The sequence below is a fragment of the Lampetra planeri genome, chromosome 32, assembly GCF_965212315.1.
Source record: "Lampetra planeri chromosome 32, kcLamPlan1.2.h2, whole genome shotgun sequence".
Taxonomy (NCBI): Eukaryota; Metazoa; Chordata; class Hyperoartia; order Petromyzontiformes; family Petromyzontidae; genus Lampetra; species Lampetra planeri.
This window is the reverse complement of record NC_136138.1, coordinates 6,194,003-6,315,898: the sequence shown is the minus strand read 5'-3', so window position 1 is coordinate 6,315,898 and position 121,896 is coordinate 6,194,003. Positions and strand designations below refer to the sequence as shown.

General features: G+C 51.9%; 1 protein-coding gene across 1 annotated transcript; it reads left to right on the top strand.

Moving 5' to 3' along the window:
• The first annotated feature begins 1,201 nt into the window (after nucleotides 1-1,201).
• LOC144729502 (plexin-A2-like) lies at nucleotides 1,202-102,456 on the top strand. The gene is made up of 24 exons (XM_078609838.1): nucleotides 1,202-1,234; nucleotides 4,890-5,099; nucleotides 6,618-6,711; nucleotides 7,178-7,437; nucleotides 16,985-17,136; nucleotides 22,758-22,878; nucleotides 24,645-24,781; nucleotides 25,605-25,769; nucleotides 26,064-26,157; nucleotides 46,058-46,309; nucleotides 51,322-51,471; nucleotides 54,589-54,823; nucleotides 61,226-61,368; nucleotides 61,719-61,987; nucleotides 80,312-80,378; nucleotides 82,027-82,173; nucleotides 83,177-83,336; nucleotides 85,786-85,889; nucleotides 87,628-87,724; nucleotides 91,442-91,632; nucleotides 94,705-94,874; nucleotides 96,159-96,371; nucleotides 98,933-99,083; nucleotides 101,710-102,456. Exons 1-24 carry the CDS (start codon nucleotides 1,202-1,204, stop codon nucleotides 101,803-101,805), a joined length of 3,711 nt encoding a protein of 1,236 aa, XP_078465964.1. The 3' UTR covers nucleotides 101,806-102,456.
• Nucleotides 102,457-121,896: the final 19,440 nt, after the last annotated feature.

Below are 121,896 nucleotides of genomic sequence, written 5' to 3'. Positions count from 1 at the left end.
ACACGATTTATTCGAGGATACATCAAATCAGGCAGCTAAGGACAACACGACGATGACAATGGGCAGCAGCATTACCTCAAACCTCGATAACTGCTGGGCTCAAGCACCACATATTCACGAAAGCAAAACAAAAAATGAATCACAATCATCAATAATGCTACGTGGCCTTGGGACAAAATACCTACGTGTAATTGGTGACGTTTCAGGCCATGGCCCTTCTTCGTAGCTCATGAACAGCAATGCCACAGAGACGGAGTGGATCATTAATAACGAGGTGGAGACTGCACTTGTTTACACCGTGAGGCCTGATCGAGAATTACATTCGAAAACATTTTATGATCACCAGTTATTAGTTTTCAATTACTCTGTGCACGAATAGTTACACTGATAGTAGCAATTGAGTAAGAGACAAATCGTTCAATAATCACAAGAGTATTACTAAATAAACTCGTTTATGTTCAAAGTAAAATGAGAAAATGTTTCTCCTGCCACATTAAATTTGAGGGGGGGAGGATGGGAGATTTGTTCTCGTGAGAACTTGGCACGACCTACAGAACGAACTACTGTACTTTATCTTCTTGGTTCTTTCGGTAAAGTCACGTAGAAGGGAAGTAATAAAATAATAAAAACATAATAAAATGAAATAATTCTCACGACGTTTCGGCTACAACGCAAGCAGCCGTCTTGCGTTGTAGCCGAAACGTCGTGAGAATTATTTCATTTTATTATGTTTTATTTTTATTATTTTATTACTTCCCTTCTACGTGACTTTACCGAAAGAACCAAGAAGATGAATACCTGCAGTCACGAAAGCTTTACTGTACTTTAGTTAGCAGGTAAAGCCCACTGGGTTGACTCTTTTGTTTTCACAGGCGACATGTGTACACGTGACTATAGCTCATCATGGAAATGGCTGATATAACGATCATAACACGTGCAAATGTATAGTAGCAGACACATAATCTAACCGCACGTTGTTTCTTAATGTGTGGGCGAGGGAGGGGGTGGTGGGAGAGCGGGAGGAGAAAAATCCACGAGACCACCACGGGAAGTGAGAGAACACGCGGACTCCAATTATACAACAACAGGCATCGTCAGGGTCCCGGATGGAACCGACGACCTCCTGCGTACCAGACGAAGGATGTGTTAAAATGGCGCACCGAGCAATGCATTCATAAATAGCTAAAGGCGCATCCCTGCAATGTCTTCCGCCGCTGACGGTGGACGGGTCTACGTAAGAGAGACTCTCTAGAGCGTTTTTGGTCCTACTTGTCCACGTTGGCCTCACCTCTTGCAAGCTGTGCGGGTGACTCACACTTTTCCCAGCCACGCCTGACCTGCCCATCGGTGCAACAACTGTGGTGAACCCACGTGTATACTGATGGGTGGACAGAGGTGCGGGGGACTTCCAACAACGACACGAACAAAAACACTTGCACCGGCGATTCAAGTACTGCGGCGTGAGACGGAATCTCTGGGATTGCAAGTCCAGTCCGGCATCACGATCATGGACACATAGATCGTGGCTGCTATGTGTGTGTGTTGAACTTCTTTCGCGATCGTGGCTGCTATGTGTGTGTGTTGAACTTCTTTTGCGCTGTACGTAGCCAAGCGTGCTAATCGGTGGTGCGGGATTGATAATGATGAGTATCTTCACGATTGCAGCCGTTGTTGTCGGTCGGCCGCGATTTATCCACCGCTGGACGAAAGGTTTCGTCAAATCCGTCGTCGCAATCCCAGTGCGCTGGCCATGATGCCACGGCTGCATCAACTCAAACAGAATCAACCGTGCACATTTAGCCAATTCGTACGCAGTGGGGTGGAGAGGGTGGTGGGCGGGGGGGGGGGCAGAGGAAGCGACGAGGTGGGGGGGTGCACGGGTGGTGGTCGGCAAAAAAAAAAACCGCAACAAAAAATAAAAAACGTGAGCAATTAGTAGCAAAACAAGAAAAGTCACTTTAGCGGAGTAATTATGCAATTAAGCGCGCGTTTGCTGGGCGGATTTTTATTTGCGGTGGCATCTCTATTTGTTAAATTAATCTTTCCTGCTGCGCGGGTCTGTAAACTGTAAAAGGAGGCTTAATTGCCACTGAAATTAGTGTGCGGCGCGGCAGATTTTTCAGACTTCCTTCGCCGGTAGGGCTGAGATTTACATACGGCCGTTTACCCTCCGGTGGCTGACGCTGCTGCCAAAGCGCACTGTTTAATGTAAACAAATGAAACCCTGTAAAACATTTTTTTAAATAACTGCCAATATTATTGCCACCCCCTCCACCAACATCGCCGCCGCCGCCATGAAAATCCCCTAGTCCCGCAATGTCTCAATCAATACATCAGAAAGACCAGCAGCTGTGTGGGGTTGGGAGGGAGGAGGGTGGGAGGTGAAACAAAAACGGAAAATCGTCGCGATTTTTTTTTTGGGGGGGGGGGGATAGACAGCGTGTGCAAGCAATCGCAATATTTCGCCGTTCGGCAAAAAAAGTTAACTGGCCGAAAAGAAGAATTTAAAATCAATCGTACGGGTGACAAGGACCCTTAATCACCACACACATTGAGCCAGCTATCGCCGCGCCGCGACGTCGTGCTTTTAAATTGCCGTTGAGGCTCGCGGCTCCCAGGGGTTTCGTGGCTCCGAGGGAGACTCACGGCTCCAAGGGGGCTCTCTGTTCCGAGGGGGCTCGCGATGCGGAGGGGCCTTGTGGCTCCAAGAGGGCTTGCGGCTCCGAGGGGGAGCGCGGTCGGCTCGTGTGGGTGTGGGGGGGGGGGTCCACTCGCGAGTGAAGCCCACGGGAAAAATCCCGTCATCTCTCGTGCTCGCTTTTTCGCTCGAGCTTTTGTTCGAGAGGGAGAGAGGGAGGTGGGGCGAGGGAGAGAGTGTGGGAGAGAGAGAGAGAAAGCCAGAAAACATCGCCGTCTCCTGCTGCTCACTTCGTCTTCTTCTCGGAGTGAAATGCAAAGGTTCCGCTTGGCGGCGGTGCCTCTGCATACAAATTAATGATGAATAATAAATAAGCGAACGTCACCCAAAAGATAAATGTTGTCTGCGACCGCCGTGCGGAGGCTTTTAATTGCCAGGAGCAAAGAGAGAGAGGTTCAGATTTTCCTAATTTTATTATATTACAGACCGCGTGTTTACGTCTGCCTGCGACTTGGCTCGGTTATTGTCACTCGAAGCACACGCGCTGCGAACACGCGAACTCCGCACGCCTCCGCCACCCACCGACCACGCGGGCACAGACTCACACCCACCCCCTCCCTGCACGTACTCGCAATCATCGCCGCTCCACGCCTCACCATGGTCACCTCACCACCCACGTGGCCATACTCTCACCACCCCAGACCAAACCTCGCCACCAGTAGCGTAACGAGTTTGGGGCCAGGGGGTGTCTTGACACCCCCCTCCCCCCCCCTTGACAACCACCATGACGAGATATGTTTTCGGCTGCGGCGGTGTTAAAGAACAACAGCCTAAATTTCGATTTAAAGCTTTCGTGACTGCAGGGATTCATCTTCTTGGTTCTTTCGGTAAAGTCAGAGGCTGTCTTTCCGACAGACCCGTTCTTGACCCGAGGACGGCTGCTTGCGTTGTGGCCGAAACGTCGTGAGAATTTTACTTTATTATGTTTTATTTTTATTATTTTATTATTTCCCTTCTACGTGACTTTACCGAAAGAACCAAGAAGAACAACAGCCTATTTAAAACACGGTTGTTATTTTTTTTTAATGCTCGGTGGCTTAATGAGCACAAGATGAGCTGCGATATATAACAGCCCAGGTGCTACCGTGCGAGACAAATCAAATATTGGGGCCACAGCTGACCGATTGCCGCACCCCCGCTGAGCTGATAACGTCGTTACTATATCACTAAATATGTAGTTACTATATCACTGGTAATGTAGTTTCTACGCCACTGGTAATGTAGTTTCTACGCCACTGCTCACCTCTCCTCTCCATTCCTCACTCATTCCTCATTTTACCTGCTCACGTCTTGCGATGTACGATCCCTCACCACTCCTCAAGGCAATTCGCTCCACCTCACCGTGTCACATGGCAACTCTGCCTACCCAACAAGCTCCTCACCACCACTTACTAATCGCTTAAAGGCCTCACCACCATTCGTCACTGCACCTCACCGTGACCTCACCTCACTTCCTCACTGCAGCTCATTCCGACTCAACAACCCCTTTCGTCACCCGTAACTCACCATTCCTCACGACACCTCATCCCCCTCACCCACCACCCTACCACTCACCATCTCTCACTGCCCCTCAACACCCCTGCCCTCAGACCCTCACCGCTCCTCGCCCTCCTGACCGCGTCTCGCTGCACCTCACCCAACAACCCCCACGATTCACAATCCCTCACCTGGTCACCTCGCTGCCCCTCACAACTCCTCACCCCCCATCTCACCACTCCAACCCTCTCCCCTCCTCATCCAATATGACCATTGCTCTCCACGTCTCCTCGTCACCCACTACCATCTCAGCTCACCCCCCCTTACCACCTCTCATCATCCTGCATCTCACCACCCTGCACCTGACCTCTCAACTCCACGCTCCACTCTCTTCTCCTCACCCCACGATTAACAATCCCTCACCTGACCACCTCACTCTCCCTCACAATCCCTCACCTGACCTCCTCACTCTCCCTCACAATCCCTCACCTGACCACCTCACTCTCCCTCACAATCCCTCACCTGACCAGCTAACTCTCCCTCACAATCCCTCACCTGACCACCTCACTCTCCCTCACAATCCCTCACCCCCCCATGCACCTCAACACACCATCCCCACCCCACCTCACTACACCTCACTCCCTCTCCCCGCCCCTCACCAACTCCCAACACTCCTCCTCACCCCTCGCTTCCTCCCCCTCCCCCCCCTCCACAGCTGTGCCCCCAGCTGGTGGCAGCGCCGGGCGGCTCGGAGCTGCTGCTGCCCGCGGGCAGGGAGCGCCGAGTCGCCATCGGGGCCCGCAACCTCCCGCAGCCTCAGTCGGGGCAGCGCGCCTACTCGTGCGCCCTGCGCGTGCAGGGAGTCACGCTCAGGGTGCCCGCGCTGCGCTTCAACAGCTCCAGCGTGCAGTGCCAGGACGCCACGGTGAGCCGAGGCGCCCCACGCCTCACTCGACCGAGGCTCACTCACCCGAGGCTCACTCAGCCGAGAGACGCTTCACATGCATCCCGAGCCTCACTCACCCGTCACTCACCCTTATCGCTCACTCTTAGCCCTCATTGCATCTCACCATCAGACCTCGCCATCACCACTCACAGGACCTCACCATCACCACTCACCAGATCTCACCATCACCACTCACCAGACCTCACCATCACCACTCACCAGACCTCACCACTCACCAGACATCACCACTCACCAGACCTCACCAACACCACTCACCAGACCTCACCATCACCACTCACCAGACCTCACCATCACCACTCACCAGACCTCACCATCACCACTCACCAGACCTCACCACTCACCAGACCTCACCATCACCACTCACCAGACCTCACCATCACCACTCACCAGACCTCACCACTCACCAGACCTCACCATCACCACTCACCAGACCTCACCATCACCACTCACCAGACCTCACCATCACCATTCACCAGACCTCACCATCACCACTCACCAGACGTCACCATCACCACTCACCAGATCTCACCACTCACTATACCTCACCATCACCACTCACCAGACCTCACCATCACCACTCACAGTCCGTTTCCACCTCTCCGCCCCTCACCATCCTTGACTCCACCTCACCATCCTTCACCCCACCTCACCGTCTCTTGCCATTCCTCTCAAATGTGCTACCTATTAGCCTCTGTCGTGCCCATTAAATACTTTGGAAGACAAACGCAACGTTGGGAACTAACTGTAACAGAATCCGTGCGCGAGCATGGTTTTTCCTTCCATTGCTTTGCTTTTATTTCCACACCGATCGCTGGCGCTGGTGTGGCCAGGCGGGGCGGCATCGCGGCCAGCGGATTCGCGTTGCAGAGGTTCACGGTTCGAATCCAGCGGGCCGCCCTGATTAATACTGCGGTGTGGAATATTAACTGGCCTGATACCACGCCCTATCTGCTCCACTCACAGTGGACGTTAAAGATCCCTTGTTGGCCATAGTGCGCTCATGTCCAGCATCCACATTTGCCAAATTCGAAAACTACACCACAAATTGTCCCTACCGGAGAAACTAATGCCGCCTGGTCACTCTTGCAAACGAGACTCATCCTGGTCTCTTGAGTTCTCAGCCGGTGGCGAGATGCTAACTACCTCGCCTGGTATACATGAGGTAGTGAGTTCAATCCCGACCCTGACGTCTGCTGTATATTTTGAGTTTGCATGGTCTCCCCATGGCCGCGTGGACTTTTCTCCGGGTCCTCCGGTTTTTCTCTCCACATTTAGAAACACGCGTTTAGAGTTTTTGGCTGCGATACATTTCCACGTGCTAAGCCACTTTGGTGAACTATCATTTGTTGCCAGGTCGCTTCTGAAAAAGAGCTATATAGCTCAGTGGGCCTTACCTGGTAAAATAAAAACTAAAATACTTCAAACGTGAAGCTTGACACCGCGATCGCCTCCCCTCCGCTGCCACCCCCCGCGCAGTACAACTACGACGGCGACTTCAGCAACCTGACGGTGGAGTTCTCCATCACGTGGAACGGAGGCTTCACCATCGACAACCCGGCCAACATCACGAGTAAGCGGGGAGCGAGCGAGCGTGCGTGCGTGCCGTAGCGTGGTTTTGTCCTGTGATGGGAGTCGAACTCGGCTCGGGGCAGGGTCTGCGGTGCCTGCAGACCCCCCCAAAGTTCAAGTTTATTTGTTTAATGGGGCGGCACGGTGGAGCCAACGCTCAGGAAAGGCCACGATTTGACGTGGGATGCGCGACCACTGTTGAGGCTGACGAAGGTCTTGGACTGTGCTCGGCATGGTGATGCCCTCGATGATGATGATGGTGATATTGGTGATGATGATGGTGACAATGATGGTAATGATAGTGACAATGATGATGATGATTATGTAGATGATAATAATGATGACGATGATGATGATGACAATGATGATGATGACTATGTAGATGACGATAGTGATGACGATGATGATGATGGCGACGATGATGGTGACGATGATGACGGCGATGGTGTGACGATCGACACTCGCAGTCTCGCTCTACAAGTGCTGGGCATCGCGCGACACGTGCGGTCGTTGCCTGAGCGCCGACAAGCGGTTCGAGTGTGGCTGGTGCGGCGGTGGCCGCGCTGCTGGAGCTGCCGCTGGCGGTGCGGCTTCTGGGAACAGCGGTGGCGGGCGGTGCACCCTGAAGCAGGACTGCCCAAACGACCGCTGGCTTCAGCGGGGAGAGGAGGAGGATGAGGAGGAGGGAGCAGCTCCGACTCGCTGTCCCAACCCGCGCATCTCCCAGGTGCGCTCAGTCGGCGATGTCGCCCGCTCTGATTATTTCCTCGTTGTGCTCTTTTTATTTGTATGATTTTTCATATTTTTTTCGTATTTTTTTCACTCGTAATAACAAACAATGCATGTACAGCCAGTTGCATTCAATCCTCTTGCTGGTCGACCGTGGGTTGACATTTTGACCACGATTCAGCTCGCCGGTCAGCGCCGGTTGCCGAATACGTGGGCCCACTACCGGCTTATCTCTCGCTCCTCGCCACTGATATTAGCCGTGATCAAGAGATGAAGGCGGGGCGCCAGGTTGGTGGCACAGCGCGCCGCTCGCCACGCCCACAGCAGCGCGTGTATTCGCTCATACAAATACAAAGATGCCCGTATAGGTTGAATAGACTTTTGAGGCAAGTGCTGTAAGCGGTACACAGGCGGGTGGGTGGCCAACACCACGCCCGACCGCCTTTGTCTCCCCAGTGGCGATGTTTTACACACCACACTAGGTACTCATTTTAGGCTGACTCGACCTAGGGTGGAGGCCCAAGACCGGTTCAGATAATCGTCACAGGTGTTGGCCGTGAGCAGGAATCAAACTCGTAGCGTAGCGCGCTAAACCGCCATGCTACCGCTCTCCACACACACGCGGGTTGGGGCAATGCACACACACACACAGTGATTCGATAAATCTCGTAGGGCCAGATGAAGACACATTCAGGGCTTCTCAGATCATTGCCCAACTCAGGTCGCAGGACTCATGCGCAACAGACCGCCGCAGACTGCCGCTCGGCCGCTCTTGCCACCCTCAGTGAAACTTCACGGCCGTTGTGTTTTTTTTCTTTCGTTTTCCGTCGCCCGTTCGTGAAATCCTCTGCCGCAGCTTTAATCTAACACATCTCTGTCTAGTCTGTAAATATACGCCAATAGGCGAGCGGGCAAGGGGGCGAGCAAGCAATCAGGCGCGCGCGTATTAGTGAGCGGCGGATTCCTGCCGCTGGGATTAGTGTAAGTTGTTGCGGTGAGCCCCACGGTTTCCGTCTAAAGTCAGCTTACCGACTATGAGCCGCGCCGATAAGTAGCTTGCGAAACGCACTCCATTGCCTTCCTTTCTGAGCCGCAATACCCCACGTTGAGACCCCAGAAAAGCCGGGCCCCCTACTGGTGGATTTCCCAGCCCAGCTCCACGTGGGGCTCTTGGGTACGGGGTCGACGGGGGGCGGGGGCTGGAATGGGGGGTGAGGGAGGGGGGCGACTCAGACCCTCTCGTGAATTCTAAGTTAAAAAACATTGGTGGAATGTTTTATCTAGTTGAACATTCTACCGTTACTCGTTCTGTCTCGAGTTGAACATTTGATGAAAGTTTGTTTGACGTTGACTGTCATGCCCCTCTCCCCAGAGTGTTTGTATACTCCCCTTTTCAACAACAAATATAAGCACAACTTTGTTATTTGTCTTCACATGTAAATAATTAATATTGTGTTCGTCTATCGACCCATTGGCTCTCTCAAAATTATATTTCGCATCTCATATTCGGGTGGTTGGCTACATACGGTACAAAAGAAGTTCAACATACATGCATACATCATCCAGCAGAATGTTTTTAACCACACAAACTCTGGACAAGTTTTGACCATTCTGGGTCTCATCAGCAAAGTCAGGCTTGTTAAAGCAAATATGAGCAGGTATCGCTGGTAAGGGCACTCCATTTAGAATATGGAACCCCGTTTAACTCGAGAAGCAGCGCCATACACAAACCCATTATGCGTTGCCGTGGGGCATCATGGGTTAAGGAACAATATATATTTCATTTCAATATTCTTATATTATATTCTCTTTACCCTTGAAACACGCTCACACAACCATATGTGGTGGTGGCTACATGCACCTTTGATCAAGCGCTTGCCAAGCGAAGATTGGTGGCTCACGCAGAGATTTTGAGAATTGCGAAATTCCCAAACCGGCTGCGGAGCGAGGAGGTGGCCCCGGAAAGAGGCAGCAAGTACAGCAAGTAGGTTGGTGATATCTCGCCTGTGCAGTGGCCCTTTGAGTGCTATCTGCTGGCCGTGCCTGGTGGGTTATCACCGGGTTCTGCGGTTGGTTCCCACTCACTTGTTTCAAATTGTAACCGGCTAAAAATCCCAATGTAGCAGGACCCTGCTTGGGGAGGAAGCGAATAAATAAACATGAAATACCAGACTCGGTGAGTCCTTTTTTACTGCGTCAGCAATATATCTATATATCATTGTGTAATTTTTTTTTGTATATACAAATAATGTTTTTAAAGTAAATTAATTGAAGTCTCACTTAAGGCGGCATTTTCAATTCGCTCACGCGGGGCGTTTGCCTGATGCTCTGGTTCCCTCACATTTGCCCAAGTACGGCGGTCTCTGTCTTATTGTGTCACATTTTAATAAGAAGCCGAGCGCAAATGCCACACTCGCTTAATAGCCTCATACATCACCGCGGGGTGTAATTGAATCAAGTGATGTCCTAAATTCCTTTCTATTTTTTATCAATTAAATATTTATTATTGAATCCCATTTGGTGGTGCGGGGGGGGGGGGCGATAAGGGAGACGCGGGGGGGGGGGGGGGGTCGCAGTGGGGGTGTTTTAACCCCCCCCCCCCCCCGTTAAGCTTGGCGTGTAGTTTCTGCGTAGGATTAGTTATTTCTGGAAGTGTGTGCTGGAGGGGAGGAGTTGGGAGGGGGGAGTGGTGGTTTGTCGAGTGGTAAATGGCACCGCAATAATTACCACCAACGCTTTCCTAACGCTTCGGGGTGGGGGGGGTGGGGGGCAAAGAAAAAAGCGATACAAAAGCCACGACGATCATTCTGAACCGATCCGATAACGACTGAAGAACAATTATCACCGGCAGTTAATTCTTGTCTTCTGACCCTTCCCCCCGCCCGCCACCCCCGGCCACTTACCTCTCGTTATTGTCCGCCTCTCTCGTTAGAGGCCTCCTCCGCTTGCCCGTTGGCAATTATTTACAGCGAGGGCCCCTCTGTTCCGTTAAACGCCTTCGATGGGGCTTTTGCAGGGGGACTCGTTTAGCCCTGCGGTTAGTGCCTCGCCTCTAACCCGCCTCGGACGACGGGGTGCTGGCGATAGGAACTAAAGCTAGAAACTCTTTCTTATTTGACCAGGTAAGGCCCAGCTCTTTTTTATTTCAGAAGAGACCAGGCTCTCAGAAACGATAGCCCAACGAGAAGTGGCTCATCATCGTGTGGAAATTCAGAGCAGCCAAAACACTCTGAACGCACGTGGAGGGAAAACCTGGGGGGGACACGGAGAAAAATCCACGAGGACCACGGGCAGAGAGAGAGAGAGAGACACGCAAACACCAAATATCGGGATTGAACCCACGTGACCTCCTGTATACCAAGCGAGGGAGTTAACATCTCGTCGGACCGCGCGCAAACGCGCCGACGCTACGGGCTCGCTTAAGCATTGCCAGATGCGTCATTTTCCCCGCGCGAAGTGTTGCTCATTGCGTTATTCACGTCGACTTGCGCCGACTCCCCCGATGCCGCTCCATTTGCGCATAAGCGGCGAAAACGTGCAAAATTACGCGGTTAAATGGGAGGGAAAATGGGCTCTGTCACATCTCGTCGGGGGGGGGGGGGGGGCGGGGGGTTGCGTGGGTGGCGAGGGGAGGGAGAATGTTAGAGGGCTCTTCTCTAGTGGATGCCCAAGGACTTCTAATGCCGCGTCAGTCATGGGCGGCAGAGGCGGGGGGGGGGGTGTTTGACCATACCTCACCACGTTGATTAGTGCGGGTTAGTGACGTGGTGGTGGGGGGGGGCAGGACTGCGTTAAGATTGTCACGTGCCCACTGATGTTAGCCGCATTCTCTTTCATTCATTCGTAAAAGGTAAAGGTGCAGCCCTGCAATCGTTTGTTCACGGCCCTCCCGGTAGAAGAAGAAATTGCTCCACTGGGGGAAATACTAAACAGCCCTGATCTCGAGAGGCTTTGGCCTACTCTTCCACACTGGCGAGAAAAGAGGTCGCACTACCGACGCTTTACACCATCACACGCGACGTGCCGATCATAGAAAAGCTGCGGTGCAGTAATGTTGTGTCCAGTTGCTGGGTGGAGAGAGGCGGCGGTGGAGACGGTGGTGGTGGTGGCGGTGGTGGCGGTGGTGGGTGATGGAGGAGAGGGACTTAAGAAACTCGCACCGTTGTTTCGACTGCCGCACCGGGAGATCGAATCGAGTCAGCGACCTCTGAATTTCCAAGTGTCGTACGCTGATTTATATAAAACCCTCTACAGCACTGTGGCAGCGATCCCCACCACAACGATACTGATCTTCATCGTAAAAAGGCGGCACATTTTTATTTTAAATTGGAAATACGAACGGCGACGTCACGTGTAAATCTTGCCAAGTTTGACAATCGCCCCACGATTTACCAACTTGCAAACGGAAATTAACTTCCGATACCATCGAGGGGCTGATGGGGGGTAGGGGTTAAAGTAGACCTCCTGATTTAACGAGACGCAGCATCTCAGAAATAATTACAGGAGCGATCAACACATTGTTGTTGCTTTGGGAGTCGGTGCCGCTAATATTGTTTATGGCGGCACTTTCTGCCCCACATGATTCGTTTCAGCTAATTTTATTTCCATCCAAGCAATGAAAATCCGGGCCGACTGGTAAACACGCGAGAAAGCGCCCCCCACCCCACCCACCCCCATCTCGTCCAGATCTGGGACACATCTACGGAGATGGAGTGATGAAATCGGTCCTCGCATTTTGGAACCCTGATAAGGGTGACTTTGGGGGAAGCCTTCATCCGGCAGTGCATAGATCGAGGCTGATGATGCTGATGACGACGACGATGACAGGCCCAACATAAATGAACTTTGCTAAATGAGCCGGAGGAAACGCCTGAAGCGCTTACGGCAGAAGGAAGGGCGTCTGCAGCTCTTCGCGACAAATTCGGGATGGCCTTCACACACACCCCTGCCGCGTAGTTACCCGCTTAGGGACTCGCGCAGGGTACCCGCGCGGGCGTTTGGCGTGCACGGGCGAGGCTTGACGACGCGACGCGGAGAGTGGAACCAAAAGTGGAGAGTGGCGCCAAGGGAGAGAAAGACAGAGAGAGAGAATCTCGCCCGCCCGCCCGCCCGCCCGCGCGAGCGAATGAAGACCCGCGCCCTCGACGCAAACGGCGAGCGCGCGCTGCCGTTTGCGTCGAGGGCGCGGGTCTTCATTCGCCCGCCCGCGCGAGCGAATGAAGACCCGCGCCCTCGACGCAAACGGCGAGCGCGCGCTGCCGTACGGGCGGCGTCGAGCGAGCGGCTTAGTCGCCGTAAATAATCATCGGCGTTAGTAAAAAACTCATTGGACATTAACGACTTAATAATTGCCTTTCCCGTAATTGTAAGCGTGCTTTATTAACGAGGAAATGCTCGCGGAGTTAAGTGAGATTAAACTCCCGAGCGCCGAGCCGCGCGTTCATCTTCCGTCGCTTGAACGGCGGTGCCACGACGGAGCGCGTGGTGTGCACGGGGCCCACATGGGTACCGACCGAGGTTTCCACTTGTCCTGGTTTTCCCAGGATCGTCCTCTTTGTCGAGGAGGTTGCCGCTGTCCTGGGGAATCCGTGAGTCTTCTTGGGACATTATCAGAATCCGAATATTTCCTTTATACTGGAGGAATACGATCAGTTTTCAAGCTCTTTTTCACAGATGTTCAGTTATTGCCAGATGTAAAATATTAAGAATAACAGTAATATATTCATTGGCTGTGTCGGGTGGTGGAGGGTTACGACACATTTATACTTACGAGATCTAACCCAAACACCTTAATTATGAATGATATTGGTCGCGAAAGCCTACGTGTTAAACGAACAGTAATATACGCAGTTCGAGACCAAGTATTTAAATGTAGCGGCACCCTTCCACCGCCCGGCTCCCGCCCCTGGCCGACCCCCTTTGTCTTCCCAATGCGATTCCTCAATACTTCTCGGTCCGCCAGCTTCCCTTCTCCACCCACACCCCCCCAAACTACGACCGGACCTACCCCAAGCCCTCCGTAACACCGCCGCCTGCTCTACTGTCACTACACCTACAGCTCCACCTTTAATAGTAACCCCATTCTTCATTTCGAACCATCATCAACCTTTGTACAATTGTATAATTGCCTCTAAAGCGCTATAATGAATCTCGATAAGATAGCTCCGTCCTCCTGTATTCCCATCCTAAGTCCCGGATTTTCTTTGTGCCCTCCGAATTGGCAACCATACCCGTGCAAGAAATTAAATGAGGGCTGCCATATCCATTTGCCCCCCACCACCCCCCCCCCCCCTTTGTAAGCCAGTTCCTGAGCCCTCTCCATCATCGTGGGCGCCCCGGTGCAGTTGCACTGTCTGCACACTTGGCCAGCTATGCCACGGTTTCTGAATAATAATAATAACAATAATTATGGTTGGTCGGTGGTGGGGGTGCAGTTAAATGGTAGAACCAGGGGTAGAGGGAAAAGGCCAAGTTTGAATGTGCTGGATGTGCCAGCCCTTTCAGTGCCCAAAGCAGAAATTATTTTTCGGGTGTGCGTCACGTAACTTACCGACCAAGCTTCCGCGACTGAATTATATCACAGTCGTGTGAGATAATTGAGCTAATACACGAATTGCAATTAAGATTGTTTGAATTGTCATTAAACTTGAGAGTTTTTTTGTCTTTTATTATAAAGATTTTAATTTCAGATGATATTTAGCGAATCAGGAGATCGCATGGGCTACTTGGGGCCCTGTGCTTTTGCTTCGTTTGCTTTTGGCCATTGCCAACCGCCGCCTGAATTTCTTCGTTATTGCCAACGGGATTTTTGGAGCAATTGCTAAGTAAATTTTTACCGTACGGTACGACCACGCGGCGAAGTTGTGATGAACTAGCCGAAGTTGGCCATTGCTCAAAGACGTGTCAGCATGGAATAGACACATTGTTCATTTATCAACGATAGTGTAATTTGGGAGAATTTTTTTTTAATTGGGAAAAAAGGAGGTGGCTGGCTTTGACAAAAACCCACCAAAAAATGCAGACAGCCAGCAAAACACATTTGTCTTAATTTATCATAATTAAATCACTTGCCAGCGTCGTGTTAATTTATTTTGCGCAGCAGCGCTGAGTTTGGCTCCTTCGTTCATGCGCCGCCCTGATGAATCGAACGGAGAGGGAGCGCCTGGCCTCCAGTGATCATTTCGTTTGCGGAATTAGTGACGGAGAACAGCCGTCGGAAGGTGATTACATTGATTTTGTTATTTGGTTTTTAGCCAAACGACTGAAACTGCGAGCGGAGGAAAACATCGTCAGGGCGTGACGATGGCGACCACGCTACTTGCACAGCCACCAAAGACCACAGTCGGAATGAAGTCACAGACTGGAGATGAAGCTTAGTAAAGAATCGATTTTTTTTCACGTAACCGATGGCAGTGCATCGAGGAAGATCACACATGGCAACCGGCTACATGGGCATACACAGAGATTTGCCGAGGTCACTGATCGGCCGATATCAAATTATTTGAAAAGAGAAAAAAAATCGCAACTGAACACCACATACGTCAATAACACCGTGCGGCCTTCAAAAGCAAAACAACTAAAATGTTGACGTTTCAGGCAATGGTCCTTCTTCAAAGCACACAGAGAGGCCAGAGAGAGATGGAGGCGAGAGAAGCGGAGGGACATTGCCTAGCAAATCGACTTTTATAACTATTTATTTTTTAAGGGCACACAGTTGTCATTGACAAACGTGTTGAGTTGTTGGCTGTGTTTGTGCGCCACTGCCAATACGGCAACAGCGGCATCACCACCACCACCAGCAGGTAGTTTGGCAATATTGGATGGAGAGGGGTGGAACTACGCACCCGCTCGCAGCAACATTTAACGACTGAGAGCGTGCGGATATTCGTTGAACCGCGTTGGTCGGCAAAAATGCGAGAATATCGGCGTGAAATCCACACAGGGAATCAGAACCTTTCTTTACACCGGAGGAATACGATGAGCTATAAAGCTCTTTTTTCACAGATGTCCAGAGAGAGAGGTGGGGGGGGCGGGGGGTGAGACACTCGGCTGGTCAACGAGACGGAGTGAAGTGAAGGACGCGGATGAAACGATCTGCACGTTGTCATTGTTGTCCATCGAACGTGGCATGCGCCACGCTATCTCCCTCCTCCAGAGCCAGCTACCTCGCCCTTCTCTCCCCCTCTCCCCACCGCTGGCCCCCACACTGGCACCCCCCCCCCTCGACTGATTCTGCCTCACCCCCAGCTAGAGTTACTTCATGACGGTGCAAAATGTAAACGCGCCGGCGCCGTTCGGAAGTGTGCAGAACATTTTATTCATCCGCCGTGACCTTTACAGCTACATGGATATAATCGCCGATGCAAATATTCCCCCTTCAGTGTGAATACAGCACGTGTATTTTGCTTTTTTTCATACATAAATCGCGGTGCTGCCGCAGTGCGGGTTTTAATGGTTATCGCGCTGAACTTGCAACCCAGATGCCGCCGGTTCCATCTACCAACGGTGTTGAGTTTCTTAAATCTCCCCCCTCCACACTGCCCCTGTCCAAGCCAGCGGTGTGGATGGGCCACAGGCAGTCGACTGGCGGGCAGCTCGCGCGCGGTGGGGTCAAGTGTGGGTAGCGCCCACCTCGAGCCGAGGGGTTTCAGGTCAACGTGGACAAGTCGCTCAAGATAACCTCTAGACGGGCTCTCTACATCTCTCTCTCAGTATAGGGGGGGGGGGGGGGGTCCTTGAGCAGCGGTCCCGCGAGCAGGCAATTGCAGGGCTGCACCTTTAGCGTCCGCAACACTTATTTATTTATTTCCCCACAATGGCCGGGCCGCGCACGCGAGGGCTTATCCCTGGCCCCGCGCCCCAATCCGCAGTCGCAAAATCAATTTTCATTACAGCCACTCTGGCTGCTCGCTCACTCGCTCGCTCACTCACCTTCGTCCACGCTTTCACTGGCTAACACCCACACGCACCCCCCGCCTTGCCCCTCGCTGTGTTTCACCCCCCCCCCCCCACACTGCATCACGGGACACACCTCACTCCTCTCCGACAGCAGCACGGCACATCATCGCGTCTCACCTCCCCTCACCGCTCCTCACCGCCCCCCTAAACCGCCGCTCCTTGCCACACGTCGCACCTCCGATGAGCACGGTTGGCTACGTACGGTGCGAAAGAAGTTCCGCGTGCGTGCATCACCGCACATCGCCGCATCCCCCCCCACTCCTGCCCACCGCTCTGCGCCTGGGCTCGTGCGCGTGCGGGCGGAGTGCAGCGCTGAGCTCGCCGCGCTACGAACCCGGCGACCCGAATGTGATTCCCCACTCACGACCAACGCCTGCGTTGATGATAATTATCTATCCGATACCGTTTACGGGCCTCCCCTAAGTCGGCTCAGCCTCAGATGGGCACCTGGTGCGGCGTGTAAACATCGCCGCCCGGTGTGGTGCTGGCCAACCCACCCACCCCCTCGCACGCCGTGCCGCTCGCGGAACAGCTCTTGCCCCAAGGCGGTTAAGGCCACGCGGGGAATCTTTGCCTTTGTTTTGCAGTTCTACCCAAGCTCGGGCCCCAGGGAGGGCGGCACGCGTCTCACCATCCGCGGAGAGAACCTGGGCCTGGCGTTCGGGGAGGTCAGCGCTGGCGTGACGGTGGCCGGGACGCCGTGCCACGCGCTGCCGGAGGGATACGTCCCGTCCGAGCAGTACGGCACCCCCCACTACAGCCCAACACCCCCACCCCCCCAACCCCCTCCCTCCTTAATCGGAGCCCTACCCCCCCTCCTCGCCCCCCCCTCCTGTTCTCCCCTCCTTAGCCGGAGCCTTCCAACACCCCTCCCCTCCTCGCCCCCCCCCTCCCTTCTCGCCCCCCCCTCCTTAATCGGAGCCCTCCCACACGCCCCCCTCCTCCTCCTTGCCCCCCCCTCCTCGCCCCCCCCCCTCCTCGCCCCCTCCTTAATCGGAGCCCTTCCCTCCTCCTCCTCGCCCCCCCCCCTCCACTGCTAAAAATACCCTCCCCAAATCTCGAGCAATTTAGCCACCTTCTATGCTGGCTCCAATCTCCCCACTATGACAGAGGTAATGCTACCCCCCCTTCCCGCCCACACAATCTTAGCAGTGTGGCCCCCACTGCTGCTGCCCCCCCCCCCCAATCGGAGCAGTATAAACCCTTCCACAGTCGTTGCCGCACTCCCCCCCCTCTACCCCGCCCCTCAAATGTGACCCCCTCCCCACCCCTTCCGCACACCCCCCCCCCCAACACTGCCGCCCGCTTTGATACAATCCCCTTGTACCTCAAACATTTCAGCAGCATGATCCTCGATGCTGAACTTGAACCCCCACCACCCCCACCACCATCCCCACCACCCCCACATCTCCCACAAGGAAGATATCATAGAGTCTCAAAGCAATTAATGAATCAATACAAAAACAATCAAATCACCATCGCAATACAGCGTGCTGGACTAGCAGTCCAGAGGTCACCGGTTCGATTCCACGTCCTGTCGCGACAGTTGGAATGACGGCGCGAGTTTTTTAAATACACTCCTCCACCCCACAACCTCTTCCCCCCTCTCTTCAATCCAGCAGCAGCAGCAGCAGCAGCACGGTTCGTCGACCGGCAGCTCGCGCCACTCCCCGCTACGCGTTCTGTTGTTGTGGATGAGTAGACCAAATTACCCCCTACAGGGGCGCTGTCTCGACACTAGTGAGGATGACATTGCAGGGCTGCACCTTTGTCATCTACCCTTTTTAAATCCTTTATATTTAGTTCACTTGCTTGCTTGCTTGCGCGCTTACGAACATGCAAATCTTTCGGTCGTTTTTTAACCCACTTTCTGTGATCCAATCGAGCTGACATTTTGCACACAGACTCGTTGTGCGTCACAATTTATTTTCGTGAAATTATTTTTCCAAAATGTTACACTTTTTAGGAAAAAATAAATTATATTTAATTACCAATTGCTTAATGGTGGCAGGCAATCATCTGACCCATAGGTGGCAGCCATCTCAAGCCAGAGGACGAGAGGACTCTAGCCGCCACGCATATAAAGGATTTATAGTGAAAAACTTTGTTTTTACGGGTGCATTTTTTACGACTCTCGGCCCACCGATACGTTGCACAATACAGCCACCGGCATCGCCGCTATCGTGCTCACTTTGTCCGCGAACTTCACTCATTGATTCCGTCACCCATACTGTAAATCTTTTGTATTACTGACATGTCATTACTACTAAAGTACATGTAAACGTTACTCAATTGGGATTACGTATGGCTATCGCACCCTACTGGTAAAATGTGGCAGGAGCCTCCTGAAAAAGATTCACGAAACTCGATGAGGCTTTCCTTGGCAGACTAGAGTAATGACTAATGTTGATGGCGAGGTTTATCATATCGACTGATCCGTCTCATCCACACTGAGTTCATCCACCACACTGCAGGTCACAACAGCCACTCTTGCACTCACCTGATGATTCGCCCACTGACTCACCCACCCAACTACTCACTCACTGACTCACCCACTCAACTACTCACTCACTGACTCACCCAATCGTGCACTCGCCTGCTAACTCACCCACTCAATTACTCACTCACTGACTCACCCACTCAGTTACTCACTCACACGCTCACTCACTGACTCACCCACTCAACTACTCAATCACTGACTCACTCACTCAACTACTCACTCACTGACTCACTCATTCACTGACTCACCCACTCGTGCACTCACCTGCTGACTCACCCACTGACTCACCCAATCAACTACTGACTCACTCACTCAACTAGACACTCACTGACTCACCCACTCAACTACTCACTCACTGACTCATCCACTCAACTGCTCACTCGCACGCTCACTCACCTACTCACTCATCCACCCACCCACTCAGTCACGCATGCACCCACTCACTCACCCACTCACCACCCTGGAAGTTACCTCACTTCTCTCTCTGCTTCCTCCCTCGCACTGCTCCACTTTGGAATTCCCTCCTCCCATCGTCTATTTTAAATTACAATAACCTTGCTAAATTAAATTAAATAAACCCCACCGTATTCGCTCATCTATTTCAACTTTGATAGTGCAGATTTTTGCTGGCCACTTGGCAATTTGGACCTGCACTCAGCAACTGTGATATAAATTCATAATACAAATGAATAAATAAACTTCATGAAGTTTGACACGGAAACTATGCTTGCGGTATTACCAGTCACCGGTTGTCCATTAAACTACCGTAATGTGTTGGCTTGTTTTGTTAATTTATGTTTTAGTGTGGTGAATGCCACTTTCTTTTCGCGAATTCGGCAATGTTTTTTAATTGAGTAATTTGTTTCGGACAGAGCGCTGCCGAGTCGTGATAATTCATCACCGTGCTCGGCTGTTTCCCATAAAAAAACAACAACGGTTACTCCTTCATTAATCCTTCGTTCTTTCATTTTTTTTGTCATCGCCGATGTTTATTAATGGGTGCGTTCGCTCTCATTTTCGAACGTCATTTTTCTCTTTTGTTTATTCGACACCTTTAAACAATAACAAATTACGCCCACCCGCCGGTCTTTTCCCTTCATTTGCACCGCGAGTTTCTTCTCTACCGCCCCGTGATGGGAGCACGATAAAGGCGCAGCCCTGCAATTGCTCGCTCACGCCCCCTGCTGATGGAAGGGCTTCCACTATAGCGAGCCCTACCAGCTGTTCGCTTGGTGTACCACTCCACGTTGCTCGAACGCACGGGAAGACGTGGATGTGCCGTGTTCCCGCACTTCACCCCAGGACACACGCGGCCTGCCGATCGACTCAGTACCGAGGCGACGTTCTTCGACAAAACCTACCTCTTTCAAGCCCTTGCGGAAGATCGTGAGAAATTCACATCGCTCGCTCGATCGCTCGCAACCGGCTATGTCTCATCAGTGTCATATTCATTAGCCATGACCTATCCACTTGTGGATGGAGGCCTCGCTCCTGAAGCTGCACTATCATTGGTGGGGATTGTGGAGTGGGGGGAGAGGGGTAGAGAGGGGTAGACACACGACTAGACCTCACGCCGGGTTGGTCGCCATGATCGGCGACGAGTACCCACAACTTACCCCACTGGACGCGACCTGCTGATTAGAGACTAATTTAGAGTATTTGGCCGCTGTCAATTTCCACGTGATAAGCCACTGCATTTGTGGCCAAGGTGGCTTCCGAAAACATTCCTGCGGAGGGAGCTGGTAGGAACGTTGGGTTGCTCGGTCAATAGCCAGGGTCAACGGCGGCGTGGTGTATTCCGCAAATATGCCCGACTGTGAGGGCGGGCACAAGCCGGCGTGAGTAGGTTAAGCGTTGAGTTTTATAAGAGCACCACGGGGTGACCAGCCCCTCCCCACCCAGCAGCAACCCTCCCACCCCACACCCAGCCCCACCCCTCCCACCCAGCCCAGCCCCTCCCCACCCAGCCCATCCCCACCCTCCCCTCCCCACCCAGACCCACCCAGTCCCTCCCCACCCAGCCCCTCCGCACCCAGCCCCACCCCTCCCATTTTTGGATGCACGACGGACGGACGGACACAATAATCCCCTATGGGCTGGTGTAACCAGTGGGTTCCTACCAGTATAAAGAGATATATAGCTCCGTGGGTCTTACCCGGTGGAATAAAAATGAGCTTCGCAGTTTTAGCTGCGGGGCAGCCTTTTTGTACGCAGCTGCTGGGCGGACAGAGGCCATCAATGGTGGTGGTGATGGAGGAAAAGGGGAATTGAAGAGACTTGACCCATTCGTTGCTTCCACTGCCGCACCAGGAGATGACCTCTAACAGGCGAACACCTCTGGGTTGCAGGTCCAATGCTCTGCTCACGGTCACGCCACGTTGGCATCTTCCCCCACCCCTCCCGCTCCCAGGGCCCTATTTCCCTTCTTTAATGCATTTTTTTGTGCAAGAGAAATAACGTTCATTAATTACATTAATTGTACGCCTCACTTGACACTGAGACCATTAATTTGTAGCTGTGTACGTGTCACTTGACACCCAGGATAACCTTGCAAATGAGATGTTTCCGTCTCAAGGGGGGGGGGGGGGCGAGGTTTATTTTTTCTCTCCCAGGTACAATATTTGAGTGAACAATAAATAAATACACAAGCAAACAAACAAATGCGGACAGCACATCGGTGAAGGGAGCGCAGAGAGACGCACGCCGCGCATTGCCCCTAGGGGTAGAGAATGACGGACGCGTGGATTGGCAAACTGAACGCAAATCATCGACATTGCATTGGGCAATGACGAATGATGGTGTGGATGGGTGCGGGGGTGCTCGGCTAGAAGAGACATTGACTGACGGACGAGGCTTAGTGATGGAGCGTCAGCCAAAGGAGTGAACGCGTCCGACTTGCATGCGTACATTTGGCCGCTGCCTGCCAATGCCGTAGCCAGCATCCCCACGTGTGTACGTTTAACAGAAGAAGAAAAAACAGCTGCCGTCATCGTAATAATGGGCAATCATGGTCTGTCCACTGCTGGACGGCTGGATGTTGGTACACGTATCGGGTTACGTTCCGTATGGTCGGAGCGAATTGGTAAAAGTCACGGGGGGGGGGGGGGGGTGGCACAGGGAGGGGGTGGGGGGAGTGGGGGGAGTGGGGGGAGTGGGGAGGGGGTCGCGTCGCTCATGACCGTGCGGATGTCGCCGCTGTGACGGCGAGCTCATCGCAACATCGCCCTCCCTCCCTCCCTCGCTTTCGCCCACGCCACCAGGTCCACAACCACGGCGGAGGGGCGCCCTCGACGGAATATTATAATTAATTTAATACGTTACTCAAATTGAATCCATTGAAGCATTAAAAAAATATATAATAATTAATGATCTCGTCAGCAATGTCACTGGCTGCTTGACATATAATTAGGCCAACCTTTCCCTCCCTCCCTGCCCCCCCTCCCCTCCCCATTATTCCGCATTGTGAGTGGAGCCGTGTACTCGACGTGGGGATTATATCGTGATTCATGGAACTGTGAATCCGCCTGAGCAAATCCGGCGGGCCCGGAGTGATGGCTCTATCGGGCGGCACACAAAGGCGGCGGCGGCGGCGTCCTCGCCACCGGCACGGCCGCTGCTCGCGGTGTGACGTCGCAGCACCGCGCGTCATCCCCAGCCCCCCCTCCCCCTCCTCCACGCTCCAGCCCCCCACCTTAAGCGTTAGCGCGCCGTCGAGTGAGACAGACGAAGAGACAGAAGCACCGCTCGTGTCCCCGCCGCGACATCTCAATAACGGTGCGCGCGGCGCGCGTGGACGCGCGGAACGCTCTGACGTCCCCCCCACTCCCTGTCACCCCCCCCCCCCACCGCCTCTTCCTCAGGATCGTCTGCGAAATCGAGGGGGCGACCCAGGGGACCCCCGAGAGAGGCCCCGTGCGCGTGTGCGTGGGGGACTGCACCCCCGAGTACACGGCGGTGTCGAGGCACGACTACGCCATCTTGGTAATAGTCGTCGCTTGTTGGTGGCGGCGCCCGGCAAACGCGTGACGTTGGGCCAACGTTCGCACGTGGGTGGAACCGCTGGGACCGACGTTGTCCCGATGTTGGTCTCGGAGTTGGCCCCAACGTTCCGTGGTTACGGGGTGTTCACGTGAAGGATGTTTGGGTTAGGCCACGTAATGATCAACCTGTTCCAAATGTCTCTGGCCTCGTTAAGAATCCTCCACCGCCTGGCGTGGCCAAATCAATCGAAAGGGAACGTTTCAGCTTGCCCACCGGTGAGTTGAGGAACGATTCTCACAGCCAAAAGTTAGCAGTTGGATATGGGATGTTTTGATTGAAGCCGCGTCAAACATTATCAGGACAAGTGTGGATAAGAGGTCACTTGGAGAGATCTCAGCGGTTGTTCTGTGATCGCTCCTTGCATGAGAACAGACACAATGACACACGTGGTGGTGCACTACTCACTGTCGCAGCTCCAAATTAATTCTCAATCTGATGATAATGCCACCGACAGGACAATTGAAATCGGAAAAACAGAGCAATGTAACAATGCAACTCGGGTTAATTAAATGTTATTTATTTGGTGATGCTTCCGTATTAGCAGTGGTTCACAAGTACAGTTAACATTCGTCGATAACATGGTTGCATTAAAATAAACAATATAAAATGTGATGTTTTACGAAACGTTTAGACAATGTCCCTATATATACTCCTCTAGATCTTGACTTAAAGCTTTCGTGACTGCAGGAATTCATATTCTTTGGGTCTTTCGGTAAAGTCACGTAGATAGGTTCAAAGAAAATAACAAAAATAACTAAAAACTACGACGTTTCGTTGCGATCGAAATGTTGTAGTTTTTTTGTTATTTTTGTGGTGGCGAGTGTAACGAGACACATGTGCGGTGATTGTTCCACACGATCCCTGGGACTATAGTAATCCAGAAGGCGGCAGCAAACACTCCACGTGCTCTGATTGGTTAGGGCACGGGAAGCAAGAGGATTGGCCGGAACGTTCGAAAGGGAAAACAGCTGGGGAGGATTGGATGAGCGTCACGTGGTACGCTTAGGCCAGTTGAGGGTAAGAGAGGATGGAGATTTGTGGAAATGGAGTGCGACGCGGTGCAGAGCCAGGAAGAGGTTAAAAGAGGAAGCGGGTGGGTGAGTGGGTGAGTAAGTGAGTGTCAGGTGGGACAGTTAGGCCAGGTGAGGGTAAGACAGGATGGAGATTGGTGGAGATGGAGTGCGATGGGGTGCGGAGCCAGGAAGAGGTTAAAAGAGGAAGCGGGTGGGTGAGTGGGTGAGTAAGTGAGTGTCAGGTGGGACAGTTAGGCCAGGTGAGGGTAAGGGTAAAAGAGGGAGTGGAGCGTTTGCGAGAGAGCGAAAACCAAGGTGTGGACCCGTGCGGTGAAATAAAGACCATATTTATACGTTGTGGATAAAGACAATGGCAAGTTTTCTTCTACTCTTAGGTTTTTTCGGTAAAGTCACGTAGGTAAAAAACTTTAATTAAAATTAATAAAAGTAATAATAGAAATATTTTATTATATTATATTATTTTATTTCTATTATTACTTTTATTAATTTTAATTTTATTTTTTACCTACGTGACTTTACCGAAAAAACCTAAGAGTATGAATCCTTGCAGTCACGAAAGCTTCAAATCTAGAATTAAGGTTTCTTCTCTCACGTGTATTACGTATGTGTTTGGTCAAGCGTTAAAACTGCCAGTCGTGCGATGACGCCAATTCCCTCCTGGGTTTCGCGCAGAGCCCGGCCGTGTGGGACCTCCGACCGTCGAGGGGTCCGGTGTCGGGCGGCACGAGGATCACCCTGATTGGCCACGACCTGGACGCCGGCAGCGAGGTCAAAGTTCAACTGGGAGATCGTCCGTGCCGCCTGGAGAGGTCAGATGATGCCGATGATTGGAGGATGGGGATGGTGAATAGTAATGAGTCATAGAGTTGATGATGATGATGATGATTGATGAGTGATGATGACGACACAAGTGGCTTTATCAATGAGCGTGAGAGATGATGATGATGATGTGCGGAGTTTGTGTGCTCTGCATCATGTTGCATCTCGTCCTGTAACTCATATTGTCGCATGCTGTGGCGTGTGGCACAGTTCCTGTATGTATGCACAACTTCTTTCGCACCGTACGTAGCCCCTAGTGTGCTAACCGGAGGCGCATTTAGTGTGGCACGGTGCCTTGTGGCGTGTTGCACGGTGCGTTTGGTATGGTGTGGCACGGTGTGTATGGTGTGGCACGGTGTGTATGGTGTGGCACGGCGCATGGGCTGTGGCGCGGTGCGTGTCGTGATGGCACGGTGTGGCACCGTGCGTCTGGTGTGGTGTGACGCCGTGCGTGTCGTGATGGCACGGTGTGGCACGGTATATATGGTGTGGCACGGCGCATGGGCTGTGGCGCGGTGCGTGTCGTGATGGCACGGTGTGGCACCATGTGTCTGGTGTGGTGTGGCACGGTGCGTGTCGTGATGGCAGGGGCGTATGGTGTGGTGTGGCACGGTGCGTCTGGTGTGGCACGGGCGTATGGTGTGGCAGAGTGCGTGTCGTGATGGCACGGTGCGTATGGTGTGGTGTGGCACGGGCGTATGGTGTGGTGTGGCACGGGCGTATGGTGTGGTGTGGCGCAGTGCGTGTCGTGATGGTGGTGGCACGGTGCGCGCGGCGTGACACTGCGTTTCGCGGCACGGTGGTGTGACGCAGCCGCTCGCGCTCGGAGGTGGTGTGCGTCTCGAGCGCCAGCGGGCGGCTGCACAACGCGACGGTGGCGGTGTGCGTGGACCGCGCCTGCCTCGCCCCCGCTCTGCACTTCCGATACCAGGAGGACCCCCGCATCCTGAGCGTCAGCCCCGAGTGGAGCATCTGCAGGTGGGCTTCCGTCCGCTAGGGGCGCTGTTCGGAAGTAAACAAACCCATCTCACACGTGATTGGTCGCACAGCCGTTACCCTCATTCATTCGCGGAGGCAAACGTCCCCGTTGCGATTGATGCCCCAGGTGCTCAAACGTCGACTGCTTGCGAAGCGGATGGCATGTGGTGGTTTTAAGGTGGCCACACCCGCGGTGCTATTCAAAAACCGTGAACCTTCATGATGATAGCGAAGGTGAATGCATCGTTGGGTATGCGTTATTCACAACCCCTCTGTGGACGGATGTCCTTGCAGTGGGGAGACGCCGCTCACGGTGACGGGGCAGAACCTGGGATTGATCCAGCAGCCCAAGGTCCGGGTCCTGCACAGCGGTCGGGAGACCATCAATGTGAGTGGCATGCGGGACGCACGCACGCGATACCTCATGCTATAACGCACGCGGTTTTAAACGAGCACCTACGATGGTCGGAACAACACATACGAGGGGGGAGGAGTGGTGTGGCCGGGCCCACGCCTGGCCTGGAATGAGCGTTCACTCCGTGCTGCTTGGTCTAAGATGCCAGATCCCCCAGCTTTGGTCGCCAAAGATTACCTCCCTCCCGCTTTGCCGTTCGATGTTTTTTGTTTTGTTTTTATGTCCATCCGTTTTAATCTGGCTATTGCCTTCACGTGTCTCCTGCATTTTGGTGACATCCACGACCCCAGCCTCATCTCCTCCTATCCCACCCCCCTCCAAGCCGCTCCTCGCCGCCCCTGACCCCCGTGAACCCTCGATGTGTGTACGTCTCTGACGATCGCGCGGGTCGCAAGCACGCTTGACCTCGCAGAGTGCAGCACAGCTCACAAAGGCGAAATCGGCGAAAGCAGCACTTACGGGGATAACGAAATCAACGTTGCTCCCGCCGTCGCGCGGAGCCATCGAGAATGTGTGCGTGTGCGCGCGTGTTCGATTCCCGCTCACGGCCAACACCAGTGACGATTGTCTAAACCGGTCCTCTGCCTCCTCTAGGTCGACTCAGCCTCAAACGACTACCTGGTGTGTCGTTAACATTGCCACGAGGGAGACAGAGGCGGCCGAGCCGTGGTCTAACCACACCACCTCCCCCCCCCCTTTGTGTGCCGTACCAACCTTCATAGGTGCTATTCGCTAACAGCACTTGCCCCAACAGTCTGTGTAAAGGCTACGGGGGAGGGGGGCTTGGGGGAATCTTTGTTTTTGTGAACCTGCGGCGCATGAGAGAGAGAGAGGAGAGCGTTTTTCAGCCAGCGCGCGAAGGCACGGGGCTGCACACGCGCTAAGTGTGACATTAAGAGCTCCCCGCATTTCTCTCGGAGGTGCAGGAACAAAGCCCGGGCTACAATCCAGTAAACAGCCAAATTCATGGGTGTAGATTTAAAATAGCCGGTACGAGCCAATCGCCGGCGTTCCGTGCGGACGTGACGCCGACAGTTTTTGCCGTGAAATGCACGCGAAATTGATGCTTTTAAAGCAACGACAACAGCGATGCAATCGCACTTGATGAAGACCTTTGGGGCTGTAGTGTTGTCTGTCGCGCGCGTGGCTTTTTGACAAAATGCGACAAGAACAATGACAACCGCGGCAAAACAGACCTCTTGTTACCCCCCCCCCCCCCACTCTTGTTCTCATTCGCCTGTCATTATCTCGCTTTGTGCAGCGGCGTCGAAAACAAATCCCCAGTTCTTGAAGCCACATTTATGTTTACGTTGGAAGTAGCGGATTCGTATAATTTGCGTGCCGTGCGCGATGTGGGAATGAATCTTCGGGAGTTATTTCGTTTGCCCGCCTTGCTGAACGTGACCTGACGACCCAAGCTATAGCTGATGGTCATGAGTGAGATGTTGGTGGCGAGATGTTGACCTCGCTTTGCATGCGGGTGGCCGTAGGTTCGATCCTGACCCTGACCCCTGCTGTATATTTGGCATTTTGCACGTCTCTCTTGCCGTGGTCGTGTGGCTTTTTCTTCGGGTCCTCCGGTTCTCTCCCCCCCCAACCCACCCCACACATTTAGAATCAATGTTGAGCTATCATTTGTGGCCATGTCGCTTCTGAAAAAGGGCTTTACCTGGTAAAATAAAATGAAAGTTAAAATTGTGAAATTGGTGTCACCGATACCGGCAGAGTCAATTCTATTTGTCGTACTAACTGAATTAACAATGATTATAATAATAGTGATAATAGACATAGCTGATTCGGACTCATAGAGGTCGGAACGGGCATTGCTCAAACCAACTGTAACAGGAAAACTCTTTTAGTCAATTGGCTCAAGATGAATTGAGACATTTTAAATGTATGTTTGTTGTTGCATTCATTATGGCCCACGCGTGGTGAGTGTGCGCAAACAAATCGACAAATACACATACAAAGGCAAACATCCCCCAATGAGTCATATAGATCGTTGAGGCTCAAGGGGTCACTTTGAAGGCAACTCAGAACTAGCACTGTGATGGTCGCTTCCACGGGCAACTCTCCAACGCATCGTTCCAATAATTCTGAAAACACAATCGGAAAAATCGAAACTTTTATTTCATTACATATATAAGTCATGGGGCGTGTATGTACTAGGGATGATTTTCAGAATAAACTATTTCGGATTTTATTTTCAAGCACAATTTCGATCTCTTTCATATCCCAAAATCGTAAACATCACACATTGATTTCAAATATCTCGGTGCGAAACATCCGCGACGTCACCCGGGGTCACGTGACGCTGCTGTTTTCGGATTGCTCGTAAACCGAAAAACAACAAATTTCGCATCGCCCGAAAATGTCATTTTTATCTGGGTTCCGATCTCTGATTTGTACAATGAATCTGAAAATCGCGAGCTCGACCTCGATCAAGCGCCGCGCGCACGTTTACACCTTTGGGCTGCCACGCCGCCGGGCGCGTAGAGAACCGAGGCTCAGCCAACACCTGGCTGCTTGACGGGCGACCGCTCGGCAGGTGTGAACGCCCCCCCCAGCCCTATTATCATCGAAATGAGGATGTGATTGCAAAGCCGTCTCATGTGGACCCGGTAGCCTGCTGCACATACGTGGGACGATCTTTGTGCCGGCGCCCGCGTGCGCCGCGTGTTATTTCCTCTCCCCGCACACCGCCGCCATCCCTCGCATCCTCCGTATGATCTCCACCGTTGCGAGATGTTAACTACCTCGCCTGGTAGAAAGAAGATCGTGGGTTTGATCCCGAACCTGACGCCTGGTGTATATTTGGATTTTGCGTGTCTCTCTCCCCGTGCTCGCGTCGTTTTTTTTCTCCGGGTCCTCCGGGTTTTCCCTCCACATTTAGAATCAACGTGCGTTTCGAGTATTTGGCTGCTATAAATTTACACGTGATAAGCCACTTCTTATCGCAATCGCTGAGGAACCACAAACGAGCGGGAAGGCAGCAGCAGCTATGGCACTACCAACAATTGCCCAAGCTCTGCAATCATCTAAACATCGAGATGTTTCAGCCAATTAATGAGTGGTTATATCTGTGGGATAAAAACCGTAACACATGGAGGAGTACTCCACTCATGCGAGGGGACAACACTCTATCACATACAGGAGGGACGGACGTTGTCAGTCTGCACTGTGCTGTACCGCCGTCTCCTGGCGAGTCAAGGTATGGCAGTAGGTGACCAGAGGCTTAGATCATCAGCTCACCCGGCTTTGATAACCCAGTGTAATCACAGGCAACTTAAAATCCCGGCTTCCAATCCAGCATGTCAGCGGTGTCAACTCATCGCTCCGACCTCCCCCAGCCACCACGAGCCCTCTTGACTGGAACAATCAATCGTCATTGTTGAACAAGGTTGTCGTAGTTGTGCTGCTGTGCAGCTCGCCCATGGTGGTGATTTGTGGTTATTCCCACACGTCGTTCGGCACGATGTGCGTCGTCTCACTCCACGGTGGCGAGATGTTAACTACTTCGCCTGGTATACAGGAGGTTGTGGGTTTGATCCTGGCCCTGACGCCTGCTGCTGTATATTTGGAGCATGTTCTCCCCGTGGTTGCGTGGAGTTTTGCTTCTGGTCCTCCAGTTTTTCCCTCCACATTTAGAATCAACGGCTGCTGCTATAAACTCCCACGTGATAAGCCACTTCGTTGAGCTGTCGTTTGTGGCCATGTCACTTCAGAAAATAATCTATATAGCTCAGCGGGTTATACCTGGTAATATGAAAAAAGTGGGTTTCGTGCTGGGAGCTTCTCAAGCAGATGAAGATGCAGAAGCTTAGGAAGGATCTCCCAGCACCTGGGGCGAGTAACGCGCGGTAACAATCCAAGTCAAGTGTCTGTATGTTTAACCCGGTGAGGAGTCTTAAGAGGCCAGGATAGAGAGAGAGAGAGGAGGGTAAATTTGCAAGAGTGACCTGGGTCACCAGAATGACAACAACAAAAGCAATGAAGCAAAACTATTAATCGGAGCACGAAACAGCTGTGCTGCGCGAGAAATGTAAAATATTTGCACGGAAAAAAAAATCTGCGTCAAATAAAAAAAAGATCTGTAGCTTGGGTGAATTACTTTTAGTCATCGTACCACATTCAACGTGCGGAAACGTTAGACAGATGTATGGTGACCTGTTGTCCTAATGTGCAAACAGACGGTGGGGGGTATATGTCAGATGCCCCGCAGACAAAACCGGCGAAACAAATCGGAGGGCCATTTTCGTCATTATTCACATTTCCCTATCGTCGAGATCGCACCGCTCGCTCGGGCTGCGCGAGCCACCGGCCGCACCATTGACCCCACCGAGTCCCGGCTGCGAACGCAGCCGCGCCCTGAACACAACAACGACGCCGAATATAAATCACGGCGCGCACGAAGAGGAGGCAAAGATCCCCCGTATAGCCTTAATAGACCGTCGGGGCAAAGTGTTGTTGTTAGCGAGCGCGCTGCGCAAGAAGGTGGGTGGCGAGCAGCCCCCGAGTGGCGATGTTTCCACACCGTATCAGGTACTCAATTGAGGCTGAGTTGACCCAGTGGAGACCCGGGACCTTGTTCAGATAATCGTCCTTGGTGTTCGTGGCCGTGAGCGGGAATCTAACTTGGGTCGCCGGGTTCGTAGCACAGCGAGCTAGCAACTACGCTACCACTCCCCACGGCGCACACGCATGCAGAAAGACAAAGATCCCCCCGTATAGCTTCAACAGACTGTTGGGGCAAGTGCTGTTTGCGAGCACCTATATAGGCCGGTATGGCACACGAGGGGGTGGGTGGCCAGCACTACGCCCGGCCACCTTTGTCTCCTGAGTGGCGATATTTACCCACCACATTTGAGGCTGCGTCGACTTAGGGGAGGCCCAGAACCGGTTCAGATAATCGTTATTGATGTCGGCCGTCAGCGGGAATCAAACTCGGGGTCGCCGGCTTCGTATAGCGCAGTGCGCTACCGACGACACTACCGCTCCCCACGTGCACGTACGCGCACGGACACACACGGACAGACTCACTGGGGCACCGGCGCGCCTCTGCAGCAGGTGCCGGGGTTAGGGCCGGTTCACAAACACCCCCCCCCGCCCCCCCCGCCCCCCTGCTGGCGCTCCGAAGATCGCGGGACGTGACTCGCATTCCGACGAGGCCCGCGCATCACGCCCGGCGTTCGTAATCACCCTCGTGGGGGGTGGAGTGGGGGGTGGGGAATTGCGTCAATTCTCGGAGAGCCTCCTGGAAACGGGGTTTTGCTTCAGCGAGGCCCGCTGCAGATTGCTTAACTCTGCCGGTGATGTTGAATTAAGGGTGCCCGCGCGCCGCCGCTTAATTGCAACGCGGGGCTTCGAATACTTTATCTCAATTCCTGCGGTCATTTTATTTTGATGAGCGCGGAGATTACGAATTGACCTTTAGGAATGTGGGAGGGCTGCCCTGGATATTAGGAGCAGTGATTCTCCCGAGGCCACATCTGTTCGAATTCAATTCCAGCGCTGACATGATGGGATTCCTCCCCCCGCCCACGTGTATTAAGGACCTTCTATAGACATTGTGTGGGGTTTTTCTTTCTCTCTGCACATCAGTATCTGCGTTTGGGACGAGCTAAAAGCCGCTGAAACTGAATGCGGGGGAGGGGGTGGGTGGGCGCGCTGCTAAGGCGAGCGAGAGAGATTGAGAGTGAGATTGACAAAGTGTGTGTGGGGGGGGGCACGTGCATATCGAGCCCCACATAGAGAGAGCAGAACGGGGTTGAAAGTGGACGGAATGGAGAGCCACTGAATAAGTTTCATATCTCGGAGCGGTTCATCATTTAGCGGCCGCACGAATCACGATCGCAGCGTGTGTCCTTGCGATGGTGGCGTCTGGTTGACGCTGGGCTCAGCGCTGGGGATTAAATTTCCCGTTGCATATGTATGCCGCTCCGCCAGCGAGAGCTAATCCCCCCAGTATTGGGAACAGGGCATCTTAAGCATGCACCACGCACCCAGTGCACATTAATTCGCCGGGGCTGGCGAGTGAGCGGGCGGGCGGGCGGGGGGTGGCAGGCGAGAGGCCAATTTTTTTTTATTTCTTATTCTCTTTCAGCGGAGGCAAGAACGCGCATCGATGCAATCGATCCGTTGGTTCAAGTGTCAAATCGCAAGCTCAGCAGGGGTTTGAGCCTGGTTTGAACTCGAATGGGGCGGTGCATGACCGTGAGGGCTTTACGCTGGCGTCATATCCGTGGGTGCCCCCGTGAGGTTACGGCGACTCGAAGGTTTCAGCTCTCTCCTTCCCACTCTCATTGGCCTTGCACCCGCCCGTGGAGTTCGCCATCAAAAGCACCGTTGTGAATTCACGGCTTGGCTGATGGCCTTTGCCCGTGCTTAGCATGTCACTGGAGGAGGACCGTTTGGTTTGAACCAAACTTCACCGCTGCGCGTGGACCAGAGGGGGGTCGGTAAACGAGGATCCGCAGGGGACCGGTTCCGCTAGCGCTCGTGAACACGTGTTTAGAGTGTTTTCGGCTGCTGTCAATTTCCACGTGATAAGCTATTTCGTTGAGCTATCATTTGTGGCCAGGTCGCTTCTGATAAAAGAGCTACACAGCTCAGTGAGCCTTACCTTGTAAAAGAAAAATAATTGTTTTAAGAGCTCGTCGCTTACATTAGTTGTGGCTGGGAAATCAAAACCCCAGCGTCAAGGATTAAGAATTTTACGGAACAGAGAGTATGAATTATGTTGAACTTCTTTCGCACCGTACTTAGCCAACCATGCTAATCGGAGGTACGACAGGAGGTTGTCTTGTGGTTGTTGTTGTTTGACTTGCATCCCACTGGGATATTTGCACAGGGTTGGTGTACGGTGATTTTTCTGCAATATTTTGGTGTCTTTTCTTGGATTTTCTGTTTGCACATAGTCACTTTAAGATGTTTTCTTGTTCATGTTTTTGTTTTTTTGTTTGTTGCGGTTGCACCCGATTCAAGAGCCGAATGGCTCACAGGGCTATACCTAATAAATGAACTTTTAACTTTGAACAACAGACTAAACACCACACTCTGCGCTCCATCGACAGAGCAACGGCGAAAACGGCACGGGAATCCGCCTCCTGACTGAAGCCCCTCTCGTCGTGGTTGAGCAGGCCTCGACATTGACTCCGAGCTCCTGAAACGCATCACTGCTGCCATCGGTTGCGCAAACACGCGGTAATCTTAGTACAAAGTGCAGTGTCAAGAGTGGAGGGGGGGGGGTGGGGGACGGAGGAGTGGATGAGTCTGGAGGGGACCACGAGCCGTGGACCTGCCCTCGGGAAAAGACCTTGAGAGAGAGTCGCGATACTAACCCCGCGGTCATTGATTGTGTTCCTGAATGTGATAGGGAGATGAGATTAACACAGTAGAACGCCTTTTACACGACGGTAATCGGTTCCACAGAACCGGTCGTTAAGTGATTTGGTAGTTCAGCGAGTATAGGAAATATAGTACATTAACAAAAGCGTGGTGGTGTTCATTCAGACGCTGTCTTTCCGACAGACCTGTTCTTCACCTGAGGACGGCTGCTTGCGTTGTGGCCGAAACGTCGTGAGAATTATTTTATTATGTTTTATTATTTTATTATTTCCCTTCTACGTGACTGTACCGAAAGAACCAAGAAGAAGATAACAAAAGAGATGTTTTCACTTCAAAATGCAGCAAATACTGAATGAAAACAATGCCCAAACGCTCATGAATGGACGTCGCTGATTGACCATGGCCTCGTCAGACCACTTTGGAGCTCCAGACCACTATAGCGCAACGAAATGGCTTATCAGGTGGAAATCTATAGCAGTCAAACGCATGTCAATTTGAAAAGTGGAGGGATAAACCGGAGGACGTTGAGAAAAACCCACACGACCACGGTGAGAGAGACATTCAAACTCAAAATATACAGGCGCCAGGGTCAGGATCGAACCCACGCTCTCCTGTATACCAGGCGAGGTCGTTAACATCTCCTAGCCACCGTGGCGCCACCATGGTGCTTGAGACGTCACACCCTTGGGTGTAAAAAAAACACGAAGTGCATATTTAATGAACAACCGAACATTATGCAATGTTTTAATGAATAATTTCTGAATTTAATGTACCTTGATAACTTTTTGATTGTGTTGTTTTTTTTTATTTTAATATGTTGGCAGTAAATTAGACAACATCTACATGAGCGCACATCTGTTTACAATAAGATGAAAACTCCACCCCAAAATTGAGCACGTCCCTGTTTCTGTCTCGATGTAATTCCAATCATGCGTTTGGCTGCACTTCAAGCTTTGGGCATGGTGGTCCATCACTTTGCCAATCATCAGATATATTTCATTATTAGTCGTAGTAATACCACCATGCATGTTTGTTTGGCCAGGAAAGCCTCACTGAGTCTCACTAAGTCTCAATCATTTTCCAGGAGTGCGCTGCCAAGATTTTGCAGTCGGGGCCCAATTGAGTTATTTCCAGGTATTTCTAAAGCATCGGGGACGTTTGACCCGTACCAGTCACACATGCTGTGGTGGTTGTTGTTTTTATTTTATTTTGCGATGGGTGGAAATTGAAGGCGAACTCCCGAGGCAACGCAATGCAGAACAGGGGGAAGAACACACGTAATCCATTTGAAGCTTTCGTCACTGCAAGGATTCATTCTCTTAGGTTTTTTCGGTAAAGTCACGTAGGGAAAAAATTAAATAAATAATAAATACTTCAAATAATGATAATAGAAATAAAATAATAAATCACGACGTTTCGGAGGCAATTTACTGTATTAAGTAAATTAATACACTAAATTCTCTTAGGTTTTTTCGGTAAAGTCACGTAGGGAAAAAATTAAATAAATAATAAATACTTCAAATAATGATAATAGAAATAAAATAATAAATCACGACGTTTCGGAGGCAATTTACTGTATTAAGTAAATTAATACAGTAAATTCAGCTGTGACGGTCCTACTGATGACGGAGACTTGTGTTGCCTCCAAAACGTCGTGATTTATAAATTTATTTCTATTATTATTTTTATTATTTATTATTTATTTTATTTTTCACCTACTTTGCTTTACCGAAAAAACCTAAGAGTAACACACACACACTCCACACAGAAAAGGCACCCAAGTCTGGAATTAAACCCAGGACCTTCTGACTAAAAGGCACGAGTGTTATCACTGCGTTGCCACCCTGCCACCAGAGTGCTGGAAGCTGGACTGTGTCGCATTGTGTGAAAAAACGTTCGCGTAACCCGGTGTTTTGCAAAGTGTCTTCGCGCTTTGTGTCTTAAGATGTCTGGAGAGAAACTGCGCAATTATGTACATGCCGAGCTTCTGCATCCTGGGCTGTGTGACGCCAGTTTGAAGCTACGTTTACGAGAAACAAAGACTTAAAATTGACTTGCAGGCTCGCTACGGTAATTACTTCAGACGTATCGCGTGAGGGTAGCTAATGGACGTTTCAAGAATAAAATGTTATTGCTGCGGTGATGCCGCTGTAGTGCTAAGGTGGTGCTGCCTGAAGTCGCTTGGAAAGAATGCATTTTTTCTAATTGATGAAGCGACTGCCGTAGGTCTTTTATCGGTTGTGCCACCACGTGCTGTTTGGCACGATGTCCGACGTTTCACTCCACGTGCCGGGAGCTTCAGTTTCTCAGCGTGGAACGCGCCACCAAGAGCACGTCCGTCGCGGAGATGGAGCGATGGGATCGGCTCTTCCGCAGGCGCTGGGGTGCATCATCTCATCACGGGACCGTGAGAGATTCCGATTCACCTTGAAAACGCGTACGGCGGCTGGAGCGAAAGCTGCGCAAATAGCCACGCCGCACGTTCATCCCTTTCTTCGCTGTCGCTTGAGACACGGCGAGCGCAGGGGTGGTTGGGGGGGGGTGTTAAACAGCGGGGGGTTGGAGAGGGCTGGGGGCCGGCTGTCACACTCCTGCTGGCCCCACGCTGGTTTTAATCTAGATCGGCCGGGCTGCTGTACATCTCGCGGTGGCCGCGTGTCGAGTTCGCTATCTCGGCGACCTTTGTCCAGCCGGTTTGCGCTTCCATGTCCTTTAACGAGAGATGAAAGCGACGATTGTCGGCGGGCCTGCAAGTTAGTGAAGCCACATCTTCCCACCCCCCCCCCACCTCTCTCGCGGTCCATCGCGCGTACAGAATCTTAAGCCATTTAAAGACAATCATCTAAAAGTAGATAAGGTACGCCTTATCTTTGACCAACCCAGCGTGGGTGAAGTATGGTCTTCTTTCTACCCCGTCCCCAACCTCTACCACCCCCTCCCCCTCTTAATCGCAGTGCAGCTTCGAGGGGGAGACCGTTATCCACCAGTGGATAGATCATGCCTAATGAACAAGAGAATGATGGGACATAGCCGGTTGGGAGTGATTGAGCGAGCGATGGGGAATTTCTAATGATCTTCCGCAAGTTCTTGAAAGAGGAAGTCTGAGAAAGAAATGCCGACGACTCTTTGCTGATAACACAAAAAGAAAACGTGAAAATTAAATAAAAATCGTGGCATTTCAGACTCTGCCCTCTAGCCCCCCCCCCCCCACTACCAGGCCCTGACTCCCAACCTCCTGTTTAAACCTCGACCCATGAACGTTTGGATTTGGCCATTGTCATGGGGGATCGATACAAATATGTTGCAAGATTTGAACGTAGCCCTCTGAATGTGCATGTATGTAGGTTTTAAAAGAGTCCACATATCATATTTACATTGTGATCATCATCATCGTCGGGCTATAGTGAATCCGCTGCTGCGTGAAGGCCTCCCCAAGGCACCGCCATCTCCCGCGGTCCGTCGACGCAGCGATGCACCCAGCACCTGCGCACGAGACGACTTCGACGCTTCGGACCCTGCCACCCCTTTGGGCTGACAATCCCGATATTCCGATTGTGAAATTGCGGACTTTAGCCGGATATTCCATAACTTTTACCCGGGTACTTTTTCTAACAACGTGACACCTAAAGCCAATATGAAACGGGGCAAAATCCACTTCTCGTTAAAATATATCCCTTCACATTCATTGGCGCGTGTAGAAACGTGTGATTTTTTTGGAGTGTGTGCCAATTTCACACACGCGCCGTCCTGCAGTCGTTCTTATTTCGTTATCTGCTGGCTGTGATATTCCAAATGTATTCATCCATGTATTTTACATTAGCTCTACACACACACACAGACACCATACCATTGAATTTTCATCCCCTGATTTCCACGCGACCCGGTCATGCATTTTATATTAAACCATAACACTGTCGGGGGGGCAGAGTGGCGGTGTGGCGGTTAGCGCGCCACGCCATGAACGCGACCACCCGAGTTGGAGTCCCGGCCACGGCAAATGCCGTCGTCTGTGGCTCGGAGTGATACCTGAACCGTGAACCGGTCCTGGTCCTCCGCCGCCCGCCTTCACCAAGCCGCATCTACCAGCGTGGTGAAGTATGGCCCAGACGTGGCGTGAGGAGGCCTTCATCCATTGGTGGATTGACCAAGGCCTGTAAATTATGATTTGTCCAGTATTATGTATCCACACGCTCTATGTACGCTGGCAATAACAGGAGGTGACTAATCCCACATTCTGTCAGCTTCAGTGTCAAACCTAACGGGAGGCGGCGGATTACTCGATCCACTGATGTTGCGGATCTCGCAACGAGAACAACACTTTGGATTCATATATCATCTAAATGCAATGACATCTCAAAGCGCATTACAACATTGAAAAACAATATTGTTGGGTGGGAAGGTGGCGGGGGGAGGGGGTGTCAGGGCAGGGATGGATGGAGCAAAGAGGGTCCAACACCAGAAACTACGAGCCCCAGGGGCAGCCAGGGCAGCACCAGTCGGTCCCGGGGCATTCTGGGACCCGTGTAACAGCCTCCACGGTTCTGAGCCATACGTCATTGGTATGCCGCTGTCCTTTGTTAAATGCAGCAGAGAATTCATTGCGCGCCACCGATAGCCACGTCGTTTCACCGTTAACGTCGATCCCAATCCACCTTCAGCAAGTGCTCACGGTGCAAGTGCCCCGATATTCCGCCGTTGGCAATCCACCAATGGATGGAGGCCTCCCCCGCCCGCCCCCACCCCCCGTGTGGGCCGCCTTCGATCATGATCGTGCGCAGGGCTCTGGCGTCATCATGCCGAGCAGAGGTCGCAACCGGGTACCCGCTACCCGTACCCGGCCGGGTACGGGTAGCGGGTACCCGTTTGCGACCCTGGTGCGGCCGGGTACGGGTAGGCCGTGAGTCACTGGTGAGTAACTGTTTGTCACTCATTTTCCAACGTCTTGACTCTTCTCACAATTCAAGTTCCTAGAATCAACCCACCCACGCCTGCAACATGGCTTCATCCCAGAGGTCGCAATCAGGTACCCGATACCCGTACCCTACCCGGCCGGGCACGGGTAGGGTACAGGTACGGCCGGGTACGGGTACCCGTTTGCGACCCTGGTGCGGCCGGGTACGGGTACGGATAAGGAATCAAAACCCGTTTGCGACCTCTGCTGCCGAGGCGTCCGCCCGGGCCCTACGTGCCCGGGCAACCTAAAATCTTCCGCCTCCGCGACCGTCGCCAGGCGCTGATGAGCACCCTCCGTGCGAAAGGCGGAGCTGTGCACCCGTGAAATTGTTTTCATGGCGCAACTGGCCCAGCTGCAGGCGGTTTTGCAGGTGGTGTCTCCACCTCTCTGCCGCGCGGACCGTAATTCCACACAGCTGGATTGCATAGACACCTCCGCTGACGATAACTCGAACGAACGGTGAGTATTGTGCTGGCAAGCGGCGTGCGTTGCAAATTGAGCAGTGCTTTCTGCGCGGGGAGATTTATTGAGTCAATTAAATGACATCTGCAACAATTATGCTCTGTATGTCCTCTAATTAGCCGATTGTTTATTTGTTTACTCGGTTTCTCGCTACCGTGGAGTATTTTCGTCTGAGGCTCATGGTGAATTTGTTCTCAGGCTTGTTTTCTCGCAGCCTTAATTAGCGCACCCACTCGCAAGTCTGATAGTAAGATAGGAATTATAAAATGCACCCATGATCAATCCACTGCTGGATTAATGGCTTATCAAGCTATCATCATCGCTTCCACTCAAGTAGGGGCTTTAATCCTGGGCATGTGTCCCTCCTGCTGCTGCTGCTATTCCTTCGCTAGTCTTGACCAGCGGCCATCACTGCTAATAACAACGTGTCCTGCCCAAGCCTCAAGTAATCTTCTTAACAGTCAACGTGATGTTCTTGGTTATTTCGGTAAAGTCACGTAGAAGGGAAACAATAAAATAAAAAAAATTCTCACGACGTTTCGACTGCAACACAAGCAATCATCATCAGTTGTGAAAAAAAAACACAGCAAGAAATTTTGAAAAAAGTGTCGGTTTTGTCACACCTGATGATGATTGCTTGTGTTGCAGTCGAAACGTCGTGGGAATTGTATTGTTTTATATTTGTATTATTTTATTGTTTCCCTTCTACGTGACTTTACCGTAAGGAACACGAATACGAATCCCTGCAGTCACGAAAGCTTTAAAACAAAAGTCAATATGATGTCTCCGACATGCCGACGTTCTCTGACACACGTTCTCCTCTTGCAGTCTCTCGGTATCATTCCTTGCACGCACCTCTCCAGTTCAACACGAAGGCTTTCGTGACAAATATTACTCACCGTGAAGGTTCGTGGGTTAGATCGCGTGAACACAAATGTGCCGTTAACCCGCCACCACCAGACACAGCCAATTAAGTACGGTTTGTCACGACAACAAAACGTGCCAATTAGTGACTGCTTCAGCACATCGGTTGTGTGTGTCGGAGAACAGACCCGCAACATTAACGTCACGTTCATATTCACACGATGTAGCACCTCGCTCCATGTCTCTGTGCGCACTTGTCAGTGGAGACATTCAAGAAGGGGCCACGTGGCCCCAGGGAACACAGTACTTGACCCTGAACCGCCGGCAACTTTGGGTTTACATGCGAACAGCAGCTGCACGTGATGAAACCGTGCGTTGACGCACGGACAACCCCCATCACATTCATGTATTCATCTTCGCAGCAGCAGCAGCAGATGTTGGCTAGCCATCGAACAAAGACGGCCACTGCATTGCGTGCGTTCAGATGCGCTTCTGCGGCCGTCTGGAACGCACTTCCGATATTAAGAAGCCACCGGAGCTATGCACTTTTAAATCATCATCTAGGTTGAAAACGTATTTCTTTAGAACTGCTTGTTTGTGTTTAGTTTGTTGCCGTTCCCCTGCACCTCCGATTAGCACGGTTGGCTACATATGGTGCGAAAAGAAGTTCAACATACATACATTCCCAGCCCTGAAAGGTAATCATTTCAGTTTTAATGACCACGTGACTCGTTTTAAAAACGGGGGCCCCGCTAGTGCGGACTCAGCAGCCTGCTGCAGCAACTTCAGGACTCGTTCCGTTGCGCCATCCCATCTCCCCGGGTTCCCGTTCTCCAACGCTGGGTGACACGGCGTTCGCAAACAGAGTTCCGAACGGGAGAAGCCACCGGTCGCGCGACGTAACGCCGCGAACAACACATCGGAATTACGATTGGGCGACAAAATAACAAAAATGTGATCATTAAAACGTTTTAATTAACAATCCGCAGATGGACGTTGTTAACGGCGATTAGCTTGCCGCGTTTCTCTCAATGAGTCTCAATGAGTCCCGTCTCGGACCGCATTTTTGAAACCCAGTCAACGAACGCGCAGGGATGTATTTCCAGGGTCACAAAACCGAACCAGCAATATTCTGCGGCCGTTTGTTTGTGTGTGTGCATCTTTGTGTGATGAGTGGTAGCGTGACGGTTAGTGGGCTGTGCTAGGAACCTGGTGACCCGAGTTCGATTCCCGCTCACGGCCAACACGAACGGAGATTGTCTGAACCCGTTCTGGGACTCCGCTAGGTCGACTCAGTCTCAAATGAGGTCCTGGAGCGGTGTGTAAACATCGCCACTAGGGAAACAAAGGTGGCCGGGCATAGTGCTTGCCACGCCCTTCATAGGTGCTCGCTCACAGCACTTGCTCCTGCGGTCTGTCAAGGCTATACGGGGGATCTTTATCTTCGTGTCTTTGTGTGATTGTCGCTTAATTGACTCGTCCCAACACGGCGGTGTAATTAGCTGGGACGCACGAAGGCAACGCAACGCGTGCTTCGAAAGGCGTTTCGCCCATTAGGCATCGCTCGCCAGCGGCTGTCGAAAGAGACGCGCATTCACAATTCAGAATCTTTCTTTAGCCTGGAGAAATCCAATGGGCTATGAAGCTCTGTTTCACAGATGTCCGGTAAGGGGCGGGTCAGAACGTTACAACAACAAACAGTCCACTAAAAAACACGCAAGGAGTGCAAAGTGTAGGAACGGTAAGCAAATCGCTATGAACTGTTTATTTTTAATTTTACCAGGTAAGGCCCACTGAGCCACATAGCCCTTTTTCAGAAGCGACCCGGTCACCACAAAGGATAGCTCAACGCACTGGCTTATCACGTGGACATGTATATTCATTCATCCATTCCTCACGCATTAGTCAGTGAAGGAGCCGTTGAGCCAAACGTGTGACCTCTTGCGACGGCATTCACGTGAGCTTCTCTTGGCTTCATACTCTTAGTTCTTTCGGTAAAGTCACGTAGGTAAAAAATGAAATTAAAATTAATAAAAATAAAACAATAAACTCACGACGTTTCGGAGGCAACACAAGTCTCCGTCATCAGGTGGGACAGTCACAGCCGGATTAGCTGCATCAAGTGAGGCAAGGATTCAAGATGTAAGCCCTTAAATACAAGTTTAGGGGGGAGGAGAGGGGGGGGGGGGAGCTTATCAGAATGTGGTAGCCAATGAATGGAACGTATCGGGAAAGAACTAAGAGTATGAATCCTTGCAGTCACGAAAGCTTCAAATCTAGAACTTCTCTTGGCTGCCATACACCGGTGTCTCGAGTGATTTGTTTGATCCACGTGTCATTGGGGGAGTGGGGTCACGGGGACGCGCGCAATTCCTTTGAGTGTCGCGGTCTCCTTCGAACGTCGACCGCCGACTGAAGTGCGCGGTTTTGCTGGAGTTTGTGCATCAAAGACGGGGGGGGGGGGGGGGCGAGGCGCCCAAAAAAAGTGACACGGCCGTCTCCGTCGAGCTAAGCTCCCGCTCGCTGGGAGGCCGCTCGCAGACGCAACGGTGACATTTGTGACGAAGTCGAACCATCGGACGCCAAGGAGGCGTCTTTGGGCATCGCCGAAGAAATTCACAGCAGCCAAAGAATACTCGAATTCGTCAAGGGGATGACGGGAGTAGCGTGTTAAACCGGGACTGCGCTCTAGATAGTCGGCTTCATCTGAGAAGACTCGGAAAATGAAGCCAAAATGGGAATATTTTTGACGATCTTGGGGGGAAAAAACCGCTGTCACGTGGCATCGACAGGACTTTAAAACACAATGTAATTAACAAAAATACTATAACAAAAATCTAAACTATTACTTAAGTCATTCTACCAAAGAGACATTAAATGTTGAAACTGGTCCAGAATGTGTGTTGTATGTATGTTGAACTTCTTTTCGCATTGCACGTAGCCAAACTTGCTATTCCGAGGTTTTGAGTCAATTGTGCTGAAATTATGCATTCCCAGAAGGCCGTGCGGCTTATTGGATGTGTAAAAATACCTTTTTATATTGTTTTGTTCATTATTTGTTTATGTGTTCATTGTATTGCCTGCTGTGTATGTTGAAAATGGGAGGTCAACGAGTCACCATTGCTTAGCAGTTAAGCTTCAGTCATCTTCCGAATCATCTTAAAATATTATCCTCCAATCTAGAATCCATCCGCTGTAAGGGGTAAAGGTGCAGCTACGGCCTCGCAATGTCTTGCTGCAACGACTGCTGGTGAAAGAGTCTCAGCTATGGGGGGGGGGGGGGGCTCGAGAGAGAGTCCCCCTCGAGGGCATTTGGCCTTCTCTTTCACGCTGGCCACACGTATTGTCACAAGTGGCAGTTGCTCTTGTCCTTACCCCCCCCCCCCCCGCACTTACAAATAGCACGCTTGCCTATGTACGGTGCGAAAGCAGTTCAACGTGCATACCCACAATTTACAAAGATCCCCCGTATAGCCTGAGCAAACTATTGGGACAAGTGCTGTTGGCGAGCATGCATGAAGGCACACGAGGAGGTGGTTGGCGAACACCACGCCCAGCCGCCTTTGTCTCCCTCGTGGCGATGTTTACACACCGCACCAGGTACTCATTTGACGCTCAGTCGACGTAGGGAAAGCTCTTTGGACCGGTTCAAATAATCGTCACCGGTGCTGGTCGTGAGCGCGGGAATCGAACTATGATCGCCAGGTTCGTAGCGCAACGCGCGAACCACTGCGCCACCGCTCCCCACAATTTGCCCCACCATGACGCACGCACGCACGCGCGCGCGACTCACTGCGGTCAAGCCATTGACACGTGCCGCCGGGCAGACCGAGGCGGTGGTGGGGGTTCAAGAAACTCGCGTCGTTGTTTCCACCTCCGCGCCGCGAGATCGCATACGGATGCCACGTCCAGCGCGCTCGCCGTGACAAAATAAAGACCGCCACCTCCCCCCGTTGTTGAGCGCGCCGAAAAAGCGCCGTCCGAGCGTTGGAACACTATTCCCTCTCTTTATCTTGTCAATCTTCTCGATTGATGCCCGTATATATATATTTGAAGGCTCGCGATAGCCGTGTTCCGCTGGAGTTTTCCAGACATATTTATGGTGATAGCGGTGGGGGTCTTGGTGGGTGTGGAGAGGGGGGGCTAGACATATCTGTGAGTGAGACCGGCTTGGAGAGAGATGAACAGAAGATGAAACTGCTCTGGCTGTGATTGATATGCTGCCTTGCCTGCCTGCCTGCCTCACTCGCCACGATAACCCCTTGCTTTCAGAGACGGCACCACTAGCGCCATCGCAGGGATGGTGGCGATGACCTCATTGTTGTTTGTTTGTTGGTGTCTACGTTTGCTTGCCGGCTTGTCATATTTCACGGATGCTCGTGTGATTTTTTTGTGTGCGTGCGCGCAGACAAACTCACCCCCCCTCCCTCCCCAGCTGTCACGTGAGCGGCCGACTCTGTCTCCCCGATCAAGTCTAGACCCAAAATCCATGCCTCTTCTCCTCCGCCGCCGCCACCACGCGACTGCCTTGTCTGCTGTCTGCGCCGCGTCTTCCCGACTTGCGCATTTGCTTTGAATGGGTATCGTCTGAATTTCTGTGTTGTGCGGCGCTGTCCGTCGCGGCTCGTACCGCCTTGCCCGCGTTCCAATTCCATTCGGGGTTATGTTTATGGAGACATTTTGAGCGTCATTATTTACAAACGCCGTACTCCTCCGCCCACTCTCCCACCACGACGAGCGTGTACGCGTTAAGTAAAAAATAAAAACAGGAATCGCGACCCCGCGAACGCGTTTACCGTTTCGCGTGAACTCTTTGCAAAATGAAACAAAACTCGACAAGTCGGCGGTGAAGCCGCAGCGTGGTCCATTTTTTGCTCTCGGGCGTGCGCGACGTGACAATGACTCGAACGCCGGCACGCCTGCGTTTGGAAAACATGAACGCACAACCTCCGATTAGCACGGTTGGCTACGTACGGTGCGAACGAAGGTCAACACACAAATACAACGACTCGGTGAATTACGCTGCTCGTCGGAAACACAAACGACACGTACCTGCGGTGGGAAATATTCCCTTGCAGGTTGGGTGTGCGTGTATGTGTGTGTAGATTATATAAAATGACATCAAGGCGTTCCAAATCGTTGTATCACACGTTTCGTTTAGCGTAATCTGCGAGTTTCAGAGCACCGCGAGCATCGCAGCCTCGACGTTTTCCTCCCTCGCTGCGTTCGCTTCAAAGTGCCGCTCCTGGGTTACCGCGGCGAGCGAGACAAACAACCCCTCACCCCCCTCCCCCGAGCGAAATTCCGCGAGACGCACGCCGCGTGTGGCGTTGGCGACGAACGTGACATTTCGGCGTTGGTACGTTTTGTTGTTGTGTGTTTACTTTCATGCGACTCTTTATTTTGGCAATGCGAGCCGGACTCGCCAGGCTTTTCGATAATTATACAACCGCCCGTTCTGCCGCTGTCCGCGCGGCAGCGGTGTGCGTCTTGAGCGTCGCTCAGCTGGCGAGATAAACAAAGCGGCCTTTCATTTGCGCTTGGCGTCATTAAGTGTTCAATTCTCTATATTTACGCAGAAAACATTTCAAAGTTCAATTATCATTTAGTTTGATCCCTTTACTGGCTTGTTTTCAGCATGCATTTTTGTTTTCATGTCGGTGCGTAATTACTGCCTGCGGCGATGGCATTTGCTTCAAGTAACGTGATCATCAATAGAGAGTATGGAACGACAGCTGAAGAGTGCGCGGAGAGACGCGTGCTTGGGGGAATGACATCGTGAGACAGACGCAGGGCCGTGTGAGTTACAGAACGTGCGCGGGGGTCGTGGCATAATTCAAACTCAAGGAAGGTACGTCGGGCCTTGTGAAGGACGCGTCGAGGAGACTATGAATGACGATGCTTGCTGGTTCAGCCACAGCAACGGAGTGGCCGCCAAGGAATGTAACGCGTCTGGGGATGACGTCCATGTGAGTTTAACCTCGGATGAAGTCCGCACTTTTCAGGAGTGTCCGCCACAAAATGTAACGCAATCCTCGAGCACACCATCCCTCGATGAGATGGAGCGATGAATCCAGCTCGTGTGCAGGCGCTGGGTGGCTTATTACGTCTCGGCGTTCGCGCGAGGTGGAGATTTGAATCGGCGTCGATAAAAAACGACGATGACGACGGAAAAATGAAAACTAAAGAGGCGCGTGTGCGCGTGTCGTCCGTCCGTTCTCGTGTCTCCGCCGCCACCTCTTGCAGACGTGCGTGGTCTACAACGACACGCGCATGGTGTGCAAGGCGCCGAGGATCGCGACGGAGCCGCTGGGGCCCGCCGGCCTCGAGCCGGGTGTCGGCCCGTCGCGAGTCGACGAGTTCGGCTTCGTGCTCGACGCGGTGCGCTCGGCGCTCGTGGTCAACGCCTCCAGCTTCCTGTACTACCCGGACCCGGCCTTCGACGTGCCCCTCGCCGGCGCCGTCCACGTCAAACCCGGCACGCCCATCATCCTCAAGGTGCCCGCTCGATCTCGCCACGCTTGCTCGACTCTCACTGCCTCATGCTGCTCCCATTCCTGCCTCTGCTTCTTCTTCTTTTACTGATGCTCCTACTGATACTCTTGCTGCTGCTCTTCCTACCACTGCTGATACTGCTGATGCTCCTGGTCACATTGCTGCTCATATTGCTGCTGCTGCTACTACTGGTGCCCGCTCGCTCTCCCCGCTGCTTGACTCTCACTGCTCCTGATGCTCCTGCTGTTACTCCTGCTGCTGCTGCTGCTCTTCCTACCACTGCTGATACTGCCGCTCCTATTGTTGCTGCTAATGCTGGTACGTACGTTGAACTGCTTTCGCACCGTACGTAGACAACCACGCTAATCTAGAGGTGCAGGGAAAGGGCAACAAACTAAACACAAAAAGCAGTTCTCAAGATATGGGTTTACAGTCAAGATTTAGAAGTGCTTCTGCTGCTGCAACTGATGCTCCTACTGCTGCTGCTGCTAATCGTGTCAGTGGGCGTGTGTGATCGCCCACTGTCCACGACCGCATTGACCGGGGCTGCGCACAATCTCCTCGATTCATCCAGGAATGCCTCTTCCTTAGCTTACCCCTTCCTCAGAGATTCACTGCGAACATGACGCTCGCTACTCACCCGTCATCAACTCACCTGAGCCTCACCCGTCATCAACTCACCTGAGCCCCACCGATAATCATCTCACCTGAGCCTCACCCGTCATCAACTCACCTGAGCCTCACCGATCATCAACTCACCTGAGCCTCACCGATCATCAACTCACCTGAGCCTCACCGCTCATCAACTCACCTGAGCCTCACCGATCATCAACTCACCTGATCCTCACCGATCATCACCTCACCTGAGCCTCACCCGTCATCAACTCACCTGAGCCTCATACGTCATCAACTCACCTGAGCCTCACCCGTCATCAACTCACCTGAGCCTCACTGATCATCAACTCACCTGACCCTCACCCGTCATCAACTCACCTGAGCCTCACCATCATCAACTCACCTGAGCCTCACCGATCATCAACTCACCTGAGCCTCACCGCTCATCAACTCACCTGAGCCTCACTGATCATCAACTCACCTGAGCCTCACCGCTCATCAACTCACATGAGCCTCACCGCTCATCATCTCACCTGAGCCTCACCGATCATCAACTCACCTGAGCCTCACCGATAATCTACTCATCTGACCCTCACCCGTCATCAACTCACCTGAGCCTCACCGATCATCAACTCACCTGAGCCTCATCCGTCATCAACTCACCTGAGCCTCACCGCTCATCAACTCACCGGAGCCTCACCGATCATCAACTCACCTGAGCCTCACCGATCATCAACTCACCTGAGCCCCACGATAATCATCTCACCTGAGCCTCACCACTCATAAACTCACCTGAGCCTCACCGCTCATCAACTCACCTGAGCCTCACCGCTCATCAACTCACCTGTTGATATGAAATGCCGTAGGGAGAACCCAACCCCCACCCACTCCTCCCTCCCCAGCAGTGTTTGCCTATCCATTGCACAATTTTCAAACGGGGGCTTCGCACCACAAGCTAGGCAATTGTAAATGATCAAACGGACCGATGTATCCCAATTATCGCCGTCTGAGTTGTATTCATTGTAGATTTGAAGCTTTCGTGACTGCAAGGATTCATATTCTTAGGTTTTTTCGGTAAAGTCACGTAGGTAAAAAATTAAAATAAATTTACTATTTTATTTTTATTTTACTTTTATTAATTTTATTTTTTTACCTACGTGACTTTACCGGAAAAACCTAAGAATTTGTATTCATTCGTTCCGTCGTTTTTCAACCTCGGTCGCACGAACTTACGCGGCGAGCTTCCAGATCGTTGTGACCGGTGGATCTTCCCGAGGAGCATCGCTCCGGACAACGATGCGTGAATGCGTAAATGCGTGGAGTGTGGCCGCGTTGTGCATTATAAAGATGCGCGTACAACGTAGGTGGGTGGGTGGGTAGGTGGGGGGGGGGAGTGAAAAGACACCCAAAACACCTTTTTGGCAGAAGCTGGCCAAAACCCTCTAATTGGACGGTGCCGGCGAGCGAGTCCTCGGGGTCGATGTGCTCGGCAAGGTCATCTATATTTCATGTCCCGCGCGGCATTGGCGGGGCGAGCTATAACGATGAGGAAGGGAATCTGTAATGCGGGAGGAGGAGGGGGGGGTAGGACCTCGAGAAGCGGTGAATTGTTCGGCCTTTTAATGTCAATTACCCATGCCCCACGAAACCGAACACTGACAGCCGGGCGGGGCCGTGGCACGGTGGCTACGTCGCTGCACGTGGCTTGCCCTTCTGTAATCCAGCGCTGTGGAAGGCAGCAAGAGAGGGGGGTGGGGGGGGGGGGTTGGTGGATCACCGCACGGATTTTGGGCAAAAATCTCTTCGCCGTGGGCGTCGAGGAGGAGCCGTCGACCTGATTTGTCGGGGCTACGGCGGTACAGCAACACATGTGGACTGCGCCTCTGCCGTACGTGATAGGGCGGTGTTCTGTAATGCTGATATGAACGATAATGTGATCATTATCGTTGTATTAGCGTTACAGGATTCCCTCGTTATGCGCAAGGGATATGTGAAACCTCTTTGTAATGAAATACCGTGAGTAAATACGTAAATAAGATTAAATACATGAACATTATGGAAACGCAAATATATGTAAATAGCTTATAATGGACATAAAGTAAATACAAAGACATATTCAGGTATTAATAGTTTATACATTAACTTACCTTACATTATGATGATGCTACACATCACTTTCTCTCTTGATGCAGTTCCAGATGCAATTCACGGATAGCCAAAATCGCGGATAGCAAGCTGGATTGCTGTACATACATTCTGCAAAAGTTAGCTTTGCTATGTTTTTATTTCGGTAAAACATATAAATATACAATTAAATATACCCGTAAATACACATATATACACGTTAGCATAGAAAAATTACGATATTAAGTAATGCCATTAATTAAACTGCCCAAAATAATATTTAGAGACAACAGTACAAAATTTCAAACACTAGCCACCTGCAAAACGTGGGGTCGTGTTTTCTGTAAACGTGCTTCTACAGAAGTTTGCCCAGCAGCTGTGATTAGTCATACATTTAGAATTATGCCATATCCGTTAGCCACCGGGCGCCGTCGATTTTAACTTGGTGTGAACGGTGATCTGTGTGTGCGCTTGCATTCTACCACACGTGCACACGCGTGCGCGAGCGTCACCCAGCGGGTTTTACTCGACAGCGCTACTGGGAGAAAAAAAAAACCCGGCCCCCATCAAGCCTTGAGTTCCGATTCCCCAGCCACGGCTCACGCCAGTGGCGAGTGACGGCCCGGGCAAAGTTCTGAGTGCCTGGTCGTCTCTGCATTTTAAAGGAGTAGTCCCCCGTGGTTCCGGTGTGTGTGTGTAAGTGACATCGCTGTGGGGTGAGTCAGAGAGCGCCGGTCACACCACATCATCACCTTGTGCACCACAACGGCCTAAATAGGTGCTTGCTAACGGCACACGACTCAACAGTGTATCTAGATCTGAAGTTTTCGTGACTGCAGAGATCCATCCTCTTTGGTTCTTTCAGTAAAGTCACATAGGTATGAAGTAAAATAAATTTGAATGTCAGCAGTTCTCCTGCTGTATCTGACGGTCGCTTGTGTTGCAATCGAAACGTCGTGATTTAATTTATTTTATTGTATACCTACGTGACTTTACCGAAATAACCAAATATTATCAACGGCGCATGTCGACGGTAAGGGGTGTCTCTGTTTATGCACACCGAGAACATGTTGGTTGGTGAGACGTTTCGAATGAATGCATTACTCTTAATTTAAGATAATGATTTATATTTTCCGCTTCGTCACGATCACTTTCTTGATAAGAGACAATAAGCAAATGAGGCAGTCGTACAGATAAGAGCAGGGCAATTCAGACGGACGGGACAATAAATGAGATGGACAGACGGAAGAAAGAGGCAGACGAGATTGAGAGAGACGCAAAGACAGGACAGGCACGGGAGAGAAATAAAATGATGAAGACAATTTTAAGCGAACAAAAAATCATGGGGAAGAGAGACGGGCAGATGAAACAGAATGAACGAGACAGGTGAGAGAGTTTAACACGTAGTAGGCTGTCGTGACCGATATACATAAAGCTTTTGTTGGGTTAGACTGCGTAAATTCAGGGCGCTTAAAATGTGTTTTTAACACTTATATGGGACTGTCGTTTTTAATAGAAAAAAAAATTAACCCGTAAAAACAAAGTTTTTCACTATAAATCCTTTATATGCGTGGCGGCTAGAGTCCTCTCGTCCTCTGGCTTGAGATGGCTGCCACCTATGGGTCAGATGATTGTCTGCCAGCATTAAGCAATTGGTAATTAAATATTTTAAAAAAAATTCCAGTGTAAAATTTAGGAAAAACATTTTCACAAAAATGTATTGTCACGCACAACGAGTCTGTGTGGAAAATGTCAGCTCGATTGGATCACGGGAAGTGGGTTAAAACACGACCGAAATATTTGCACGGTCGTAAGCAAGCAAGCAAGCACGCAAGCACGCAAGCAAGCAAGCAAGCGAACTTAATATAAAGGATTTAAGAACGGATAATACACTGTAACATGATAACGAATGTAACGTTAATGGCTTCAAAAAGTCAAAGAGTCTCCACTTGTTCGCCATCGTTGTCAACGCGTGCCTGGAATGTCTCCAAGTAGTCTCCAGAACACGGAGGAGGCACATTTGTCGTGGTTCTCAGAAGTGCTAATTCTCAGAAGTGTGAAAACATTTCTTTGAAGCACCCTGTATAAATGTGTTTAACAACACAGTGTGAATGTGTTGAACAACACGTTTAAATTTCCGCTATCTCACCAAGAGAAACACACACAATTGAGGGAGCCATGACAAAGACACACACAGGCAGATAGAGAATCAAGAGACAAAAACAAAATCACAACAAAATCACACTCCTGTCTCCCCTGAAAAAAACAAAAAACAGGGCCGCAACCTGACGCCGCCGCCCTCTTCCGGGGGGCTCCGCCTCAACTACACAGCGCTCGTGGGGGGCCGCGTGTGCACCGTGGCGATCTCCGAGACCCAGCTGCTCGTCGAATGCCCTCCCAACCTCACCGGCCGGCACACGCTGACGGTAAGCCCCCCATCCCCACAACCCACGAGTGTCGCGGGAAGAACCAAATCGTCCCGTGAATCTGTCTCTCGCTGTCTGTCGCTTAGCGAGCCGTGGTGCCAACGGTTGGGCAGCGCGCCGAACTTGCGATCCAGAGGTCGCCAAGGTAGTTAACATCGCACTGCGGTAGCGAAACGTTAACCACCTCACCTGGTTCGCAGGAGGTCGTGGGTTTGAGCCCAGCCCTGACGCCTGTTCATTTGAAGTTTTTTCACGTCCTTCTCTCCGTGGTCACGTGGATTTTTCTCCGGGTCCTCTGGTGTTTCCCTCCACTTTTAGAATCGACGTGCCTGTTGGAGTCTTTGGATGCTATACATTTGTACGTGATGCGGCTCTCCGTTGAGCTCACACTTGTGGTCAGGTCGCTTCCACAAAAGGGCTACATAGCTCATTGGGCCCTACCTGGTAAAATAAAAAATAGTTTTGTTAGCTTAGTTTAGATTCCACCACCCGGCGTGGCAGTTGTTGAAACGACGGTGCAAGTTTCTCAAATCCTCTCCACCTCGGTCCATGGGTACCGCCACAGTTAGTCGATAGGTGGGGTAAAGTGGGGATGCTCCCACCTCTTCCAAGACGTACGATCGGCGCGGAAGTCGCAGACCAAAGACCCTCTCGAGTCCCCTGTGGTGTAAGTTTCTTCCGCCAACGGTAACGTGAGACGAGCATTTGCAGGGCTGCGCCTTTACCCCCTTGAAGCGTTCATCAACCAGGTAAAAATGTGGAATGAAAACTGAAAAGTGCGCAAAGGAAAACGGGGAGACGCACGCTTGGAATTGCGTTGAGAGATATAAAGAGGAACATGCGGATGAGATATCATGCGCAGGGTAATGGCGTGAATAAAAGCATTAATAAGAGTGGGCTTGGGGGACGTTACATTGCTAGAAGGCGATAATGATGACGATAATGACAATTACGGCCATTGATTAAGAATAATAACGGAATGGCAGCCAATTAATGGAATGGGTCAAGATAACGTCAAACCGACGGAGATATAGCAATGGAATGACATCGGAGAATCGTGAGAGGTGGCAGTGGCTTGCGGGAGGGCCTTCATCCAGGAGTGGATTGACCATGGTTGATGACGACGGATGGCTTCCACCATGTGTGCACAGTGCAAGGCGTTCACCACGTGTGCACGAGTGACAAAGTGAATTAATCACATCGGCCGGCCTACGGAAAAACTCCAGCAGCCACCGGTGCGGACCGCGCCCCACCACCGCGCCAGGGCGTGAGAGCCACTCCATGCAGTTCCTCCAGACGCTGCCGGTCAGCAGGCAGGCAGGCGGGTGGGGCGGAACGTCGGACGTCGGGCGGGACGAACGCGCGGTTCACACCGACGGCACGAAAAGAAACGCCGCGCAGCAGAAGAGCATTATTATAATTCCCCTTTTTGTATTTTTTTTATATTCATTAGTTTCTGTCGGCTAATTGTATTTCTTTTTGTCTCTTATTCCGCCATTGGTTTGGGCGCTTCCTTTCATCGCTCGCTCGATGTCCAAATTGATTAACCCCTGAAAACAACATCAAACGAAGCTAATTCGATGACTTGGAATGCTCCCGACGTTGGATCTGCTTATGCTCGAACACCTGCTATCTTTTGTAAAGGGACGTGCCTTTCAACCTCGGTGGCTTGGTTTCAACCACGAGTGCCGAGCGAAATGCTCAGACGAATGGAAATGTTTAATGAGAGGAGTTGGAAAGAAAGCGGTGGCTGGAGAGATGAAGGCGGAGTAGCGTGATTGTAAATTAAAGGCAATCTAATTGGAACTTGAAAGACTTGTAAGTCAACAAATAAATGTTCGAAATGATAAGATGGAAATGTACACGGTTGATTGTGGCAGGTGTAAGGTGACACCGACGGACGTGCTGATGTGGAGACGAACGGAAAGATTATCAGACACATAGATGGATAAACGGGTGGATGGTTGAGAAAGATGGATGGATGGCAGAAATAGTAGACACGTGAGCGGATAGATAGATAGAAATATAGATGGATTGACACATTCATTGAGATATGAGTGCATGGATGAAGAGACGGATGGACAGGCAGGCAGACAGACTGATAGACGGACAGAGATATAGATAGATGGACAGATGTAAGGACATACAGATGATCGGTTGGAAGGGATGGATGGATGGCATAATTGACAGACACGTGAGCGGATGGGCAGATAGACGGACAGATGAATGGACCGATAGATAGACAGCTAAAAGGATAATTGGGCAGATTGACAGATGATCAGTTGGATAGATAGATAGATGGACAGACAGGCAACAAATGATGGGGAGATGGATGAATGCACATACAAAGGAACAAATGGACGGATGGGCACGACACGGGAAAATACATATTTCAGAGTGAAATTACTGAAAAAAATGTTTATTTGCCAATTACAAAAAACTCTCCACAAACGCAATTAATTGACAAACATGGCTCTTAATTATCAAACATCCCAGTCCGCTGAACAATCTCCTCTTTAAAGTATTTTGTTTACGGTTTTATTCCCATTATTATTATTGTTGTTTTTGTTGTTCTCTGAAAAATACATAATTTATTTTATTCCGGGAATTCCTTTGGGTTGCTGCGAAGCCCTTTTTTCTGTAATGCCGCTAATGCCTTACTTTGAAGAAGCAAATCTATCGTGTGTTTTTTGTTTCATTTGAAAGTAGTTTTATTTAAAACGTCGTGTTCCCTTCTGTCCGCGCTGTGTGCCTTGCGTTGTGTATGGGCGCCGCAGTGGCGAGGTGTTAACTACCTCGCCTGGTATACAAGAGGTCGTGGGTTCGATCCCGAAACTGACGCCTGCTGTATAGTTGGAATTTGCATGTTCTCCCGGTGGTCGCATGGATTGTTCTCCGGGTCCTCCGGCTTTTCCCTCCACATTTAGAATCGACGTGCGTTCAGAGCATTTGGCTGCGATGAATTTCCACGTGACGATAATGAGCCACTCTGTTAAGCTATCGTTTTTTGTGGCCAGGTCGCTTCTGTTAAAGAGCGATATAGCCACCAGCACTCGTGCCCAACAGTCTCCTAAGGCTATCCGGGGGATCTTTGTCTCTACCTTTGCGCGGCGCTAGGTGTGCGTGGGCGGCGTGGAATTCGCCGCCATCACCGTCCAGCTCTACCCGGACAAGTTGCTCACGCTGCCCACCATCGTCGGCATGGCGACGGGAGGCGGGCTGCTCTCGCTGGTCGTCGTGGCGATGCTCATCGCCTACAAGCGCAAATCGCGCGAGAGTGACCTCAACCTGGAGCGGCTGCAGACGCAGATGGACAACCTGGAGGCGCGCGTCGCCCTCGAGTGCAAAGAAGGTGAGCGGGCCGGCGACGGGCGCCGAGGAGCTGTGGCCGAGGGGGTAGGAGGTGAGATGGCGGGGGAGCGGGGGGCATGTGGGACACAGGGCAGTGGAGCTGAGTTTCCACTGAGTGGATAAGCATCGGTATCGACTGGGTGGAGGGGAGGTATAGCCGAGGGGTAGGACGTGGGGCAGCTTAGGAAATGATGCGGGTTTTAGTTCTGCTTCACAATTTATTTGAAGCCAACTCATCCCCGTTATCACACCCCCACCCTTATACCACCCCCGCCCACCCTTGCCTACGGTGACTTTCCACTGAACCGCAGAGTGTTTTATCAGAGCAATCTACAGCACGTTACTCTGTTGACGTTCTTGGGAAGCGACTGGAGCTATGCACTTTTAAGTCGAGATTGAAGAATCATTTCTTTCCAACTGCTTTTTGTGTTCAGTTTTTCGTTCTTCCCCGGCACCTCCAATTAGCATACTTTGCCAAGTACGGTGCGACAGAAGTGCTACATGCATACAGCCAGTCAGACACCAACTACCGACACCCAACTATCCACTCACCCTCCCACCTACCCACCCATTCACCCAAATACCCATTTACCCACCTAACCGCCTACGCACCCAAGTACCTATCCATCCACGCCACATTTACACCAGTGAGTCAGCCACCAACCCACCCAAGCGATGGTGGGTTAGGCCACGTGGTGGTCTTATGCCCTCGACTAGCGAGCGCTCGATTTCCGTGCCCGCTCCCCAGGCGGCACTCACGGCAGTCCGAGTGGCACGACAAAGTCCAACGTCGACGTTGGATTCCGTCGCTAGGAGTGCTCATCCTCATGACGTGCGGCGGATCTATCGGTCAGAATTGTAATCGTCACCCGGGCCACGTGCGATACTGTAGTGTCTTTGCGAGCGTGAATTGCCTTTTGTGCTTGGTTTGTTGTCCTTCCCCCACACCTCCGATTAGCACGGTTGACTACAAATGGTGCAAAAGAAGTTCCACACACACGCATTCCATATCGTCGGGTGGTGGAGGGCTCAACAAATATCATGCTGGAATTAAACTACCAGACGGTCTGACCCGGAAACAAATGCGAGTCGCTGTAATGGCCACGCGAAGATACGCTGTTGACCTTTGAGCTGGAGTCGAACTCAGAACCATGCGGCTGTGGATCATTGCTAACATTCTGACCGCCATTGGTGGACCAAGTAATTTGCCTCTCGCGAGGAGTTGTGACACTTAATGAGATCGAAAGCGCTCAGCGATGCTCTGCCACCAGTGGCCAGTAATTCTCGCTCCTGTCGGTAACCAATGAGATATCGGCTTCACAAAGCCCCCGTGCTCTTTCGCCACGATTCTCTACACCAATTTCCGGGCAGATGTTGATGATCAAATATCGTTGATTTTCCTCGATCGATCATGCGCGACGACGGCCGGTTGCGGGGCGCACGAGCCCGAGTGCCAATTCCCGCTCATAGCCAACACGATTATCTGAACTGGTCTTGGGCCTCCAAAAGGTCAATTCAGCCTTAACGAAAGGTGTCTGTTCGTGGTTTTAGCCACACCACCACCTGCTAATGCCCCAATGCGGCCTTAACAGATGCTCGCAAACAGCACTTACCCCAACAGCCTTCTTAACGGCGGGGGAGGAGGGGGGTGATCGTTGTTTGGTCTTTGCGCGAGCGCGCGTGCGTCTGCAAGCGTGCGTGAGTGCGCGTGAAAGGATTGATTTTGTTGTTGTTATAAAGAACTAAACGTGCAAAAAATATCTAAACATTTCCTTTTAATGCAAACAACTCAACACGTGCAAACAAACAAACAAAAGATTACCCCGTTCATTTATCTTAGCGGAGAGCACTTTCACGCCGCAACACAAACGGATTTGAGCAGCTTGCGTCCGATAATAATCGCAGGATTAAGGCACTGGCGGAAAAATTAACACGCGAGTTTGAATTGGAGGAGACAAGCTGCTACAACCAGTTGTCATGAAAATAATAATAATAATAAATAACACATTATGTACACACACATATATATATATGAACCAGCCTCATGTTTCCAAAGTCCAGAAATAATTTGAAATTGCTTGCTATCGAAAAGGGGGAAAAAAAATGCGTTTCTTTTTTCTTCTTTTTCCCGTGGACGAAATAGAAATTCTGTCCGGCCTGGCGTGAAGATATCCCGCCGGGCTTGCAAATGCATTTGCAGTCAGGGTGTAAATAACGACGCGAATTTCAAACGCGCCCAATACGGCATCGGCCGTCGTGACATGCTCCCAGAATATGGACCGGGCGGCATCTGCGATCCTGAAATTTTCGCCTTTATTATAATTACTTAACTTTTTTTTTAAATCGCGTTCTTTTGGCAAGGGTGCTTTGTCCACACGCCTCGCGGCCACTTCACATTGATTAGTCCATCGCGTTATGCGCGGTTCTGCAAACCGCGCATAACGTGCAGTTATAAATCCCCTTTTTTGTCAATGCAATCGCTGAGTGACCTCGCGCAGTTTCGAATGATTTCGTCCGGGGGAATAATGACTACGGCGACAACAACAAAAATCAGAACCGAACGTCACCATGGCGAACATTACGTCCAGCACAGCACGTCCGGCGCACCTCTCACTATGACCGTCGTGGCTACTACTGGGCAAGTGCCCACCAAGTCCAGTCTCGCAGCGACCTGGAAAAATATTTGGTGAGAGCGCCGCGTCGCATCGGTCACTGCGCCTTTATTTCCACGACGGATGCCTCCCACAAGTTTTCACTTTGCACGTTAAACCAGTTTCTGTAGTTTTGGCGGTGGTGGCGGCGGTGATGGTGGCAGTGGTAGTGGTGGCAGCGGTGGTGGTGGTGATGGTGGTGGTGGTGGCGATGGCAGTGGTGGTTGCGGTAATGGTGGCGGCGGTGGTGGTGGTGGTGGCGGCAGTGGTGGCAGTGGTGGTGGTAGTGGTGGCGGCGGTGGCGGCGCCAGCATCGATCGCTATAGGTAGCGGCGCGGTGTCCGTTTGCGCGACGCGAGCGACGGAATTAATCGAGCTTCTTGACTCCGACATCGCAAAAGTTCACGGTCCACGCGCACCACGGCCACCACCGCACGCCACCCGCCAACCGCCAGCCGCGCATTTCAAGTTCGGCTTCACGGCGTCATTAATCACGTCTCTTTATCGCGGCATTATTTTCAGGGCCACCAGGGATCGGGTTGCATTTTTGTTTGTTTGTTTTGTTATTGAAGAGGAATTAAAGGGCCCCTTTTTTGTGCTGCCGTTTTTCCTGGCTCTGTCTTAAAAAACAAACTATCTTGCTTTCATATTTCCTTTTATAATAACCCAGCTGTCTGCGTTCAGATGCAAACCCTTCGGGGGTTGTGTGTGGCTGTGGGGGTAGCGCATTCGGGAGCCCCGTTGTGGAATTACACTGGGAAGGCAGAAAGAGGGAGCGGCGTGGGTTCCGAGAGCCAGTCAGGTAGACGTCGAGTTTGGCTGTTGGGAAAGGGATGGTGATGACAAGGTGGTTAAGACAAGGTAGTTGGGGCGCCACGGTGGTGAGATATTAACTCCCTCGCCTGGTATGTAGGAAGTCGTGGGTTCGATCCCGACCATGACGCTTGTATATTTGGACTTTGCATGTTCTCCCCGTGGTCGTGTGAATTTTTCTCTGGGTCCTCCGGTTTTTCCCTCCACATTTAGAAACGTGCGTTCGGAACATTTGGCTGCGATGAATTCCCACCTGATGAGCCACTTCATTGAGCTATAATTTGGTGGCCAGGTCGCTGATGAAAAAAAGAGCTTGTACAGCTCAGTGGGCCTTATCTGGGGAGAAATAAATAAATATATGTGCCAATGGAGCGTCGGCCAAAGTTGGGGGTGAATAGTTCCCACTCATCGCCCGCCGAGGAGATGAAGCTACGAGATCAACTCGTGTTGCAGGTCACAAATCATAGCTCAACGGATTGGCTTATCGCGTAAAAGTTTAGAGCAGCCAAGCACACGTTGTTTCTAAATGTGGAGGAAAAAATCCACGTGACCAACTACTGTATACCGGGCGAGGTAGTTAACATCTCGCCACCATGACCGTTGCATCGTGAATACTGCGAGGTGGGGGGTAGGGACTTCATCCAGCAGTGGATGAAGCATGGCTGATGATGAATGTGGATGGGTCACAGGCCTTGAACCTTTTTTGTCGATTGAATCCTTTAGCCAGGGTTTTTTGTGTATTATTTTTTATCCGACAGTCATGAGACTTCAGAGAGTGAGGCTTTCCTGAGTAATTTAATACCGTGTTCAATACATTTAATCCAACGGTCAAAACTGTCCAACTAAAATGTTTCATTATCAAAGCTGGCATAAGCCAAATTAACTCGTCATCATCATCATCAGCCATGGGCAATCTACTGCTGGATGAAGAACTCGCCACTCCTTCATCATAATCGCTGTCAGTCCTCTGCTCAGTGTGTTTTATGAGATAAATTAAGAAATATTTTTTTTTAATTCGCTGTTTTTTTTCATACAATCATTGGCGTCCAGGTTGAGAACATCACCTGACCTGTAGCTAAGACCATCACTTGGCGATCGCTAAGGCCGTAAATTTACTAAAGCTTAGACCATCAACGAACCACGGCTAAGACCATCAACTGACTACACTTGAGAACACCGTTTAATCACAGGCAGCAGCTGAAACCCAGCATATCAGCTCCACGTGCTCTGTGTCTCTCTCTGACAAGGTCATTATAAACCCCACCGAACCACTCAGCCACCTCCTATTAAAACGTCTCAGCATAGATCTTTTGAGAGAGCCTTCCATTCAACGGCTCTCTCTAAGTGTCTCTTTGTCTTGAAAAAATAGACAAAATACTGCACTGTTTAAATTCATTTTATATCTCCCTCCCCTCCCTTTCTTTGTCAATTCGTCTCCTTGGAAGAAGTGGTCCTGATTCCTTAAGTTATTATAAGGAAGGCAATTTAGCCGAAATGTCATTGCCTTTCTTTTCACTCAGCGATGATAATTTTGATAAAAAAAAAGTCTTCGCTGGAACATTATTCTCAATGTAAAAATAGACACGTGAGCAGTGACACTTTAAATGTGCACTTAAATATAAACGCACGCCCGCGCATATCCGTGCTCGGTAATTTGTGCCTTTTCAGAGACGTTTCTCCGTTTTCATGGTTTAGTTATTTTTCTTTTCTCATATTACAGGAAATACTTTTGTTCCGAAATTGTGAACGGGGCTTTATTTTCGCCGTTCGATAAACTCATTTTACGAAAATTATAATCATCGGGCACCGCAACAGCAACAATGCGATTTACGCGTCGTACACAAACATAACATCGCCCCCCCCCCCCCCTAGCAGCGTTTACGCGGCATTAATTTTACATCTGTGTTTTGTAAATTAACATTTCGGTCACGCGTGGCCTGAACTTTTGCAGATACAAGCCCCATTTCTGAGCTCTTGTCAAATTTGTTCCGCCACCGCAACTGCCTGCCATTACAACTTCAGTCGTGCAAATCTATGCCCGGATATGTTAAATTTCGATTTAAAGCTTTCGTGACTGCAGGGATTCATCTTCTTGGTTCTTTCGGTAAAGTCACGTAGAAGGGAAGTAATAAAATAATAAAAACAAAACAGAATAAAATAATTCTCACATTATGTTTTGTTTTTTATTATTATTTTTTATTATTTTATTACTTATTACTTCCCTTCTACGTGACTTTACCGAAAGAACCAAGAAGACGGATATGTTAAGTCGGGTCTCAAATTATGCAGCGCAGGAGTCGTAGGCCAACATGAGACCCATAAACTCACAGAAAACCCGTAGACTATCATAGGACCCAGAGTGTAGATGTAGGACTCATAGACTTACCATGGACCCATAGACCACATTTCAGACTCATATAGGCTTACATATGACCCATAGGGTTACATGGTGGCTAGAGACTCAAATAAGACCCATATAAATTTCGATTTAAAGCTTTCGTGACTGCAGGGATTCATCTTATTGGTTCCTTCGGTAAAGTCACGTAGAATGGAAATAATAAAATAATGAAAATAAAACATAATAAAATAATTATCATGACGTTTCGGCCACAACGCAAGCAGCTGTCCTCAGGTGACGAACAGGTCTGACAGAATCTGAATGACTCTCTGTCTTCTCGACAGACCTGAGGACGGCTGCTTGCGTTGTGGCCGAAACGTCGTGAGAATTATTTCATGTAATATTTTCATTTTTTTATTATTTCCATTCTACGTGACTTTACCGAAAGAACCAAGAAGAAGACCCATATACTCAATTGGAGCCCACAGGCTAACAGGATGCACAGACTAACACAGGACCCACAGAATCACTCAGAACCCACATAGAGGATTTGTCGATGACCATAGGACCCATAGACTAACCGTGCGTGCATCCACCTCAGCGTTTGCGGAGCTGCAGACGGACGTGGATGAGCTGACGAGTGACGTGGACGGCGCCGGGATCCCGCACCTGGCGTACCGCACGTACGCACTTCGCGTGCTCTTCCCGGGCATCGACGACCACCCGGTGCTTCGGCCACTCGAGGTGCCCACACTTTGCTGCTGCACTACCTGCTGCACGAACCCCTGCCGCGAACCCTGCTGCACCCCCATGCTGCACGACCTGCTACACTCTGCACTGCACATTCATTCTGATGCATTCCCTGTGCACTTCCTGCCGCACTTGCTGCGGTGATGCAGTATGCACACCCTGTACAAACTGCATCACCGTAGCCCCTGCTGCTGCACCCCCGGCTTGCAGCCCTCTGTGCTGCAACATGCCACCAGCACCAGACCACCAACAGCCACCCCCCCCCCCCCACCTCGTCATCATCATCATCACGAGAATCTGTTCTGTCGCCCGCACCACGGTCGCCTACCGCTGCGCCAACGCAGGTGGCGGGCCACGGGCAGGAGAGCGTGGAGAAGGGCCTGGCGCTCTTCGAGCAGCTGCTGGGCTGCAAGCTCTTCCTACTGGTGTTCGTGCGCACCCTCGAGGCACAGCGCGGCTTCTCGATGCGCGACCGCGGCAACCTGGCGTCGCTCGTCATGGCCGCGATGCAGGGCCGCATGGGCTACGCCACGGACGTCCTCAAGCAGCTGCTCGCCGACCTCATCGCCAAGAACCTCGAGAGCAAAGGACACCCCAAGCTGCTGCTGCGGAGGTGAGAGGGAGACGCCGTGGGTGCGTGAGCGCGCACGCACGCGCGCACGCGCGCGCACACCGAGGGCGTTCACGTCGCAGCTGCGATCGTTGCTGCTGCCCGTGGTCGTGGACGATGGCTTCATCGTAATGATCGTCGTCACCCTCGTCGCTGTCGTCACTGTCATCATCGTCGTCATTGTCATCATTATCGTCGTCGTGATCATTGTCTTCAACGTGATTTTTGTTGTCATTATCGTCGTCACAGTTGTCATCATCGTCGTCATTGTCATCATTATCGTCGTCGTGATCATTGTCTTCAACGTGATTGTTGTTGTCATTATCGTCGTCACAGTTGTCATCATCGTCGTCATTGTCATCATTATCGTCGTCGTGATCATTGTCTTCAACGTGATTTTTGTTGTCATTATCGTCGTCACAGTTGTCATCATCGTCGTCATTGTCATCATTATCGTCGTCGTGATCATTGTCTTCAACGTGATTATTGTTGTCATTATCGTCGTCACAGTTGTCATCATCGTCGTCATTGTCATCATTATCGTCGTCGTGATCATTGTCTTCAACGTGATTGTTGTTGTCATTATCGTCGTCACAGTTGTCATCATCGTCGTCATTGTCATCATTATCGTCGTCGTGATCATTGTCTTCAACGTGATTTTTGTTGTCATTATCGTCGTCACAGTTGTCATCATCGTCGTCATTGTCATCATTATCGTCGTCGTGATCATTGTCTTCAACGTGATTATTATTGTCATTATCGTCGTCACAGTTGTCATCATCGTCGTCATTCTCATCATTATCGTCGTCGTGATCATTGTCTTCAACGTGATTGTTGTTGTCATTATCGTCGTCACAGTTGTCATCATCGTCGTCATTGTCATCATTATCGTCGTCGTGATCATTGTCTTCAACGTGATTATTGTTGTCATCATCGTCGTCATTGTCATCATTATCGTCGTCGTGATCATTGTCCTCAACGTGATTATTGTTGTCATTATCGTCGTCACAGTTGTCATCATCGTCGTCGTGATTGTAATCATCACCATTGTTGTCATTGTTATCGTCGTCGTCGCCAGAATTGGCAACGTCGTCTACACTGTAAACGTCATCATCGCCTCGATTGTCACCACAATCGTAATCGTCATTGTCGTCATCGTCGTCAAAAACACTGGTAAAAAAAAAAAAATTTCTGGCCTGGACTTTTGCAGCTGTTTTAGACTAATTTCAGGGTGCTGATTCCAAATCTGATGTCAGATTTGCGCTATCACATCTCATTTTATGCTATCGGCATACCCCATTTTCATTGATTTTACCCGAAATTAACTCTGTCACTTATGATTGCGAGTTGTTGCGAGTCAGTGACTGCTTTAGTGTTAAAATATGGTGCTGTATTTTTTAGGAAAGTGTGTTTATAATATAATTTGATGTAGATATCCACATTTATTCAATATTTTTCTTCCGCAGTTTTTATTGAAAATGCAATATTTGATATCTCAAAAACCTGATGTGATAGATGCCAGATTTGGAATCAGCACCCCAAAATTACCTTAAAACCGTTGGAATACCTTATGCCAGAAAGAGTGTGTTGACCAGTGAAATCAGTCGCCCGCCACGCGTGTCAGGCCGCGTCGCCTCGCCGCCCGTGAAACGGCGACACCGCGCCCCCCACCAAACGCTCCCGCCGCCTCCCGCCCCCCACCACCTCCCGATCCCCAACACCCTCGCGTCGGCTCCGAGAGCCCCGCTCGTGTAAGTGCCGAGCGCTCGCCAGGCTCAACCCCCGCCGCTTAGATTTGCAGATATGACGAGAGATGCCTGCTGCTTTCGGGTTAAGTTTAATCACCGGATTTATTTAAAGGGGAACGCGTTGTAAATAATTCCGCGATGGGAGAAGGGCGATGTGTTTTGTCCACTTTTAGAAAGATTTGCATTTTAAGTAAGTCCTGTTCACGGCGTTCCCTGTATTCCCACGGGCTCAATTTCGCCCCGAAACAGACTTTGGTAATTCTTTCCTGTCGAACGTTAATTCGCGTTGTTGCGTTGCGTGAATTTTTTTTTGGGCGAAATTGTATTATCGTCCCGCAGATAACGCTCTGCTGAAGCAGCAGAGCTTTTCATCTATTATTCAAATGTGATTTCGCCGGTAATTTAATCTCGCCGAATTCATAACGCACATAATTACCACTGTTTCACCTGCGTGCGGAAACTACAATTAAAGTGATGGGAGTCCGGTTATTTTTTTTTTGTGTGCGCAACTTGTCAGCGCCATTAGAATTCGGGCTTTTGTTCGCAAATTACATTTCCTTTGCGCCTACGGGCGACGAGGTCGTCGATTGCGCAACGGCTGACGGATCTGGCAGAAGGAAGGGAGCGATGGCGGCCTCGTCAGCAGTGGCCCCCTTCGATGACCTCTCACCCTCTTGGCCACACGATGCCAAAATCACGACCGACGCTGCCACAGGAACGGCGTGGCGGTCAGCAGTGCAGTGGACTTGCACTCCAGAGCTCGCCCGTTTGATTCATTCTCCCAGTTGAAAAAATGGGGGGGCAAGTTAATTAAATCCTCCCTGCCCCCCCCCATTCCCCCCGTCCCCCCCCCCCCCACTTCCCCTCCCCCCCTTTCCACTACAGTCTCTGTCCAACCAGTTGTATAAGCCTATTCACCGCAGTCGATCGGCGGGCCGCGTGTGGTGGGGTAAAGTGCGGGTTACTCCCAACTTCTTCCAAGGTGCCTGACTGGCGTGGAAGAGTAGGCCAAATACCCTCCAGAGGAGCTCCCTTGCCAGCAGTAGTGCGTGAGCAAGCACCCACGGAGCTTCACCTTTGCCCTTGTCAATCCTCGTGCTGGAGTAAGGCGTCCCCGTTCCGCGTCAGTCCTGCGGGTTGTTTGACCAACACTTCACCACGCTGGTCAGCGCAGGTTGGTGAAGGGAGGCAGGGTGGAGGGACGGGGGGGGGGAGGGATGGAGGGGTTGAGGCGTTCAGGAGGAGTTTCCATTATCGCTCGCCACTGACGATAGCCGTGAGCAGGGCATCCCGAAATCCTCGGCCGTCCGCTAATAAACCCGAGCGAGGTCAGGGGTGAAATTACTTAGAGCTTCAAAGTGACGACGGCGAAAATCAGTCGGCGTTTTGAGAAACGCCACGTGATTAGGACCACTGCCATCACCAGCACCAAGGGGTTGTTGATCTTTAGTGACCTTAAGTGAAATGTCATACGCGGGTTCCGAGGGTTACAGGCAGTGTCTGCCCTATAATAATAATAGTTCAATTTGTAACAGACGTAGTGGCCGCAACTCAGAGGCGCGGAGCCAAGCTCAGAGTAGCTCGAAAAGCATGATTGTAGAGGTGAGTTTTTAAGTCTCTCTTGAAGGAGGCGATTGAGGTGATGCTGCGAATGTGCAGAGGGATTGCGTTCCAGACTGTTGGGGCTGCCACCGAGAAGCGGCGCATAGACATGGCCATCCTGGATCTTGGTATCAAGAGGAGGTCGTGAGTCGCGCTGCGCAGGCATCTATGGGGTGCCCATGTCAGCCCGGGGACGATGCTGACAGCGTGTCCGGCCGGCCGACGGCCTCGTCGGACCCGAACGTCGCTGCGGGAGGGAGCCAGGGCCCGGTCAGGGTGGCTTCGGGGAGGGGGCTGCAGCGTTATGATAGATAGATGTATGTGCATGTTGAACTTCTATCATGCCGTACGTGGCTAACCGTGCCAATCGGAGGTGCGACAGATCCCTTTGGGTGATTCAGTCGTTACAGCCGCGACCATCGCTGTGTGTGCCGCTACCGGCCACGTGCCGAAATTGAAATAGTTTTTGTTCGTTTGAACTTTGATTTATCGTGACAACATTCGGGCGTCGCATGAAAAAAAATGGCAAAAAATATATACCGAAACTGAAATAGCCGAGGTGAATGTCGACAGTGTGTGGTGGTCAAACAGTCAAGGGAAGGCATTGAATATCGCACGGAGAGGGAGGGGGCATCCCCACCCCCCCCCCCTTAAAAAATCCCCCATAACAGCCACAGGGGCCCTCATCAAAATGTACTCGGTCCTGGTTGTGAACACGATTGAGTGGCGAGCGCCGGGGTGACGCCAACGATGATGACGATGACGACGATGATGACAATGACGACGAAAGCGGCGACGGTGACGGCGATAACGATAGTTGCCGTTTGAGTCTCAAGCCTTGTGCTTTTAGGATGGGGGGGGAGGGGGGTCCCGTTACATGGGGATGTTTTGGTCAATTCCAGCCATACTGCCGCTCCGGCCACTCCGACGCCTGCTCCGGGTCGTGGCGTCGCCGCTTGCGCTTACGGCGCGACCGTCCGACGATTCACACCGCACGCAGCAAAATTTCAGAATTGCGCGGCGCTACAAATGCATCCCCCCCCCCCCCCCAGTCGTCGCACGTCGCGGCCCGGGTTAACCTTTTCGTTGAGTCCGCGGGCGTTCGAGCAAGGCGATGGAAACCGAGAAAACGATACAAACGAGAGGGTGAAATAAGTAAGCGGAGGAGAAATGAGTCTTGACTTGTACTCGACGGCACCCTAGGTTCGTGTCATCGCTGGCGGTGGGGTGAATCGGAGCACACATTCCAGTCACCGCTTACCCGGCTCCCAGCGAAATGCCCAACGGTGTGTACAGAGTGGCCCAAATGTCAGGGCACGTAGGGCTATTATATCTACTTTATTTTTTAACGAATCGAGTAGTTTGTTTCATTTATTTTAACACATGCTCAAACTGACTTCTATTAACGTTGATGCGCGCGTGACTTTTATTTTCAAATGAATTAGGGACTTTCTTTTAAAAAGAAGGTTACAGCTGCCTTCTTTGGTAAATATAACAACAACAAAACTAATTGTACTCGTTCGCCTTGGGTAGAATTTTCTTTCCATTTTTAAATGTCATCTCAAAATGAAGGAGAAAAATAGATATTAATAATGAAAACGGATATAATATTCACTTACAGAAGAAACTATTAAAGGTTCCAATGCCAACTGTTAAAATAATTGTAAGTAAACATGTGTCCTCACTTCTGGTGTCACCATGTACATATAGACACACATATCACGTTCGGCCACTGGTGTGTTTAAATGCTTTATTAAGCTAGACTCTGTCTCCATTGTACAAACGCCCTTGTGGGAAGGGGGGGGAGAGCTCTCAAACATCCAGGTCTCCAGGTCCAATCACCCAAAGCCGTGTGGGGCTGGCTGCATTGAGGTGCAAATGAGCTGTTAATTCATGCGTAAATTGGGGCGGCACGTGTCAAGCGCATCTGTTGGCCATGGGGATGGAGGGGTGGGTTGGTGGGTGGGGGCTGGAGGGGGGCGACTGCGGTGAAGGGTTGTTGGGGTCCCGGTGGATGTGCCCAGGGACAGAAGTCTTGAGAAGTGAGGAAATTGGAGGAGGGAGGGAGGGAGGGAGGGGATGGAGGAGGAGTTCGTTGTAATGTCCAGACCGTGACGTTGGAGCTCCGCCGGGATGACGGGCACGTGACTGCCCGGCGCTGTCGAGGTGCCAGCTCTCCCGATTTAAAACGAATTCCGCACGACAAATAATAATAACTCGAAGAAGAAGAAGAGCGATGCGGTTCATTTAAAACAAAAAGAAAGGTGCTAGCTGGCTTTGAGGGCCAGGGTTCCCGCCTCGAGGGACTTGAGCGCCACACCGTCTGTCGCCTCAACGATTTGCATCTTCGAAGGTGACGGGGGTATCGTGTATTGCACATGCAATGGGGTGGTGACGTGACAAGCACGCAAGACTATTTTTAAAAAAAAACTTTTTTTTTTACCAGGTATGGTCCACTGAGCTATATAGCTGTTTTTCGGAAGCGACCTGGCCACAAATGATAGCTCGACGAAGTGGCTTATCACGTGGAAATCTACAGCAGCCAAATACTCTAAACGCGCGTTGATTCTAAATGTGAAGGAAAAAAACTGGAGGAAGCAGAAAAAAATTCACACGGCCACGGGGAGAGAGAGAGAGAGACATGCAAACCCCAAACATACAGGCATCAGGCTCGGGATCGAACTTACACCCTCCTGTATACCAGGGGAGGTAGTTAACATCCCGCTGCCGTGGCGCCCGTCGGTTGTGAGTCGTACCTTCCCACTGTCTGTGAGCAGCACACCGCCGCCTGCTGATACATCTCTTGATTTCGTGGTTTAGACAAAGCGAAAAGCATTGCACACGCAATTCGGTGGTTACGCGACACGCACTCAAGGCATGCTGAATCGGAGTCCTGCCTTCCTTCCCCGCTGTCCCTTGCTTGTGAACGGCGCACAATTGCCTGCTGTGATATCTAGGGGAGCAAGGATTTAGCTCTGGGGGAGCTCCACAACACCTGTTCCAGATTAATACTGGCCCAGGAGAGACATACATTCGCATCGATACACACTAATCACTGAGCCTCCATCAACCACACAAAGAATCCGCAATGTATGCCCAAAATTGTGGAAATGCCCACTTCACCTCCTCCAAGCTAGTACATGTATTCCCTCGCTCTCAGCCACAGCGGTCCCATCGGCGACTCTGCGAATGCGCGGGCGCGTCTAATCTTTGTTTTATAATTCTCGCTCAGCGTTCGGAAACACCGGTCGATCGTGCCCGACGGAAATCGTTACCGCGCGTGCTTCCAGCGCCAGCTCGTTTGCGAGAAGCCACGGCGAGACGAGACGAACAGACGAGACTCTCCGCTGCCCTTGTCGCACACCGCACGACCACCCACCCTGCCCACTCCACACTAACAGCCCCCCGCCGCATCACCGCCGCCTCCGCCCCAGCCCCTCCAACAGACTGTTGGCGCAGGTGGGGTTAGCGAGCGCTCCCCTATGAAAAGTGAGATAACCGTGGGTAATTAACTGGCATGATTATTTTCAATCTCTGTTTGCATGGTGTTCGCATTCGACGGGTGAAATTGAGCGAGCGTAAATGGCGAGATGTTACCCACCTCGCCTGGCATGCAGGAGGTCGTGAGGTTCGATCCCGACCCTGCACGTTCTCCCCGTGGTCGCGTGGATATTCCTCCGGTTCCTCTGGTTTTTTGCTCCACATTTAGAAACAAAATGCGTTTAGAGTGTTTGGCTGCTATATATTTCCACATTATAAGCCACTTCTTTGAGCTTATCATTTGTGGCCAGGCCGCTTCTGAAAAAGCGCTAAATAGTTCAGTGTGCCTGACCGGTTAAACTAAAACATAGTTTAGTTTGGGAAGGGTGGTGGAGTGGTAATCACACACCGCTGTTAACCTGGCGACCTGATTTCAATTCCTAGGCACGGACTGACGTCAGTGGAAAGTGATATCCCTTCTAGCTCTAGACCTACCGGCACCCTCATCAACCCCCACTCTCTTCACTAACCCCACAATGACGCGCGTTAGTGAAGTTTGCATGGTCGAACAACGCCGCAGCACAGCCAACACACCATTGGGGAGGCCCTGTCATCCAGTCGTGGCTTCACAAGCCACCGTAAACAATTAATTTGCAATGATGAAACAGACGGAAGGTGCTAGTGGCGATGGTGGCAGCGTTGGGACTGGCTCAGCCCCGTACCGTCTGAGGCCAAGCACTGAACGGCCAACAACCAACAACCTCCCACAACCAACAACCTCCCACAACCAACAACCTCCCACAACCAACAACCTCCCACAACCAACAACCTCCCACAACCAACAACCGCCCACAACCAACAACCGCCCACAACCAACAACCGCCCACAACCAACAACGGCCCACAACCAACAACCTCCCACAACCAACAACCTCCCACAACCAACAACCGCCCACAACCAACAACCGCCCACAACCAACAACGGCCCACAACCAACAACGGCCCACAACCAACAACCTCCCACAACCAACAACCTCCCACAACCAACAACCGCCCACAACAAACGTCTCACAACCAACAACCTCCCACAACCAACAACCTCCCACAACCAACAACCTCCCACAACCAACAACCTGGCACAACCAACAACCTCCCACAACCAACAACCGCCCACAACAAACAACCTCCCACAACCAACAACCTCCCACAACCAACAACCTCCCACAACCAACAACCTCCCACAACCAACAACCTCCCACAACCAACAACCTCCCACAACCAACAACCTCCCACAACCAACAACCTCCCACAACCAACAACGGCCCACAACCAACAACCTCCCACAACCAACAACCGCCCACAACAAACAACCTCCCACAACCAACAACCTCCCACAACCAACAACGGCCCACAACCAACAACCTCCCACAACCAACAACCTCCCACAACCAACAACCTCCCACAACCAACAACCGCCCACAACCAACAACGGCCCACAACCAACATCCTCCCACAACCAACAACATCCCACAACCAACAACCGCCCACAACCAACAACGGCCCACAACCAACAACCTCCCACAACCAACAACCTCCCACAACCAACAACGGCCCACAACCAACAACGGCCCACAACCAACAACCTCCCACAACCAACAACCTCCCACAACCAACAACCTCCCACAACCAACAACCGCCCACAACCAACAACCGCCCACAACCAACAACGGCCCACAACCAACAACCTCCCACAACCAACAACCTCCAACAACCAACAACGGCCCACAACCAACAACATCCCACAACCAACAACCTCCCACAACCAACAACCTCCCACAACCAACAACCTCCCACAACCAACAACCTCCCACAACCAATAACCTCCCACAATCAACAACCTCCCACAACCAACAACCTCGCACAACCAACAACCTCCCACAACCAACAACGGCCCACAACCAACAACGGCCCACAACCAACAACCTCCCACAACCAACAACCTCCAACAACCAACAACGGCCCACAACCAACAACCTCCCACAACCAACAACCTCCCACAATCAACAACCACCCACAACCAACAACCTCGCACAACCAACAACCTCCCACAACCAACAACCTCCCACAACCAATAACCTCCCACAATCAACAACCACCCACAACCAACAACCTCCCACAACCAACAACCTCCCACAACCAACAACCTCCCACAACCAACAACCGCCCACAACCAACAACCGCCCACAACCAACAACGGCCCACAACCAACAACCTCCCACAACCAACAACCTCCAACAACCAACAACGGCCCACAACCAACAACATCCCACAACCAACAACCTCCCACAACCAACAACCTCCCACAACCAACAACCTCCCACAACCAATAACCTCCCACAATCAACAACCTCCCACAACCAACAACGGCCCACAACCAACAACGGCCCACAACCAACAACCTCCCACAACCAACAACCTCCAACAACCAACAACGGCCCACAACCAACAACCTCCCACAACCAACAACCTCCCACAATCAACAACCACCCACAACCAACAACCTCGCACAACCAACAACCTCCCACAATCAACAACCTCCCACAACCAACAACGGCCCACAACCAACAACGGCCCACAACCAACAACCTCCCACAACCAACAACCTCCAACAACCAACAACGGCCCACAACCAACAACCTCCCACAACCAACAACCTCCCACAACCAACAACCTCCCACAATCAACAACCTCCCACAACCAACAACCTCGCACAACCAACAACCTCCCACAACCAACAACCTCCCACAACCAATAACCTCCCACAATCAACAACCTCCCACAACCAACAACCTCGCACAACCAACAACCTCCCACAACCAACAACCTCCCACAATCAACAACCTCCCACAACCAACAACCTCGCACAACCAACAACCTCCCACAACCAACAACCTCCCACAACCAATAACCTCCCACAATCAACAACCTCCCACAACCAACAACCTCGCACAACCAACAACCTCCCACAACCAACAACCTCCCACAACCAATAACCTCCCACAATCAACAACCTCCCACAACCAACAACCTCGCACAACCAACAACCTCCCACAACCAACAACCTCCCACAACCAACAACCTCCCACAACCAACAACCTCCCACAACCAACAACCTCCCACAATCAACAACCTCCCACAACCAACAACCTCGCACAACCAACAACCTCCCACAACCAACAACCTCCCACAACCAACAACCTCCCACAACCAACAACCTCCAACAACCAACAACCTCCAACAACCAACAACGGCCCACAACCAACAACATCCCACAACCAACAACCTCCCACAACCAACAACCTCCCACAACCAACATCCTCCCACAACCAACAACCTCCCACAATCAACATCCTCCCACAACCAACATCCTCCCACAACCAACATCCTCCCACAACCAACAACCTCCCACAACCAACATCCTCCCACAACCAACATCCTCCCACAACCAACAACCTCCCACAACCAACAACCTCCCACAACCAACATCCTCCCACAACCAACATCCTCCCACAACCAACATCCTCCCACAACCAACATCCTCCCACAACCAACAACCTCCCACAACCAACATCCTCCCACAACCAACATCCTCCCACAACCAACATCCTCCCACAACCAACAACCTCCCACAACCAACATCCTCCCACAACCAACATCCTCCCACAACCAACAACCTCCCACAACCAACAACCTCCCACAACCAACAACCTCCCACAACCAACATCCTCCCACAACCAACATCCTCCCACAACCAACATCCTCCCACAACCAACATCCTCCCACAACCAACAACCTCCCACAATCAACATCCTCCCACAACCAACATCCTCCCACAACCAACAACCTCCCACAACCAACATCCTCCCACAACCAACATCCTCCCACAACCAACATCCTCCCACAACCAACATCCTCCCACAACCAACATCCTCCCACAACCAACAACCTCCCACAACCAACATCCTCCCACAACCAACAACCTCCCACAATCAACAACCTCCCACAACCAACAACCTTCCACAACCAACAACCTCCCACAATCAACAACCTCCCACAACCAACAACCTCCCACAACCAACAACCTCCCACAACCAACATCCTCCCACAACCAACAACCTCCCACAACCAATAACCTCCCACAACCAACAACCTCGCACAACCAACAACCTCCCACAACCAACAACGGGCCACAACCAACAACGGCCCACAACCAACAACCTCCCACAACCAACAACCTCCCACAACCAACAACCTCCCACAACCAATAACGGCCCACAACCAACAACGGCCCACAACCAACAACCTCCCACAACCAACAACCTCGCACAACCAACAACCTCCCACAACCAACAACGGCCCACAACCAACAACGGCCCACAACCAACAACCTCCCACAACCAACAACCTCCCACAACCAACAACCTCCAACAACCAACAACCTCCCACAACCAACAACCTCCCACAACCAACAACCTCCCACAATCAACAACCTCCCACAACCAACAACCTCGCACAACCAACAACCTCGCACAACCAACAACCTCCCACAACCAACAACCTCCCACAACCAATAACCTCCCACAATCAACAACCTCCCACAACCAACAACCTCGCACAACCAACAACCTCCCACAACCAACAACCTCCCACAACCAACAACCTCCCACAACCAACAACCTCCAACAACCAACAACCTCCAACAACCAACAACGGCCCACAACCAACAACATCCCACAACCAACAACCTCCCACAACCAACAACCTCCCACAACCAACAACCTCCCACAACCAACAACCTCCCACAACCAACATCCTCCCACAACCAACATCCTCCCACAACCAACATCCTCCCACAACCAACATCCTCCCACAACCAACATCCTCCCACAACCAACATCCTCCCACAACCAACAACCTCCCACAACCAACAACCTCCCACAACCAACAACCTCCCACAACCAACAACCTCCCACAACCAACATCCTCCCACAACCAACAACCTCCCACAACCAACATCCTCCCACAACCAACATCCTCCCACAACCAACATCCTCCCACAACCAACAACCTCCCACAACCAACAACCTCCCACAACCAACAACCTCCCACAACCAACAACCTCCCACAACCAACATCCTCCCACAACCAACATCCTCCCACAACCAACATCCTCCCACAACCAACATCCTCCCACAACCAACATCCTCCCACAACCAACAACCTCCCACAACCAACAACCTCCCACAACCAATAACCTCCCACAACCAACATCCTCCCACAACCAACAACCTCCCACAACCAACATCCTCCCACAACCAACATCCTCCCACAACCAACAACCTCCCACAACCAATAACCTCCCACAATCAACAACCTCCCACAACCAACAACCTTCCACAACCAACAACCTCCCACAATCAACAACCTCCCACAACCAACAACCTCCCACAACCAACAACCTCCCACAACCAACATCCTCCCACAACCAACATCCTCCCACAACCAACAACCTCCCACAACCAATAACCTCCCACAATCAACAACCTCCCACAACCAACAACCTTCCACAACCAACATCCTCCCACAACCAACAACCTCCCACAACCAATAACCTCCCACAATCAACAACCTCCCACAACCAACAACCTCGCACAACCAACAACCTCCCACAACCAACAACGGGCCACAACCAACAACGGCCCACAACCAACAACCTCCCACAACCAACAACCTCCCACAACCAACAACCTCCCACAACCAATAACGGCCCACAACCAACAACGGCCCACAACCAACAACCTCCCACAACCAACATCCTCCCACAACCAACAACCTCCCACAACCAATAACCTCCCACAATCAACAACCTCCCACAACCAACAACCTCGCACAACCAACAACCTCCCACAACCAACAACGGGCCACAACCAACAACGGCCCACAACCAAGCATCGATGATGCGCAGTCTCAGTCCGCAGCCCAAGCCGCCTTACCGCACCGGCCCCCCTCCCACCCCCCACCCACCCCCTCCCCTCCCACCCCCTCCCACCCCCACCCACCCCCTCCCCTCCCACCCCCTCCCACCCCCCACCCACCCCCTCCCCTCCCACCCCCTCCCACCCCCCACCCACCCCCTCCCCCTCCCACCCCCTCCCACCCCCTCCCCACCCCATCCCACCCCCTCCGCACCCCCTCCCACCCCCTCCGCACCAAGCACGCCGCCGCGAGTGCCGGGCTCGAGCGAGTAGACCGCTCTCTGCTTGGGCACGCGCCACCAGTGTTTGTTCCCCGCCGGCTTCTTCCCTCTTGTAAAGGTCGCCGGGGGTTACGCGAGAATGCGGCGATAAGGAGGTGGGCTATTGATCACCGGCGCGCCTCGCCGAATATCGCGCGCGGGTCCGGCTTTTGCACGCCGGTGGCGACCGCCAAATTGATTTTTATTCCTCCCTCCCTCCTCCCTCCTTCCACCGCCGCCGCCGTCGGGAGGAAGGCCATTTACGCTCGCTCGGAGTTCAATTTCACCCGTCGAATGCTAATCAGTCATACGGGGGGGGGGGGGGGGGGGTCCGCCAGGAGATAATGGAAAGATATGGATTTAAATAAGGACTCGCGCTGTTTAATTCCCCTGCTGGTTAGACACGCGTGCCCGCTCTCGCGCGCTCTCGCGCTCGCGTGCCAGTAAATATTGGCGAAATTTACCAGACGGCGGTTTGTAACAAATGAGGTTACGCGGCGGTTTTAGTAATGAGGCGCGGCGGCGTTGTGGGATAAAAAAAATGTGATTGATTGTTTTGTGTGTGTGGATGTGCGTGTGTGTGTATATATATGTGCGCGTGTGTGTGTATGCGTGGGCGCGTGTGCGTGTGTGGTGTAGATAATCAAATCTATCAGCATCGTTTATTTATCCCGCCTGAAAGCTCTTTAAATGAATTCTCTCTCTCGTGTGGATGAGTTGATGGCTGTGCAGTATAGCGGGGGTTGTTGGAATCTTTTTTTTATTTTCAGCAAATTGCAGATGTTGGCCGCAAGGGATTGCATGATTCACAACTGATGAGCCGGTCCCTCGTTACAACCCCACCCCCTCCTCCCCGGCTGTCACCAGCCAGCCACAGCCCACCGCGTGGACATTTGGGTGTAGGACATCTGATGCTGCACCCTTTGCGCTGCACTATTTTGGGGCTGCAGAACCGTTGCTGCACCTTCGGCGCTGAGAAATCGGTGCTTGCGCGGTCGGTGCCGCACGCTCGGTGCTGCACAATCACTGCTGCACCCTCGGTGCTGCACAGTTGACACTCCACCCTCGGCTCTGCAGGACAGGTTCTCTGCAGGGCAGCTTCTGCACACTCGGTGCTACGGCCTCGCCGCTGCACAGCAGGTTCTGCACTCCAGGTGCTGCGCTCCATTGCTGCACATTCTGTGCTGCACTGCCGGTGCTGCACAGCTGGTTCTGCACCGCACGTGCTGCACATTCTGTGCTGCACTGCCGGTGCTGCACAGCTGGTTCTGCACCGCACGTGCTGCACAATTAGTGCTGCACTGCCGGTGCTGCACAGCTGGTGCTGCACCGCACGTGCTGCACATTTAGTGCTGCACGGTTGGTGCAGCACAGCTGGTTCTGCACCACCGGCACTGAAGGCTCGAGTAGAGTGCGGTGCGGTCGTGAAGGAGCCTCACGACTCGCTGTGTTTCCCCACGCACCGTAGACCACTCCTCGCTTCAAACGCTTCTCTAATTGCGATGGTGGTGTCCACTTGTTTTATAAACATTTTCCCCCGTTGTAAATTTGTACATTGTTATACAAATTTTACGGGGTGGTTGAAATATTATATATTTGTTATTAATAGAAAAAGTTGTGTTTGAGTGTTGTGCTTTTTTTGTTTACCCCGCGGCATCTAACTATAGCGGCATCCTGATTCGCGTTTCGATGCAAAGTGTATCCATTCGTCAAGTCTCCCAGAGCACCGCATCCCCCACGTTTCTGGAAACCGGTCCGCTGAAGCAGACGTCACAGAACTACTTCTGAGATCCCTTTATTACGTGACCTCTTAAACCTGACAATAGAGGTGGGCCCTGCACTCTCCCCCACGCGTCCTGTCTCGATGTTTGTCGTGACGTTTTTCTTTTTGCGATGACCTACAACGTGCATACATACATTGATCAGTGCCGGTAGTTAGGTGAGTACATGGGTAGTTAGGTGAATGGGTGTGTATGTAGTTTGGTGGGGAGTAGGCAGTGTGGTGGGCAAATAGGAATGGGTGGGGTATGTGGGTGCATGAATGGTTAGGTAGGTATGTAGGTGGGTGGCTGGCTGGCTGAGCATATAATTTATCAGGCCGGCTAGTAGGCAAACATGTGGGTGGGTTGGTGGCTGACTATGGCATGGATGTGTAGGTAGTTAGGCGTGTAGGTAGTTAGATGGGCAAATGGCTAGTTGAGTGAATGGGTGGGTGGGTATGTGAGTGGGTGGGATGGTGGGTAGTTTTGGTGTCGGTAGTTGGTGGCTGTCTGGCTTGTATGTGTGTGTGTATGGTGAACTTTTTTTGTACCTTACGTAGCCAACCGTGGTAATCCGAGGTGCGGGGTAAGCACAACAAACTAAATACACAAAAAACTGTTCGAGAGAAATGAGTTTCAAATACAGATTTAAAAGTGCATAGCTCCAGTGGCTTCCCAATATCGGAAGGAAGAGCATTCCAGACGGCCGGAGAATGGTATTTGAAAGCGCGCGAAGCGGTGACCGTCCTTGTTCCATTGCTAGCAGAAAAGATGACCAGAGTTCGCGTGATGGCTTACACTCCTTGAGATCAGCATGGCATTGTGGATCAATTGTGGTAAGCACTTAAGTGAAAACCCGAATAGCAAATTGTGATTTCGTTTTTTTTTTACTGCAGTCATTGGTGGATGGGCAGAGACCATCAACTGGCTGCATTTGAGAACTCGGTTTAATCACTGCTGGCCAAAACACCTGTGACCTCTTATCCACACCACACTGGGATGGGGGGCAGTGCCCCTTTTCCAAATGTCTCAAGCTAAAGACAGAAATTCCTGATGCGTGGCAGCCAATTCGATAGTTTTTATTGTCAGGGCTGGAATTAAGTGGGAAAACCCAATTAATGGATTTGGGTTTTTTTTTCTTTCTCCCAGCAGTAATTCCGGTGTTTGGGCTGCGACAATGAACTCACTCACACTTGAGAACCCCACTTAATCGCAGGATGTATGTGTGTGTGTGGTGAACCTTACGTAGCCAACCGAAATGGAAACACGGGATCTCAGCGGTCCCCGTTCAATATCTCGACCTTAACCCCTGAGCCCACGAGTCCGGCAACTAACAGGAAGACTTATTTTATTTTTATTCTGCTTCTTTACCCAGGAAAGCCTGACCTAGTCTCATGGAGGGCTCTGCCAAGTGTTCACAGTCGAGGGGGAGGGGCGATGATTGCCTTGTATATGTTCAACTGAGTAGCCTTGGAGCAGATGGTGGTGGGATGAGACTGTCAGGTCAGATAGTGGAGGTCGCTGCTTGTCGGCCGTACAGCAGCTGCTGGTTGTGGCAGAGGGTACGAAGCGAGCGTTGCCGAGGAGGCTGCCGTGACATCGGCGGCTTTGTCCTTGAGTAACTCAGGATTCCAAGTGAGGCGCTGGCAGAGGTCGCAATCGGGTACCCGATACCCGTACCCTACCCGATACCCGGCTACCCGTACCCGGCCGGGTACGGGTACCCGTTTGCGACCCTGGTGTGGCCGGGTACGGGTACGGGTAGGCCGTGAGTCACTGGTGAGTAACCGTTTGTCACTCATTTCCCAACGTCTTGTCTCTTCTCACAATTCAAGTTCCTAGAATCAACCCACCCGCGCCTGCAACATGGCTTCGTCCCAGAGGTCGCAATCAGGTTCCCGATACCCGTACCCTACCCAATACCCGGCCGGATACGGGTAGGGTACGGGTACGGCCGGGTACGGGTACCCGTTTGCGACCCTGGTGCGGCCGGGTACGGGTACGGATAAGGAATCAAAACCCGTTTGCAACCTCTGGGCGCTGGGTGTAGACTCCAGCTTGTTCAGAATGCAGCTGCTGGAGTGGTGTGAGCGCATCACCACACCGGCTGTCTTTTTATTTTACATTGGCTACCAGTCCAGTATCGAGTGGACTATAAGATCCTGCTGCTGATCACCAACAAGGCACTCAATGGATAAGCCCCGCGATATTTACAGCAATTGATCCATCTTTATACACAAACGAGGTCCCGGATATCTTGGGATCGTCTTCTTTTTAGGACTCCGAGGTCAAGGCTCATTTCCTGCGGTGATCGGGCTTTTGCCAGTGATGCAACCAAGCTTTGGAGTGCTTTGCTAATAAGACAGAGTCGTTTGCTTTATTTGAGCCTGTCATGAAAACTCACCTCCTTAAACTGGCCTGTGCTCTCGCCTAGTTCTGCCCGTTTACCCTCAAGGTTATGTTTATTCCCTGCTTTCCATGCATGGGTGCATTGGAATGTGTGAATGAAATGCGCCTTTACAAGTGTAAATTATTATTGTTATGAACCGCCCAGCTATCTCGGACAAAATATTCTCGTAAAGCAAAATGTTGTGCGTACACGATCGTCTCTCTAATGAGTTTGTTGCAGCTGTGGCCTGTTGAGGTTGTCGGTGGTGAAATGCTAACCACCTCGCCCGGTACACAGGAGATCGTGGGTTCGATCCCGATCCCGATCCTGACCATGCCTGCTGTATATGTGGAGTTTGCATGTCTCTCTCTCCCCGTGGTCGCGTGGATTTTTTTCTCCCGAATCCTTCGGTTTTTCCTCCAAAATTTTGAATCAACGTATGTTGAGAGTATTTAGCTGCGATACATTTCCGCGCGCTAAGCAGCTTCATTGGGCTATCATTCGTGGCCGGGGTTGCTTCTGAGAAAGAGCTACATCGCTCAGTGGGCCGTACCTGGTAAAATAAAAAAAATTTGTCTCGTAAAAAAATGTATGTTAAACTTCTTTGGCACCGTACATTGCCTAGCATGATAATCAAGGTTGCGGGATGTGTGAGAGTGTGCTTGCTGTGTGTTCATACAAACACGTTTGCTTGGCCACTTTCTTCAAATGTCCCAGTTTTCTCCGGGTCTCAGCATTATCAGCATCATCATCATCAGATATGCGCAGGAAACGAGGGCCCGTTGTGCCAACCATGAGTGTCCATGCTCCACATCGCATCGTAAAAGGCCTCTGGCAAGGTCAGGCTCGGTGTCACGACAGATCTAACGAAGGCCCCAATGGCATGAAAACGTGGCCTCCAACGACAAGTCCGTCGATCTCCCTGCCCTCTTGGTTTCTCTCTCTTTCTCTTGGCTCTGAAGTGGCCGACTGTTCACGTTTCCGTTTTAAACAATAATAATGACGAATATGCCGAGCGTTGTGCTAACCGAGTCGATGTCTCCCTTGCGAACAGGACCGAGTCGGTCGCAGAGAAAATGTTGACCAACTGGTTCACCTTTCTACTCCACAAGTTTCTCAAGGTGGGTTCGTCTTCAGCTGCAATCTGCACGTGTAAATTGCTCTCATTTCTCTTCGCTTCATTGCAGTACTTTGTTTTGATTTTGTCGTTTATCGTGACCCAGGTCACAGGTATCTTCGACAAATTTCCACTTTTACCCTGAAACTTGTGTAAATTCACGGCGCGATGAAGTGCTCTCCCCAGCTCCGTGCGGGTCGAGGTGGTAATTTGACTGTAGTTCACCGTGCTCGGCGGTGCCGGTTGGCAAAGGCGGGGAGCATAGAAATACGGTACAACAGTGGAAATACAGCACAACAATGAAAATACTGCACAGCAATGAAAATACAGTACAACAATGGAAATACAGTACACCAATAGAAATATAGTACAACACTGGAAATACAGTACAACAATGGAAATATAGTACAACAATAGAAATATAGTACAACAATGGAAATACAGTACAACAATGAAAATACAGTACAACAATGGAAAAACAGTACAACAATATAAATATAGTACAACAATGGGAATACAGTACACCAATAGAAATATAGTACAACACTGGAAATACAGTACAACAATGGAAATACAGTACAACAATGGAAATACAGTACAACAATAGCTTTTCCTGCAATGTGCCCTGCTGCTCACCAGGTAGAACCCGGTGCAGCTTGTGCATGGCGGTTGCCCATCCAGGCTGAGCATTTCTTCACTTTCCAGAGATCTAACGAGCTCAGGAGCATTTCTGGGTGATTTGTTCATCCGCTGTGTACCGGCTTAATTCGACAATAATAACTGGATGTTATCATGCTGAGAGGAAGACGAGATCCTAATGCGTTGAGCCACTGGCAGAGTGATGAAGATCAGTCGGTTGATATATCAAGATCATCACTACTTTTCGCGGCAGACACAACACAATAAAGCTCGGTTATATATTTACGAGATATGTAATCATTCAGCCGCGCCTGCTGCTCCCATGTGAGTGCTATTGTAGGTCTGCGTGCACACAGTACACCCACTGATACACACGCAGTACACACATAGTACACGCACTGATTGATCGACAAGTCTTGCGTAGGTAAATTAAGCAATGTTTAAACATTCTCCGAGTGAGAGCACCGATCGTGGAATGGCACTATTTCTAGAACGGTGTGATCGCATTGTCAGACGAATGTTATCATCGCCGTCATCACCCCATCACTACCATCTTCAGCAGACCGAGTGTGCCGCACATGCCTCGCCGGTCCGTGGACTGTGGAACGCTGTGACGCTCTCCAAGGTGCTGATGCCCGTGTCGTCATTGCCTCCTCCCTTTCCCCGCTTCATGTTTCTGCCCTCGCACCTCGTTGCTTGTCACCCCCGTCCTCTCATTTGCACAAATAACTGACCGACCCAACAAATTGCCCAACCAACTGAACTAATCATGAACTAACCAACCGACAAACCCACAAACTTACCAACTAACCGACCGACCGCCAAACCTGCGACCGACTGATCAAACAAACCAATCGACCCAACCGACTCACCGACTGACAAACGAACTGACCGACCAACCAATCCAACCAACTGACCCACTCACCGATTGACCGACCGACCCACTGACCCGCTGTCTGACCCACCGACTGACCGACCCACTGACCAACCCACCGACGATGCCCTCGTATCAGGAACGAGCGGGCGAGCCCCTCTTCAAGCTGTACTGTGCCATCAAGCAGCAGATGGAGAAAGGTCCGATCGACACGGTGAGCGGGGAGGCGCGATACTCGCTCAGCGAGGACAAGCTCATCCGCCAGCAGCTGGAGTACCGCACGCTGGTGAGCAGCTCACCGCAGAGCCGCACCGCGCACACACCCAGCCACTCCGCTGAGCCGTGGTGTCAACGGCTGCGCTGGGGGAGACAGACGTGCACACCAGCACTACGAGCATTCCCCGGTAGCCTTAATAGGCGCTCACCAACAGCACTTGCCCAACGGGTGGTTCCGTGCCGCCCGGTGGTAGTTGCGTGCAACCGGCTTGCGCGTGCGGTACACGCGAGCGACGATTAAGTTGCGCAATTTCGAGCGCGATTTGTTGGCTCGATCGATCACTCCAGGTGTGGAGCCGGCTTCAGGCTCCAGTGGGTATCTCGCGGCTGTGCGTGTCAATAATACATGATGTTTGGGGCAATGGCACTTCATCATTGCACGAAGATAGGCCAGAGAGATTGAGTGGCCCGGTAAGTCTGCAGCTTTACATTACGGCGCTCTAAAGCATCGCCTGCGTTATATGTTTTTGCAATAAGCCCACGGCGTTATTGACGAATGTGTTGAGTTTTTGTTTTGCTTATTGTGCTCGTGCACCACTGCCAAGGCAGCATCGGCAAAAAAAAACGTATGATTTAGTTGTGTGCGCATAATTGTGTGTGTGTTGCATTTTTGCGAAGCGGATGTTGTAGCGGTTATTGCCCTGCACCTGACTTCGAGTCTCGCTCATGGCCAACACCGGTGACGATTATCTCCCCTAGGTCGACTCAGCCTCAAAATAAGTACCTGGTGCAGTGTGTACACATCGCCATTGGGGAGACAAAGGCGACCGGGCGTGGTTCTGGCCACTCACCTCCTGGTGTACCGTGTCGGCCTTCATAGGTGCTCGCTAGCAGCACTTGCCCCAACAGTCTGTTCAAGGCTATACAACGAGAAGGGGGGGGTGGGGAGAATCCTTGTCTTTGTGTGTACACGCGTGTGTGTACACGCGTGTGTGTACAAGTGTGTGTGTGTACACGTGTGTGTGTGTACACGTGTGTGTGTGTGTGTACGCGTGTGTGTGTGCGGCGCACAGACCCTGAACTTGGTGAACCCGGAGAGCGAGAAGGGCCCCGAGGTTCCGGTGAAGGTGCTCAACTGCGACGCCATCACCCAGGTCAAGGAGAAGCTCCTGGACGCGGCCTACAAGAACGTGCCCTACTCGCTGCGGCCCCGCGCCTCCGACCTCGACTTGGGTCAGAGGGGTGGCCACAAACGCTGGCCATCGAACAAAAACGGTCGCCGCATCGCGCGCTTTCCAGATGCGCTTCTGCAGCCTGTCCGGAACGCTCTTCCTTTCCGATGTTAGGACGCCACTGGAGCTGTGCACTTTTGAATCACCTCGATTGAATACTCACTTGTTTTTGAACTGCTTTTTGTGTTTAGTTTGTTGTCCTTCCCCCGCACCTCCGAAAATCGCGGTTGGCTACGTACGGTGTGAAAGAAGTTCACATACACTCATGCATACGGCGCAGTCAGCCATCAACTACCGACACCCAAACTACCCATCCTCTCACCCACCCACGTACCCACCCATTCACCCAACTAACCATTTACACACCTAACTACCTATTCGCCCAACTGCCTACCCATCCATACCACATTCACATCAGTCAGTCAGCCACCAACCCTCGCACATGCCTGCCGACCAGCCGGCCTGATAACCTATTTACTCAGCGAGCCAGCCACCCACCTACATACCTACCTAACCACTCACGCACCCGCACACCCTCCTATTTGCCCACCAAACTGCCTATTCCCCACCCAACCACATACACACCCATTCACCGAGCTACACATTTACTCACCTAACTGCTGACGCTATGTATGAATGTTCAACTTATTTCCCACCGTATATAGCCAACCGTGCTAATCCAAGGTGCGTGGGATGGACGACTAACAAAACACAAAAAGCAATTCTAAGGAAATTCGTTTTCAGTCTAGATGATGATGATTTTAAAGTGCATAAATGCAGTGCCTTCCTAATATCGGAAGGAAATGGCCGCAGAAGTGCATCTGAAAGCGCACGATGTGGTGACCCGCCCCCCTATGCACATACCCACCCACGTATTCACCACACTACCTACACCGCCAACATACTGACTCATCCACCTACACAACAGTCCACCCACTCACCAATCTATCTACCCACTCACCCACCGACCCCACACCCTTCGCCCACGTGTGTGGCGGCTGGGGCTGAATGTGCGCATCAGTTTATCTTGGCCTTGGGCAGCACAGAGGGGGCAGGGGAAGCGGTGGTGGTGGGGACAGGGAGATCTGTGCTTTAGCAATCTCTCTCTCTCTCTCGCTTTGCCTCGGGCCAGGGAAAATTGACGCTTCTAACAGGCGGCCGCGTAGGAAACGCGCACGCGCATGATGCAACGCTCGTGCGGCGCGCACACGCGGGCGCACCCATTAACGGCTTGCGTTGTGTTGTTAACCTGCGCACGTGATCTCATCTGCGTGCTCCTCTCTCTCCGTCTCGTAATCGCTAATGTGTCCCGCTCCGCGGCTGTCGAAGCGCACCTTGAATTTTCGTTCCATTTTTTTTTGGCTCACCAATGACGTGGCCCACGATTATGAGTGCGTTTGCCGCAACGTTCACGGTTTCCGTTCCAGCAGACGCCCTGGTAAATGCTGCCCGCTGTACTCGCCGTAGAAATGCGAAGCCCCGTCCGCTGTACCGTGGACGTTAAAGGTCCAGTCCCCGCGACGTCATTCGCAAGAGTAGGCCATCGTGTGCCGGCGACACGGTCTGTATTTGCCAACTTAAAAAATATATATTGACGCCGATAAATCATTCGATAGGAACACAGTCTGTTTTTCTATAATGCGGTAGTAGTTGCGTCCCTGAGGAAGACCGCATTATTTATGGCTCAGTCGACCTAGGGGGAGGCCCAGGGCCGGTTCAGATAATCCTCACCGACGTTGGTCGTGAGCGGGAATTGAACTCGCTGGGTTCACCGTGCGAGTGCGATAGCCACAGCAGCACACGCTCCACTCGCGCGACGTGGTTCCGTCCACTCGATCGCGTTATATCTAATTGGCATCCACGTTATAAAAAACATTAATCGCGTTATAGCCAATTTGCGTTATGAAAACAACACGCGGCGTTATAGGAGAACAGACCATAAACGGCAAAAATCGTTGCCCCCCCCCCCTCCCTGCTGCAACAACCTGGCAGGACCCTCCTGCAAAAAAAATAATCGAGAGACTCGGGCGATATAGCCGGTGGGACACACCGAGTACGAAAAACAAGGTCACTGAGCACAATTAATATGGGCATCACCTTTGGGCGCCGCGGTGGCGAGATGTTAACCACCTCGTCTGGTATACAGGAGGTCGTGGGTTCGATCCCGACCCTGATGCCTGCTGTATACATGGAGTTTGCATGTTCTTTTTTTCTCCCCCCATGGTCACGTAGATTTTTTTTCCGGGTCCTCTTGTTTTTGCCTACGCATGTATGATCAACATCACCCATTTAAAGTATTTGGTTGCTCTATAAATTTCTACGCGATAAGCCACTTTGATAAGCCATCATTTGTGCCCAGGTCGTTTCTGAAAAAGAGCTGTGTAGCCAGGTGGGCCTTACCTGGTAAAATAAAAATAAATGTGTTCCTCGATGTTGGTTTTCTGCGGCAGAGTGGCGGCCCGGCAGGATGGCGCGGGTCATCCTGCAGGACGAAGACCTGACGACGAAAATCGAAAACGACTGGAAGAGGTGCAACACCCTGGCTCATTACCAGGTGAGGCGGCGTCTCCACTTCCTGCACCGCCGCACGTGACCGGCGAACCAATTGTCACGAACCTAGAACTCGTGAAGCGACTGATTCCCCGCTCATCCCTGCGGTCGCTTAATAGGCACTTCACTCCTACCCGCCAGTCCGTACGGAATTACGTTTTACAAGCAAGACCAGCATTGCATTGCCTGGGTTTTACCGCTTCTGTCACCGTTAACAACAACAGTCTCCCTTCGCCACTGAGTGGCGGTGATGTCACCACAGCGCCTGTGCCAGGCCAGGTGCACTTTGAGGCCACGTGAGTGAGATGACTGACAGATGCACCAGCTGTACCCCCTACTGTGCCAACTCACTGCGTTTTAGCTGCCCGGCACTCTGCTTCTTGTTGTGAGCGGTCCCTCCTCTGCCCTCCGTTGTTGTTGGAGGGCGGCTACCTCCAACCGCCCAGTAGCATGAGCCTCCTCCATAGAGGCCGAACTTGACACCGCTGCTACCGGTCTTCGGCAAGTCCAATCAGCTCCACATCCTCCTGCACAACATCAGTCCATCTCTTTTCTTTGCTCGTGCCGCGCTCGCTTACTCCCCTCTATCCGACCAAACAGAAGCTGCTTTGGCAATCGGTGGCTGGGCATGTGGGCTACGTGACCCAGCCAACGCAGCCTTGCCCGTCGTCACAAAGACACACGCACGCACGCAAACGCACGCACGTCGTGATGAGAGCCTTTCCACCCATCGTACGCGTCACCACGATTGTTGCAGCTGTCGACCAAATGAGCAGCGTCGTTCTCCTTCGGTCCGTTTCACTTGTTCTTGTGCCCTCGAGGAGAGAAGCAGCATAATGAATAAAGCTCCCCGGCTTTTCAAATGTGCAGGTGCGCAAGGAGCGGCTGCCGTCTTTTATCGATGATACATCTGCCACATAGCAGAAGAAGCGTGATAACACTATGTTTCTATTTCACGTGAATACTTACCAACATTCTTTCTCTATGGAAACATTCCCAAATGTATGTATGTCCCTATGTATTAAGGATGAGTTTCATGGGTTTTTTTTTTATACATTTTATTTATTCACGTTGCCCGAGCGTGGCACACTTCCGACAGCGAACACACTGCCCGGCATTACGGGTCGTGCGCTTACCGAATCGCAGAGCCTACGGGTGGAATATCGCAGCGTTGGCCGCTGTTTTTTTATGTTGATAAACAGAAGAGGGGTGGGGGAGCTGGGGATGGGGGCGTGGAAGTGGCTCACACGTGGGAGATTGTATGCATGTACGTCGAACATCTATCGCACCGTACGTAGCCAACCGTGATAATCGGATTGAAGTGCTGCACAAACATGAGTTTGACATTTAAATATCTCAGGATTAGTGTTTTTTCAAGTACAGTTTCGGATCTTTTGTTGTTTGTGTTTTTGGACCGTTTACATTATGGAACAATAATTGCACTCGTATTTCGCAAACTACACACCATCCCTGGAGTTCTCACTCGGTTAGACAAAATCAGCGTGACGTCACGTGCCACCACTCTTGGTGGGGAGAGCGAAAAAGTGATGTAATATACGAAGACGTCACTGCACGAAGAAAATCATTCCGAAAAAAAAAACACGTGTTTTTTGTTCACGTTTTTTTTTTCCTTCGGATCGTCCAAAATTTCGACACTCGGTTGCGACGATCGCATCACTCGATTTAATCCCAAAAATCAGCCACACAACGGCGAATGTTTTTGTTATCTCTTCCCCAACCAGATTCTGGACGGCTCAGTGGTGGCGCTGGTACCAAAGCAGCTGCCCACGTGCCACCTGGCGCACCTCTCGCTGACACGCTCGCTGCCAAGCCGCTACGGTACGTGAAATGATCACGCAACGCCTAGTCAATTTAGGGGGAAGCCTCAGGGCCGTTTCACACGCCGCTGACGTGAGCCGCGATGGGGAATCAAACTAAGGTCGCTTTGGTTAGTGGGGCGTGTGATGCTGCGGCTGTCGCACTGGCGCTGTGAACCCAGCGAGTTCGATTCCCGCTCGTGGTCAACGTCAGTGAGGATTATCTGAACCGGCCCTGGGCCTCCCCCTAGGTTGACTCAGCTATAAATGAGTACCTAATGCGATGTGTAAACATCGCCACTTGGGAGACAAAGGCGGCTGGGCGCGATGCTGGCCACCCACCCCCTCGTGTGCTGTGCCGGCCCCCATAGGTGCTGCTCGTTAACAGCACTTGCCCCAACAGTCGGTTAAAGGCTACACGGGCGACATTTGTCTTTGTATATGATGAGCGATAACGTGATGGTTAATGCACTGTAAACCCGGTGACCTGGGTTCGATGCATGGCCGTGGCTGACATCAGTGACGAGTGACATCTGAATCACCCCTTGCCGCACTACCGCACTCTTCCGCCCCCCCCCCCCCCCCCCCCGGTCCTCCTCACCTCACCGACTTGAAACTATCATGGTGAAGTATGGTCAAATTAACCCTCACAACCGGCACAGTGTGGAGAGGCCCTCATCATCCAGACAGTGGATTAGCAAAGCGGCGGTGCACAAGCCTGTATCCTGAGTTTGATGAGGGTGCAGTGGCGCCGCCAATGGTTCAGCACGGTGGGCCACGCACGCGGCGACCCGAGTTCGATTCCCGCTCACGGCTATATCGTCAGGGGCGAGCGATATCTTAACCGGTCCTCACCAATGCCGTCGCGGCGAAGTACGTTGAAACAAACCCTCGTTACGTGACACGGCATGGGGGGAGGGAGAGAGGCGTTCCATGCAGCAGCAGCAGCAGCAGCAATAGCATCAGGAGCGGCAGCTCACAAAGGAGCTGTAAATTATTTATTGCCGTAAAATAATTAGAGGAGGGGGGGAGGAGGGAGGGAATGTTGATGAAAACGTCTCGCTAAGTCACAAGATTCTCAGAAGCACGCCGGAGAATTCACATCCGTTGTGAAAAGGGCAACGGGCGGGAGAGCCGTAGGCAATTTCGGGCAAGTTGAATAAAACATATAAAACAAATATAACGGCGGCGACATATGTTACTGGATATTGCTCCGTAGCGAAATTGATTTATGCTTTTGACAGAGCATGAAGTAAAAAATAAAAAACGTAACAAAACATTCTCTCTTCCAATGTTTTTCTCCGTGAGCCGCGGTCCCTGACGCTGGCTGCGGAGTTTGCGTATTCGCAGAGCCGCTTAACTCCCCGCCAACAAATCGATCACCGCACGAGCGCCGGACTCCATCATCTCGCGACCCACCGGCGACCCGTGGCCGCACGATTCGATGACCCAATTAACCCGCTGACCCTCTCGACCTCAACGGATCCATACGGCATCGCTCCGATCGCTGGCCCCGTCCCTCTCTCAGTGTGAGAGACGCGGCGGCCGCGATGCCATCCACGTTGACCTGACAGCCCCTTCATCCGATATGCCACTTGGCTACGATCCCATCGCTCCTCGCCGTTTGCTCGGCACGCATGTCGAGTGAGCGATCCGGAAGTCGCACCTTCGATTCCATCTCTCCCAGCGCGGCATTTGAAACGACGGTGAGAGTTTCTCAAATCCCTCCCCCCCCCCACCTTAAGTTGACCGGCAGGTCACGGGGAGTGTGGGGTAAAGTGTGGGTGCTCCCACAGCTTCCAGCAGGACCGGCGTGCGAATCGATCCCGACCCTGATGCCTGTATCATGGAGTTTGCGTGTTCTCCCCGTGGTCGCATGGATTTTTCTGCAGGTCCTCCGGTTTTTTCCCCTCCACGTTTAAAATCAACGTGCATTTAGAGCATTTGGCTGTTATAAATGTGCACGTGATAGGCTGCTTCGTTGAGCTATCATTTGTGGCCAGGTCGCTTCTGAAAAAAAAAATCTTTATAGCTCAGTGGGCCTTAACTGGTGAAATAAAAAAAAAATAGTTTTCTTGGAGCCCTATAGCATGAGGCTATCACGATGCGCTGAATGAACGTCAGAATCCCTTGAGCTGCCTCTTAAGCCGTGTCCCACGGCTGGGCGGTCAGCTGTGAAACTAAAATCGCTCCTGGCAAAAATCGCGATGTGTCCATCTCCCCGCAACCTCCGTGTCCACATCCGAGCGAGTGCCAAGGAAATTGAACGCCGCGTGCGTCCGGGATCGCAACGTCCCGACCGGAGTTCGCGACTAGAAGCGCGCCAACGCGATGGAAAGCATCGCTACAAAATCGCCGAGCAAATCACCGCTCGCACGTAAAGCCTGTAACTCTGCGTGAGCGGCAACCGGTTGCAGTGACACCCGCACGCGAGCGATGCAGTTGCGTGCAACCGAATTGCGTGTGACCGGTCGCTTACGTTTGGACCTGGCTATATTGACAACAACTAAAGTCAACTAACTTTATCGTAATCGAGACTCCCACAAGGTCATGCGGGAGGGCGCGTGGCACATTTTTTGGCGCCAGCTGTCATAGAGTGCGGTCGTGTCACTACAGTTCTCTGCAGTGAGTAACAATGCATTTAAAAACAATGGCGCTACGGCCTCTCTATATAAAATTGACGCTAACCGCTCGCGCCTTCCGAAATTCAGCGGTGAACGGGACCCACCCTGCAACTTGCAAACGTGTCGTCGGGAACACAAAAGAGTTAGGAGCCACAAGTGACACTCCATCTATTTCTCACTGCTACGGACTCGTGACGAAACGTTTCACGTCTTAGTCGTTTGTTCAGTGCACTTGCAATGGATTGCCATGTCGCGGCACTGGAAAAGTCGCCGTTGTTATTTATTACTCAAAAAAAGAGCTATATAGCCCAGTGGGCCTTATGTGGTCAAATGGGTGCTGCGGTGGCGAGACGTTTTCTACCCCGCCTGGCATGTAGGAGGTCGTGGGTTCGATCCCGACCCTGATGCCTGCTGCTGTATATTTGTTGTCTTGCATGTTTTTCCCCGCGGTCGTGCGGATTTTTTTTCCGGGCCCTCCGGTTATTCCGTCCACATTTAGAGACACGCGATTAGAGTATTTGGCTGCTATAAATGTCCACATCATGATAAGCCACTTAGTTGAGCTATCATTTGTGCCCAGGTCGCTTCTGAAAAAAGAGCTATACAGCTCAGTGGGCCTTACCTTGTTAAAACAAAACTATTTAAAATAACACCATTGGAACCTCATTTGCCAGTAAAAAATATAATTGTTTTTTTACCCTGTAAATGCTTACCCCGAGCTCTCATACTCTGATGGTGCATTTTCTTTGAGTTGTGCGCCTTTTGTCGTCATCTGGTCCAACCCATCTGAGACTAGGCTCTAAGGAAAGCTGTCTCGGGTGTGGACCAATCAACTTCAAGGACAGTGCACATTATCAGAGTTATGTTTTTTGTTTGCATTATGACTGCAGGTATTGTGGTCTATGCAAACATGACTCCTTGTAAAAAAAGGTGTCAGTTTTGTTGCCAGATAGAAGGGTAAAAAAACAATTATCATATTTAAAATAATTTAAAATAGCAGTTTTATGCACGCCGCCACCGCCGCATTTGTGGGACATCGACGAACCACGTTGAACTGATCCGGCATCGCCCTCCACGAACATCCCCCACACCTCTCCTCCTCCTGTGGGTTGCAGAGAGCCTGGCCCGGTGTCCTGGCAGCCACGAGAGCCTGCGCTCGCGAGCGCCCATGATCACGCCCGAGCTGGAGAGCGGCACGCGGCTCTGGCACCTGGTGAAGACTCACGACCACCCCGACCAGAAGGAGGGCGAGCGTGGCAACAAGATGGTGTCCGAGATCTACCTCACCCGCCTGCTCACCACCAAGGTGGCCCGCCTGCTCGCCACTCGGCTCACCCCGCTTGCTCACCACCCCCGCTCACCTGTCCGCTCACCACCCCACTCACCTGTCCGCTCACCACCCCCACTCATCTGTCTGCTTACCACCCCGCTCACCCGCCCACTCACCACCCCACTCACCACCCCCGCTCACGACCCCACTCACCCGCCTACTCACCACCCCCACTCACCAGCCTGCTCACCACCCCACTCACCACCCCACTCACCCACCTACTCACCACCCCACTCACCCACCTACTCACCACCCCTACTCACCAGCCTGCTCACCACCCCACTCACCACCCCACTCACCCACCTACTCACCACCCCACTCACCCACCCGCTCACCACCCCACTCATCTGTCTGCTCACCACCCCACTCACCCACCTACTCACCACCCCACTCACCCGCCTACTCACCACCCTCACTCACCAGCCTGCTCACCACCCCACTCACCACCCCACTCACCTGTCCACTCACCACCCCACTCACCCGCCTACTCACCACCCCACTCATCCGCCTACTCACCACCCCACTCACCCGCCTACTCACCACCCTACTCACCTGCCTACTCACCACCCCACTCATCTGTCTGCTCACCACCCCACTTATCTATCCACTCGCCACCCATCCATCATCATCATTGCACATTCACTGAGTGAATGGGTGAATGGATGGATGGGTGGCTGGGTGAGTAAATTAATGACTAGATGGGGAATGGATGAATGGATGGATGAATGGTAAAAATGTATGAATTCGGAAATGGTTGAATTCATAATTACATATCTTCCTTTTAACAATGAGCACACGCACAGAGCACTCACGTACAAATGTGTGTGTGGTATGTGCATGTGGCCAATTGTCTGTAGGCATGTGCGTGTCTGCGCGTATGTAGTATGTGTATACATATGAGAGGTGTGTGTACGTGTAGTGGGGAGCGGTAGTGTAGCGGTTATCGCACTGCGCTACGAACCCGGCGACACGAGTTCGATTCCCGCTCACGGCAACCAGCACCAGTGACGATTATCTGAACCGGTCCTGGGCCTTCCCTAGGTCGACTCAGCCTCAAATGAGTACCTGGTGCGGTGTGTAAACATTGCGACGAGGAAAACAAAGGCGGCCGGGCTTGTGCCGTGCCAGCCTTCATTGGTGCTCGCTAACAGCAATTGCCACAACAGTCTGTTAAGGCTACAAAGGGGATTTTTGTCTTTGTGTTTTGTATGTGTTTGAACAAGGCGGTGTGTGCATATGCATGAGTACACACCTACTATATTATTCTCTGTATGTGCATACGTTCGTATGTGTGTTTGCACATGCTCAGGAGCCATATATATTTATGATGTGTATATATGTAACTATGCATCCACGTGTGTGTAGTGGTAAGCCTCGTGCGCTAAAAACTCGGCAACCAGATTTTGAGTCCCGCTCACGACCAGTCATCAGTGGCAAATAACTGAACTGGTCCGGTACCTCCCCTAAGTCGACTCAGCCTTCAAATGAATGCCTGGTGCGCTGCGTAAACATCTTAAGTGCTGGGGAGACAAAGGCGGTCGGGCGTGGTGTTGGCCACCCACCCCATAGCGCCACTGTGCCGGCCTTTCATCGGGGGGCTCGCTAACCGCACTTGCCCTTACGGTGCGTTCAGGCTTCACGGAGGGATCTTTGTCTTGGGCGTGTATCTCCTGGGCGGTGTCTGTGCGTGTGCCTAACATGCACAGCGCCGGTTGCTAATCGAACCCAGCAAGCCTATCCCGACCCCGATCTGGGGACAATCTGTCCAAGGCTACGCGGGGGGGACACCTTTGCGCTCCGTACGTCTCCCAAGACCGAAGGCGCGAGCGTTGTGATTCGACGTTCCCCGATCTGATCGAGTCCGTGTAGGAGCGGGGCTACGGCGTGCCTCTATCCCTCGGCTGAATCCGCACGCCTGCGATGGAGCGAGGAGATGCGTTCGTGCGCAGCTAATGCCGACAAATCGCCTGGGGTCCCTGCGGCCAGATAAGCATCGCGTTGATGCTCATCTCCGTGTCGCAGTCCGCGCACTCCCCCCCCCCCACCACCACCACCGCCTAACCCCCCGCTGCCCCCACCTCCCCCTCACACAACAAGTAATTACAATTCCACATTCCTATGGCAGGGATGTGGCTGTACGTGGCTAGAGCTCTGCCAGGGCGGATACATTCCAACTGAATTCAGCCCATCCATAGTGGTCATCATGATTGTTATCACCGGTTCCATCTCGTCTTGGTCGTCGTCACTATCATGGTCAACATTAATGACATCGTCGTGGTAATCATCATGGTCGTCATCACTGTTACCAGCGTTGCAATCACCATCATGGTGAGCATCGGCAGCACCGAGTGATGGCATTCGACGTAGGCTGCCCAGGGGATATTTGTGTGTGTGTGCATTTGTGTGTGTGTGTGTATCTTTTGTGTGTGTTGTGTGTGTGTGTGTGTATGTTGTGTGTGTGTATGTTGTGTGTGTGTGTATGTGTGGGGAGTGGTAGTGCAGTTAGCGCACTGTACCACGGACCCAGCAACACGAGTCCCATTCCTGCTCACGATCAACGTCAGCGATGAATATGAGAACCGGTGCTGGGCCTTCACTAGGTCGACTCAGCCTTAAATGACTACCTCATGCAGCATGTATTAAACACCAGAAATGGGGAGACAAAGGCGGCCGGGCGTGGTGTTGGTCACCTACCACCTCGTGTGCCATGGTGGCCTTCATAGGTGCTCGCTCACAGCACGTACCCCAACAGTCCGTTGAAGGTTATACGGGGGTGTGGTTGTGCACGTGCCATGAGATGTACTGCATGGGAGGCAATGGTGATAACGATGACGATTGTTATGGTGTGGATGATGACGACGACGATGATGGCAATTATGCTAATCGTGATCGTGATTACAATGATGATGGTGTCGATGACGATGATGTTGGTGACGATGATCACGATGCGGCGGTGACGACGACGACGATGATGATGCTAATCGTGACGGTGACAATAACGACGACGTTGGCGACGATGCCAACGGTGACGACGATCGCCGCGCGCAGGTGACGCTGCAGAAGTTCGTGGACGACCTCTTCGTCACGGTGTTCGGCATCTCGCACGGCGGCTCGACGCTGCCCCTCGCCATCAAGTACATGTTCGACTTCCTGGACGAGGAGGCCGACCGCCACCAGATTCACGACGCCGACGTGCGCCACACGTGGAAGAGCAACTGGTGCGGAGCCGGGGCGGCGGCGAGTGCGGTGGTGGCGGCAGTGGTCGTGGCGGTGGTGGGGGCGATGAAAGTGGTGGGGGCGATGAAAGTGATGGTGGCAGAGGGTGGTGGTGGTGATGGGGTGAGGGTGATCGTGGGAGCGGTAATGGTGGTGATGAAGGTGGTGGTGTTAACGGAGGTGGTGGTGGTGGTGAAAAGGGTGGCGGTGATTGGGGTGATGAAGGTGGTGATGGGGTGAAGGTGGTGGTGTTTATGGAGATGAACGTGGTGGTCATGGCGTTGAATGTGCTGGTGGTGGTGTTGATAGGGGTGATGAAGGTGGTGGTGGTGGTGGTGGTGGTGATGGAGTGGAAGGTGGTGGTCTTGATGGGGATGAAGGTGGCGCTGATGGGGGTAAAGGTGGTTGTGGTGATGAGGTGAAGGTGGTGGCTATGATAGTGGTGTCAATGTTAGTTGCAATGAGGATGATCTTCGTCGTAGTATCAGCGGTGGTCATGATGATGATGATGATGATAAGAACGGCGATCAGCAACGCCAATGGCACCGGCGGTGACATTAACACAATCCAATGGCCACGGCTGAAATTCACCGCAAGATTACAACTTTTTATTTTGGCAATTAAGGTCCACTGAGCTACATATCTCAGTGGGCCTTACCTGGCCAAAAAAGATAGCTTCATGAATTGGCTAATTGCGTGGAAATTTATAGCAGCCAAATACTCTAAACGCGTGACGTTGATTCTAAATGTGGAGGGGAAAACCGGAGGACCCGGCGAAAAATCCACGTGACCACGGGGAAAACACGCAAACTCTAGATATACAGCAGCAGGCGAGGTATTTAACGTCTCGATAATTCATGAAGCTATTTTTTTTGTTAGCTACATAGCTCAGTGGGCCTTACCTGCCAAAATAAAAAGTTATAGTTTTGCGTTGAATTTCAGCCGTGGCCACTGGATTGTGTTAATGTCACCGTCGGTGCCATTGGCGTTGCTGATCGCCGTTATCATTATCATCATCATGACCACCGCTGATGATCTACTAAGATCATCATCATTGCAACTAACATTGACACCACTATCATAACCACCACCTTCACCTCATCACGAGCAAATCGTCGCCGCCGCTGCGCGCCGTTCCCTTCGCATGCATCTCATCAGAATGTCTTATTTATCCTGGAGAAACCCGATGTGCCATGAAGCTCTTTTTCACACACGTCCAGTGACGACGACGATGACGACGATGACGATGTCCTGTTCCCTCCCTGCGCCCGCTCGCTCCGCCGCAGCCTGCCGCTGCGCTTCTGGGTGAACGTGATCAAGAACCCGCAGTTCGTGTTCGACATCCACAAGAGCAGCATCACGGACGCGTGCCTCTCCGTCGTGGCGCAGACCTTCATGGACTCGTGCTCCACCTCGGAGCACCGGCTCGGCAAGGACTCGCCCTCCAACAAGCTCCTCTACGCCAAGGACATCCCCAGCTACAAGCACTGGGTGGAGAGGTGAGCCCGAGGGTGACGTGGACGTGGAGAGGGGTCGGGGGGGGGGGGGGTGAGCAGAGGGGAGGGGGGGGCGTCAGGGAAATGAGAGGGGCGTGCGAGCGTCATGGCGAGTTGGGTAACGGGCATCGCGACGGCTCGTTTATGGAAATGCCGAGGCCCCATTGGCCACGGTCTGCAAACGGGCATGATGATGATGATGACGATCGTGGTGAAAGTGCCGATGGCACCGCCGATCGTTGACGACAACGAGGTTTGAGTGAAGTGGATGCATCTGTCAGCGTTTCTGACAATGAAACACATTTTCCATCTCCCAAGGACGACCCCCCCCTCCCCCACTACGGTGGCTGAACACTCACGAAACCTCTCCCCCTACTCACGGGCAATTAGAAAGCACGCGGACAAAGACGTGCGTGCGCACGTGCGTGCGTGCGTGTGCTTGTGCTCAAGTGCTGCTGTCTGGCAGAGGACAAAGAATTTGTATTAGCATCGTTATTTTATTATTCTTTTTTTTTATTCTGCTCGAAGTATGAAAATGCGGCTGCGAGAGAAGTGTTTTGAGAAGCGCCCCGAACGGCCTCGATCAAGCGCCGATGCCCACTGCCCTTGCCGCTTGTCCTTGGTGGCGCGCAGAGCCACCGCCGTCGCAGCGCCGCCGGATGATCAATGGGCACGGCAAACACGCGGCTCGTGCCGCCGTGGTTTTTAGTTTTGTGTTCTGTTTGCGGCCTCGCGGGAGCGCATAAAACATTCCGGTTGAGAATAAAAATCGATTCGAATAGAGTTTTAATAAAAACATCTCCCACCCCACCACCACCCCCACCACCACCTTACGTCCGCCGATCGCTCACAAGGACGATCGACGCAAAATGGAACAACGGTGAAACATTCCTCGCGACGCTCTTTCCCAAACTTTTATTAACCTCCCAAAAATATCCGTTCGCCTTTCTTACCCCACTTGAATCCCCCCGCCCCCCCACCTCCCTTGATCGCAGCCGCTTCCATGAGACGGACGGACAGACTACGTTTGCTTAGCGGCGACCGAAGAGATTCGGTGACGGGAAGGTTGAAGCGAATCTAACGGGAACCAGGGCAAACAACCGAGCCGCGTGTTTTTTTGAATTTTATTTTCGTAGTCGGACCGCACAGAATGAGAACGTCGTACGTCTCTCCCCCGGTCGCGCCGCGCTTTGCCGTGCCGACGTCCGGCGTTTCGTTCCCGCGCCGCCGCCACCAGCACCGCCGGCGGCGACCGAACCGAAGCTCGTGAAGCGGGTGGCGAGGGCGGAACGTCGAGAGACGCCGCGTTCGCCGAGCAGCAGGGCCGCGGTGCAGCCCGACGAACCGCATCGGGAGAAGTTTGGGGATAGACTTTCGAAGGGGAAACAGACGCGCGCACGTTGCTGCCGGTAGGCGCCGCCGGCACGGTTAATTGGGCAAATTTATTTTGTTTCCGCTTGTTTGAGTAACGACGCGAAGCGACGCTCGCTCGCCGAGGAGATTTTTCCCCGAAAGGGCACCGTCGCCCGTCGCGCTCTGAAGCTTCGGCGATCGCTCGCCACGCTCGCTGCACTTGCTTCCTCCAGCCCGCGAGTTTTCTTTTTCGGGGGGGCAGTGGGACGAGTTTTTTTTTGGCGGGGGGTGTGGGGTCTGTGGATTCCGCTAGCTCCGAGCGATGCTCACGCGCGCGTGCGCATCTGAATAGGTGAGCGGACACGGCCGCCCGTCTCTGTAAAGGTCTGCGGGGCGCGCGCGCGCCATCGCTCACGTGCGTGCGCTCGCACTGGGCGCGTGTGTGTCTGCGCGTTGTGCGGAGCGGTGGGACGGCGGTTAGCGCTGCGCCCCGTGACGACCCCGGCGACCCCGGGAGTTCCACTCCTGCTCGCGACCGATAGCGGTGCCGAATATTTGAACCGCTCCTGGGCCTCCGCTAGGTCGACTCAGCCTTAAATGGGTGCCTGGTGCAGTGGCGGTGTGTCAGCGATCAGCACCGGGGGAGACCGCCAGGCGTGGTGTTGTCCGCCGACCCCCTCATGGGCCGGGTCGCCCTTTATAGGATCTCGCTCCCAGCACTTGCCCCCAATAACCTGAACAGGCTATGAGGGGCATCTTTGTCTTTGTGTATCGAGACTGTTGGCACCCCACCACCGAGGCAGAATCAGCTGTAGCTGAAGAGCGGTGGCGCTACAAACCCGGCCACCTGCGTTTGGTTCCCGGTCACGGCCAACATCGGTGGTGATCACCTCACGCAGTCCTGGGCATCAGCACTGGGGAGACAAAGGTGGCCGGGCGTGGTACTGACCACACCACCCGCTTGAGCGCCGTGCCGGCCTTAACAGGTGCTCGCTAACAGCACTCTCCCCGCAGCAGTGTGCTACAGACTATGGGCAGCACGGGGAGGTGGGGGTGCCCATACTTTACCCCACCGTGTGACCCCGGGTGAGAACACGTAACCCCCAAATACACACAGCAGGCGCCAGGGTCGGGATCGAGCCCACGACCTCTCCTTGCATACCAGCCGAGGCGGTCAGCATCTCGCGTCCCTCCCTCTCGCCCGCCCGCAGGTACTACGCCGACGTGGCCAAGATGCCCGCGATCAGCGACCAGGACATGAACGCCTACCTGGCCGAGCAGTCGCACCTCCACGCCTCCGAGTTCGACACGCCGAGCGCCCTCAACGAGATCTACGCCTACGTCAAGAAATACCACGCCGAGGTGGGTCGCCCCGCGCCGCGCCTCTCGCCCCTCGCTTGCTGGATGAAGGCCTCGTCCGCGGTGGGGGGGAGGGGGGGAGCGGGGTGGTGGCGATGTTGTAATCGTCTGTATGATGCGGATCGAGTAAATGTGCAGGTCATTATTTGAAATTTGGATATTTTTTGGTCCACACCAGATATATGTCTTGATTTGAAGCTTTCGTGACTGCAGGAATCCATACTCTTTGGTTCTTTCGGTAAAGTCACGTGGGTAGAAAAATTTTAAAAAATCACGACGTTTCGATCGCAGCACAAGCAATCGTCATCAGGTGTGGTTGTCCCACCTGATGATGGTCGCTTGTGCTGCGTTCGAAACGTCGTGATCTATTAATTTTCCACCTCCGTCACTTCACCAAAAGAACCAAAGAGCACCAGATATATATTTTGTTATTTATCTGTTTAGCTCTGGGAGGAAACAGGAGAAGCCAGAGGCAAACCCGTGCAGGCAGAGTCGGCAGGTGGGGGTTGTGGGAGGGGTACAAAAGACAAACACCGACACAGGAAGGCACCACGTGGGCTGGAATCGAACCTGGGACCCTTCTCGCTGTGAGGCCCAAGTGCCTTGACGACAGCAGAAGTTAGACATTCGAGGTCAGCCGAGGCTTCAATCGTCGGGAGCCGAGACATTTGTTTCTAACGTTGATTCCACCACCCATGTTGAGGACTCGGTTTGGGCCACACACGAACTGTGTCATCTCGTCAAGCAGACTCTGTTCAACTACCACCACCACCACACCGCAGTTCACAACAACAGACTCACTCACTCACTCAGCCACTTACTTACTCACCTGCCCACCCATCCACCCACTCACTTACCCACTCACTCACTGAGCCACTCTCCGAGACTGACTGTTTTGTCTAATCCATATTGTGTTCACGAACCATACTGCAGGTCGCAACAATACACTCACCCACCCACTCACTCACCCCACCCACTCACTCTATCACTCTGTTTCATCTCATCCACAACACTTTGGTTAACCACCAACCTGCGGGTTCCGACACTTCCCTTTCTGCTTCAATTCCCCTGCCCATCATCAGCCCCAAGCTCTTACAGCAATAACCTCGCTCAATCCCAGGACCGTGTTGCATTCATTACCGATTACAATCTCGTGTTTGCTGCTGGCCGCTTCACGTTTTGGGCCTTCGTGCCTTCGCTCTGCAATTGTGTAAAAAAATAAAAACATGATAATAATACATGAACATCAAGCTTAAGAGGGATTCACGTTTGTCAGACTACCAGCCACAGTCGCACGTGACGGCAGTGGGATTGTCATCTCGGCCACAGCCCCTTCCAGCGATTTGTCAACGTCGCCGCGACTCGCAGAAGCCGTCATCGCATTGCGGCATCATCCCGTGACGCGTTGCACTCGCCCTTACACCGAGAAGAGGGCAACAGCACAGTAAGCACGTATAACATGATGGCCCGCAGCTATTCTAATATGCGGTTGTGCAAGGGTTTCCGCCCCAATCTCTGACGAATGTGAATGGATCTGCAATCTGGCGATGGCAAATTGTAGGAAAGAAATGCATATTGCGTATTATTACCAAGGTCATGTCCCCATTCAGTAACCTTTATCACACTGACATATGTTACAGAATTATTAAAAGCCTCCTTATTTATATATTTATTTAAAAAATCCATCCCACTTAAGCATTACTGTCGGTGCGTTCAATACCCGACTAGAGGGCTACTTGGCCAATCATCCTTCCAGAGTCACTGCGTTGAGTCCCCCGGCTCCGTGTGGAAGTTAGCTGTGGTTCTCTAGCGGGCGCTTGTGGACAGCCTGGTCCCTGTTATAGAAAGGTGGACATCTTCAACGCCGAGTTTAATCTACGCGGTGCCGCTAAACACCGCCGTCATCACCACCTTCCGCCACCAAAAGCGTCCATGCAAAATGCGGCAATAAATAAAATCCCACCGTAATAAAAATTTGCATTAATTGCAAAATCATTTCACGTGCACACTGCGGTGCTTTTCATCATTCTCGTCATCAGCGGTGTCAAACTAGCCCCTTGCATTCGCCGCTCTTAATTGCACCTCGCACACTGCGTTCCATCTCCAGATTGCGTCGGCAGACGGGAGTTGTTATATTCGCGGGCTCAGCGCAAAGGTTCGGCGTTTGCCAAACGGTTTCTGCTGAATTTTGCCCTGTCTTGCCAGAGCAGTGTTCCCTGGGTAAGAAATCTTCTCGCGCAAAGTCGCAGAGACGCAGTTTTTTTTTTTTTTACGGCCGATGGCTCCAGGCCCCAAAAATGCCGAAAAAAATCCAAACGACCGGCAACAAACAGCACAATTAAGCTTGTGATTGACGAGAGTTGACACGTCACTTGAATTGAGCAAGGTTATTATAATCATTATTATTCTCGCCCACAGGCCAATTAAACCACCCAGTGCTCACGGCCTGCCCAAGCCCACTTAACTTTTCCTAACAGATGTCTTCAACAGCACGTTCTGTATAGACGCAACGTCGCATGCATTGTTATCATCGTCGTTGGCCGTGACGACCACTTGACGTTTGACAGACGTCGCAGACGACGAGCGTCGTCATTTCTCACTGCCGCCTCCGCCGCTGTTCAATTCACAGATCCTCGGCGCGCTGGAGCGAGACGACCAAGCGAGGAGGCAGCGTCTGGCCCAGAAGCTGCGGCAAGTCGTCGTCTGCATGAGCTGGGAAGGCTGACGGCGGCGGCGAAGCCATGACGGGGTCACAGCGACGGCGGTCGTGGTGGTGGTTGTTGTTGTGGTGGTCGCGGCGGTTGGTGGACACGGTGGCGGGGAGATCAATAGGTCGCCACCATCCTCCCCGCACCTCCTCATCGTCTCCTCCTCTGGCAATCTAACAGACTCGGTCACCGGGGGACGCCGCCGATGCTCGGACGAGCGTCGCGACGTCGCCCGAGGAACTTTTGAAACCTAACTCGGGCGGAATTTATTTTTTATTTATGATCGTCAACATTCACTTTTTTGTTTTTGTTTCAACAAAAAGCAACGACTTGACCGCCATCGCCGAGTCGACGTCGTTGAGTCGTCGTTGAGTCGGCGCGACGCCACACACACAAACGAATCTTCCCGGGATGTTTGACAACAAAATAGAAACTTCCCCAGTGGGCTGCTGTCAAGAATGAATCGTACCTCCGGCCCGGCCCACGACCCTGGAAAAATTTCAAGCTGCGGATTAGACATCGCGCGCAGCTCGCAACCGGAAGCTGAGGAACATACACGCACGCCCTCCCCCCGATCCCCTGCCTCTCCCCCGCCGCCCCACTCCCTGTCAGTTTTCCTGCGATACTCGGGACAAGAACGGAAACGCAAAAATATATAATTGATCAAACGAGCGTGTTTGTTTTTGTTCATCGAGACAGGCAGCTTCCATGAATGTTATTTTAGAGCGTGTGCAATTTTATTTTGGGGATCGTGCGCTTTACACTGAATGCTGTGTTCAAAATTCGTGGAATTTTTTTTCTTTCGTTCCGTTTGTACCCGTTTGTTCATGAATGCGAGCATGTCAAGAATGATGGAACTCCTCCGCTCTGCCTGATCTGGCTGCCTGATCGCCTGGTCGCTTGGCTGGTTGGGGCACCAAAAACTCCACGGTCAGCTGTATCAATGTTTAGTGTCAACCTGGCACGTGACAAGCTTGCCTCTCCAAGAACCACCTCCTTCTCTGATCCACACGATCCACACGGTCAACGCTAGACCTTCGCGCTCCCCCATCAGCCGATAGAGTCTCCAAATCGTCCACGTTTTTAAAAGGACATCTCCGATATTCGATAGTTTCTGATCCATGTCTCCGACCGAATGTTGAGAGTTAAAAAAAAAAGTTTTTTTTTTTGCGGGGCATAGGCCGTTGCGAGAAGCATTGTCCATACTGGGTGAGGGTTTGTCTGCTCAGGCAGACGCTGCCAGTAAAGCTGGACACATTTGGTTGGATCCAAAGCCCCGTCGGCTCATGGATTGAAACAATAGTTCATTTCTAGCTGTACACAACAGGACGATGGGACGATTATTTATTTATTTTACGCATCACCTGTGGGTCCTCTACGGTGGCATGTCATTGAGTTTCGTAGAGAGAGAGCGGCTCGCGGTGTTTTTACGAGCGAAGAAAAAAACTGCCAGTGCCCGCACCGATGTTAGCCACCTGCCGGGAATCCAACTTGGATCCGGAGGTCCCTGGCACAGTCCACCGATCGCTGCACCACCGCTCCACCTGAAACTGTTATAAGGCAGCATTAATGGACGCAAGTGGTCATCATTATTACCAATTAAATATTTATACTCTAACAATTAATCGGTGGCTACGCAGTGTTAAGATTGCCCTCTCTGTCTCATCTGAAGAAGGGGCCCTTGCCCAGGGCACTCGACCTACCGCCGCACAGCACTAACCGGATCAGTGCTGACGCGTTCGTACAATCGGTGCTGCTTGTTACGGGCCGGCGGTCCTCGCCCCGATACAACGTCGCTTCGCAAACCCGAGGGCGATGCTTCCCTCCGCCACCGTGCTCCATCAAGAGGCCACGATCCCCTTGAGGGTCGCACAACAAACCGGGACACATCATGGGCAGAGGAGGAAGACGAGAGGGGGTGGGGGGGAGAGGTGTAATTTGCCTAAACCAGGACAGGTGGCAAACCCTTCGTTGTGATCGTTACCAAGTGGCCGTTAGGAACAGGATCTCGACAGGTCCAGTGACAATGATCGGTAGTGTCCGGGCTATCGTGGGGTTGAGGGTGGGGGGGTGCGGAAGGGAAGGGGGGATTGGTGACTGCCACACGTTCAACTCGTTTTGTGAGCCGGTGGCCTGAACGATAATAGCGGGGGCCACTACTTCAGCTCTTCCGAACTGGTGGTTTAGACAAGGCTGAGAGCATTGCACGTGCAACATGGTGGTCGCGTTGAGAAGTGTGCGAGGCACGATGGGAGCCGTGCCTTCCCGACGTTTGCGAGCCTCACACCTGCGTGCGTCATCCATCCTGTTTATCGGCTGTGGTGGTGGTGGCGTAGATTTCCATTTTTTATCTAATCAGAGATTGGCTTCAGGTGGTTCTGTGTTTTAGTTGAGTTTTTTTCGTGTTTTTTTTTTATTATTTTGTTCAAGAGGGCAGGATGGCAGCACCACACCAAAGTCTGCGTGTGGCACTGGTCACGTGTGCTGGTTCCACGTCACCAGGTTGCCCTCTCGCGTTGCGCGGCAGCAGCAGCAGCAGATGCGTTCCGAAAAGATGGCGCGCAAAGCGAAAACCGCGCGATGAGACAGCTGCCTGCCGAGTGGCATGCACAGTACACACAGTACACACACACAGTACACACACACAGTACACACAGCACACACACACAGTACACACACACACAGTACACACACACAGTACACACACGATACACACACACAGTACACACAGCACACACACACAGTACACACACACAGTACACACACACACAATACACACACACAGTACACACACAGTACACACACACAGTACACACACACAGTACACACAGCACACACACACAGTACACACACACAGTACACACACGATACACACAGTACACACAGCACACACACACAGTACACACACACAGTACACACACGATACACACACACAATACACACACACAGTACACACAGCACACACACACGATACACACACACAGTACACACACAATACACACACACACATTACACACACACAGTACACACACAATACACACACAGTACACACACAGTACACACACGATACACACACACAGTACACACACAATACACACACACACATTACACACACACAGTACACACACAATACACACACACAGTACACACACACAGTACACACACACAATACACACACAGCACACGCACAATACACACACACAGTACACACACACACACAATACACACACAGTACACACACAATACACACACACAGTACACACACAATAAACACACACACACAATAAACACACACACAGTACACACACAGTACACGCACACAATACACAGTCACACACAATACACACACACAGTACCCACACACAGTATGCACAGTACACGTGCAATGTTGTCCCACTTTCGACCGCATCGCCACCGCATCTGCACTAATTCAAAACCGCATACATTGCGAATTTTGGGTAAATATAGTTTCCCTCGAAATTGCACAAACCGAACCCCTGCGCAGAGCGATGGAAACCTGTATTTCATTGTCGCTCGTATATATATAATTATTTTGTGTTGGCCAGGGCCCGGAGACAATTTTACGGAATGGAGCGTTCTCCCAAATCGGAGGTCACGTGGCCTCCGACGCCCACAACGGGGACACGAGAGAGAGGTTCACTAAATTAACAAGATCTGCTCGGAGCGAGCGGTGGTCGGTTTCATAAAACACCTCCTTCCGTGATGTTTCCCACCTAAAAGTTCGCGAACGGAATTATGCGTGTTAACGAAGCAGGAATATGTTTTCCACTTGAAGAATTTAATACGCCACTGCCCGGTAAACGCCCCAACGTCGTTTTGGCCAACGTTGGGGGCGAACGTTGAGCGAACGTTGGCCCCGAAACCGTTGGGGGGGGGGGGCCGTCGTTGTGCCAGAGGTTGACCCCGATCATTGGCTCGAACGTTGGCGTGTTTGCTGGGTGGCGGCAGCAGAGGGTTTTTGGGGATTCCAGGAGGTGTGCACGGGACAAAGCTGAGGTGTCAATCAGCGGTCGCGCGTGCGCGTGATGGTTCGTCTTCTTGTTCTGCTTCCTTATTCCCTCGCCACGACGAGCGGTTATTAGCGAGCGGGGGGGGGGGGTGGAGGGACAGGCGCTTATTTTGAGCCGTGATGAAAAGTGGAGCGCGTTTGCTGGGTGAAAGCAGGCTTTAACCACGCGCGCGCAGACTCGCGCACCCAAGGAGGACCTCCCCTCGCCGCCGACCTCCCACGCCTGCCCCCAAACCACCGTTGTGACGGCACAGCCCAACGTCGCGTATCCGACTCGCAGGGGACTGAGGCAGAGGCCGATTTGCGAAACGTCGATGCACAACGCCAGTGGGCGTGGGGCGGTTAACTTGGTGAGCGTGGGTTTGTGACGGTCGGATACGTGGCCATGCGCTGGTCTATGCTCTGGTGAGCAAGTGCCGTTAGCGAGCACCCATTTGGGCTTTCGAGGTCGTGCGGGCAGATCCACGTTTTCGCGAGGCTGCCTTTGTCTCCCCAGTGCTAACGTTTTACACATCGCGTTAGCTACGAGTTTAAGGCTGCGTCGACCTAGGGGAAGCCCAGTAAAGGTTCAAGATATCACTCATCACTGATGTTAGCCACGGCCAGACATCGAACCCAGGTGGCCGGGTTTACAGTGCTGTGCGAGAACCATCACGCTATCGCTCCTCCTATAACAGACTGTTGGGGCAAGTGCTGCGAGCGAACACCCAAGAGGACCGGCACGGCACACGAGGGAGTGGGTTGCCAGCACCGCGCCCGGCCGCCTTTGTCTCCCCAGTGGCGATGTTTATACATCGCACACAGGTAACAACTAATTTATAGCCGAGTCGACCTAGGGGGGGGGTGGGCCCAGGACGGGTTCAGAAAATCCTCGCTGACGTTGGCCTTGAGCGGGAAACCGAACTCGGGGTGGGGGGCGGGTTTCTTGTTGCGGAGTGCAGCAGCGGCTGAACACCGCGCCACCGCTCCCACTCACACGCGCGTACACAAACACACGCGCGCGTACACAAACAAACACGCGCGCGCATGCACGCGCGCGCAGAGGGCGCGGCGCGTTCGTTAATTTGAGCAGGTTCCGTGCATTGCGTCGGCTTGTTTCTGCGTTAATTCTACACGCGCAGATAAATCGCAGAAACCCATTAGGCTTTCCACTACGCCCATTACGGCAAGCTCCCGGTAATTGCCGCTCAGCCTCATTAGGGTCTTCTCCCCACCGCGCTGGAGGCGTGGATTACGGTTTCAGAGGCGCGCCGAAGTAGTGTCTTATTTCCGAGCGCATCTGTGCAAGTGGTAGAACATTTTTTTTACAGACACATTTATATTTTTTTATTATTATTATTTTGTCCTCTTTGTTGTTGGAGTCACCGTTTTATTTTGTCAACGGAGCTCGTTTCAACGAGACGTCTCTGTCTGTGCTGAGACGCAGTCACTTCGCCCGAGCCTGCAAACTCAAATTCTTAACCCGTCCGCGCAAAAAGGGGTGAGCGATTCTTTTTCGCGCTCGATTACGCCGCTGAGGGGGATTACCGGCGGCCTAAGGCACTACCACCGCCACTAGAGTACAAGTTATACGCCTATTCACAATAATATTACATTTTTTCTCGGTATTATTGGCCACATTATTTTGTTGCGGTGGTGGTGATGTTGTTGTTGCTGCGTTGGCAGCCGGTGCACAAGCACAAATAATAATAAATCAACACACAAAAGTCTATATTAGGTGATGTTTTGGACAAAGGCCATTTTTCAAAGACCATACAGAGTCCACTTATTATCTCTACCGCTCTGGACTCTCTCTCTTGGGTGCTCTAAAGAAGAGGCCACACGCAGTGCTATTGACGAATGTGTTACGTTTTTATTTATTTATTTTACCGCCGCACCAGCTATTAATTTCAGTCTGAGTCGACCTCGGGACAGGCCCATGGTCCGGTTCATGTTGGCCGTGAGCAGCAAATCTAACTCGGGGGGGGGGGGGGGGGGGTGCGTCACCAGATCCATAGCGTAGTGCAGCGCTAACTACTGCGCCACCGCTCCCCAGAAAGTACACACACACCACACACAAAACAGGCGAGGTTGTCATTTAAATATACAGCTTTGCCGCCTTTACTTCTGTAATCGTACGATGAATTATGAAATCAGCATCACGAGGACTTCGATAGACAGGGCGCGCTCAAACAATTCCCGGTGCCGGTTTTGCCTGTGACTGACGGCAGAGGTTGGGTCCAGCAACCTGTGGTGGGGTCCGAGGGGAAGTGTGGTTTAAATCTCAAGTGGGTAAACTTGTTACTAAAAATATACATAAAATAACTGGGCGGTCAAATCTTTTCACCGAATGTGAACAAGTGAAGGCGTGTCGCACAGACCTCCCGTTAAAAAAAACCGTTATCGGGTCAGTACGGATTTGCGAACGCGTGGAGAGTTTTTATGTTTGCATCTGGGAGCATCAGAGTGGGGCACTTCCCCGCAATGTCATCGCCGCCGCAGATATTTGTCCACGGTGGTGGTCACCCACCCAAGCCACGATCCAGGCTCCAAAATCTGCGTAGTCTTCCAAGACGCCGCATTCCTGGGTGATTCGGTCATCGTCAACGGACGCTTACGTCACGCTAAAATCTTGATTTACTTTTGCACAAAACTCCACAACAATGAGTGCGCTTATTATGTAATTAACCGATCGATGGTTAACCTACGGGTGGTCGGAATGTGGACTCTTCACTGCTGGCACAGGACCCCACCAGCTCCCCTATGGACACGAGCACTTCCCCCACTCACGTGTGAGCATCGGGGGTAGGTGGGCGCGGGGTTGATATCTCGGCTGGATTTTTCAGAACTGATTCATGCGGAAACAAAACGCTCGGCTTCTTTTCGTTTTACCATCGCGTGCTTGGGTTTAATGACGAGTGTCCGATTCTCGTGTGTATGCGTGCGCACGATGAATTGTATTATTATTCTTTCAACGTGACCCATCCACCCGTCCCTCCCTCTGACGTCCTGACAGCCAGCAAAACTTATTTTTTACGGTATGATTATGCTTGTTTTACTGAGGAAAACCTCACCGAGTCTCAAGACTCATTTTCAGGAGTGCCCTGCCAGGCTTTCACGGTAGGGGTGGGGGTGACGATGATTGCCACGTGTAATCCCAATTGAGTGACTCGCGGTGTCATTTCACCAATTTGGCAAGTTTGGACCACGACGCACAGTGGGCCCTGCTCTTCCGAACGACGTCACGGGATCAATTTGCTGGGAGCCTGCCCATTAAGGCGAGCCTCCCAGTAATTGCTGCTCAGCCTCATTAGGTGCCATCCCAGCCGCGCTGGAGGCGTGGATCACAGGGCGAAGTCTCGGCGCGGTCGTAGCGTATCCCCTGGGCACGTCGTCTGTGAACGCGAAGCGGGCGTCGCGACGCATCGACAACACGCGCGCCGCCGGAGTCATCGTGGGCGTACGCCGGGTTCCAAACCCACGGACCAATGCAGCAAGCGGCGATGCGTCGGTGAATTAATCCGTCGGTTTGAAATCCAATCCTTCGTCCACGACGCGCAGCATAGTAATAACAGGAGTCCGATAATAACAATTATTTTAAAAAATAAATTCAGCGCCTATAATCGAAATATCACAAAGCGCTGTCCGCGTGCAAATGTCAACGATCCATACCAAACAAGATGAAGTAAAACTTTTATACAAGACACGCGAATCATGGTGAACAGATCGCATCAACGCAATGGTCAAGTGCTCCAAGAGCAACGCTATAGAAGTGATTTGCTGTTGCAGGTGCATGGCATAGCCACGAGCCCAGTAAACGTGCGAGCCTTGGCCCAACGTTGGCATGTGGCTGGAACCGTTGGGCGAACGTTGGGCCAACGTCCCACGTTTCCTGGTAGAATTCTAATGTTTGGTTTGAGTGTCGAACACATTGAGGTCACCTTCAACATTCTTGACAAAATACCGAACATACAAAATAGTGGCCCTTCGTGAACCCGCGCCTGCAGTCCGGTGACTCGGGAGGCATGGCTGGTGGATCGCGTGTCCATCCGATCATCTATCATATTAGCGAGACACCCACCAGGCAGTGCAACAAGTAGGTTGACGACACGCGAAGTCGTGGACTCGTTTGCCCCCCCCCCCCGGGGCTATCTGCTCGATGCGCACGTACGATAATTACCTAGGGGGGGGGGAAGGAACCGGCTAGAACATCCCAGTGGTCGCAGGACCCTCCTAAACGTGAGTCCCTGAGACTCGGAGAGGCTTTCATGGGCTAACAAAGGCATTTGATTTCGATTTAAAGCTTTCGTGACTGCAGGGATTCATCTTCTTGGTTCTTTCGGTAAAGTCACGTAAAAACGAGTAGCGATGGAAAAGTTCGTGCCCTGGCGTCGAAAGCAACGAGTGAATCTCATGAAAGCTGGACTACGTCTGGACATCGTTCTCTTGAGATGCAGTGCACGTGGTCCAGGGTCGTCATCAACATCATCAGCGACGTGCCGAGGATATTAAACCTCGCAAGAACGATTTGTCTCGCTCCTCCAACCGTGCCGAACTCACAGCTCTTGCGCCGCTTCATTTGTCACGATAAAATCACTCGCGTCGCCCACGAGTGACTCTTTAACTGACAACATATGGAAGGCACTGGGAGCCAGGTTTGGTGATTGTGAGTTTTCTGCGGATTTCTCTGGATATTCTCTATTTTTATCTCGGTGCTTCAGATTTCTCCAATATTTTTTTTTTATTCAGTGAACACTTTATGAGTTGCAATTCAATGTTTTTTTTTCTCAAAACGAGAGCGATAATATATCGCCGTGCAACATGCTAACCCTTCAAGTAACGTACCTTTAACTGAACATTTCACCCTTTGCTTTAATCCGAAGTCTCACCACGGACTTTCACACCATCGCTTACGCTTACGAGATAAGTCGCTCTCCTTACCGGGGTGTCCGTCACATCGGAATTCCATCCGAGTGGTGTACGTCTCGTCGAGTGTGCAGACGGTGCAACTGCACTGGTGAACCACGCGGACCAGTAGGGCCCCAAGGCATCGGGCTACAAACAGTGGCGTGGGGTGGAAATTGAACCGGGGGCCCCAATTGACATCTCTTGTGCCCAGGGCCCACGCCAACCGCGCCACGACGTCACTGCCCCCACGCGCCCGTGCACGCTAACACCGCCCAGGTTGCGCGATGATGCCCCGAGGGCATCGGATTGGTTGGTTTTAATGAAATTGACGCCAGGCGGGGGGGGGGGTCTGCGTTTCGTCGTCGCGGAAAGAGGGTGCGGACGCAGCCGCTCACGGGCGAAGATCGACGCGGGGACGAGAGAGAAAAGAGGAAGAGCCGAGACGGCGCCGTGGCAACAAGTGGCTCCCGCTCGATCTGGCCAAAAAATCAAACAAACAAAAACAAACCCGGGACAAGACCCGCGTGCGATTCTGTCGCGTCCGCGTCGGACACCCCCCACCCCCCCCCCCCCCCTGGGTGATCGGCCGCACGCAACTCGGTTCCGTGCGACTGAATCCCACGCACGCACGCTCGCGCGTTGGCGTTGACGCGCGTGCGTGCGGCGATCAGGCAACTGGCTGCACCTGGCGGGGGCGACGTGGAGTTTGCTTCCGAGCGGACACACCGAGTTGCGGGGGTTTTAGTCGCCGCTCCGTCGTGGCTGGTGGCTTTTTCGTTTTTCGCGACCTTGGCCGTCGGGCTACTTGGCCACTCTCGGCGGGAACGTCGTTATCGGCGGAACCGCTGGGGGAGGGGAGGGGCGGGGCGGGGGGGGGGGGAGGGGTGATCGACCAACTGATCGATGGATCGATCAGTTGGTCGATCGATCGCCGGTGCGGAAATGTTACGAGAACGTTGCAGATCGGTTTTTTTTTTCGGCGCGCGAGACAAAACAAAAACGGCCTTAAGTTGCAATTTTTTCTACCAAATATGTGTTTCTCGGAACAGGAGTTGTCTGTGTTAGTCTTAGTGCACTGACACGCTGTCGCAGACTTCCATGGCTATACTTTGGTATCGCGTTTACGTGTAGTAGAGAGCAGTTTGTGTTGCGAGTCAGTTCCGACAAAATGATGCGTTCAGATGTCACCTGTTGTGTTAGCGGCGTCGATATGATTTCACGATAGCGATTAGAACTTTCGACCTGGACGGTGAATTTAATGAACAGCACAGCGGTTTAGTAATACGTTGGGAAAAAATGAAAAATATTAGTTAGTATCATTAATGGTGATTATGAAAATCGAGGCACTTCTTAAAAGAGGGTTACGTTGGTTATCGGTCAGCACACTGGACCTGGCAATCCATAGGTCGCCTGGATTGATTCGATTTCCCGGCACGGCAGTCGAAACAACGGTGCGAGGTTTTTTCGTAAATCTCCACTCCCCCACCCGCCTGCTGCCCCCCCCGCCTCTGTCCACCCATCAGTGTAAATGGGTAGCGCTTAGTCGATAGGGGCAGGTTGCTTCTGGCGGGGAGGATAGTGTGGGTAAGTCCCCGCCTCGATCAAGACGTACCTGCCCGCGTGGAGGTGTAGGGCCACAGTCAGTGAGTGGCCCTCTGGGTGACAATTCGCTGGCATTGGCGCGAGTAAGGACACTGAGGTGGGGGGGGAGGGGATGATCTTGCACCTTTCTATTTATACTGTAGAGCGGATTAAAATTTTAATTGGTTTATTGCGAGGAAATTATTCGATCGAGATGAATATCATTTAGTGCACTATTTGCCATATTTTTTACCAAGGTCTTACCAGGGTGTTTGTGTCGGGGTTTTTTGTTTGGTGGGGGAAGGGGGAAGAAAATGAGAATAAATAATTCAGCGATATGGCATCGAAGGACATGCGAGGTCAACAGAGGTCAACTCGTCATGCCTCGTAGCGTAAGCGTTTTTGAACGCCATTAACGTAAACGCGCGCCTAAACAAAATCGGCAAAATACATAAACTAATTTGTAAAGAAAGCCGATAAAAGCGTGCAAAAAAGTTCCACGCTAGGAGAGATTTTAAAAAAAATTCTAATAAAAAAATTTGAATAAAAAATAATAATACAAATTTAACTTGCAACAGAAAACTTCGCCGAGCCAGATGGACGCAGGGGCCAGGAGAGAAGAAGATGGCAACAACAAAGTGTCTCAGCTGTGGCTGTAGAAGCGTCGTGAAGAGCGGAGGCCGTCGTAGACGGCGATAGGGAAACATTTCACGACGATGCGGGTGTGGGTGGGTGGGTGTGGGTGGGGGGATGGGGTAAAATAAAAACCGAAAGATTCTACATTTTCTAGGGAGTCCCGTTGTAAACTACTCTGGCTGTATTTTGTATGTAATTTTCTAGCACATCTGACGCGTCATTTCGTGTAGGCCAACGTGTGGCTCCCCCTCCACCGCGTGCATCCCTTACCCCCCCTTTACCCCCCCCCCCCGTACTCCCCTCCATGCCGTGCTTGAGATATCAGGCTTTCGGAATGAGCCACGTGCGTGGTGTTTGTGACCCAGCCCTGCATCCCCTCCCCGCCGTCTCCCTCGACTTCCAAGTCCGATTGTAATGTGACGTCGTCTCGGCAAGAGGCATTTGTGTCAAATTAAATCTCCTCTCAAAACGTGAAAAAAAACCGGCACGTTTCTCTTCTCCTTTGTCCCGGCGACCGCGTTGTTTTTGTACTCGTCACGCCGTTCGCTTGCCTCCTTCCGCGCCACTCCACTTGCTCTGCCGTACATACTCCCCCCCCCCCCCCCTGGGCGGATGGGTTTGCTCGCAGAGGGGGGGAGGAGAGGAGATGAGAGACGCTGAGCCGACAAGAGCTGCTGCGTGGTGATTCCGGCTTCGGGAATGGAGCTCTCGGCCACGAGTGATTTAACCGCGAGTCGGTTGAGATTCGGGATTCGTAGAGCTGGGAGCCTCGTGGAATTATTGGCCGCTCGGTTCGGCTCATTAGAGCGGTGTTCTTCACTAATGTTCACATGGGATGGGATGGGGACGGGGGGGAGGTACTTTCGCCGATGAGATATCAACAGTGTGATGGCCGCCACACATTTGAAAGCAATGGTGGGTTGGCAGCACGATGACGTTTTCACTTGTTTGTGTAGTGCCAGGGGTGGGGGGCGCACTGAAGGCCACCAGGGACCGTCAGTATCCCTCGGGCCTTGCAATGAAGCCCACTGCGTTAGAGAGTTACCGGGAAACACCGAATCGGTTGCCTCCCCCCACCCCAGCGAGTTTGCATGATCAGGTTTCAGTCCAGCCAGTTGGAGAGGAGACACACGTGGGAAGGAGCCATAATCTCTCCGCTTCTTTTATTCGCCACCTTACCCAGCCGTGTTTTCTCAACGCTGGGTGGGGTTTTTTGTTGTTGTTGTTGTGAGAGTTCCAAAGTGACACTTTAATAATAATAAGATGATATTGATCATGATAATTGTTTTTTTTTGCCCTTCTATCTGGCAACAAAACTGACACCTTTTTTTACAAGGAGTCATGTTTGCATTGACCACAATACCTGCAGTCATAATGCAAACAAAAAACATAACTCTGATAATGTGCACTGTCCTTGAAGTTGATTGGTCCACACCCGAGACAGCTTTCCTTAGAGCCTAGTCTCACATGGGTTGGACCAGATGACGCCAAAAGGTTAAAAAAAGGTGTCAGTTTTGTTGCCAGATAGAAGGGTAAAAAAACTATTATCATATTTTTTACTGGCAAATGAGGTTCCAATGGTGATATTGATCATTTCAACTTGTAAGATCGCGTGGCCGCCGCGTAGTACCTGCCCGCTCTCGTCGGGAGAGAACGACTCGGAGGCGCGACGAGGAGTTACAGACGAGCGGCAAGGAAGCAGCCACGTGGTGAGCCGTGTTACCAACAATTGCCCGAGCTCTGCGATCCTCTCGATATACGTTGAGGTGTATATCGGCCACTTAATTGAGTGTTCACTGCAACCCAGGCTGGCAATACCGCAGTTTGAAGAACACTTGGGGGGGGAGGGGGGGGGTAATGTTTTACGTAAAAAAAAAATCTACGGTTTGGTACATTTCAAGTGTCAGGTATGGCCCATGCGGGCCGATCTCACGACACCCCTCCATCTCTTCCTTCTGCAAAACCCTGCAGCTGTTGCAAAGTCAACACCTGACATCCGAGGGCCTCCCTTGGGGCCTCGCAGCCACCATCACGACCACAGGAGATATGACCAACGGTGCATAGGTGAGATGCAGCTGCCACTGTGAGAGTCTTGCTAGGTGTTGGCGTGAGCACCGCACTTCTCCATGTTACGAGTTCAACTCCACCACCATCCGACCTGAGGTCTTCCCCTTGTTGCTGCCTTGACAGGTCCTTCAAGAACGCCTCTTCGAGTCTCACCACCACCGCCAACAACACCCACCACCCCCACCACCACCTCCCCCACCGCCACGACCATCACCCCCACCGTCAACCCCCGCCACCACCACCATTACCACCGCCACCACCACCCCCACCGCCACCACCCCCAACGGTACCACCACTCCCACCGCCACCACCACCCACATAACCATCACCACCCCACACCACCACCCCCACCGCTACCACCACCCACACCGCCACTACCACCGCCACCACCACCCCCACAAAGCTTTTTTTTGTACACAGATGTCCAGTAATTTTTCGCAGATGTCCAGCCGGGTGAAACAAGGCACGGATCGACAGACGGGACAGACACGGGACGGAGTTGTATCGAAGGGAGAGCACGCGTCGCGATGGAGTGCCACCAGCTGATCTGTGCGAGCGAAGTGTGGAGGGGGGGGGGGAGAGATTGTCAGAAGGGAAGGGGGGGGGGGATGAGTCAGGCCCGGATGGAGATCGCAGGGTAGGAGATGAGTGCACATTGAAGAAGTTGCGCTTCATCCCGCGTCTCCCAAACACGAGTTCGATTTTATCCTGCACGTGGTCGATAAAACGAGGTTTTGTATTATTTGTTTCTTTCGGTTAAGTCACGTCTAAAGATAAAATAATAAATTAAATTAAATAATAAATAAATTAAATTAAATAATTTTTTATTTTATCTTTAGACGTGACTTAACCGAAAGAAACAAATAATAATTCCTGCAGTCACGAAAGTTCTATAATTAAGATTGAGGTTTTGTATTTCTCGTATCGAGTGTCTGGGGTTGGGAAGAAGCGAACGCCACAAACTCCACCATCAGCGGTGAGTGGTTGTTGTTGTTCATCTTGATTCTAGTCACTAACCACCTTCGCCAGCGTGGTGAAGTATGGTTAAATACCCCCTCTCTCCCTCCTCCCCCTTAACAAAACACAGCTTAGGGGAAGCCCTAACAGTGGATTGACAAAGGGTTGTGAAATTGCATTTCATGTATAGTGCCATCATCATGTACATCACCTCCATTATAATGAACTGTATAACCATATTAATTATGGATAATAAATAATATCATATATAATATACATTATATGCATATCATATGTGTGAGCTCATTCTCATTAAAGCAAAAGTCTATTTCTCAAGGTGCACAGTGGTTAGCGCTACGTGCTGTGGCTGACCTTCATAGGTGCTCGCTAACAGCACTTTCCCCAAAATTATGTTAAGGCTATACGGGGGATCTTTGTATTAGTATTTTTGTGGTGTGGTTGGAGTGGGGGTGGTTGCGGTGGTTGTGGTGTTTTTGGTGGGGGTGGTTACGGTGGTTGTGGTGTTTGTAACGGGGGTTGTTGTTTGTGGTTATTGTGGTGGTTGTGGTGTTTGGGGTGGGGGTTGTTGCAGTGGTTGTGGTGTTTGGGGTGGGGGTTGTTGCAGTGGTTGTGGTGTTTGTAACGGGGGTTGTTGTTTGTGGTTGTTGTGGTGGTTGTGGTGGTTGGGGTGGGGGTGGTTGCAGTGGTTGTGGTGTTTGGGGTGGAGGTGGTACCGGTGGTTGTGGTGGTTGTGGTGGTTGTGGTGTTTGGGGTGGGGGTGGTTGCAGTGGTTGTGGTGTTTTGGTGGGGGTGGTTTGCGGTGGTTGTGGTGGTTGTGGCAGTTGCGGGACACCCTGGTGGGTGAGTGGGTGGGGGTCGTCGTGTCTGTGCGTCTCGCTCGCTCGGGTTTGCTGATGCAGCTCGTGTGTGCGAGCCCATGAGCTCGGATTAGGAATGACCTTTGAGATGCGGCCGAGGGTTTTTCTTTTTGTCCTCCTGGGGGAGTCGATGGATGCGGGGGAGCGTAGGGATGGGGTGGGAGGTGCAGGAGGGAGCTGGAATTAGCCAGGAGGGGACCCGCCGAGAGATGGGGGTCACGACTCGAGGGCCGGGCACATTTGGAAGACAGGCCGTCTGCACTTGCAGCCCGAAGCACGTCTTCCCGTGGCCGCAAGCTGCTTGCAAATTTTCACAATTCGTCTCGCTTGAAATGATGAATTCATTTGCTGGTGGCCTGGTGCACGCGGCCTTGGGGCAGCATCAGAAGAAGCGAGAGTGACTGTCCCCGAGACTCGACGCGGTATTTAAAAAAAAAAATTGGAATCCAGCTTTTCGAGGTCATTTGGAGCGATTTAAAAATCACCAGTGGCACGGATGGAGATTTTCCGCCTTGTCCGGGGTTATCACTCCCACGCCAACGTCAAAACAACGCTCATGAATGGAATTGGACTCTCCGGCATAAGAGTCTTGTTTGAGATTCAGTGAGGCTCTTTTCCTGGGTGAATAATGACCGATTGGCATGCACTGATCCACAAAGATAATGATCCTCCGTATAGCCTTCACAGACACTTGGGGTAAGTGTCATTAGCGAGCACTGTCACACCACACCCCACACCGCACGTGAACGTGGAGAGCGGTGGTGCAGCGGTCAGCGCGCTGCGCTACGAATCCGGCGACCCGAGTTCGATTCCCGCTCACGGCCAACACCAGTGACGATTATCCGAATCAGTCCTAGGCCTCCCCTCGGTCAACTCAACCTCAAATGAGTACCTCGTGCGGTGTGTAAAGCATTGCCCCCGGGGAGACAAAGGTGGCCGGGCGTGGTGCTGGTCACTCACCCCCTAGTGTGCTGTTCCGGCCTTCATAGGTGCTCGCTAACAGCACTTGCCCCAACAGCATATTAAGGCTATACCTGGGTTATTTGTCTTTGGTGTGTCCACGCATGCGTGTATCCCCCCCCCCCCCCCCCTCCACCAACGGTTTAGACAGCGAAATCATATTTGCTCCGCGAAACAAAATTCCATCGGGAGCGATATAACTTGAGAGCCAACCCCTAGGTTTACTCATCGCGGGAGAACACACGCGCGGTAATGGGTGCAAGTGGGCAGGAGGGGAAGAAGTGGCGCGTATATTTGCGGAGGTAAATTCCATTGGAAAAATCGGTACAAGTCGGTCGCGGACAGCTGAAACTTTTGACCGATGAATGGAGTGTTTAGATCCCATCTCAACAGCTATCCGACGGACCCTTTTTTAAGTAATCTTCTATTTTTTAAACACGTTATAACCCAGCGCACCTAGCCTGGCACAAATCACCACGGTGACCATCGCCGCCACCACTTACTGGCGAATTGAAACGTCACTCGCTTAGCACCTGTCTGCTGGATGCTCGGCTAAATTCGGTGTAAATAATAGATGATGGGTAATTGGAGGTTTTAGGTAATGCCCGGGGGGGTATGTGACACCATCAGACACACCAATGAATTAAACACACACACACACACACGAACAACACTATGTATATTATAATAATACGGGCCGCAGGGAATATGGCATGATACAGGGTTGGGTTGGTTGGCTCTTTACCACGTGTTTCGACTCCGTTATTTTCGTCTCCTGGTCACTCTTCTATCGCTACTCTACCATGTCTACTGTTCCCATGAGCTTCGCTCGTCAATTCCCTCCAGTCGGTCACTTAGCGGCGGTAAGTCAATCGTCTCCTTATCACTCTTTTATCGCGACTACGTTGAGATTATTTTATTTGCCGGAGGACTCCGGAAAATACTGTCTCGGGAATTGTTTTGTGCAGCTACAGCCATCTAGCCTCATGGTGTCCAATCAATATTTACAAACCTGTTCATAGGAGAGATGTTAACTACCTCGTCTGATAAACAGGATGTCGTGGGCTCGATCCCAACTCAGGCGCCTGTTTATTTGGAGCTTGCATGTCTATCTCCCCGTGGTCGCATGGATTTTTCCTGGGTCCTTCGGTTTTTCGCTCCACATTTAGAATCAACGTCACGCGTTTAGACTACTTGGCTGCCATAGATTTGCACACGATAAACCACTTAGTTAAGAGCTATCACTTGTGGCCAGGCCGCTTCTGAAAAACGCTCAGTGGGCCTTAATTGGTAAAATAAACCAAAAAAATGGTATTGGTGTAATGACATAGTGACATCTACTGGTTGGAAAAGGGAAGCACGGGTACAGGCACCACTATAAACATCATCCAATCCCAAAGGGAGAGGTGTCTGGACCAAAGGTAAAGGGCTGTCCTGGCCGAGATACTCCGAGAACCGGCGAGAAGGTTCCACGAGAGGGCGTGGCCAGAGGCGGAGCCAAGCCGCGCCTGCGGCAACATAAGCGGAGGCGGAGAAGGACTCGTGGTCGACGTGGGGAGCCTTGGGTTGGGACTGCGTCGCTGCTCGCCGTCGTCTCTCTCCATCGTTCAGCCACGTGGCGGATCTCCCACGAAGTCCCACCACCCTCGCCGGCGCGCCGTCAACCAGCGGCGCGGCCGGGATGGGGCAGACGGAACCACGCTGTGGGATCGACCACTTGTAGCCTGTAGGGCTGCTAATATCTACGCGTGTACTCGAAAAAGGAAGAGGATCAGGTTGGCGTGTGGTGTGCCCGAATGTGAATAAAGAAGAGAGTACCCTCTAGACGCGGAAGTCGCTCATTAAATAAGTAAAGAAGTATCGGGAATATATCAATGGCCTCGAATTATTACGGATGACAAACTTTCTATCCATGGCACACCGCTAGAGGGAAATGGGATATACTGTGAGGAAAAAAGGAACGGGAGAGGGAAAAGAAGAGGAATGGGAAATATGTGGAAAATGATGGAAAAGGAACGAAGAAACTGGATCAGAAGTTCTAGATTTGAAGCTTTCGTGACTGCAAGGAGTCATATTCTTAGGTTTTTTCGGTAAAGTCACGTAGGTAATTTTTATTTTTTTATTTAAATGAATAAAAGAAAAATAAAAATCACGACGTTTCGGAGGCAACACAAGCTTCCGTCTTCAGGTGGAACCGTCACAGCACGATTGCTGTATCAAGTAAGAGAAATTCCAGGAAAACCGTCCTTGTATATATACTGGTTGAGGGTGGGAGGAGCCAAGGCAGGCTCCTGGATATTATTATTATTGTGAAGTTGGTGCGGCTAAAGCCGCTGCTAGGAATGAGTCTTTGTTGTGTTGACTGGTTGAACTGGGAGGTTCCAAGAGTTGTTAAGGTGCGGCTGCTGCGGGATCAGAGGGTCAGGAGAGACGAGGATCGGAAGGAACAGGCTGCATCAGGGCCTCGACGCTGCTGCTGCTGCTGCTGGTGCTGCTGCTGCTGCTGGTGCTGATGCTGGTGCTGCTGCTGGTGCTGCTGCTGCTGATGCTGGTGCTGCTGCTGCTGGTGCTGCTGCTGGTGCACGGAACGGCGTCTGTTTTCACAGCCGGCGGAGGGCGTGGACTCAGAGTGGGTGTGACCAGACACAGAAGTCACGTGATTTACGGGAGGCTTGAGCTGCGTACCTTGTTGTCTAGTTGTAGTGCCTTATGCCGGTGGTGCTTGCATACTAAGCCAGTCGAGCGGCGTTCCGGAAAATATCGAGTGGTAGATTAAGTCCTGGCTACTACCGTGGTTACTATTCGCGTGAGCTTCCCTCATTGATTCCTGCGCCCGTGTTGAAGACTTTGTCCACGGGACTGACTGTTTTGTTTCATTCACGCTGTGTTCAACCACCACCACCTTGCTCCAGGTCACAACAACAACACCCACTCACTCACCCACGCAATCACCCAACCACTCTCCGAGACTTTTTTTTTTATAGAATCCATCCTGTGTTCAATCACCACACCGCAAGTCACAAGAACACATTCACTCACTCGCTCACGCACTGAATCACCCACTCATTCACCCATCCACTCACTCACCCAAATACAAAGATAAATATTCCCTGTATAGCCCGTTCAGACTGTTGGGGCAAGTGCTGTTGGCGAGGACCTATGAAGGTCGACACGATACACGAGGGCGTGGGTGGCCAACACCACGCCGGGCCGCCTTTGTCTCCCCCAGTGTCGATGTTTACACACCACCGCACCAGGTACTCATTTGAGGCTGAGTCGACCTAGGCGAGTCCCATGACCGGTTCTGATAATCGTTGCCGGTGTTGGCCGTGAGCGGGAATCGAACTCGGGGGTGTCGCGGGGTTAGTAGCGCTGCGGCTGATCAACTCGCCGCATGGCGGGTCACACAACGCTTCTCCTCTCTGCTCCTCCCCCCACGCACTGCTCCACTTTTGGGGTAAACATCAGCGGCGGGGAGACAAAGGTAGCCGCCAGTCCACACGCACACGATTCCCAGACACACCACCACACATGCGTCCGTGCGGGTCTCCATATGTGCTCGCTGCCAGCACTTAGTAAGGTTAAACCTGGGTTATTTGTCTTTGTGTGTGTATATATATTTATATATGCAACTACTTGCTCGGGGCTAACCAGAGAATTGGTGTCAAAGAGGGAGAGGGGACCTGTGGAGAGAGCGTGGGAGGGGCGAAGCGGGGGATAGGTGGGAGAAGTGGTGGGGGGAGAGAGCGAGACATTGGGAAGAGGCACGTACAGAGGAATTATACCTCCCCATGCGGTCTATTAGTCCAGACTGCCAGTTCCTTAACAAGGATCATGGAAGGCCATTGGCTAGAGGCGGCCTGGCTTGAAAAAAAGACAACGCAATACTCTAAAGTGTTGGAAATTAGCCAAAGTGCTCACGGCGAACAACAGCGAAGCTGCCCGATGCGTCGCGTCGGCAACCCTCGCACACAAACACAACGCACGGGGTCGCAGTTGGAATGTGGCTGCCAGTCGAACAAACGCGCGCGAGTGTGTTCGTGAACCCGTCCGTGCGGCCCGTTTGAGCGGTTGCCATTCCCTGGTCCGCCCGTCCGTCCGTGCCTGTGCGC

Coding starts and splice junctions, on each gene's coding strand:
- LOC144729502 (XM_078609838.1), top strand. CDS start 1,202: ATGTCTTCCGCCGCTGACGGTGGACGGGTCTAC. Junction 24,782..25,604: donor CGTCCGTGCCGCCTGGAGAG/GTCAGATGATGC, acceptor GGTGTGACGCAG/CCGCTCGCGCTCGGAGGTGG. Junction 25,770..26,063: donor CCCGAGTGGAGCATCTGCAG/GTGGGCTTCCGT, acceptor ATGTCCTTGCAG/TGGGGAGACGCCGCTCACGG.